Source organism: Pseudophryne corroboree, chromosome 2, assembly GCF_028390025.1.
Source record: "Pseudophryne corroboree isolate aPseCor3 chromosome 2, aPseCor3.hap2, whole genome shotgun sequence".
In the NCBI taxonomy this organism is placed as follows: domain Eukaryota; kingdom Metazoa; phylum Chordata; class Amphibia; order Anura; family Myobatrachidae; genus Pseudophryne; species Pseudophryne corroboree.
This window is the reverse complement of record NC_086445.1, coordinates 486843460-486987638: the sequence shown is the minus strand read 5'-3', so window position 1 is coordinate 486987638 and position 144179 is coordinate 486843460. Positions and strand designations below refer to the sequence as shown.

At 45.7% G+C, this 144179-nt stretch overlaps 2 protein-coding genes and 1 pseudogene across 10 annotated transcripts in view; 1 reads left to right on the top strand and 2 right to left on the bottom strand.

Annotated features, from left to right (window-relative positions):
* The window catches only part of TEX14 (testis expressed 14, intercellular bridge forming factor), a 739191-nt gene extending 733542 nt beyond the window's left edge, over positions 1-5649 (top strand). For all 9 annotated transcript variants that reach the window (XM_063953897.1, XM_063953895.1, XM_063953894.1 and 6 more), the window contains one exon: positions 5045-5649. In XM_063953897.1, coding sequence (XP_063809967.1) covers positions 5045-5103 — 59 coding nt within the window. In that variant the 3' untranslated portion in view covers positions 5104-5649. The remainder of the gene's footprint in view (positions 1-5044) is intronic.
* Positions 5650-60414: 54765 nt separating this feature from the next.
* LOC135050900 (pinopsin-like) lies at positions 60415-129289 on the bottom strand. Its single transcript, XM_063957161.1, has 5 exons — positions 128910-129289; positions 90227-90409; positions 88908-89053; positions 66970-67209; positions 60415-60777 (listed from the first exon to the last, which is right to left on the bottom strand). The coding sequence occupies exons 1-5, from the start codon at positions 129244-129246 to the stop codon at positions 60640-60642; spliced, it is 1044 nt and encodes a 347-aa protein (XP_063813231.1). The 5' UTR covers positions 129247-129289; the 3' UTR covers positions 60415-60639.
* LOC135052254 (5S ribosomal RNA) lies at positions 72067-72186 on the bottom strand (annotated as a pseudogene).
* Positions 129290-144179: the final 14890 nt, after the last annotated feature.

Sequence of the window (144179 nt, the reverse complement as noted above, 5' to 3'; positions counted from 1 at the left end):
ATTTGCCAAAGCTTGGAGAGAGATAAAGTGGAGAGAGATAAGGTACCAACCAATCAGCACCTGACAGTTTTCAAACACAGCCTGTAAATTGACTGGTAGAAGACGATTGTTTAATACTTTATCTCTCGCCATTTTATCTCTCAACTAACTTTGAGAAATCTCCCCCGATGTATTTTACTTGGTGTACTGTACCTGCCTAAAATCATAACATGTTAGCATAGTAGCATACGCCATTCTACCATTTACTTGGGTGTGGTTGGGAGGGAAATAGCCTAAATCTAGACCTTTCCTTTGCCATTTTTCACCTCTCTTAGTCATATCTTAACCTTTGCTATTGGATCCCTAATACTATTCTGCATTTGTACCTTAGCCCTTCCAACTTAGTTTAAACAAAGATAACTATTCTATGTAATGTAATTAAATATCTTAGGTCTGTCCATGGTGATTATAAAACTTCAAGCTTAAGCTAGGTGCACACCGTTCTGCCGGGATCTTGTGAACGGCCATTTATTGTATAGGTGTATATGCGGCACCGATGCAGGAGCGGCAGGTCGCATCTTATGTGCTGCACATGTGACCTCTCGATTCCCATAGTAGAGCCGCCACCCTCACCCGCTCATGCCCCCATCTCACAGGAGGTCACAGGGATAACTTTACTGCATGCTTCAGCTATTTATTTCACGCCATATAAATTTGCATCTTCCCCACACATAATGGCAGATCCTTAACATTTTAACTCAAAATTGGATAATCCTCACATAAGGAAAGCTGGCTGTGTATTATGCTGTCCAGTCAATGTGCAAAATCCCCATGTAGGTCTCCTTATCCTCATCTGCAATAATATTAAAGCATTGACTTCATCACATATTAACCACATCTGTGTATGTATGGTACCACAAGAGTCACGTAGCACTGTAAGTTTTATAGAAAATACAGGTTTACATAAGTGGAAGGTGAACAATTTAGACAGGTACAGTTATACAATTTCACATTATTACATAATAACATGCAAATTAAATAATGACATTACAAAAACAGCAGGAAATGGGAAGCAGAGCAGTAGAGTGTAAATTCTGGAGGGTTAGGAGGAGGATCTGATTAAGTGTGGAAGGACATTTCAGAGGATGGAAGCAGCATGGAAGAAGCCCTGAAGGCAGGGCTGGTAAATACTGGTCAGGGAATAAGAGAAGAGAGTTTGCATACAAATATGTATTTGGCCTAGGCTACCCTGGAAGAGCCATGTTCAAGAACCGCTGGGGTGGACATATTCGAAACGCCAGAGCATATCCCTGGGAAATTATGTCCCTGACCCATGGGTCTCTTGTTGTTTCCATCCATTACAGGGAAAAGATAGAAGTCGGCCTCCTATACTGGGATCAGCCTGCTTGGGGGCTGGACGTCTGGTAGGCCAGGGCTGCTTAGAATGAGGGTTTGAAGTTCTATCAGGAGCTTGGTATCTGGAAGAGGCCTGACCTCTGACCCTTCCATGCGGACAAAAGGAACAAAATGTAGTCTTGGGCTTCACAGGCGCTGTGAAAGGGAGAAATGGCGTCTTCCGAAGAGTGTATCACCTGTAAATAGAAGCGCCTCTACGGCCTTTTTAGAATTTGTGTCTGCTTTCCAAGACCGGAGCCAGAGAGACATTCTAGCTGCAATAGTAGCTGCAGACACTTTGGAAGTCAATACCCCCGTGTCCATGGCTGCTTCTCCTAAGTAGGCACTTGCCCTCTGAATGTCTTATCACATATGGGAGTACTGTATCTCACTTCTTCTTGTCTTAGAAGTAAGACCATGCTCTAGCTTCTCTGCCCAGGTCCCGATAGCCTTGGCTACCCAAGCTGATGCTAAGGCAGGATGGGCAATAGCTCCTGCATGAGAAAAAGCTGTCTTTAAGAAATTTTCCAGTTTTCTATCTGTCGGATCTTTGAGTGATGACATGTCAGGAATAGTGAGCACAGAAGATCTTACTAATCTAGCCACATGTGCATCCACTGGGGACGAATTGTCACATTTGGCCCTTTCCTTAGGTGGGAACGGGTAAAATGTAGTTATTTGCTTGGGTAGTTGAAACCTTTAAGAAGGCTGTGCCCAAGTGACCTCTAACAGGTCTTCAAGCTGCGCTGAGGGAGGAAACAGTGTTGCCTCCCTCTTCTTTACTAGTGCCTCTATATCTGTCAGTGTTAAGGAATTATGGACTGAGGCTGACCCCATCTCAGACGTGGAAGACCCACTATCCTCCTGATCTGTGAGGAGTCCTAATTCTGACTCTCCCTCTGAAACTGGGGTAGAGCTCTCACGTATTGTGAGTCTACATGTGGAAGACCTTTCCCTGTCCAGGAGTTGCTGAACTGAAGTGGACGCCTGCGCTAGGTTCTGCACAGATTGCTAAATTACTGTGAAAGGTGGTAGCCTGCGTAGGTGCGGCAACCACAAGAGTAGGAGTAGGGACTACTAGCTACAGACTATGCCTATATCCCCCTATGGGTGCCTAACCTCCAGGGACTTTGCACCTAATAGTCTGCAGCGTGTGCCCCAGTGGTCTAGTGTAAAGCCCAGGTATCCTGTGCACCACTCCCCCCACACCCCGCAGTCTCCCAGGGCTAGGGTGTATCGCAGCTGTAGCGTCTCCTCCTGTCTAACAGGGGGAGCCGTTCTCTTACCTCCCGGCTGCGCGCTACGGGAGCTGTGTTTCCTCCTCCTGCAGTCTCGAGTCAGAAGTCACCAGTCCGCTCGCTGGTGCTGCCACCGCCAGAGCCGGGTGATGGAGCATGGTCCGGGCGTCCGCTGGACGCCTATACTGCTTCTCCTCTGTTACCTTGGGGCTGTCTTCACTTTAGCCCCTCTTGAATGGTGTCTGCTCCTGCCGGCATCAATAAAAAACTGGCGGGCACCGGGCTAGAGGGCACGGTCAGGAGGCATGAGGGCTGCTGGGTAGTTGAAAGTTACCCCATTGGTGCCCGGATGCCTCCCATCCAGCCTATACCCAGTGTAATGTCTCCTGTACCCCCTAGTGGACGAAAAGAGGCAGCCATTTGTTAGGCCATAAAATATAATGTACTTAAGTCTTAGCTCTTACCTTAAGTTTAGTTGTTGTAGTCTTTTCTGGGGAGAAAAGTCCTGGAGCTGAATGACATGGAAGTCTTGCAGTACTTCTGCTTCAGAGGATGCAGCTGCAGAGGAACATAACATTTTAACAAAGCAACTGACTGTGTTAAGTGCACAGGGCTGGATATGGGTTCATTTCTGTTATTTCTGTTCATGAGTGGATATGGTTACACTACCTGGAGCTGAAGAATAACCTAATAGAAAATATATCTCACGTTGTGCTTATTCCTTTTACAGCAAAAATGTTAATTATATCCTAAATATAAATATATTTTGTAAGAAATCTACAACAAAGTTACTGCAATACATTAACCCGGTAGTTCACAAACTTTTTAAAATCCTGGTACCCTAGAGTATCAGAATTTTTTTCACGGCACCCCTAGGTCAGAAATTTCTAATTCAGAAAAAAATATTAAATTAAGTATACAGGTATTGTATTTATATATCATTATTAGGTTTATTATATCATTATTAGGTTCTGTTATGTGGTGAGGGGCAGGATTCACTTCTGTATGACCACATATTTTATGATTGGAAACAACCACCATTGGTTTTAACTATTACATTGAACATAAATAATTTGATTTTTTTCCTGGACCACCAACCCAGGGCACCCCTGCAAGTAGCCAGAGGCACCACTGGGGTGCATACATTCTTCCATTGAATGAATAACCAGTACCAGCAATACACCCTGGGTTGGTCACAATATAATAGTTGGTCATGCATCGGCAACCACCACGTGTTGCTTTATAGGGAACCCATGTTCTTTGGTGGTCATTCTGAGTTGTTCGCTCGTTGCAGATTTTCGCTATACAGCGTTTAGGCAAAAATCGGCATTTCTGCGCATGCGCATGGGCCGCAGTGCGCACGCGCAAAGTACTTTTACTCAAAACTATGCAATTTTACACAGGTCCGAGCAACACTTTTCAGTCGCACTGCTGATCGGTGAGTGATTGACAGGAAGTGGGTTTTTCTGGGTGGTAACTTGGCGTTTTCCGGGAGTGTGCTAAAAAACGCAGGCGTGCCAGGCAAAAACGCAGGAGTGGCTGGTGAAACAGGGAGTGGCTGGCCGAACGCAGGGCGTGTTTGTGACGTCAAACCAGGAACTAAACTGACTGCAGTGATCGCAAAATAGGATTAGGTCTGGAGCTACTCAGAAACGGCATGACATTTTTTAGTAGCAATTCTGCTACTCTTTCGTTCGCACTTCTGCTAAGCTAAGATACACTCCCAGAGGGCAGCGGCTTAGCGTGTGCACTGCTGCTAAAAGCAGCTAGCGAGCGATCAACTCGGAATGAGGGCTATTGTCCAAGGGCATGTTAAGAGAGGAGAGTGTGCGTGTGCAGCTTCTGTCCGGGCCTCCTCCTCTTTATCCATCTGGTGGCAGTTCTGAGCAGTAGTAGACTCTATCGGTATGCTAGGGTCTACTGCATATACGTAGGTCTCTGAGAAAATGGTGCAGTTGCCATTTTCCTGGTGATTTTCTTACTGCGCATTTTCAAAAAATGAAAAAATGTCCACTGTGCTATTTTCCTGGTGATGCTGCAGGTGCTGGCGTGGGACTCTGGAGAGGCAAGTAATGAAGAATATGGGTGCAGGGTGTGTGGTGTGTGCCCTCCTAGACCCAGGGGACTGTGTGCACCCCATACCTTGTACCCATTACACTTATGTCACTGTCTTTGTCCCCCTGTACTGAACATTTAATTTACTTTTGGTGGGATATTATACAGTACAGCGATGCATCTGATGGTAATAAATCGTACTGCATGTAAAAAATGTAATCAAGCACTTCATTTTTGGGGAGACTTCAGCTATGTGATATATTTGATTCTTAATATCACCACAGTGTATAACATGGTGTCAATTGAAATGTTGTTACATATGTAGATAAACTTACATAATAAAACACTGATTATAAATTGTGTTTTCTACCTTTTAGGAATTAAGTTTGGAAGCAAAATTACTGTCCAAAATACAGATGGAAACTCCTGGACCTAGTGTTCCCATTCAGTTTTTTGTTTCCTCATCCTCCGCATGGATATCTAAGCCAATATTGAAGTTTAGTTTACGTTTTTTGTTATACGTTTTCAAGTGTTCACTTTGTGTTGTTAAATTGTTTTATTGAATTCATTGTATTGAAGTATACTGTTTTACTTGAAAATCTAACCCTCCAAATGCATAGAACATCTTTCAGAAATATGGCAAGATTTTGATTACTCAGTTCTTGAAAACAACTGTACATGCAATCTTTGTGGGCAGATTGAACGAATATAGAAACAAAAAACTAAAAAAAATAATCAGTTTTCAATAGCTCAAGTAATAAAGTTTATCAGATATAAATTATTTGTCTGTGCAATCTTTAAAGAAAAGATCGTTTGCAAAAAAAAAGTATTTCAATCAAAATGTACCATATTTAGATTTGTCCTTACTCAGCTCTCCTCTCATTGCGATATACAGTCATGGACACATTTGTTTGTACCCTTGCAGCTCATTGAAACAATTCCTCCTGAAAAGTGATGAAATTAAAAGCTATTATCTCATGTATACCTGCATGCCTTTGTTATTTTATAGAGCAAAGCAAAGAAACTGTGAGAATAGATAAATTATTGCTTATTCTCCAAAGATATTCTAAAATGGTATGGACAGATTTGTTGGTACCTCTTACAAAAAATAATAAATAATTGGATTTTAGTGGTATTTCAAACTAATTGCTTTCTTGAATTAGTGAACCATATGTCTTCATTCTTCTAGTTAGCCATTCAGCCTATTAAATGGAGAAAAGTAGTCACTGCTGTTTGGTATCATTGTGTGCACCACACTGAACATCGAGCAGAGTGAGCAATGTGTAGAGTTGTCTGAGGAGTCAGAAAGAAAATGATAGACACGAATATTAAAGGTAATGGCTGTAAAACCATCTCCGAGCAGCATGATGTTCCTGGGACTACAGTTTCAAATATTATTAAGAAGTATAAAGTCCATGAGACTGTAGTCAAACTCCCTGGAAGTGGCCACAAGAAGAAAATCGACCCTGAATTAAATAGAATGGTAACGAGAATCATAGAATAAGGAAAACTACCAAGGAGACACAAGATGAACTCCAAGGTCAAGGTACGTCAGTGTTTGATCGCATCATCCATCATTTTTTGAGTGACTGGGTTCTATGGAAGAAGACCTACAGTAGGAGAACTTCATTTAAAAAAAATATATTAAAAATTGTCAGATTGGAATTTGCTAAAATGTATATTGACAAACTAGAATGCTTCTGGGAGAGTGTGATTTAGACAGATGCGTCAAAATTTGAGCTTTGTGAAATGTTTACAGATGAAAAAATAAGCTTTGAAAGATAAGAATACCATGCCTACTGTGAAATATGGAGGAGGTTCGGCTGTGTTTTGGAGCTACTTTGCTGTGTCTGGCAGGAGCTTTGAATCTGTTCATGGCACAATGAAATCTCAGGAATATCAAGGCATTCTTGAACAAAACATACCCCCAGTGTCAAAAAGATCTGTCACAGGTCATGGATCTACCAACAGGACAGTCACCAAAAACAATCTAAAAGCAACCCAGAATGTAGAAGCACAAAACATTGCACTATTCTGAAGTGACCTTCAGTGGGCCCTTATCTGAATCTTATCATACATACATGGAAAGAGATGAAGCATGCATTCTGGAAAAACCACCCATCAAACCACAGACTGCTGGAACAGTTTGCTCAGAAAGAGTATGCCAAACTACGTGCTGACAGGTGCAGATATCCCATTGAGACCTACAGAAATGTCTTGATTGCAGTGATTTCCTGGAAAGATTGTGCAATAAAATATTAAGTTAAGGATCCCGGGTGTGGCCTGAAAGGCAGACTGACAAGACGTGTCTGTAACGAGCTCCTGGCCTTCGCCCATTAAAATAGATATTTGCAGGCTCTTTGCTAGGGGTTGAAGCACCCCTCTCTTATACAGCTACCAAGTTACTGCTGAAGATCAAATAAGCGGAGCCAGGTGGTCCCCCCTGGGCCCTTGCAGGTTGTGGCCTGATCCCTATCCTAAAGCCTGGAGATAGATTTTGGAGCAGACCCGGCAGAGGGTTCCAAGATATACAGAGGTTCAGGAATGGCAGCGTCTAATCCCCTGGACGGTCCTCGCTGATGACCATCGCCCAGAGTCCTCTCCCTCACATTGGAGACCCTGTTACCTGCCTTGGGTGAGTGTTCGTGGCCGTGGCAACTCCCACTGCTGACTCCTTCTGGTTCCTACCGGAGGTTCCGGATCCCATGGCTGGCTTCAGCCCTGCATGTACAGCAGCACCTCCTGTTACTTTGCTGCTGCCTTGGGTGAGCAGCCGTGGCACCTCGTGCTGCTTGCTCCAGCATATCCCGGAGTCCGGGGCAGGCTGCAGCCCTATATATGCATGGGCACCTCCTATTACTTTGCCGCTGCCTTGGATGAGCGGTCACAGCCGTGACACCTCCCACTGCTTCCTCCCACTGCTTGCTGTGGGAGGTCCCTGGGTCAGTGCCTGGCTGCAGTTATATATATATATATATATATATATATATATATATATATATATATATAGGCACTTTTAACTATACTGCATCTCTGTTAGTCGCTACCCTGCTTCATCTGACGCCGCACTGTGGTGACCTGCCTGGTGGGATCCGTGCATCAGCAGGCGGTGGCCATCTTACAGCCTTCACGGTATATAGCAGCCGCGGCCTCCGGTGGTGATTGGTACCCTTTGCCGTGGCAACTCGGACACAAAGGTCCGGACCTTCTCTCCTGGGACATATTAACTTTGACCTCCCGGAGTGCACCCCTCCTGCACCTGGTTCCTGAGGCAGCCATTTCCAGCATCCGCAGACTACCGGTCTCTGGATTCTGGGTGAGTCACCTCCATCCCTGAGTCACGGAATCTGCTGACCCCCCGCCCGATATCTGAGAGGCTGTGCTTGAGGGCTTTACTCGGAGTCACTGAGACCCTACCTGACTTGACTGCTGCCTGTCTCATAAGGGATATTCTCCCTCATATACCCTGTCTTTTGTGTGTTCACTGGATTGTGGCAGTCCCGCCAGTAGCTGCAGTGAGGATTGAGAAATTTTATGGGACACCGATTACTGTTGTGGGAGTCTGCTTGGCCCTGCCATACGCTACGGTTGTAACATTCCTCCCCTACCATTAACTTTACTGCTGCTTTGAATTTCACATGCTGGCACCCTCTTATTTTATTTTGCCTATTATATTACACCGTACCAGCTACTCCTAGTGTGAGGCGAAACTTGAGACCCGTGGGCTCCTTCCAGTGGCAAGCTGGAACATTTCCAATACACTGGGGCTTTGCCTGATATCTGACAATAAGGCGCTGCTCCCTCTGATGTCGACCTAAGGTCTCCCTAGGGAGGGGTGGCTGACAACGCTGAAACACATCCTTTTCACTCTGTGATGCATGTCATTAACGGCAACCCTGCCACAGACTTCATGAGTCCGGACACGAGACATTATCCTGCATTCTAACTACTAAGCCTACAGAACCAACTACTTTGCTGGTACTCCTCATTCATGCATTGTCTAACTGTTAGCCCCGTCGTGGGATACCTTCTCTGCTTAGTGTTTTCGCATGGTGCTTTCATTTTCTATTTACTACTCCCAGTTCAGTGTGCGGCCTACATATAAGTCGAAGGAAACATAAAGGATCGAGGTGTCTCTCACGTTTATCTGAACCTCCAATTTGTTCTGATCTCCGACATTATCTTCACGTTCAAAAAGACTGACATGTCAGCCTCGTCAACCCCTTTCTCTCCTGCCCACTCAACTGACTCGGAGGCTTCCACGGACCCGAGAGGAACGTTAATAGCCTCGGGCCCCGAAGAGAAGCAGGGCATGCAACAGGCATTACCCACTAAGGCAGATGTGCCTACCAAAGCGGACTTTGTTTCCTTGGAAAACAGACTGAGAGACGTAGTGCACATTGAAGTGGCAGCAATAAAAATAGATCTAGCACAGATGGGCTCCCGCTTGGATGTCTTGGAAACCAAAGTGAAAAGGTGGACACCTTTCATAAAGCTCTAGTGGACACAGTGAAATTTACAAGCTGAGGAGATCCAAAACCTGAGGGACCACTTAGATAACATAGACAACGGGGGTCGCCGGAATAATCTTCGGTTTAGGGGTATCTCTGCAGACATTCCGCCACACAATCTGCGAATTGTCCTTACAAAACTTTTTAATGAGGTACTGGACAATGACTCTAATGACTCCATAGTCTTTGACAGGGCCCACAGGGCAATTCATCCTAGAGGTCTACAGTCCGATCAACCTCGGGACGTCATTTGCAGGCATCACTATTTTACCCAGAAAGACAAAATACTTCGAAAGCTTAGGAATTCAGAATCTCTGGAGTTTAAAGGCCACTTGATTCAAGTTTTGCAAGACCTCTCCTGGTACACGCTCTAAGCCAGACGTCAAGTGAGACCATTGACCAATGCCTTACGTAAACACAACATTAAATATCGATGGGGATATCTGTTCAGTCTCACCACCACTAATGGAGGAAAGACAGCTTCGATCTGGGGCCCTGAGGATGTTGCATCCTTCTGTTCCATTCTAGACATTCCCCAGGTCCGGACTCCCGACTGGTTATCTTTACGGTCATGGTTATCTTCCTCTCCAGCCCCTCCATCTGAGGCCCCTTTCCATGTGGTTGGGTCCCTGAGATCCCGGGGTCGTGACCAAGCCTCTTCATCTCCTGGGTTTGGGTCATCTGGCACGGAAATGTGATATTGTGACATTATTGTATGTTTCAGATTACTTACTTCACTGTCAGTTCCGCTTTTAGGTGGCTTCCGTGAGTATTTGGCTTCTAAGTGGCCTTCAACAGCTGGATTTCCTCATATGGCTCAGATTGTGTTTACCTATGCAATTATTCTTTCTGCTTGAATTTTAAGTACTGAATGTTATAGTTGGTTCATTTGTTCTATAGCCGGGTTGAACTTGGTTCCTTCCTTACAGTTAGAGTCTGATGTTGATTCTGGATGGCCTCTTTGAGAGTAGTCTCTGATTCTGCATTATGATAATGTCTCTACTTGTATTTTTTTTTTGTTAAGGCTGCTACGCCTCAATCGTATGTATTTCTGTTTCATTTTCATGAAATATTTTCACTGTAGTTGTTGTTCTAATAGAAATGCATAACTATGTTCAGTTTTATTATATTTGTGTTGGATGTGTTGGTGGTTGGATCTGCTCCTCCCCTGTTGCCCTGACTGCACCGCATTCTGTAGTCCCGGACACTGTGGCGGAACTGGTTTCTGGCCCACCATGGTTTCTGGGAGTGGTGTTTTGTGCCATCTTTTCTTCCAACAGCTGTGTGTAGTTTTTTTCTATATGTTGCTGTCTCTTCTTTTTCTCCTTTTCTTCTTTCCTTTTTCTGCATCACACCAAAGGATTTTTCTATTACTAACCTCTTGACTACCAGATTTGACCTGGCCTTGTGCCAATTATGTCAGCTGACACTCTATATGCTGTTTAATGGCTAAGTTGAATGTGGTATCTGTAAATGAAAAGGGATTGAACATTCCTGAGAGATGTGGATAAAGTGGATAGAGCCTCCCTACAGGAAACCCATTTTAAGGAAGGGGCTGCCCCTTCTCTCAGGAATAGGGAATTTCTTAAGAGTTATTTCTCGAATAACCCAGGCGGTAAAACGCTTGGAGTTGACATTTTAATAGCACACCATGTGGTCATTACTGACTTAGCATATCATCACTTGAACCCTGGTAGAGCCTTATTACTCACGCGCAAAGTGTCAGGGTGAGATTTCACTTTTCTCAATATATACACCCCCAATAGGACCCAACCGGCCTATTTTGATAAGGTCCTCAGTCTAGCCCAACCTCTTATTATGGGTGTTCTTATATTGGGCGGAGATTTTAACTGGCTGATAGATCACCAAATAGACTCTACCAACCCCGCTCCGAGATTTTCGGATAAAATGCACAGGAAGGTAAGGAAGACCTTACATGATTACCAACTGATAGCGCATTCATCACCCATCTACACGGGATTACACTCTAGCTGCCCGGGAAGCTCTGATTAAAAAAATGCAAGTCCTGGAGCTTTCGCACAAGTCATCTTCATCTGCAGATACCCTCCAGTCCCTCCTAAATGCCTGCAAAGAACTTAATGCCTATATGTCTGGAAAGATTAAATTAGACGCCTGGAAATGTCGTAGCCGCTATTTTCTCTGGGGAAACAAACTGGGCAAAATGCTGTCCAGGGTGTTACGAGCTCAACGTGCGGCTGCTTTTATTGCTCAAATCATATGCCAACATGGGACGACATGTAACACCACTAGAGATATAGCGGCGGCCTTTCACTCTTTTTACTCCCAGCTATATAATTTGAAAAACTCGACTTTGAGGGGAGCTATCTAGGAAGGTCTCTATCAAAGATTATCTGAGGGAAGTTAATATTCCAACCCTTGAGGAGGAAATAGAGGCTTTCTCAGCATAGGAGCTGGAGGAGGTGATTAAATCCACCCCTAGAGTTCTGTTCCGGATGTGTGTTCGATAGCTTATTACAAGTTCGGAGACGTACTTGCCCCCATGTTATTGCGAGCGTTTAACCAGATTTCGGAATGACTCTCCTTTTTCTGCTCAATCCTTACTAGCCTACATCTCTGTCATTCCTAAGGAGGGCAAAGACCCGGCCCAGTGTTACAGCTACAGAGCCATCTCGCTGTTAAACGTGGACGTAAAGCTGTTTGCTAAGCTGATACCTAACTGCATTAAGCCACTACTCCCATATTTAATCCATACAGACCAGGTGGGTTTTTTCCCTGGCCGTGAGGACAAGGACAACACTACCAAGGTTTTGGATCTGATCCATTTATCCTCCATTTAAGGCGCCATCGATCCTTCTTTCCACAGATGCAGAGAAAGCATTTGACAGGGTCAATTGGGACTTTATCACAGGGGTGCTGGAACATCTTGGTCTAAACAAGTGGGATTGCAGAGGATCTGAGCCCGGTATACTCACCCTACAACGCGTTTGCGCATATATGGTGACCTTTTGGACCCGTTTCCATTTTCGAATGGCACTCGTCAGGGATGCCCTCTATCGCCTTTCATCTTTGTATTGTGCATGGAAGCCCTGGCAAGGGCCATTCGACATAATACGAATATACAAGTTGGGGAGACAGAATATAAAATTGCTTTGTTCGCTGACGACTTTTTTACAGTAATCTCCAACCCTTTAATGTCAATTCCAAACCTTCTATCAGAATTTCGACGCTTTGGTACTTTATCCAACTTTAAAGTAAATTTATCGAAATCTGTTGTTTTGAATCTTACTCTTGACCAGATGAGCCTGGGTGTGCTTCAATCCATATCTCCTTTTTTACGCAGCTTAAATATTTAGTGGTTATCTTAACAAGAGAGAGATCTCAAATTTTTACTTCAAATTTCCCCCTTTATTGGCTAAAATTCAGTCTGTTCTTACTGCCTGGGGTGCCAAGAGAATCTCTTGGGTAGGACGGATTGGAGTTATTAAAATGAACATTTTACCTAGAGTGCTCTATCTCCTCCACACCTTGCTTATCACTATCCCTCGTGCTTGGTTTACCGCGCTCCAAAGGAAAATTATGGGCTGCATCTGGGCAGGGCGTAAGCCTAATTTAAGCATGAAATATTATTTAGATGGAAGCGTCAAGGTGGTCTTCAACTGCCCCACTTCCTTTCCTATCATTGTGCGGTTCTTATCACTAGGATGATGGAATAGAATTGTGAATTTGACAGGAAACAATGGGTGGATATTGAACTGCACTCACTTCCCTCTTTAGCCCCTAGCCCCCCTTGGCTTTTGATGCTCCCTTCTGTCACCTACCCCTTGGTAGGCACAATGCTAAGGTGTTGGTGGCGTTTATGCTCTCTGCCCCTTCTTTCACCAATCCTTTCACCTCTTATGCCATTATACAGGAACCTAGATTTTCCCCCCGGGATCCTGGACTCCTTATTTTATTGGTGGCACCTTAGAGGTATTTATAGGATAGATCAACTTTTGGCCTTTACGGGCATTCTGAGCTTCCCTGTAATCCAATCCACCTGGGATCTCCCTAACAAAGAAATCTGGCTGTATCTTCAGATCAAACATTTCTTGTCTGGCTTGAGTCTTCCTGGAGCTACCTTGCGTTTGACTACACCTTTTAAGAACATGTGCCTTGCCGAATCCTATCTGTATGCCGGTCACGTCTCTGGAAGCTCCTGAAGAGTTTTCTGCATTTATTTTATGTTATTTTCAGGCAGGACTGGTTGGCACCAGCCTGCCTGCTTTGTGGGACTTAGGGAGGAATGGCCCAACCTTTTGAAGGGTTAATGGTCCCATTCCCCACTGGCAAGACACTAGCTCCTGAGGGAACTATTTGCAAGCACCACCACAGCGAGCGTACATTCCCACAGCACGCCTCCACCCCTAACAGAGCCAGAAGAAAGAAGAGTGGTGAGTACTAAGCTGGCATCCCGGTTAGCGTGTCGCCAGCCATTATGGCGGCATGAGGGTACGGAGACGCACGGCTTCTACATGGGGCGGCTGGGTCTCCAGACTCAGTACACAGTGCGGACGCACAGCTTCTGAGGGGGTGAACTGGCATTACAGACGTAAAGGGGGGCTTACTCCATTTTAGGCACAAAATTACCTTAGCCAGTATAAAAAATAGCGGGAAGACCGCGCGCCATTGAAGGGTCGGAGCTTCACTATGAGCGGATCCAGCAGCTCACCAGCACCATTTTCCCTCTGCAGTGGACACATACGCTGACTGACAGGGACGTGCAGTTCCTCCGGAGAGGCTCCAGATTACCTCAGCAGTGCCAGGGGGTCATAGCAGGGGGGAGCGATTATTAGTGTACTGAGTCCCTATGCTAGATACTTAGTCTGCGACCCGGCTAAGCTTGGCATTAGCGGTAAGGGCGCCGTGTGCTGGCGCAATACTATCTCTGTGTCACCCTGGAAGGGTTCTTTGTGGGTTAATTGTGCATTTAACCTTTTCGTGTGTGTGTGTGTGTGTGTGTGTGCGCTGTCACTGTCACAGTATGTCGGGCAAAGAGTGTGTTTCATGTATGGCACAGTGTTCCTCTTCTCCAGGGGGTTTACTACTGTGTACTCAGGGTAGTGTACCTTCCCAGGCTAGCTGGGCAGAGCTATCTTTGCTTATCTCCATTAAGGGAGTGATTTCCAATATTTCTACTAAATTGTCCTGCAATGAGAAAGAGATGCAATACTTAAGACAATCGATGACTGACTGAGTTTATGAACAGAGACTCCGTAGCCAAACCAGCGTCTAAAGTCCCCTGCCATTTGTCCGCAAAAACGTACTTTGGCCCATATCCTGCAGTCTGACACTGATGATGAAGGGTCAGACGTGGAGGAGGGGGAGGTGGACTCAGAGGTGAGAGAGGCTACTCTGTCACAGGGTATAGAGGCTATCAGAGAATTTCTGCATATCCATGAAAAGGTGACAGAGGAGAGTGAGGAATATTGTTTTAATATAAAAAAGAAATCCTCAGCCACTTTTCCTGTGTCAAAGGAATTAAATACCCTGTTTGAAGTAACGGGGGTTAATCCTGATAGCAATCTTTTAGGGATTTGAAATTTCCTATCATCTTTTCCTCCTGAGGATAGGAAAAAATGGGAAAATTCACCGATAGTGGATGCATCAGTATCCCAGGCTGTCACAAAAAAATGGTATTGCCTGTCCCGGGTGCAGCATCCCTGAAAGATACGGCTGATCGTAGAATTGAGACTACACTCAATTCCTTGTATACAGCTGCGGGGGTGGCCCAGAGACCCATTATAACATGTGGGTGGATTACTAAGGCCATTGCCAAATGGTTGGGTAACCTAATTGAGGGGTTAGATACCTTGCCTCAAGGGGAGATTATTTTACTCCTGCAACATGTACAGGACTCTGCGAACTTTATGGTGGAAGCCATAACAGAAATAGGCTTGCTTAATGCACGCACCACTGCTTTGGCAGTGTCAGCACGCAGAGGCTTATGACTATGCCACTGGACTGCTGATGCAGATTTCAGGAAAGGCGTGGAAGGCCTACCCTTCACAGGAGAGGCCTTATTTGGAGAAAGCTACTGCGAGTAAGTCCACATATCTTCCTTCTGCAGCTCCCCCAGCCAGGAACACTTACTCAGGTTCAAATTTACAGTCCTTTCGGATGGCCAAGTTTAAGGACAAAACCAGAGGTTCTTCTACAGCCATCAGGGGCGCTAGAGGTAAACCACACAAACCAGCAACTGCCGGTTCTCAGGAACAGATCTCAACTTCTGCTTACTCAAAGCCTTTAGCATGACGGTGGACCGCGATGCCTGGAAGACTAGCGGGTGGAAGCCCAACTAAAATGTTTGTCACATCTGGAAAGGTTCGTGCCAGGACCCCTGAGTCTTAGATCTTATTTCCCAGGGCTACAGAATGGTGTTTCAGGAGCTCCCACCTCACAGATTATTCAAATAAGGCTTACCAGTTTCACAAGAGGCAAGTATATCTTTACAAGACGCCATTCAAAAACTGATACAGACTCAGGTCATTGTTCCAGTTACACTTCATCTGCAAAACAAGGGATATTTTTCCAATTTGTTTGTAGTACCGAAACTGGACGGTTCGGTAAGAACGATTTTGAACCTCAAGTCGTTGAACCCCGTACTTTCGAGTGTTCAAATTCATGATGGAGTCTCTGAGAGCAGTGATCTCAGGTCTGGAGAAGGGGGAATTCTTAGTGTCTCTGGATATCAAGGATGCTTACCTTCATATTCCAATCTGGCCTCTTCATCAGGCTTATCTACAGTTTGCACTGCAGGATTGTCATTACCAGTTCCAGGCCCTGCCATTTGGTCTCTCCACGGCACCGAGGGTGTTCACCAAAGTGATGGCAGATATTATGTTTCTACTCCGCAAACAGGGAGTGAACATAATTCCGTACCTGGACGTTCTTCTGATATAGGCACCGTCCAGGGAGCGGTTATTGGACAGCATTGGCCTCTCATCCAGACTACTCTTTGATCACAGGTGGATTCTGAACTTACCAAAATCTCACCTGGAACCAACGCAGAGGCTTCCTTTCCTGGGAATGATACTGGTCACAGAGTCTCAGAAAGTGTTCCTTCTCTTGGAGATGGCTATGGTAATCCAGTTGATGGTTCGGGCTGTCCTGATTCCAACCCGGATCTAGGTGCATCTGTGCATTCGCCTTCTGGGGAAAATGTTGGCCTCTTACGAGGCGCTTCAGTACGGAAGGTTTCATGCAAGGCCCTTCCAGCTGGATCTGTTGGACAAATGGTCCAGATTGCATCTTCACATGCACCAGAGGATCTGTCTGTCGCCAAGAGCCAGGATCTCCCTTCTGTGGTGGCTACAGACCTCACCTCATCGAGGGTCGGAGGTTCAGTATTCAGAATTGGATTCTGCTAACCACAGCCTCAGAGGTTGGGGAGCAGTTACCCAGGCGGTGCAGTTTCAAGGAAAATGGTCAAGTCGGGAGGTCGTCCTTCCAATAAACATCTTGGAACTCAGGGCAATCTACAACGCCCTTGTGCAGGCCTCATCTCTACTTCGTAATCAGGCCATTCAAGTCCAGTCGGACAATGTAACGGTGGTAACGTACATAAACTGACAGGGCAAAACGAAAAACAGAGCAGCAATGTCAGAGGTGTCAAGAATTCTCCTCTGGGCAGGAAAACATGCCGTGGCGTTGTCGGCGGTTTTCATTTCCGGGAGTAGACAACTGGGAAGCAGACTTCCTCAGCAGACACAACCTTCACCTGGAGGAGTGTGGCCTCCACCTGAAGGTGTTCCGGTGGTTGTCACGTCAGTTGGGATGTCCACAAGTCAACATGATGGCCTCTTGACTCAACAAGAAGCTAAATTGGTATTGTTCCAGGTCGAGAGACCCGCAAGCAGTGGCGGTAGACGCTCTGACAACTCCGTGGGTCTACCAGCTGGTGTACGTGTTTCCTCCACATCCTCTGATCCCAAGAATTAAAAAAAGAATAAAAAGGGAAAAGGTTCAAGCAATCCTCATTGCTCCGGGCTGGCCAAGTAGGGCCTGGTACGCGGATCTTCTCAAGATGCTGATCGAAGATCTGTGGCCTCTACCTCTTTGCGAGTATTTTCTGCAACAGGGCCCGTTCGTCTATCAAGACTTACCGCGGCTACGACATGGAAGTTGAACGGCTGATTCTAGCCAAGAGAGGGATTCCTGACAAGGTCATCCTGACTATGATCCAAGCCAGAAAGGGGGTAATGTCTAAACATTACCACCGTATATGGAAGAAATACGTCTCTTGGTGTGAGAGCAGACAATATTCTGTGGTGGAACTTCATCTCGAACGTCTCCTGCTTTTTCTGCATTTGGGAGTGGATGTCGGCCTACGCCTAGACTCCATTAAAGTTCAGATTTCGGCTTTATCTATTTTCTTTCAGAAACAATTGGCTTCTCTCCCTGAGGATTAGACGTTCTTGAAAGGTGTTCTGCAGATCTAGCCTCCCTTTGTGCCTCCCACGGCACCTTGGGATCTCAATTTGGTGCTGCAGTTCCTCCTGCCGGACTGGTTTGAACTGTTACAGGAGGTTGACGTATAGTACCTTACGTCGAAGTCCATCACACTGTTGGCTTTGGCTTCAGCAAGACGTGTGTCGGAGCTAGGGGGCGTTGTCTCACAAGAGTCCCTACTTAATTTTCCATGTGGACAGAGCTGAACTCAAAACTCGTCAGCAAATTCTTCCCAAGGTGGTGTCTGCGTTTCACATCAACCAACCTATTGTGGCTCCGACTGTTACGGACACCTCTGCTACTTCAAAGTCTTTGGATGTTGTGCGGGCTTTGAAGGTGTATGCAAAGAGAACAGCTCGTCACAGGAAATCCGACTTGCTGTTCGTTCTCTATGATCCCAATAAAGGGGGTCATTCCGAGTTGATAGCAGCCCTGCAAAATTTTGCACAGGTGCAAAAGCATCGCACAGCGACGATGCTTTTACACTTTAGAAGTAGCTCCCGGACAGTGCAGCTTTAGCGTGCTGGCCGGGAGCTGCTCATCGCTCCCCGGCCCGCAGCGGCTGTGTGTGACCTCCCTGCAGCCGCAGCGGCCGCCTCACGCACGGTCCGGCCGTTTCTTCACCCCCACCCAGCGACCGCCTCTGCCTGTCAATCAGGCAGAGGCGAACGTACTGCAGTATATGGCCTTCGGCCATCTGGCATGTGCCGGCACACTACGGCGCCGGTGCATGCGCAGTTCTGACTCGATAGCACTGCTGTGATAAACTGCAGCGTGCGATTGGGTCAGAATGACCCCCAAAATTGGTTGTCCTGCTTCAAAGCAGTCTATTGCACGCTGGATCAGACTCACTATCCAGCATGCTTATTCCAGGGCAGGATTTCCGGTTCCAAAATTTGTACAGGCCCACTGTACTAGGTTGGTGGGTTCTTCTTGGGCGGCTGCCTCGGGTGTCTCTGCTTTACAGTTCTGCCGAGCAGCTACTTGGTTAGATTCGAACACGTTTGTAAGTTTTACAAGTTCTATACTTTGGCCTCTGAGGACCTTCAGTTTGATCAATCAGATCTGCAGGAACCTCAGCACTCTCCCACCCGGTTTGGGAGCTTTGGAACTTCCCCATGGTACTAAATGGATTCCCAGTATCCCTAATGGATATAGGATTTTAATTACCTACCAGTAAATCATTTTCTCGTAGTCCGTAGGGGATAATGGGCGCCCACAAGGTGCTTCGTTCTTCCTGCATTGTTACTTGGTTAAGTATTCAGGTTGGTTCAGCTGTTGCTGTTCCTGGTTTCAAATTTGGTTAGCATGGCTTTCCTGTTGTTTTGTGTGTGCTGGTTCGTAATCTCACCACTTTCATTATCTATCCTTCTTTCAAAGTATGTCCATCTCCTCGGTCACAGTTTCCTAGACTGGTAGGAGGGGCATAGAGGGAGGAGCAAGCAAACACTATCAAATTCTTAAAGTGCCCAAGGAACCTAGTGGACCCATCTATGGGCCTAATTCAGAGTTGATTGCAGCAGCAAATTTGTTAGCAGTTGGGCAAAACCATGGCCCTCATTCGGAGTTGTTCACTCGCTAGCAGTTTGTAGCAGTCGTGCAAACGCTAAGCCGCCGCCCTCTGGGAGTGTATTTTAGCTTAGCAGAAGTGCGAACGAAAGGATCGCAGAGTGGCTACAAAAAAATATTGTGCAGTTTCAGAGCAGCTCCAGACCTACTCTGCGCTTGCGATCACTTCAGACTATTCAGTTCCTGTTTTGACGTCACAAACATGTCCTGCGTTCGGCCAGCCACACCTGCGTTTGTATCTGACACGCCTGCTATTTTCAGCACACTCCCTGAAAACGGTCAGTTTACACCCAGAAACGCCCACTTCATGTCAATCACTCTTCGGCAGCCAGTGCGACTGAAATGCATCGCTAGACCTTGTGTGAAACTGCATCGGCCGTTGTGACATTTCATCGCGCGTGCGCATTGCGCCGCATACGCATGCACAGAAGTGCCGCTTTTTTGCCTGATCGCTGCGCAGCGACCGAAAAGAGCTAGCGAACAACTCGGAATGACTACCCATGTGCACTGCCGGGAGGGGGCAGATGTAACATGTGCAGGGAGAGTTAGATTTGGGTGGGTTGTGTTCAAACTGTAATCTAAATTGCAGTGTAAAAATAAAGCAGCCACTATTTACCCTGCACAGAAACAAAATAACCCACCCAAATCTAACTCTCTCTGCAAATGCTGTATCTGCCAAACCTGCAATGCACATGGTATTGCCCAACTGCTAACAAATTTTCTGCTGCGATCGACTCTGAATTACCCCCAATACACCATGGTACTAAATGGATGCCCAGTATCCCCTATGGACTACGAAAAAAGGATTTACTGGTAGGTAATTAAAACTTTATTTTTTTTTTTAAAATATTATTTTTACAGGTGAACTACCGGTCTCAGCAAGCCTGCTAGATCAGAATGCCACTTGTCAAACCACAAGTGCTAGCATGCCCGGGGCACTTGTAGACCACCCGTAAAAAAATGTTAAACAAATAACAAGACACACACACCCTAGAGTTAAATATTGTATTAAATAAATAATTCCCAGAACATCCTTGTTAACCCCTTTATTATGTAGGGTCTTTCACCTGGGCACATTAGAAATTTAGTTTACTCCATGTTCCCAACTGTTTACTATCCATACAGAAATGGCCGCAATTGTAGTTAGTACTGTAGTTTTCATGAGCGGAGCACTGGCCACCTAGCGGTTAAGCTATATACTGCGCGTTGTGAATCCTCTTGCGTCTTAACGTGCAAATCCATGACTTGGCTGCAAGTTTTACATGTTGCTACAGACACCTGCTTGATGTTGCTTAATCCACAGTGTACGAGGACACATCTGTGTTTTTGTTATAATATTATGCTACTTTTTTACTAAAATACTAATGAACATTTCATGACATGTACACAAAACACATACATATAATGCAATATAAAATATATCTATAAAAAATCTTTACTTATAGGAGGGAGATCACAGTAGTTAGATTCAGGGATCGCACACAGAGAGAAGGTACCAGATGATACTTCAGAACACTAAACTCTACACAACTGACAGGAGAACTTTCTCTTAAGCATTTCTCTCAGTTAATCACAGCTAGATCCCTAGTTACATGTTGCTTAAAGCGTGGTAGGGTTAAATAATTGGATAGTTACTTTCTCCCTGCTTCTAGTACACCAATATGAGAATATAGGGGTAGAGAGAAAAATATGAAGAAAATTCCTATCTCTGTACTGCAGAATTATCAAGACATAACTTGGTAGTCACTGATAAATTCCTCTGTTCGTTCTGCTGTTTTTTCTGTTTCCATCATTTTACTTTTTATTATTACTAGTACCTTAATGTCGAATCTAGCTACCTGATATTTTCTCTATTCCCCTTGATTGTGACAGCTGCTATTCGGGACATATAGTTTATATTACTGACACCCTTGAGGCCAGAATGATAAAGATCAGTCTTTCTGTGTCTGCTAGCAGTTTTGAACAATATTAGCAATATTGTTACAAATATGTGCAATAGGTAACAAAATAGCTGGAAACGATCTTAAGTGATACAACGAATAATGGTTACTGTTGCTTTAAGCAACATGTAACTAGGGATCTAGCTGTGATTAACTGAGAGAAATGCTTAAGAGAAAGTTCTCCTGTCAGTTGTGTAGAGTTTAGTGTTCTGAAGTATCTTCTGGTACCTTCTCTCTGTGTGCGATCCCTGAATCTAACTACTGTGATCTCCCTCCTATAAGTAAAGATTTTTTATAGATATATTTTATATTGCATTATATGTATGTGTTTTGTGTACATGTCATGAAATGTTCATTAGTATTTGCTATCCATTGCCTGTGATCTATGTATGGTCTTTTAAGCTAAAAGTTGCTGCTATTAGGCTAAAAAGTGTTAAAAATGTTCTGTTGTTATGTTTTTAGGAAAAAAAGTGCTTTATTGGCATGTCTTAAACACTTTTACTTGGAGCCATAATAGTGCTCAGCTGTGCTTGCCACTAATTGAGCAGTGTGGGCTGATGCGCGCACACACAGCCCAGGGACATAAAACATGAGCTCAGCGTCAGACAGGCCAGCCTCCTGACGAAGTGTGATACGAAATGCGTTGGGGAATGGCCTGTCTGACGCACTGTGTCCACCTGTGCAGCTGCTCCCACTGTCTGATCCAGAGAGGTTTCCCGACGAGTCACGGCTATACCATAGCCGGCGGCGCGGTGTGTGGTCCCGGGTGGCAGCCAGCGGGTATGCAGTTTGTGCCAGTGGATTTTCTTTGAACTGTGTGGTAACCAGCCCACAGCGTGTGCTATATGGTACGAGTCCTATACAATTTGTCTGTGGACCTGTTACTGTTTTTAAATTGAATAAACAGTCTGCACTATGAGCGCCTTTTCCATTATGTTTTATTCTTAGAAATCAATCCTGCTCCAGGAGTCCGGAGCCTTCATTGGGAAAGTGCTGCGGTATTTATCCTATACCTGTGCTACAACTCAAAGGTTTCTGGTACTTGTAATTTTCTCTACTGTTGAGAGAAAATGGACTGCCAGCGCACCTGCACACCTTCTAATCGTACTGATATATATATATATATATATATATAAGGTAAGCAGATGCTCCGGCACTCCACTTAGTCCAATACTGGACTGATGCTGCTCTAGTGCCCTCCCCAACCGGGAACCGGTGATATATACTGGAAAGACGAGGCGGCACTCAGAGGCTTGTAACTGCAATCATATATTTGTGCAAATGGTGCAAATCAAATGATTTGCACCATTTGCACAAATATATGATTGCAGTTACAAGCCTCTGAGTGCCGCCTCGTCTTTCCAGTATATATATATATATATACATAATTTTTTTCTTTTTTTTTCTTTTTGGTGGGGGGGTGGTGTATGGGGGTGACAAATTACTGCCTTGCCTCAGGTGATGACAATCCTAGTTTCGGCCCTGCCAATGGTTATTCTGGTGTCTCAGACCGCTGCTATTTGTCCACAGGAGCGTACTCTGGCCCAAATTATGCAGTCTGATATCGACGATGATGATGTATCAGACCCAGAGGAGGGTGAGGTGGACTCGGTAGTGGGGGATGCAGCTTTATCACAGGGTATACATGCCCTGATAAAAGCTATTAGAGATGTCCTGCACATCCCTGATAAAGTATCAGAGGATGAGGAGGAATCTTCTTTAATATGAAAAGGAAATCCTCAGCTACTTTCCCTGCATCTAAGGAATTAAATTCCCTATTTGAAGCAACTTGGGTGTATCATTACAAGAAGTTTCAGGTCCCAAAATGGCTACTCACATTCTTCCCATTTCCTCAGGATGACAGAAAGAAATGGGAAAACCCACCGATTGTTGACGCATCTGTTTCTAGGCTGTCATGTAAGATAGTTTTACCTGTTCCCGGGACTGCTTCCTTGAAGGATGCTGCAGACCACAAGATTGAGACTACTCTCAAATCTCTGTACACAGCTGTGGGGGTGGCCCAGAGACCCACTATAGCTTGTGCGTGGATCTCTAGGGCCATTGCAAAATGGTCAGGTAATCTAATTGACAGGGTAGATTCCTTATCCAGGGGGGAGATCATTTTACTTCTTCAGCATACACAGGATTTGGCTAACTTTATGGTGGAGGCCATAAAGGTAATTGGTTTACTCAATGCACGCTCCATTGCTATGGCAGGATAGGCACGCAGGGGCTTGGGCTACGCCAGTAGACTGCGGACGCGGATTCCAGGAAAGGCATGGAAAACCTACCTTTCACAGGGCACTTTTTGGAGATGAACTGGATACGTGGATATCCAAGGCTATGGCGGTTAAGTCTACATACATTCCTTCTGCAGCTCCCCAGCTAGAAAATCCTACACTGCTCCAACTCTGCAGTCCTTTTGGACGGCAAAGTTTAAGAACAAGACCACGCGTTCTTCTAAGGCCTTCAAAGGCAATAGAATAAACCCAGAAAACCAGCAACTGCAGGTTCACAGGAACAGAACCCCGGTTCTGCTTCCTCTAAGCATTCAGCATGATGGTGGACCGCACTGCCTGGAAGACAGGCAGGTGGGAGCTTGTTTAAGATTCTTCAGTCACAGATGGGCAATGTCTTGCCAAGATTCCTGGATCATAAATCTTATAACCCAGGGCTACAGACTGGAGTTTCAGGAACTTCCACCTCGCAGATTTTTCAAATCAGGCTTACTAGCTTCTCAAGAAGCAAGTATGACTTTACAGGAAGCAATTCAAAAACTGGTATGGACTCAGGTCATTGTTCCAGTTCCACTTCAGCTGCAAAGCCAAGGTTATTATTCCAACCTGTTTGTGGTTCCGAAGCCGGACGGTTCGGTAAGGCCCATTTTAAATCTCAAGACGTTGAACCCATACCTACGGGTGTTCAAGTTCAGGATGGAGTCTCTGAGAGCGGTGATCTCAGGTCTGGAAGAGGGGGAATTCTTGGTGTCTCTGGATATCAAGGATGCTTACCTTTATATTCCGATTTGGCCGCCTCATAAGACTTATCTAAGGTTTGCATTACAGGACTGTCACTACCAGTTCCAGGCCCTGCCATTTGGCCTCTCCACGGCACAGAGGGTGTTCACCAAGGTAATGGCAGAGATGATGCTTCTCCTCCGTAAACAGGGAGTGAACATAATTCCGTATCTGGACGATCTGCTGATAAAAGCATCTTCCAAGGAGAGGTTGTTAGACAACATTGCCCTCTTGGTGTGAGAACAGGAAAATTCCTGCGGCGTAATTTAAGTTGGGGCGTTTTCTCCTTTTTCTGCAGTCAGGTGTGGATGTGGGCCTACGTCTGGGCTCCATAAAGGTCCAGATTTCGGCCTTGTCCATTTTCTTCCAGAAACAATGACTTCTCTCCCTGAGGTTCAGACATTTTTGAAGGGGGTTCTGCACATCCAACCTCCCTTTGTGTCTCCTACGGCACCTTGGGATCTCAATGTGGTGTTGCAGTTCCTGCAATCGGATTGGTTTGAGCATTTACAGGACGTCGACATCAAGCTTCTTACGTGGAAGGCCGTCACACTGTTGGCCTTGGCTTCTGCGAGGCGCATGTTGGAGCTGGGGGTGTTGTCTCACAAAAGCCCCTATATGATTTTTCCTGAAGATAGGGCTGAACTCAGAACTCGTCAGCACTTTCTTCCAAAGGTGGTGTCTGCTTTTCATATCAACCAACCTATTGTGGTGCCGGTGCTTACCGACACCTTGGCTACTGCAAAGTCCTTGGATGTTGTGAGGGCTTTGAAGATCTATGTGAAACGGACAGCTTGTCACCAGAAATCAGACTCAATGTTTTTCTCTATGATCCCAATAAAATTGGGTGTCCTGCTTCAAATCAGACTATTGCACATTGGATCAGGCTTACTTTCCAGCATGCTTATTCCATGGCAGGTTTGCCGTGTCCAAAGTCTGTACAGGCCCACTCTACTAGGTCGTGGGCGGCTGCCTGGGGTGTCTCAGCTTTACAGCTCTGCCGAGCAGCTACTTGGTCAGGTTCGAACACATTTGCTAAGTTCTACAAGTTCGATACTTTGGCCTCTGAGGACCTTCAGTTTTGTTAATCAGTTCTGCAGGAACCTCAGCACTCTGCCACCCAGTTTGGGAGCTTTGGTACATCCCCATGGTACTAATGTGGACCCCAGTATCCTCTAGGACGTAAGAGAAAATAGGATTTTAATTACCTACCGGTAAATCCTTTTCTCGTAGTCCGTAGAGGATACTGAGTGCCCGCCCAGTGCTTTGTTTCTTCTTGCACTGTTACTTGGTTAATTATTGTTGGTTCAGCGGTTGCTGTTCCTGGTTTAAAGTTTGGTTAGCTTCGCTTTCCTCTAGTTTGTGTGTGCTGGTACGGAATCTCACCACTATCCTTTTATATCCTTCTCTCAAAGTATGTCCGTCTCCTCGGGCACAGTTTCCTAGACTGAGTCTGGTATGAGGGGCATAGAGGGAGGAGCCAGCCCACACTATCAAATTCTTAAAGTGCCCATGGCTCCTAGTGGACCCGTCTATACCACATGGTACTAATGTGGACCCCAGTATCCTCTGTGGACTACGAGAAAAGTATTTACCGGTAGGTAATTAAAATCCTATTTTTATAAATATTCTGCATACCTGAGGCAAGAAAACAGCAGTGCAACTGTCAGCTCCAGCAGTGAACCACAACTGCTGTTGACTGTCACCTGTTCCCCAGCTTGTGAGACGCCGCTTCTCTTCCATGGCTTTGCTTATGGACCCTCCAAACGGGTGGTGTCATGTTCTTCAACTACTGCCACTCATAGCCCTTGACTGAAAGGCTTTCCCACCTTGTTGAGACCCATTTTCAATGAAAATCATGTTAATACAGTAGCATTAACACCTCTGCATTCTTCATGGGTACCCATAGATTACACATACACTATATTACCAGTGGTGCAGTGGGTTCATTACTTGCAAAGAAGGATTAAAGCTGCTGGCTCAGGGCCGTAACTAGGTGTGTGCCAGCGGTGCCTGGCACACAGCGCACATGCACTGAAGGCGCAGTACCGCTGGCAACACCCCTAGTTCTGCAACGCAATGTAGTGCAGCGGTAGCTGTGGGCAGCAATGCCCGATCCCACCCCCTTCTGCCGCCAGTGCCCAGACACCACCCCCTTCCACGGAGTTTACACTGAGCATCCCCCCCGCCCTAAAAACAGGTGCACCGCTTGCAGTGCTGGCTGACCAGTGACTAGCTCCTCCCACCTGACTGGAGGTTAGTGAGCCACGGGACCCCCACGCTGCCGCAGCCACCGCAATCTGCATGTCCTCCCCCCCCCGGCCATGGAGGTTACAGTAAGCCGCGGGCAATACTGCCCGATCCCCCCGCTGCCACAACCGCTCGAGTTTAGAGTGAGCCACGGGCTGTAATTGCCAACCCCCCTCTCCGCCTCCATGCTGCCGCCGCTGCAGCTGTTTAACTCGTCCCTCAATTCCCCAAAGCTTGTGTCCCGCGGGCTGTAGCGCCTGATCTCTCTCCCTCCTCCTCTCCCTCTCTCTCCCTATCCCCCCCCCCCACACAGCCGCCAGCGTTTGCTGTGAAGCTGAGCGGAATGTAGTCATGCCGAACACCCCGCTGCCATAGCTTAAAGTCCCGTCCCCCCCAAAAGCTGACAGTGAGCAGTGTCTGTAATGCCCGACTCCCCACCTCTCCCCAGAGTACAGTGCAGCCTGACAATCCCCTTCCCGAGGATACACTGAGCACACGTGCAGTCATGTCCTCCTCCTCACCCCCACTCCCCACAGAAGTCACAGTGCTGAGGGGACGCTGTCTGTCGTAATGTGTAAAAATGGGGACGCTGCCTGCCGTACTGTGTAAAAAGGGGACGCTGCCTGCCGTACTGTGTAAAAAGGTGACGCTGTCTGGCGTAATGTGTAAAAAGGGGCTCTGCCTGCCATACTGTGTAAAAAAGAAGACGCTGTCTGCCATAATGTGTAAAAAGGGGACGCTGTCTGGCGTAATGTGTAAAAAGGGGCTCTGCCTGCCGTACTGTGTAAAAAGGGGACGCTGCCTGCCGTACTGTGTAAAAAGGTGACGCTGTCTGGCGTAATGTGTAAAAAGGGGCTCTGCCTGCCATACTGTGTAAAAAAGAAGACGCTGTCTGCCATAATGTGTAAAAAGGGGACGCTGTCTGGCGTAATGTGTAAAAAGGGGCTCTGCCTGCCGTACTGTGTAAAAAATTGGACGCTGTCTGCCGTAATGTGTAAAAAAGGGGACGCTGTCTGGCGTAATGTGTAAAAAGGGGACGCTGTCTGGCGTAATGTGTAAAAAGGGGCCCTGCCTGCTGTACTGTATAAAAAAGGGGACGTTGTCTGGCATAATGTGTAAAAAGGGGACGCTGTCTGCCGTACTGTGTAAAAAGGGGACGCTGTCTGCTCTACTGTGTAAAAAGGGGACGCTGTATGGTGTAAAAAGGGGCTCTATCTGGTGTAATGTGTGTAAGTGGTGCTACTGTGTGGCGTAATTTGAATAATGGAGACTACCGTGCAGCATAATATGAATTGGTATTATTTTGTAGCCACGCCCCTTCCCCATGAAGCCACCCCCCTATATTATTGTCACTGGTCCTATTTTAAATATGGGTGGGGGCACCGATGCTGTTTCTTGCACACAGCGCTGAAATGTCTAGTTATGGCACTGTGCTGGCTAAACAATAAAAGGAAGAATTGTAAGGAATAATATATAAATTATCCTGCACTCCGCCATTTCTTTAAAATAAAATTACTCAGAAATACTGTTTGTGATAATTACCCAAATTAGGAAATCATTTAATTATAGCACAATAAAAGCAGTGGCGTAATTACTGCCCCCGCAGCCCTCGCAGTGGCTTGGGGACGCAGGGCTGCGGGGGCTCCGCCACTGATTTAGCGCAGATTGACATGCGGACGAGCGTCCGCATGTCAATCTGCTGTCTCCTCTCCCTCCTTCCCTCCACTGCTGTGATGGAGGGCACAGCGCGCGCCTCTCCTGTGTCCCTCCTGGGTCTCCAGCGGGTCTAATAAATGAAGTGCCGTTGGTGAGCTCTGATTGGATCATGAACCGCCACTTCCTTTAACAGACCCGACAGAGACGCAGGAGGGACACAGGAGAGGTGCGCGATGTGCCCTCCGTGTCCCTCCATTACAAAACATCGGAGGAGCGCGGGGGGTAATTTAATTTGCACTGGGGGAGCATATTTGGCACAGGGGGAGGGGGAGCACTTCGGGGGGCATATGTGGCACTGAGGGGGCATATGTGGCACTGGGAGGGTATATGTGTACCTGGCACATGGGGGGGGGCTATATTTGGCACTGGGGGCATGTGAGTAACTGGCACTGTGGAGGAATATCTGGACTGGGGGCATATGTGGCACTGGGGAGGTATATGTGTACCTGGCACATGGGGGGGCTATATTTGGCACTGGGGGCATGTGAGTACCTGGCACTGTGGGGGAATATCTGGCACTGGGGGCATATGTGCACTGGGAGCACAGCCCTAGCAACAAGCACTACCCCCTAGCAACGAGCATGACACCCAGTGCATGAAACCCCTGGCAACGAGCATGACACCCAGTGCATGAAACCCCTAGCAACGAGCATGACACCCAGTGCATGAAACCCCTGGCAACGAGCATGACACCCTGAGCATGAAAACCCCTGGCACCGTGCATGGAACCAAGAGCATGAAACCCCTGGCAACGAGCAGGTAATTTAAAAGTAATTAGAAGCCTTACTGTAGGACTTAATGTGTAATGGGCATTACGGTGTGTGGCATAATGTATCACGGACATTGCGGTGTGTGTCATAATGTGTCACAAGCATTACAGTGTGTGGCATACTATATCACGGGCATTGTGGTATGTGGTATAATGTCTCAGGAGCATTGCAGTGTGGCATAATGTATAAAGGGCATTGCGGTGTGTGGCATAGGGTATAACGGGCATTGCGGTATGTGTTACAGGCATTACGGTGTATGGTATACTATATCACGGGCATTGTGATATGTGGTATAATATCTCAGGGTCATTGCAGTGTGTGGCATAATGTATCACGGACATTGCGGTGTGTGTCATAATGTGTCAGGCATTACGGTGTGTTGTATACTATATCACGGGCATTGTGGTATGTGGTATAATATCTCAGGGTCATTGCGGTGTGTGTCATAATGTGTCACAGACATTGTATGTGCTATAACGTATCAGGGGCATTGCAGTGTGTGGCATAATGTATAACGGGCATTGCGATTCCTGTCATAATGTGTCACAGGCATTGTATGTGCTATAATGTATCAGGGGCATTGCAGTGTGTGGCATAATGTATCACGGACAGTGCGGTGTGTGTCATAATGTGTCACAGGCATTGTATGTGCTATAATGTATCAGGGGCATTGCAGTGTGTAGCATAATGTATAACGGGCATTGCGATTCCTGTCATAATGTGTCACAGGCATTACGGTGTGTCACATAATGTGTCGGGGGCATTACGGTGTGTGCATATTGTGTCATGTGCATTATTGTGTGTGGCATAATGTCTAAGGGCCATTGCAGTATGTGGCACAATGTATACTGGGCATTACTATAAGGAGGAAAAATGACAAATAATGTAAGGGGCATGAATCAGGATTATTTTTCTTTCCTGTGGTGGCTAACATCTGGGCGTGCAGGTTGCAAAACTGGGGTATAAGGTAGTCTTTTCCTGCAAAGCCACGCCCCTTTATGCGAAGCCATGCCCATTTCAATGAAGCCATGCCCCCTATTTGTTTGCATGTTTGTCACTTTACTAGTGCCAATTATGGGGGGGGGGGGGGGGGGGGGTTGGGACGAAGTATTTTTTGGCTTGGGGGAGAATATTTTCTCGTTACGCCACTGAATAAAAGTTACACATTTATTGCAATAAAATGCTAATATGTACCAACGTTTAGTTAATGCTTTCATGATGAGTGACAGTGTCACATATATAAGATATTATATCATGGTTCCCTTTATTAAATGTATAGGCTTGCTAACATAATATCATAAATCCCTATAGGGGAGATTTGCCAAAGCTAGGAGAGATACAAAGTGGAGAGAGATACGGTGCCAACCAATCAGCTCCTGACAGTTTTCAAACACAGCCTGTAAATTGTCGATCGCAAGGTGATTGACAGAAAGAGGGCATTTATAGGTGTCAACTGACCATTTTCTGGGAGTGTTTGGGAAAACACAGGCGTGTCCAAGTGTTTGCAGGGCGGGTGTCTGACGTCAATTACGGGACCAAAAAGACTGGCGTGATCGCAGCGGCTGAGTAAGTCCAGACCTACTCAGAAACTGCAAAAACTGTTTTTGTACCGCTCGGCTGCAAAGGCGTTTGCACACTTGCAAAGCGAAAATACACTCCCCCATAGGCGGCGACTATCTGATTGCAGCGCTGCAAAAAGTTGCTAGCGAGCGATCAACTCGGAATGAGATAGTCAAAATTGACACTTAGCCAGAATCGCACATTGGCCCTCATTCCGAGTTGATCGCTCACTAGCTACTTTTAGCAGCCGTGCAAATGCATAGTCGCCGCCCACAGGGGAGTGTATTTTCGCTTTGCAGAAGTACGAACGGCTGTGCAGCCGCGCGGCAGCAAACACATTTTGTGCAGAACAAGACCAGCCCTGTAGTTACTTATTCTGTGCGATGATTACTGCGATGAGTGACACGGTAATTACGTCAGATACCCGCCCAGCAAACACCCGGCCACGCCTGTGTTTCTGCTGCGGGGTACACTGGGCTCCACAAGGAATTACATCAGGGTGTAGAGTAGGATCTTGATCCGAGGCACCAACAGGCTCAAAGCTTTTGACTGTTCCCAAGATGCACAGCGCCGCCTCCTCTGTAACCCCGCCTCCATGCCAGTGAGCTCAGTTTGTAAGTTGGTGCCATGCAGTATGCAGGCACTTTTAACAGGAGGCTGCCCTAAGCAGCCTTTTCAGAGCTTCGTTTTACAAACTGAACAGAGAAAATTTAAAGAAGACTTCCAGGGCTGCTGCAGGCAAAGTCTCATAGACTTTCCTGTGTGCAGCTCCATCACCCCCACGGCGCTGTATACTCCCGCGCCGCGGTTGCCGTCACTGCAGCGGAGGCACCAGCTTCTTCCATCCTAAAGTGAGTCACACACACCCCGCCGTCTCCAGGATCCCGGGTCCGCAGACAAGGGAGAGGTAAGGGGCTTCTGTGCCACACTTTACCGCGATCCAGCGTGGCCGTAGGAGGCGGGCCGCGCGCGCGCTGGCATGGACACTGATTACTGGGCAGCTGCTCCACTAGCCACCAGGGTTATATTATGGGCACAGGTCAAGCGGGATGTTGTACCAAGTTCCCCCCGCTTTATGTTTACTGCCCGCACACCCAGTGGGGATGCCAGCAGGGGGAGCAGGTCGGACCTTATGCCCCTCCCACCAGCCCCAGGGCGCCATTTCAACAATGTTCCCGCCCTGGAGCTGCTTCCCTCTCCCTCATTCCCAATCAGCAGCTATTACAGACAGAGCCTTGCTGTTTCCTGGGATTGCTGGGGCAAATCCTCCTCTGTGGAACCGCCTGACTGCCAGTGCTGTGCTTCCTACAGGACACTTGAGTATTCTGTCACTGGGACGGTGGGCCTAATTTTGAGTTGATCGCAGCAGCAATTTTGTTAGCAGTTGGTCAAAACCATGGGGGTGATTCCGAGTTGTTCGCTCGTTGCAGATTTTCACTATACTGCGATTAGTCGCTTACTGCGCATGCGCAAGGTTCGCAGAGCGCATGCAGTTAGTTATTTTACACAAAAGTTAGGTATTTTACTCACGGCATAACGAAGCTTTTTCATCGCTGTGCTGATCATAGTGTGATTAACAGGAAGTGGGTGTTTCTGGGCGGAAAGTGGACGTTTTATGGAGTGTGCGGAAAAACGCAGGCGTTCGAGTTGCAAAACGCAGAAGTGGCTGGAGAAACGGGGGAGTGGTTGGGCAAACGCTGGGTGTGTTTGTGACGTCAAACCAGGAACGAAAAGGACTCAGCTGGTCGCAATGGCTGAGTAAGTCTGGAGCTACTCAGAAACTGCTAAGAAATTTCTATTCGCAATTCTGCTAATCTTTCATTCGCACTTCTGCTAAGCTAAGATACACTCCCAGAGGGCGGCGGCTTAGCGTGTGCAATGCTGCTAAAAGCAGCTAGCGAGCGAACAACTCAGAATCACCCCCCATGTGCACTGCAGGGGGACAGATATAACATGTGCAGAGATAGTTAAATTTGGGTGGGGTGTATTCATACTGAAATCTAAATTGCAGTGTAAAAATAAAGCAGCCAGTATTTACCGTGCACAGAAACAAAATAACCCACCCAAATCTAACTCCCTCGGCAAATGTTATATCTGCCCCCCCTGCAGTGCACATGGTTTTGCCCAATTGCTAACAAACTTGCTGCTGCGATCAACTCAGAATTACCCCCTGTGTTAGTTAAGAAAGAGTGCATACTTTCAGGGTTGTGTGGTACAAACACCCTGTGATATACATCCAGTGCTTACTGTGTTTGTTATATCTATAGTTTTCACATATAGCGATACTGAGTATTACTTTGTATTGCTAGTCCAGTGCAGTTTATGGTACATAATTCCTGTATGGTACGCTTGTGACTATGGGGGTCATTCTGAGTTGATCGCTAGCAGATTTCGGTCGCTGCGCAGCGATCAGGCAAAAAATCGGCACTTCTGCGCATGTGTATGCAGCGCAATGCGCACGCACATCGTACCATTACAACAAACGATGCAGTTTCACAAAAGGTCTAGCGAAGCTTTTCATTCGCACTGATGGCCGCAGAGTGATTGACAGGAAGAGGGAGTTTCTGGGTGTCAACTGACCGTTTTCAAGGAGTGGTCGAAAAAACGCAGGCGTGCCTGGAAAAACGCAGGCGTGCCTGGAAAAACGCAGGCGTGGCTGGGCGAACGCAGGGCGGGTTTGTGACATCAAAACAGGAACTGAGTAGGTCTGGAGCTACTCTGAAACTGCACAAAAATTTTTTGTAGCCGCTCTGCGATCCTTTCGTTTGCACTTCTGCTAAGCTAAAATACACTCCCAGTAGGAGGCGGCATAGCGTTTGCACGGCTGCTAAAAACTGCTAGCGAGCGATCAACTCGGAATGACCCCCTATATACTTGTGTGTACATGTAGCTGCTGCGTGGTTGCCTTATTGCAGGGTATTTCACTCAGCGTTCTATTCCTATATTGCTATACCTGAGGGGGCCAAGTGTTTCAGGTTTTTCTCTGCAAATAATATAGGATTGTTTCACAAGATATACTAACGGGGTATTTTTACTTGTGATTTATAGTCACAATATATTCTATATCTATTGAACTCCCGGTCTGTGCCTTCTTAGGCTCCTTCTCTGAGAGTACATCCTCCTCCTCCTCACAGAGTATTAATACGTCCCCACTGGAATCCACCATCACATGTCCCTCTGTACTGTCTGGAGGCAATTTCTGGTAAAGGTCTTCCCAGAGGAATTTATAATTAATTTTGATGAACATTATCTTCTCCACATTTTGTGGAAGTAACCTCCTATGCCAAGCGCTGATAAGGTTACTGGCTGCACTAAACACTAGAGATGAGCGGGTTCGGTTTCTCTGAATCCGAACCCGCACGAACTTCATGTTTTTTTTCACGGGTCCGAGCGACTCGGATCTTCCCGCCTTGCTCGGTTAACCCGAGCGCGCCCGAACGTCATCATGACGCTGTCGGATTCTCGCGAGACTCGGATTCTATATAAGGAGCCGCGCGTCGCCGCCATTTTCACACGTGCATTGAGATTGATAGGGAGAGAGGACGTGGCTGGCGTCCTCTCCATTTAGATTAGAAGAGAGAGAGAGAGAGATTGACCTGATTTACTGGAGCTTAGGAGTACTGTAGAACTGTAGAGAGTGCAGAGTTTACTAGTGACTGACCACAGTGACCACCAGACAGTGCAGTTTTATTTAATATATCCGTTCTCTGCCTGAAAAAAACGATACACAGTGACTCAGTCACATACCATATCTGTGTGCACTGCTCAGCCCAGTGTGCTGCATCATCTATGTATATATCTGACTGTGCTCAGCTCACACATCTTATAATTGTGGGGGAGACTGGGGAGCACTGCAGTGCCAGTTATAGGTTATAGCAGGAGCCAGGAGTACATATTATTATTAAAATTAAACAGTGCACACTTTTGCTGCAGGAGTGCCACTGCCAGTGTGACTGACCAGTGACCTGACCACACTGACCACCAGTATAGTTAGTAGTATAGTATACTATATTGTGATTGCCTGAAAAAGTTAAACACTCGTATCTGACTGTGCTCAGCTCACACATCTTATAATTGTGGGGGAGACTGGGGAGCACTGCAGTGCCAGTTATAGGTTATAGCAGGAGCCAGGAGTACATATTATTATTACAATTAAACAGTGCACACTTTTGCTGCAGGAGTGCCACTGCCAGTGTGACTGACCAGTGACCTGACCACACTGACCACCAGTATAGTTAGTAGTATAGTATACTATATTGTGATTGCCTGAAAAAGTTAAACACTCGTCGTGTGACTTCACTTGTGTGGTGTTTTTTTTTTTATTCTATAAAAAACTCATTCTGCTGACAGACAGTGTCCAGCAGGTCCGTCATTATATAATATATACCTGTCCGGCTGCAGTAGTGATATATATATATTTTTTATATCATTATTTATCATCCAGTCGCAGCAGACACAGTACGGTAGTTCACGGCTGTAGCTACCTCTGTGTCGGCACTCGGCAGTCCGTCCATAATTGTATACCACCTACCCGTGTTTTTTTTTTCTTTCTTCTTTATACATACATACTACTACTACATCTCTTTATCAACCAGTCTATATTAGCAGCAGACACAGTACAGTACGGTAGTCCACGGCTGTAGCTACCTCTGTGTCGGCACTCGGCAGTCCGTCCATAATTGTATACCACCTACCCGTGGTTTTTTTTTCTTTCTTCTTTATACATACATACTACTACTACTACATCTCTTTATCAACCAGTCTATATTAGCAGCAGACACAGTACAGTACGGTAGTCCACGGCTGTAGCTACCTCTGTGTCGGCACTGGGCAGTCCGTCCATAATTGTATACCACCTACCCGTGGTTTTTTTTTCTTTCTTCTTTATACATACATACTACTACTACATCTCTTTATCAACCAGTCTATATTAGCAGCAGACACAGTACAGTACGGTAGTCCACGGCTGTAGCTACCTCTGTGTCGGCACTGGGCAGTCCGTCCATAATTGTATACCACCTACCCGTGGGTTTTTTTTTCTTTCTTCTTTATACATACATACTACTACTACTACATCTCTTTATCAACCAGTCTATATTAGCAGCAGACACAGTACAGTACGGTAGTCCACGGCTGTAGCTACCTCTGTGTCGGCACTGGGCAGTCCGTCCATAATTGTATACCACCTACCCGTGTTTTTTTTTTCTTTCTTCTTTATACATACATACTACTACTACATCTCTTTATCAACCAGTCTATATTAGCAGCAGACACAGTAAAGTACGGTAGTCCACGGCTGTAGCTACCTCTGTGTCGGCACTGGGCAGTCCGTCCATAATTGTATACCACCTACCCGTGGTTTTTTTTTCTTTCTTCTTTATACATACATACTACTACTACATCTCTTTATCAACCAGTCTATATTAGCAGCAGACACAGTACAGTACGGTAGTCCACGGCTGTAGCTACCTCTGTGTCGGCACTCGGCAGTCCGTCCATAATTGTATACCACCTACCCGTGGGTTTTTTTTCTTTCTTCTTTATACATACATACTACTACTACTAAATCTCTTTATCAACCAATCTATATTAGCAGCAGACACAGTACAGTACGGTAGTCCACGGCTGTAGCTACCTCTGTGTCGGCACTGGGCAGTCCGTCCATAATTGTATACCACCTACCCGTGGTTTTTTTTTCTTTCTTCTTTATACATACATACTACTACTACATCTCTTTATCAACCAGTCTATATTAGCAGCAGACACAGTACAGTACGGTAGTCCACGGCTGTAGCTACCTCTGTGTCGGCACTGGGCAGTCCATCCATAATTGTATACCACCTACCCGTGGTTTTTTTTTCTTTCTTCTTTATACATACATACTACTACTACTACATCTCTTTATCAACCAGTCTATATTAGCAGCAGACACAGTACAGTACGGTAGTCCACGGCTGTAGCTACCTCTGTGTCGGCACTGGGCAGTCCGTCCATAATTGTATACCACCTACCCGTGTTTTTTTTTTCTTTCTTCTTTATACATACATACTACTACTACATCTCTTTATCAACCAGTCTATATTAGCAGCAGACACAGTACAGTACGGTAGTCCATGGCTGTAGCTACCTCTGTGTCGGCACTGGGCAGTCCGTACATAATTGTATACCACCTACCCGTGTTTTTTTTTTCTTTCTTCTTTATACATACATACTACTACTACATCTCTTTATCAACCAGTCTATATTAGCAGCAGACACAGTACAGTACGGTAGTCCACGGCTGTAGCTACCTCTGTGTCGGCACTCGGCAGTCCGTCCATAATTGTATACCACCTACCCGTGGTTTTTTTTTCTTTCTTCTTTATACATACATACTACTACTACATCTCTTTATCAACCAGTCTATATTAGCAGCAGACACAGTACAGTACGGTAGTCCACGGCTGTAGCTACCTCTTTGTCGGCACTGGGCAGTCCGTCCATAATTGTATACCACCTACCCGTGGTTTTTTTTTCTTTCTTCTTTATACATACATACTACTACTACATCTCTTTATCAACCAGTCTATATTAGCAGCAGACACAGTACAGTACGGTAGTCCACGGCTGTAGCTACCTCTGTGTCGGCACTCGGCAGTCCGTCCATAATTGTATACCACCTACCCGTGGTTTTTTTTTCTTTCTTCTTTATACATACATACTACTACTACATCTCTTTATCAACCAGTCTATATTAGCAGCAGACACAGTACAGTACGGTAGTCCACGGCTGTAGCTACCTCTGTGTCGGCACTCGGCAGTCCATCCATAATTGTATACTAGTATCCATCCATCTCCATTGTTTACCTGAGGTGCCTTTTAGTTGTGCCTATTAAAATATGGAGAACAAAAATGTTGAGGTTCCAAAATTAGGGAAAGATCAAGATCCACTTCCACCTCGTGCTGAAGCTGCTGCCACTAGTCATGGCCGAGACGATGAAATGCCAGCAACGTCGTCTGCCAAGGCCGATGCCCAATGTCATAGTACAGAGCATGTCAAATCCAAAACACCAAATATCAGTAAAAAAAGGACTCCAAAACCTAAAATAAAATTGTCGGAGGAGAAGCGTAAACTTGCCAATATGCCATTTACCACACGGAGTGGCAAGGAACGGCTGAGGCCCTGGCCTATGTTCATGGCTAGTGGTTCAGCTTCACATGAGGATGGAGGCACTCAGCCTCTCGCTAGAAAAATGAAAAGACTTAAGCTGGCAAAAGCAGTAGCACCGCAAAGAACTGTGCGTTCTTCGAAATCCCAAATCCACAAGGAGAGTCCAATTGTGTCGGTTGCGATGCCTGACCTTCCCAACACTGGACGTGAAGAGCATGCGCCTTCCACCATTTGCACGCCCCCTGCAAGTGCTGGAAGGAGCACCCGCAGTCCAGTTCCTGATAGTCAGATTGAAGATGTCAGTGTTGAAGTACACCAGGATGAGGAGGATATGGGTGTTGCTGGCGCTGGGGAGGAAATTGACCAGGAGGATTCTGATGGTGAGGTGGTTTGTTTAAGTCAGGCACCCGGGGAGACACCTGTTGTCCGTGGGAGGAATAGGGCCGTTGACATGCTTGGTGAAAATACCAAAAAAATCAGCTCTTCGGTGTGGAAGTATTTCACCAGAAATGCGGACAACAGGTGTCAAGCCGTGTGTTCCCTTTGTCAAGCTGTAATAAGTAGGGGTAAGGACGTTAACCACCTCGGAACATCCTCCCTTATACGTCACCTGCAGCGCATTCATAATAAGTCAGTGACAAGTTCAAAAACTTGGGCCGACAGCGGAAGCAGTCCACTGACCAGTAAATCCCTTCCTCTTGTAACCAAGCTCACGCAAACCACCCCACCAACTCCCTCAGTGTCAATTTCCTCCTTCCCCAGGAATGCCAATAGTCCTGCAGGCCATGTCACTGGCAATTCTGACGAGTCCTCTCCTGCCTGGGATTCCTCCGATGCATCCTTGCATGTAACGCCTACTGCTGCTGGCGCTGCTGTTGTTGCTGCTGGGAGTCGATGGTCATCCCAGAGGGGAAGTCGTAAGCCCACTTGTACTACTTCCAGTAAGCAATTGACTGTCCAACAGTCCTTTGCGAGGAAGATGAAATATCACAGCAGTCATCCTGTTGCAAAGCGGATAACTGAGTCCTTGACAACTATGTTGGTGTTAGACGTGCGTCCGATATCCGCCGTTAGTTCACAGGGAACTAGACAATTTATTGAGGCAGTGTGCCCCCGTTACCAAATACCATCTAGGTTCCACTTCTGTAGGCAGGCGATACCGAGAATGTACACGGACGTCAGAAAAAGACTCACCAGTGTCCTAAAAAATGCATTTGTACCCAATGTCCACTTAACCACGGACATGTGGACAAGTGGAGCAGGGCAGGGTCAGGACTATATGACTGTGACAGCCCACTGGGTAGATGTATGGACTCCCGCCGCAAGAACAGCAGCGGCGGCACCAGTAGCAGCATCTCGCAAACGCCAACTCTTTCCTAGGCAGGCTACGCTTTGTATCACCGCTTTCCAGAATACGCACACAGCTAAAAACCTCTTACGGCAACTGAGGAAGATCATCGCAGAATGGCTTACCCCAATTGGACTCTCCTGTGGATTTGTGGCATCGGACAACGCCAGCAATATTGTGTGTGCATTAAATATGGGCAAATTCCAGCACGTCCCATGTTTTGCACATACCTTGAATTTGGTGGTGCAGAATTTTTTAAAAAACGACAGGGGCGTGCAAGAGATGCTGTCGGTGGCCAGAAGAATTGCGGGACACTTTCGGCGTACAGGCACCACGTACAGAAGACTGGAGCACCACCAAAAACTACTGAACCTGCCCTGCCATCATCTGAAGCAAGAAGTGGTAACGAGGTGGAATTCAACCCTCTATATGCTTCAGAGGTTGGAGGAGCAGCAAAAGGCCATTCAAGCCTATACAATTGAGCACGATATAGGAGGTGGAATGCACCTGTCTCAAGTGCAGTGGAGAATGATTTCAACGTTGTGCAAGGTTCTGATGCCCTTTGAACTTGCCACACGTGAAGTCAGTTCAGACACTGCCAGCCTGAGTCGGGTCATTCCCCTCATCAGGCTTTTGCAGAAGAAGCTGGAGGCATTGAAGAAGGAGCTAAAAGGGAGCGATTCCGCTAGGCATGTGGGACTTGTGGATGCAGCCCTTAATTCGCTTAACAAGGATTCACGGGTGGTCAATCTGTTGAAATCAGAGCACTACATTTTGGCCACCGTGCTCGATCCTAGATTTAAAACCTACCTTGGATCTCTCTTTCCGGCAGACACAAGTCTGCTGGGGTGCAAAGACCTGCTGGTGACAAAATTGTCAAGTCAAGCGGAACGCGACCTGTCAACATCTCCTCCTTCACATTCTCCCGCAACTGGGGGTGCGAGGAAAAGGCTCAGAATTCCGAGCCCACCCGCTGGCGGTGATGCAGGGCAGTCTGGAGCGACTGCTGATGCTGACATCTGGTCCGGACTGAAGGACCTGACAACGATTACGGACATGTCGTCTACTGTCACTGCATATGATTCTCTCAACATTGAAAGAATGGTGGAGGATTATATGAGTGACCGCATCCAAGTAGGCACGTCAGACAGTCCGTACTTATACTGGCAGGAAAAAGAGGCAATTTGGAGGCCCTTGCACAAACTGGCTTTATTCTACCTAAGTTGCCCTCCCACAAGTGTGTACTCCGAAAGAGTGTTTAGTGCCGCCGCTCACCTTGTCAGCAATCGGCGTACGAGGTTACATCCAGAAAATGTGGAGAAGATGATGTTCATTAAAATGAATTATAATCAATTCCTCCGCGGAGACATTGACCAGCAGCAATTGCCTCCACAAAGTACACAGGGAGCTGAGATGGTGGATTCCAGTGGGGACGAATTGATAATCTGTGAGGAGGGGGATGTACACGGTGATATATCGGAGGATGATGATGAGGTGGACATCTTGCCTCTGTAGAGCCAGTTTGTGCAAGGAGAGATTAATTGCTTCTTTTTTGGTGGGGGTCCAAACCAACCCGTCATATCAGTCACAGTCGTGTGGCAGACCCTGTCACTGAAATGATGGGTTGGTTAAAGTGTGCATGTCCTGTTTATACAACATAAGGGTGGGTGGGAGGGCCCAAGGACAATTCCATCTTGCACCTCTTTTTTCTTTTATTTTTCTTTGCGTCATGTGCTGTTTGGGGAGGGTTTTTTGGAAGGGACATCCTGCGTGACACTGCAGTGCCACTCCTAGATGGGCCCGGTGTTTGTGTCGGCCACTAGGGTCGCTAATCTTACTCACACAGCTACCTCATTGCGCCTCTTTTTTTCTTTGCGTCATGTGCTGTTTGGGGAGGGTTTTTTGGAAGGGACATCCTGCGTGACACTGCAGTGCCACTCCTAGATGGGCCAGGTGTTTGTGTCGGGCACTTGGGTCGCTGAGCTTAGTCACACAGCTACCTCATTGCACCTCTTTTTTTCTTTGCGTCATGTGCTGTTTGGGGAGTGTTTTTTGGAAGGGCCATCCTGCGTGACACTGCAGTGCCACTCCTAGATGGGCCAGGTGTTTGTGTCGGCCACTAGGGTCGCTTAGCTTAGTCATCCAGCGACCTCGGTGCAAATTTTAGGACTAAAAATAATATTGTGAGGTGTGAGGTATTCAGAATAGACTGAAAATGAGTGGAAATTATGGTTTTTGAGGTTAATAATAATATGGGATCAAAATGACCCCCAAATTCTATGATTTAAGCTGTTTTTTAGGGTTTTTTGAAAAAAACACCCGAATCCAAAACACACCCGAATCCGACAAAAAAAATTCGGTGAGGTTTTGCCAAAACGCGGTCGAACCCAAAACACGGCCGCGGAACCGAACCCAAAACCAAAACACAAAACCCGAAAAATTTCAGGCGCTCATCTCTACTAAACACCCTTTCGGAGTACACACTGGAGGGGGGAAACTTAGGTAAAATAAAGTCAGTTTGTGCAAGGGCATTCCAAATTGCCTCTTTTTCCTGCCAGTATACATACTGACTGTCTGACATGCCTACTTGGATGCTGTCACTCATATAATCCTCCACCATTCTTTCAATGGTGACAGAATCATATGCAGTCGTTGGCAGGTCCTTCAGTCTGGACCAGATGTCAGCTTTCGCTCCTGACTGCCCTGCATCACTGCCAGCGGGTGGGCTAGGAAATCTTATCCTCCACGCAGCCCCAGTGGTGAGAGAAATTGAAGGAGGAGCTGTTGACGGGTCACGTTCCGCTTGAGTTTACAATTTACTCACCAGCAGGTCTTTGCAACTCTGCAGACTTGTGCCTGCCGGAAAGAGATATACAACGTAGGCTTTAAACCTAGGATCGAGCACGGTGGCCAAAATGTAGTGCTCTGATTTCAACAGAATGACCACCCTTGAATCCTGGCAAAGCGAATGAAGGGCTCCATCCACAAGTCCCACATACTTTGCGGAATCGCTCCGTCTTAGCTCCTCCTTCAATTTCTCCAGCTGCTTCTGCAAAAGCCTGATGAGGGGAATGACCTGACTCAAGCTGGCAGTGTCTGAACTGACTTCACGTGTGGCAAGTTCAAAGGGTTGCAGAACCTTGCACAAGACAGAAATCATTCTCCACTGCGCTTGAGTCAGGCGCATTCCCCCTCCTTTGCCTATATCGTAGGTGGATGTATAGGCTTTAATGGCCTTTTGCTGCTCCTCCATCCTCTGAAGCATATAGAGTGTTGAATTCCACCTCGTTACCGCCTCTTGCTTCAGTTGATGGCAGGGCAGGTTCAGGAGTGTTTGCTGTTGCTCCAGTTTTCGGCACGCGGTGGCAGAATGTCGAAAGTGGCCCGCAATTTTTTGGGCCACCGACAGCATCTCATATACGCCCCTGTCATTCTGCAACACCAAATTAATTGTACGTGCAAAACATGGGACGTGCTGGAATTTGCCCAGATGTAATGCACGCACAATGGGGGTAATTCTGAGTTGATCGCAGCAGCAAGTTTGTTAGCAATTGGGCAAAACCATGTGCACTGTAGGGGAGGCAGATATAACATTTGCAGAGAGAGTTAGATTTGGGTGGGTTATTTTGTTTCTGTGCAGGGTATAATACTGGCTGCTTTATTTTTACACTGCAATTTAGATTTCAGTTTGAACACACCCCACCCAAATCTAACTCTCTCTACACATGTTATATCTGTCCCCCCTGCAGTGCACATGGTTTTGCCCAACTGCTAAAATATTTGCTGCTGCGATCAACTCAGAATTAGGCCAAATATTGGTGGCGTTGTCCGATATCACAAATCCCCAGGAGAGTCCAAATGTGTTAAGCTATTCTGCGATGATGTCCCTCAGTTTCCATAAGAGGTTGTCAGCTGTGTGCCTCTTACGGAAAGTTGTGATACATAGCGTACCCTGCCTAGGAACGAGTTGGCGTTTGCAAGATGCTGCTACTGGTGCCGCTGCTGTTGTTGCTGCGGGAGGCGATACATCTACCCAGTGGGCTGTTACAGTCATATAGTCCTTAGTCTGCCCTGTTCCACTTGTCCACATGTCCGTGGTTAAGTGGACACTGGATACAACCGCATTTTTAGGGCACTGGTGACTCTCTTTCTGACGTCTTTGTACAATCTCGGTATCGCCTGCCTAGAGAAGTGGAACCTAGATGGGATTTGATACCGGGGACACACTATCTCCATCAATTCTCTAAGTCCCACTGAACTATTGGCAGATACCAGACACACGTCTAACACCAACATAAGTGTCAAGTCCTCAGTTATCCGCTTTGCAACAGGATGAATGCTGTCATATTTCATCTTCCTCATAAAGGACTGTTGGACAGTCAATTGCCTACTGGAAGTAGCACAAGTGGTCTTCCGATTTCCCCTCTGGCATGACAATCGACTCCCTGCAGCAACAACAGCAGTGGCAGCAACAGCAGGCGTAACACTCAAGGATCCTCTGGAGGAATCCCGGTTAGGAGAGGACTCCTCAGTCTTGACAGTGACATGGCCTGCAGTACTACTGACGTTCCTGACTAAGGAGGAAGTTGACGTTGAGGGAGTTGGTGGTGTGGCTTGCAGGAACTTGGGTACAAGAGGAAGAAGGGATTTAGGTGTCAGTGGGCTGCTTACGCTCTTACCCAAAGTTTCACAACTTGACACTGACTTATGATGAATGCGCTGCAGGTGACATATAAGGGAGGATGTTCCTAGATGGTTAACATCCTTACCCCTACTTATTACAGATTGACAGAGGCAACACAAGGCTTGACACCTGTTGTCCAGATTTGTGGAGAAATAATTCCACACCGAAGAGGTGGCTTTTTGGTAGTTTGCCCAGGCATCACAATGGGCTTCTTCATCCCAACAACAGGTGTCTCCCCTGGTGCCTGACTTAAACAAACCACATCACCATCAGAATCTTCATCGTCAACTTCCTCCTCAGTGCCAGCAACACCCATATCCTCATCCTGGTGTACTTCAACAGTGACATCTTCAATTTGAATATCAGGAACTGGACTGTGGGTGCTCCTTCAAGCACTTGCAGGAGGCATGCAAATGGTGGAAGGAGCCACCTCTTCCCGTCCAGTGTTGTGAAGGTCAGGCATAAAACCGCCGACACACTTGGGCCAGTATTTAGTAAAAATCCGAGTTTGGTCGATTTGTGTTTTTTTTTCTAAGTCCCAATCCGGGAATTCACTAAGCACCAATCTCGGCAGTGTCTGGTCTATTCGTAATGGTTTGACTGACAACGTCCCGAAATACGAATGAATAGACCATTGGTCAAACGCGGCTGTTATTTGATAGAATACGGGAATTCACTATTCATTCGTATTTGGGTGTTAGTCTCTGAGGGCTCAAATGCGGTCGTATTTTTTTGCGATTCGTTAAAAAAAGCGGCAAAAAAATAGACCTGCTTTTTTCAGTCGTGTTTACATGTGTTGGCAATAAAAAATCACTCACACCTGAATAAGGATGCCTATAAAAGGATGTTAGGCCCATTTCAACACACCTACACTCAGAAATGGCAGCAGGACTGTGGGCCAGTGATCTTTTGTGTGCTGTGGGATTCCTCAGACTCAGACATCAGCCTGTAAGTACCCAGGGCCAAGAAAATGAACATGGTCAGCAGGTTGTACAGGTTCCGCGGAGGCTGCGCAGGCCTCGTTTCTTTAGGGGGCGTTTAAACTTGAACGCATTGTCCGATGAAAAGGTCATACAGATGTTCCGTCTAAATCGTAACAACATTTTCCGTCTGTATGACCTTGTCAAACTGGGCCTAGACCCTGAGACAGCACGCTCTCGTCCTGTCTCAGGCCTGCACAAACTCCTGGCTGTGTTGCACTTTATGGCTACTGGCAGCTTTCAGGCTGTGTCTGGGGATGTCATAGGAATCTCACAGCCCTCATTTTCAAGAATCTTAATACAGGTGATGTATACCTAACAACCTCTTCTGTTTTGTGTTTGTTTAAATTTCTCGGTGGCCAGTTCTGTCCTAAAATCTCAAGTTTATTGTTCGTTAAAATGTTCACACAGGTTTTGGCTGTTTTGCAGCCCCACATCGAGGCCTCAATCTGCTTCCCTACCCAGGAGTCTCAGTGGCATGCCGTCAAGGTAGATTTCTATGAGCTGGCTGGCATGCCCAATGTGCTTGGAGCCATAGATTGCACACACATTCAGCTGAGACCACCTAGGGGCAGGCAGCACATATATACTAACCGCCATTTTCAACACTCCACAAATGTGCAGGTGGTTTGTGATGCAAATCTCAAAATAATGAGTGTTGTTGCTGGTTACCCTGGGGGCTGCCATGACTCCTTCATCCTCAGTCAGTCATCCCTCTTTGATAAGATTGAGGACGGACAAATGCCAGATGGATGGCTGCTGGGTATGTAATTTGATATGTGTAGGCCTGCGTATACTTTGTCCAAATACAGGGGCAGATGTATTAACCTGTAGAAGGCATAAGGAAGTGAGAAACCAGTGATCTGTGCAAGGTGATAAAGGCACCTGCCAATCTGCTCCAATATGTAAATGAATATTTAGGAACAGATTGTCTGCTGCCTTTTTTACCTTGCACATATCACTTGTTTTTCACTTCCTTATGCCTTCTACAGGTTAATACATCTGCCCCACAGTGTGTTACTTATGTGTTGCTGTATCTTAACATGATTCACGTTAATATATCTGTCTTTTAGGTGATGGAGGATATGGCTGTTACTCTTGGCTTCTAACTCCATTGTCCCGACCTGATACCCCTGCTGAACACAATTACAATAATGCACATAAGTCCATGCGGAATGTGATAGAAAGATGTTTTGGTGTGCTGAAATCTAGGTTTCGGTGTCTGGATAAGTCTGGTGGCCTTTTGTTGTATAGTCCCTCCAAGGTGACTCAAATTGTGTTCTGCTGCTGCTTTCTTCATAACATGTGTTTGCAACAACATCTGCCACATGTTGAGGAGGAGGAGGAAGAAAGCAGCCAGCAAACAGAGGAATTAGAGACATCTGGTGATACTTGGAGTACTGATGTAGGGAGGCAGGTTAGGCAACAGATCATAACTCGCTATTTCTAAGGTAAGCTTGGTTTGCTTATTTCATTTGTTGTGTCTTCATAAATAGATGTTTTGTGTTTTTTGCCAAAATCCATTACTCTGAATGTGTCTGTTTCCTTGACACATACAAACATACCCTCGCTATATGCTTAAAAAATGTCGCATGTGTATTGTGTTTTTTTTAAATATCAAAACAACAGATTATGAGTGGCATGCATTAAGTCTGGATAAGTGTTCGAAATCTTGCAGTGCTAATTTCTTACAAGCCAACATCAACCATTTAGTATTTTACTTTATCATTGTGTGTAATGTCCTAATGCACAGGTTCACAAACTTGGCCCTCAGGACCACACACAGTGCATGTTTTTCAAGTAACACAGTAGAAGCACAGGTGTATGAATTACTCACAGACATATGTTAAAAGGTTCACAGGTGGAGCTAATTATGTCACTTGTGATTCTGTGAGTAGACCTGCAAAACATGCACTGTGTGGGTTCCTGATGCCGAGTTTGAGAACCTGTGTTCCCAAAAAACACTCCTCAACATATAATATGTTAGCCTGGAGGAAAACATGTGTCCCTATGTGTAATGCACCATCATATTTAAGACTCACAAACTTACTGTAATCATGAATATTTTGTTTACTCATGTTTGATGCTGTAAACTTGATGATGTGTAAGTAAATACACAGTTTGCCACACATATACATTATTGTACACTTTTTTTTAAGGGTAAAAGTACATATTTGTTTGTTTATGCATCATGTGTAAAAACATGCTTAATAATTTTTAACACACACAAACATTTCCCAACAATACTGACATTCATTTGGACAATGTTTTATAAACAAAACAAAGGCAACATATTACAAGCTTTTTACGCCACTCAATTGAGTTAATCTTGTAATGTTGTATAGATAAGATAGCTAAGATATGTATCACTAACATTGTAATTTGGATTGTCTGCAGGCAAAGAGAATGAATGGAATCTAGAAAGAGTAATGATTAGAAAAAAATCAAGTGGTCAGTTTACTTCCTGCTAAAGACATTCAGCCTGGCAGGCAATTATTGTATCTGCAGGCAAAGAGAATGATTGGAATCTAGAAAGAGTAATGATTAGAAAAAAATCAAGTGGTCAGTTTACTTCCTGCTAAAGACATTCAGCCTGGCAGGCAATTATTGTATCTGCAGGCAAAGAGAATGATTGGAATCTAGAAAGAGTAATGATTAGAAAAAAATCAAGTGGTCAGTTTACTTCCTGCTAACATGTATGTGTGGCTACATCAACTTTTTCCTCCTCCAATACCCTAAAAAAAAGAAAAGGAATAAATGTGCGTACTATTTTTTTCTATTATTTTGGCCCACTTATAATTAATGATGTTAAAAAAAGGGTCAAGGAGCTAAGTGTGATATTTTGTAAACCATCAAAAACACTTGCAAACTATTTTGTGTTAATTATCACAAATGTCTAACTTGTTTTTTTATGTTTTTTTGGGGTGGCTGCTTGTCCTGGCCTTTGCCTTTAGCACTGTCATGTTGGCGTGCTCTGGTGGACCGTCTTGGTGGTGATGAGACTGGCGTGATATTTGGAGTAGTCGTACCAGAACTGCTGCTTGTTTGCTGTTGGTGCATGCATCTGAGAGTTTCATTCAGGTTAGTGAGGGTGGCATTGAGTTCACGTGTAGCAGCATTTTGATTGTCTACTATTCTGATTAAACTTTCATTAATCTTTTGACTGTTTTGAAAAATGTTCATATAACTTTGCTGTTGTCTGTGCTGTTCTTCCATTAGTCTGTGCTGTTCTTCCATTATGCGCTGTAAGTTGCCCATGACCTGTGTAATGTCTGTACGCATGACTTCCATGGTATTGCCTATTCTGGTTGTTTGCTCATTTTGTCGACTCAGATTTCTTGAGATTCTTCTGAGGTGAGATGGTAGGCTTGCAAACACTTGTGTCTGCTTACGCAGGCAATCTTCATTAGTGGCCTGCTGTCTAGCCCAAATAGTCCAAAACACCTGATCAGGGCCTTGTGTTCCTGGTGTTGTTGGGCTGTGTTGTGGTGGTGGTGTGCTTTGCTGTGGTGGTGTACTCACAGGTGCTGGGGGGCTCATTCCTTGCATTAATGGCTGCATTTCCAAGATGTTTGTCTCCTCCATGTCACTGTGTTGTTGTTGTTGCGGAGGGATGCTGGTCCCAGGACTCGAAGCTGAAATATTAAACATATCTACGTTAGCTTTTCCATGTGTTTGTGAAATGATAAAAAAACACTACACATGGAACACATGTCATTCACTGTTGCTTTCAACTATTCTGCCTAGCAACATCATCACTCATAGCTTAAATGCATACATATGCCTGTTTGTGGCAAATGTGTCTGGTTACTTAATTGTGAAAGCAAACACTTTAGTTTTATTGTAGCTCACACATACTCCACCATAAAAAAAACATTGGAACACATAATGTGTTACCTTATAGCTTTGTTCCAACAAACATAGTAATGTTTTTGAATGTATTTTGCAATGTAACCTCAAGCACACATGAGAGTTTCAGAACAAAAAAAACTTTAAAAAAAAAACCAACATGCTTTTTTGTTGCAGCATCTTATACCCAATGTCATACTGTATGACTCAAGTGGACATACATATCTTTACTGGATGTGGGCAAGGACATTTAGTTTGGATTCCATTTCAGCTTTTACTTACTGCGGTAAGTATTTTTGTTTTGGAAGTGTTTTGACTTAATGCGGTTATGACTGATTATGATTATGTTCTGACATTTTTCACTTTGATTCCAGTTTGATACTCACAATCAAGATGAGGGGAGTGTGGATGACGTCTTGGAGGTGTGTCCATAATTTGGAGTGGGGGCACCGAACATACGGACGAAAATCTTCGTGGCGGGGTAGCCTGCTGTGTTTGTGCCGGGACAGACGACCTTGCTTTCTTTTCCGCCACAGGTTTCTTGTGGTGATGTCTTCCAGAAGAGCCACTTCTGCTGCTCCATACTTCTTTTGATGGACCTTTTAATGAAAGTGCAATTTTGTTATGGCCATTCCTTTACAAGCATACCCTATACTACAATGGACACTTTACCTGCTTCAGCAGCATCATCATCATCATCAGATGTGTTAGGATTTACTGGCCGACGAGTAGTACTGCTTTTTTCAGACACTGTATAAAATGAGATATATTCATAAATCATGCTATTGTGTATACATCCACCCATTATGCTTATAAACAGTTTTACATTTAGAAATGCTTGGTTTTTAATTCAAACAAACATAAGGACCAGAAAGCCAAAAATTAAACACAAACAACAACCAAAACACATATGCACTATGGCAACATCAAGACAGCCAAACATGTACAGGACACTGACATAGGCCACAAGTTCAAGGAAAGGTTTTTTATTTATTTTTTAAAAAGACAACTTCATTTTGTATTGATTTTAAAAATATTACAGATGCAATATCTAATTTGCTCTGTGATGTGGCACTCCAAAGACACATTACCAGTATATGTCCTAAATATTTACAAAACAAATTCTGGGAAAACAAATATGCAGTATGGTGTCACGGTACAAATACAAGCCAAATAAAAAAAAAAAAAAGAACATTCTCTAAAGATGACATTACACATGTAAGTGGTTTAAAAACAACTTTCCAGTACTCCAGCCTCTAACATGACAACGAATTTGTGAACTTAAAAAAAACATGGAACACATATATAAAACATAGTCATAATCTTAAAAAAAAAAAAACCCCAAAAGGAACACATTATTGCAGGACAAATCAGAGACACACCAAGTCCAAACTACACATGCAAAATATCTGTCTGAAAAACACATGACATACAATAAAGTAAGATGTTACATTGGCTTTTAGCTAACACATGACCCAAAACAATGAATTTGCAGACACACACTTGAAGATGGGAGTAATATGCAACGTCACATGACACAGATTACAAAATAAAACATTTTAACTCAAAAAACAAAAACAAAAAAAACATGCTCACCATTCTTCCTTGGCCTATCTGAATCCCGGACATGGGTTGCAGAGACAACTTCAGGAGGTATTACACTCCGCATGGGCTCCTCATACTCCAGATAACTTGCTATATAGGGCTGCCCACCACCGGTTTTCCGAGCAGACTTGGCCTCCTTGGCCATTTTGGACTTGACACGTCGCTTTATGTCATAGTACCGTTTACGGCATGTGTTCTCCGTCCGCTTGACCACCCCCTCACTATTGACAGCAGCAACTACTTTCGACCACAACACCGTCTTCCTCCGTGTTGGCACCTTGGCAGACTCAGGGCCAAATAGCTGCCTCTGATACTTCATCAGCTCACGCACCAATGCCACATTTTCTGCAAAACTAAACTTAACATTCCGCCCAGTCTTAGTAGTGGTGCGTGGCTGCGGAGCACTCTGACTGTCACTGTCACTTGAGGCTGCTGCAGCAACCTCACCCACCTCCTCCACCTTACTAACACTCACCTCCTCCACCTGACCGACCTCCTCCCCCTCACTCACACCCTCCACCTCTGAGTCACACATAATTGTGTGTCTACACAGTTAACACAGGGGAAAAAAAAGACAAACAACACACTCCTCCACTACCACTACACAACTCACACACACACACACACACACACACACACACACAAACAAACACTGACAAGGGACTATAAAGAAAAATAACTTGGACTAAAAATGAGACAAAACCACAAAATACAAGACAACAAGAATGACAAGACGACTTTCAAACACAATACCACACTCAGAAATCGCTACCAGCACTCCTCAACAAACCACAAATTCACCTACTTCCACAGCACAACCTCCCTCCTCCTCACCACTAACTAAACCCACGAGGTGCGGACGGTTTGGGGTGTATTTATATGGTTGCGCACAGACACTCCTACCATCTGAAACACAACCAATCACGAACGGGGATGAAAATCGAAACTGAAAGTGAAAATGCGGCCGCGGGAAAAAAAAACCCTGCCGCGTTTAACTTAGGAAAAAAAGCTGCAAATCCAACAAAAACACATACGCAAACGACAATGACGGCCGTAAATGTGCCAAAAAAAAACGACTGGCATCGACATCGGAAAACTCGAAAAGCATAAAGTAGACTGCTTCGTAACTTTGCGTATATGGATTCAAAAAGTTGCATGAAAATGCACCCGATACAAAACGAGTTTAAACACTACACAAACCGAATCAAACACGAATATTAGTAAATATTGGCCCTGGACTCTCATTGGGGATTTGTGATACCATCTCAGAATGCACAGTTCTTTTCTGTGCTTTTTCCAGCTTAACTCTTTTAATTTTTCTAGCAGGAGGATGAGGGCTTCCATCGTCATTTGAAGCTGAACCACTAGTCATGAACATAGGCCAGGACCTCAGCCGTTCCTTGCCACTCCGTGTCATAAAAGGCATATTGGCAAGTTACCTTTCTCCTCAGACCATTTAAATTTCTTTTTTTGGGTCTTTTTACTGAACTTTGGCTTTTTGGATTTGACATGCCCTCTACTATCACATTGGACATCGGCCTTGGCAGACGATGTTGATGGCATTTCATTGTCTATGTCATGATTAGTGGCAGCAGCTTCAGCACTAGGAGGAAGTGGTTCTTAATCTTTCCCTGTTTTATCCTCCAAGTTTTTGTTCTCCATTATATTTCTGGAGTTATATAACACAATATGCGGCACCCGTAATGACTGATGGCTGATGGCCAGAACACTACCACTGGTCTGATGCAGTACAACACAGCAACACTGTGAGGGACTTGTTGTTATTATTATTATTATAATACGGCAGCAGTGGACATATAGCAGCAGTGTATACCACTGTGACTGCCTGGTCACTGGAATGACTGATGCCCAGGACACTACCACTGGTCTGATGGAGCACAACACAGCAACACTGTGAGGGACTTGTTGTTGTTGTTGTTATTATTATTATTATTATTATTATTATTATTATTATTATTATAATTCTGTAGCAGGGGACATATAGCATTAGCGTATACCACTGTGACTGCCTGGTCACTGGAATGACTGATGGCCAGGACACTACCACTGGTCTGATGCAGCACAACACAGCAACACTGTAAGGGACTTGTTGTTGTTATTATTATATGGCAGCAGTGGACATATAGCAGCAGCGTATACCACTGTGACTGCCTGGTCACTGGAATGACTGATCGCCAGGACACTACCACTGGTCTGATGGAGCACAACACAGCAACACTGTGAGGGACTTGTTGTTGTTATTATTATATGGCAGCAGTGGACATATAGCAGTAGCGTATACCACTGTGACTGCCTGGTCACTGGAATGACTGATCGCCAGGACACTACCTCTGGTCTGATGCAGCACAACACAACAACACTGTGAGGGACTTGTGGTTGTTATTATTATATGGCAGCAGTGGACATATAGCAGCAGCGTATAGCACTGTGACTGTTTAGTCACTGGAATGACTGATGGCCAGGACACTACCACTGGTCTGATGCAGCACAAACTCGGACAAAATCTGGACTTTAGTAAATAAACCCCCTGCTCTTTTTGAAAATGAATGTTGGACTTTGGGGAATAAGATCCTTCAGGACCGTATCATGTAGGAGAATATTATAATTGTGTTTGACAATATTTTTAATCTTATTTCAGTGATTGTTATATTTCTAAATTTCTCTTACGTCCTAGAGCAGGCATGTCCAAACTGCGGCCCTCCAGCTGTTGTGAAACTACATATCCCAGCATGCCCTGACACAGTTTTGCTGTCAGAGAATGCTAAAGCTGTGTCAGGGCATGCTGGGATGTGTAGTTTCTCAACAGCTGGAGGGCCGCAGTTTGGACATGCCTGTCCTAGAGGATACTGAGAATCCATTTAGTACCATGGGGTATAGACGGGTATACTAGGAGCCTTGGACACTTTAAGAATTTGATAGTGTGCGCTAGGTCCTCCCTCTATGCCCCTCCTACCAGACTCCATTTAGAAAATGTGCCCGAAGGAGCCGGTCATGTCGCTGGAAGCTCCTGAAGAGTTTTTTGCATGTATTTTGTATGTTTGTTATTTTCAGGCAGGTCTGGATGGCACCAGCCTGCTGCTTCATGGTGACTTGGGTGTGGTTCATCAAATCGACAGTGTCTAGGTCGACAATGTTTAGGTCGAATACTATAGGTCAACAGTCACTAGGTCGACATGGATGGAAGGTCGACAGGGTTTCTAGGTCGACGTGTGCTAGGTCGACAGGTCTAAAGGTCGACATGAGGTTTTTTTTTTTTTTTTTTGGTGTCGTTTTCTTCGTAGAGTGACCGGGATCCCAAATTAGTGCACCGCGTCCCCTCGCATGGCGCGCTTCGCTCGCCATGGTTCGGGCATGGTGCCTTCGCTCCGCTACCGCTTCGCTCGGCACACTTTACCGTTCCAATCGTAGTCCACGTGGATCGTTAAGTTTGAAAAAATTCAAAAAAAGGAAAAAAATGTGAAAAACTCATGTCGACCTTTAGACCTGTCGACCTAGCACATGTCGACCTAGAAACCCTGTCGACCTTCCATCCATGTCGACCTAGTGACTGTCGACCTATAGTGGTCGACCTAAACATTGTCGACCTAGACACTGTCGATCTTCAGACCGGATCCCGGTGACTTAGGGGGGGGGGGGCAAGCTCTTGGAGGGTTACTCCTCCTAACAGAGCCAGAAGAGTTGTGAGTACTAAGCCAGTGTTCCAGTTGGCATGCGGGTATGGAGGCGCACGGCTTCTACATGGGGTGGCTGGATCTCCAGACTCAGTACACAGTGTGGACGCACAGCTTCTGAGGGAGCAAACTAAGTCTAAGTACACTATGGGTGTACACAGTATGCAGACTGGCATTACAGACTTAAAAGGTGGCTGACTCCATTTTAAGCAATAAAATCACCTCAGCCAGTATAAAAAAGCAAGTAGACCGCGAGCCATTGAAGGGGCTGGGCTTCACTATGAGCGGATGCAGCAGCTCACCAGCGCCATTTTCCCTCTGCAGTGGACACAGATGTTGACTGACAGGGATGCTCAGCTCCTCCGAAGAGACTCAGATTACCTCAGCGGTACCAGGGGGTCATAGTAGGCGGGGAGCGCTTACTAGTGTACTAAGTCCCCAATCTGGGTACTTAGTCTGCGACCCGTTTAAGCTTGGTATTAGCAGTAAGGGCGCTGTGTGCTGTCTCCAGGCTATCTCTGTGTCTCTCCTGAAGGGCTCATTGTGGGTTAATTGTGCATTTAACCTTTTCCTGTGTGTGTGCTGTCACTATCACAGTATGTCAGGCAAAGACTGTGTTTCATGTAAGGCACAGTGTTCCTCTTCTCCAGGGGGTTCACTGCAGTGTACTCTGTGCAGTACACCTTCCCAGGCTTGCGGGGGAGAACCAGCTTGGCTGGATTCCATTAGGGGAATGATTTCCAATATTTCTACTAAATCATCACGCAATGAGAAAGAGACGCAATACTTAAGACAATCGATGACTGAGTTTATGAACAGAGACTCCATACCCAAACCAGCATCTCAGTCCCCCACCATTTGTCCGCAAAAACGTCCTTTGGCCCATATCCTGCAGTCTGACTCTGATGATAAGGGGTCAGACATGGAGGAGGGGGAGGTGGATGCAGAGGTGGGGGAGGCTACTCTGTCACAGGGAATAGAGGCTATCAAAGAGGTTCTGCATATCCCTAATAAGGTAACATAGGAGACTGAGGAATCTTATTTTAATATAAAAAAGAAATCTTCAGCCACTTTTCCTGTGTCAAAGGAACTAAATACCCTGTTTGAAGAACTGTGGGTTAATCCTGATAGGAAATTTCAAATCCCTAAAAGATTGATATCATCTTTTCCCTTTCCTCCTGAGGATAGGAAAAAATGGGAAAATCCACTGATAGTGGATGCATCAGTATCCAGGCTGTCACAGAAAATTGTATTGCCTGTCCCTGGTGCTGCCTCCTTAAAAGACACGGCTGATCGTAGAATTGAGAATACACTTAAATCTTTGTATACAGCTGCACAGGAAGCAAGTATAACCTTACTGAACGCCATTCAAAAACTGGTACAGACTCTGGTCATTGTTCCAGTTCCATCTTGTCTGCAAAACAAGGGATATTATTCCAACCTGTTTGTAGTACCAAAACCGGACGGTTTGGTAAGACGGATTTTGAACCTCAAGTCGTTGAACCCGTACTTACGAGTGTTCAAATTCAAGATGGATCTCTGAGAGTGGTGATCTCAGGTTTGGAGGAGGGGGAATTCCTAGTGTCTCTGGATATAAAGGATGCGTACCTTCACATTCTGATCTGGTCGCCTCCTCAGGCTTATCTACGGTTTGCACTGCAGGACTGCCACTAGCAGTTCCAGGCCCTGCCATTTGGTCTCTCCACTGCACTGAGAGTGTTCACCAAGGTGATGGCGGAGATGATGTTTGTACTCCGCAAACAGGGAGTGAACATAATTCCATACCTGGACTATCTTCTGATAAAGGCACTGTCAAGGGAGCGGTTGTTGGACAGCATTCGCCTATCAACCAGAATACTCCTGGATCATGGGTGGATTCTGAATTTACAAAAATCTCACCTGGAACCGACGCAGAGGCTTTCCTTCCTGGGAATGATACTGGACACGGAATCTCAGAGAGTGTTCCTTACCTTGGAGTAGGCTATGGAAATCCAGTTGATGGTTTGTTCTGTCCTGAAGCCAGCCTGGATCTCGGTGCATCTGTGCATTCGTCTTCTTGGGAAAATGGTGGCCTCTTATGAGGCCCTTCAGTATGGAAGGTTTCATGTGAGGCCCTTCCAGCTGAATCTGTTGGACAAATGGTCCGGATCGCATATTCACATGCACCAGAGGATCTGTCTGTCGCCAAGAGCCAGAATCTCCCGTCTGTGGTGGCTACAGACTTCTCACCTCGTCAAGGGTTGGAGGCTCGGGATTTAGAATTGGATTCTGCTAACCACAGATACAAGCCTCAGAGGTTGGGGAGCAGTCACCCAGGGGGTGCAGTTTCAAGGAAGATGGTCAAGTCAGGAAGTCATCCTTCCAATAAACATCTTGTAACTCAGGGCCATATACATCGCCCTTCTGCAGGCCTCATCTCTACTTTGGAATTAGGCCATTGAAGTCCAGTTGGACAATGTAACAGCGGTAACATACATAAACCGACAGGGCAGAACAAAAAGCAGAGAAGCAATGTCAGAGGTGTCAAGAATTCTCCTCTGGGCAGAAAAACACGCCGTTGCATTGTCAGCGGTCTTCATTCCGGGAGTAGACAACTGGGAAGCAGACTTCCTCAGCAGACATGACCTGCACATGGGGGAGTGGAGCCTTCACCCTGAAGTGTTCAGATTCTTGACCCATCAGTGGGGATATCCACAAATCGACATGATGGCCTCTCGTCTCAACAAGAAGCTCAAGCGGTATTGTTCCAGGTCGAGAGTCCCACAAGCAGTGGCAGTAGACGCTCTAACGACTCCATGGGTCTAACAGCTAGTGTACGTGTTTCCTCCACTTCCTCTGATCCCAAGAATTCTAAAAATAATAAGAACGAAAAGGTTCAAGCAATAGTCATTGCTCCGGACTGGCCAAGAAGGCCCTGGTACGCGGACCTTCTGGAGATGCTCCTCAAAGATCCGTGGCCTCTGCCTCTTTGCGAGGATCTTCTGCAACAGGGCCTGTTTGTCTATCAAGACTTACCGCGGCTACATTTAACGGCATGGAAGTTGAACAGCAGATTCTAGCCAGGAGAGGGATTCCTGACGAGATCATCCTGATAATGATCCAAGCTAGGAAGGAGGTAATGTCTAAACATTACCACCGTATATGGAAGAAGTATGTCTCTTGGTGTGAGAGCAGTATTCTGCGGTGGAATTTCATCTGCGACAGCTCCTGCTTTTTCTGCAGTCGGGAGTCGATGTGGGCCTACGCCTAGGCTCCATTAAAGTCCAGATTTCGGCTTTGTCTATTTTCTTTCAGAAACAATTGGCTTCTCTCCCTGAGGTCCAGACATTCTTATAAGGTGTTCTGCACATCCAGCCTCCCTTTGTACCTCCCACGGCACCTTGGGATCTCAATTTTGTGCTTCAGTTCCTCCAATCAGACTGGTTTGAACCGTTACAGGAGGTTGATGTAAAGTACCTTACGTGGAAGACCGTCACAATGTTGGCCTTGGCCTCAGCATGACATGTGTTGGAACGGGATCCGGTCTGAAGATCGACAGTGTCTAGGTCGACAATGTTTAGGTCGACCACTACAGGTCGACAGTCACTAGGTCGACATGGATGGAAGGTCGACAGGGTTTCTAGGTCCACATGTGCTAGGTCGACAGGTCTAAAGGTCGACATGAGTTTTTCACATTTTTTTCTTTTTTTGAATTTTTTCATACTTAACGATCCACGTGGACTACGATTGGAACGGTAAAGTGTGCCGAGCAAAGCGGTAGCGGAGCGAAGGCACCAAGCCCGAATCATGGCGAGCGAAGCGGTGCACTAATTTGGGATCCCGGTCACTCTACGAAGAAAACGACAAAAAAAATAATCCTCATGTCGACCTTTAGACCTGTCGACCTAGCACACGTCGACCTAGAAACCCTGTCGACCTTCCATCCATGTCGACCTAGTGACTGTCGATCTATAGTGGTCGACCTAAACATTGTCGACCTAGACACTGTCGATTTGATGAACCACACCCGTTGGAACTAGGGGCGTTGTCTCACAAGAGTCCCTACTTAATTTTCTCTGAGGACAGAGCTGAATTCAGAACTCATCAGCAATTTTTCCTAAGGTGGTTTCCGCTTTTCACATCAACCAACCTATTGTGGTTCCGGCTGTGACAGACATCTCTACTACTTCAAAGTCTTTAGATGTTGTGAGGGCTTTGAAGGTGTATGTAAAGAGAACAGCTCATCACAAAAAATTGGACTCGCTGTTCGTTCTCTTTGATCCCAATAAAATTGGGTGTCCTGCTTCAAAGCAGTCTATTGCACGCTGGATCAGGCTCACTGTCCAGCATGCTTATTCCATGGCAGGATTGCCAATTCGAAAATCTGTACAAGTCCACTCTACTAGGTTGGTGGGTTCGTCTTGGGTGGCTGCCCATGGTGTCTCGGCTTTACAGCTCTGCCGAGCAGCTGCTTGGTCAGGTTTGAAAATGTTTGCAAAGTTTTACAAGTTCGATACTTTGGCATCTGAGGACCTTCAGTTTGGTCAATCAGTTCTGCAGGAACCTCAGCACTCTCCCATTCGGTTTGGGAGCTTTAGTACTTCCCCATGGTACTAAATGGATTCCCAGTATCCTCTAGGCCGTAAGAGAAAATAGGATTTTAATTACCTACCGGTAAATACTTTTCTCGCAGTCCATAGAGAATACTGGGTGCCCGCCCAGTGCTTCATTCTTCCTGTTACTTGGTTAAGTATTCTGGTTGGTTCAGCTGTTGCTGTTCATGTTTCAAGTTTGGTTAGCATGGCTTTCCTATTGTAATGTGTGCTGGTTCGTAATCTCTCCACTTTCCTTATCTATCCTTCTCTCAAAGTATGTCTGTCTCCTCGGGCACAGTTTCCTAGACTGAGTCTGGTAGGAGGGGCATAGAGGGAGGAGCCAGCAAGCACTATCAAATTCTTAAAGTGCCCAAGGCTCCGAGTGGACCCTTCTATACCCCATGGTACTAAATGGATTCACAGTATCCTCTACGGACTACGAGAAAAAGATTTACCTGTAGGTAATTAAAATCCTATTGAAAGCCAAGTCTCTTGTTTCCATTGGATCCTCATTTTTTATCTTGGTTCCAATAAATGTTCCCTATTCATAGATAACACTTGATCAAAGGCTTTTTATAAAAAGATCTTTAGGGTAACCTCTGATTTCAAAGGAGAAAAGTATGCCAACAGCCTGGTTTTTAAACATTTCTTCTGAGGAACAATTTCTTTTCAAGTGCTGTTGACCATTGGGAATGTTAAGTTTCCAAAATGCACAGTGGGCACTTTTGAAATGTGGCTATGCATCACTACCAACTTTTTTTGTATAGTTATAGATTTCAATCTGGTTGTTCACTATTTCAAGGGTCACATCCAGGAAGTTAATTTTATTGGAATGTACTTTGTTAGAAAAGACCAAATTAAATGTGTTGGTGTTGAGAGAAACAACAAAATCAGTGACCGAGGACAGATCCCCATCCCAAATCAAAAATAGATTGTCTGTGTAACGGCCATAGAAGACCAGACACCCACTGAGCCTGCCTTCCCAGCTGTGGCGGTCCTCGACCTGACCCATGTAGAGATTGGTATAGCTCGGCTTAAATCTGGTGCCCATGGCCGTCCCCATGACCTGAAGGTAAAAAGTGTCTGAAAAAAGAAAATACTGTACTGTAGAAAAAATAGTATAGAGTCTAGAAGGAATTTCCCATGTCTCTCTGTGAGGTCCCCATCTTTCTCCTCAGATTCTTTGTGACTGTGAGCCAATCAGCCTTTCATCAAAAGACATCCTTCAGCGGACCGACTGTGAACCAAGGACATCATGAAATAGTGTACTGGATCCTATTGCCTTCTGGAACCACTGCCATTGGAGCCTATACTTAGGACCACAGAGCCGGTAATATATAACCTGATTGGATGAAGTAAACTGAATTGAAACAAGCTTGCCTCTTAAAAACAGTCACCCACCCTACCGGGGACATTCTTTAAATACCTCTCCTACACAGGCACCTTACCAATTGCTGCAATTTTTTGTGATGTTTTACATGTGTTCTTTGTCATTTTTATAAATGACAATTTAGTCTTTTATGGCGAATCATGATATCTGTTAGCACTGTAACTTTCTTTTCTTCTATTTCCTTGCAATACTGTACAGTATCTAGTTGACAATAATTGTGTAGCTTCATTGGAGCTTATATAGAGTAGGATCGAACAAGCATAGGCTAAATAAAGTAAGGCTTTGTTCATGCAAATGAGACTCAATTAGATATGACATCTTATGCAGATATGCCTGTTAATGTAAAGTGGTTTATTTTTTGCGGCTACTGGAGGACTGGAACACCTGTAACTTTCCACAGTAAAATTTAAATGGTAAACTGTTTTCCTGCACGTGCACAGTACAGAAAAGTGTGTGCTGTAACTTACCAAACAGACAGGTGAAATAACTACAGCATATGTACATTTTAACATCCCTTTTGAAATGCAAATATATATTTTATTTGTGTTTATTCTTTGTTTGTACCATTGTTTTTATTTACCATTTTATGTGCTTTGTGGTAGAAGATTGATATTTTGCAATTTGATCACAATAATTTTGTGGACAAACCATATAACCATATTATATTGCACATTATATTACACACTTTATTATAAATTAGATATTTAGTTACTGAGGACTTTTACATAAATAACCCCTCTGCTTTTTCGAATAAATATAACATTAGTTTTAATAATCAATATACTTATTTTTATGAAACAAAATTCAGAGTTTTATTTTATTTCAAGAATGAACCAAAATTATGCTTAAAAAAAAAAATGTTTCTTGCAAAAATTTTTCCTAATGGTCATCAGATCTATCATGCTGGTGTGACCTTGTTCCCACCTCCCTCAGACACTGATGTGACATCTGTACGGCCGCTGGTTGCGCTGGTCTCATCCTCTCCGCCAAATGGATTGCGACCACAGCACAGAAGCTTCATTAAGCAATCTCGAAACTATAACACAAATACATAAATCTGCGGTCAAAATATTACACATAGTCCTAAACTGCAATTTAGTTTTTTTTGCATGTGTTCTCATTATCTCTCATATATATATACATATATATATATGTATACATACATATACACACACACACACACACACACACTTATACTGTACAGTACATATATGTGTGTGAATTTAACATTAAACCAACCACACTACAGTATTCACATATTTACATACGGAGAGAGAGGCCGACTACAGATTACTTTGTGTTACTGTTAGGTGACCATGGAGGCATGGTATATTGTATGTACACATTCAGAATGACAGCATGTTCAGACTGTCAGCATTTATCTTGTGAACATTCACAAAGTGGATTGCCAGAATGCAGACATTCTGAATGTCAACAATAGGATTTTTAATCTAACCCTAATCCTACCTACAACCTAAATCTATTCCAGTGGTTCCCAAACTCTGGGGTCTATTTACTAAGTTTGGATGGAGATAAAGTGGACGGAGATAAAGTACCAACCAATCAGCTCCTGACATTTTTCAAGCATAGCCTGTAAAATGGCAGCTAGGAGCTGGTTGGCTGGTACTTTATCATCACGCAATTTATCACTCTCCAAGCAGTGGCGTATCTACAATGGGTGCAGGGTATGCAATGCACATGGGCTCCTGAGTCCAGAGGGCACACACTGCACCCATCTCTTCTATACTTACCTTTCTGGTGTTCATCGGTCTCAGTGTGCTGGCCCCCTCCTGTCCCGTAGCCGGCAGCGCTGTTAGTGCTCTGAGCGCTAGAGACTCTGGCACAGTGCCAGAGTCTACAATGCTTGTGCAGGTCTCCGGAAAAATGCCCGCTGCGCCATGTTCCTGGACACCTGTGCAAGCACTGTTGTCTCTGGCACTGTGCCAGAGTCTCTAGCGCTCAGAGCACTAACATCGCTGCCGGCTACGGGACAGGAGGGGGCCCACACATGGAGACTACACACGGGTCCCCCCTTCTGTAGATACGCCTCTGTCTCCAAGGCTTGATAAATCTAGGCCTGAGTTTGAAAAATGACAGGAGCTTACAGGCTGGTGCGTTATCACCTTCCGCTTTATCACTTCTCTAGGATTAATACATCTGCCCCTTTATCTCCGTCTACTTTATCTCCATCCAAGGCTTAGTAAATCGACCCCTTAGTCCTCAAGAAGGACTAACAGTTCATGTTGTCCAGGTAACCTGTGGATTTTTAAAACGTGACATTTAGTGATACACAGTGCACCTGCCTGGTGACCTGGAAAACGTGACATTTAGTGGTACACAGTGCACCTGCCGGGTGACCTGGAAAACGTGACATTTAGTGATACACAGTGCACCTGCCTGGTGACCTGGAAACCGTGACATTTAGTGATACACAGTGCACCTGCCGGGTGACCTGGAAAACGTGACATTTAGTGATACACAGTGCACCTGCCGGGTGACCTGGAAAACGTGACATTTAGTGATACACAGTGCACCTGCCGGGTGACCTGGAAAACGTGATATTTAGTGATACACAGTGCACCTGCCGGGTGACCTGGAAAACGTGACATTTAGTGATACACAGTGCACCTGCCGGGTGACCTGGAAAACGTGACATTTAGTGATACACAGTGCACCTGCCTGGTGACCTGGAAAACGTGACATTTAGTGATACACAGTGCACCTGCCGGGTGACCTGGAAAACGTGACATTTAGTGATACACAGTGCACCTGCCGGGTGACCTGGAAAACGTGACATTTAGTGATACACAGTGCACCTGCCGGGTGACCTGGAAAACGTGACATTTAGTGATACACAGTGCACCTGCCGGGTGACCTGGAAAACGTGACATTTAGTGATACACAGTGCACCTGCCGGGTAACCTGGAAAACGTGACATTTAGTGATACACAGTGCACCTGCCGGGTGACCTGGAAAACGTGACATTTAGTGATACAGAGTGCACCTGCCGGGTGACCTGGAAAATGTGACATTTAGTGATACACAGTGCACCTGCCGGGTGACCTGGAAAACGTGACATTTAGTGATACACAGTGCACCTGCCTGGTGAGCTGGAAAACGTGACATTTAGTGATACACAGTGCACCTGCCTGGTGACCTGGAAAACGTGACATTTAGTGATACACAGTGCACCTGCCTGGTGACCTGGAAAACGTGACATTTAGTGATACACAGTCATAGGCGTGCGCAGGGGGGGTGCCTGGTGCTCTCTATGGCCGTCCGCCAGCTCGCTATGCCCACCCACCCCCACTTTCTACACCTGCCCACCCCCTCTCTCTACACCCGCGCCTGCCCTCCACCAGCCGATTTCCTCTCTTCACCTGCCCGCTACGCCCGGTCAGCAGGCTTGGTGATAGGGGAAGAGACACGCCGCTGCAGGGGCAGTAGAGGGTGCATTTGTCAGCTGTACCCGCTACTGAAACCCACATGTGAACAGGACTGCAGGGAAGGAGGGAGTGAAGGAGAGAGAAAAGACAGCAGTAGTTGTCTATGCATGGAGTGGCAGGCGGTAAGGAGCACTCAACTGCGAGCGCACCCACAAGTAATGTCTAATGTATATTATATAATGTATTTGGAGAGGCACTATGTGTCACATAATGTGTGTGGGGGGGGCACTGTGTGGCATATGTGTTTAGGGTGCACTGTGTATTATATAATGTGTTTGGGGGGGACAATGGGGTCTATTAAAGCCGTGGCATAATGTGGTGTAATATGAATTTTGCCTCATACCGTATGGCGTAATGTAAATTTTGGCTCATATCGTGCAGCGTAATGTACATTTTGGCTCATTCTGTGTGGCATAATGTGAATTTTATCTCTTACTGTGTGGCGTAATGTAAATTTCAGCTCATACTGTGCAGCGTAATGTGAATTTTATCTCATACTGTGTGGCATAATGTGAATTTGGCTCATACTGTGTGGCGTAACGTGAATTTTGTCTTATACCATGTGGCGTAATGTGAATTTCGGCTCATACCGTGTGGCATAATGTGAATTTTGCACCAAGGCCCACCACTCTCTAGTTCCACCACTAGGTCGGAGATAGGTTGGGGAAGTGTAAGTAGCGATAGGATGCAGCGGCAGCTAGGACTTATGCCGTAGCGGACAGTCAGTAGTGGCTACTGGTCACACCATTATGTTTAATTTTATTTCTCTGGGGTGTATTGTATCTACTTGTATTATTAGGAACTAGAGAGAAATTAGATTACGACATGTGATTTTACTGAGAGAATGTAAAATGTAAAATAGACATGTCCCTGGGCGATGCGAGACACGCCCAAAAGGCAGTGCTAGACAAGCCCCTCCAGCAGTGCACCCCCTAACAAAATTTGCTGCGCACGCCTATGTACACAGTGCACCTGCCTGGTGACCTGGAAAACGTGACATTTAGTGATACACAGTGCACCTGCCTGGTGACCTGGAAAACGTGACATTTAGTGATACACAGTGCACCTGCCGGGTGACCTGGAAAACATGACATTTAGTGATACACAGTGCACCTGCCGGGTGACCTGGAAAACGTGACATTTAGTGATACACAGTGAACCTGCCGGGTGACCTGGAAAACGTGACATTTAGTGATACACAGTGCACCTGCCTGGTGACCTGGAAAACGTGACATTTAGTGATACACAGTGCACCTGCCTGGTGACCTGGAAAACGTGACATTTAGTGATACACAGTGCACCTGCCGGGTGACCTGGAAAACGTGACATTTAGTGATACACAGTGCACCTGCCCGGGTGACCTGGAAAACGTGACATTTAGTGATACACAGTGCACCTGCCGGGTGACCTGGAAAACGTGACATTTAGTGATACACAGTGCACCTGCCGGGTGACCTGGAAAACGTGACATTTAGTGATACACAGTGCACCTGCCGTGTGACCTGGAAAACGTGACATTTAGTGATACAGAGTGCACCTGCCGGGTGACCTGGAAAACGTGACATTTAGTGATACACAGTGCACCTGCCGGGTGACCTGGAAAACGTGACATTTAGTGATACACAGTGCACCTGCCGGGTGACCTGGAAAACGTGACATTTAGTGATACAGAGTGCACCTGCCGGGTGACCTGGAAAACGTGACATTTAGTGATACACAGTGCACCTGCCGGGTGACCTGAAAAACGTGACATTTAGTGATACACAGTGCATCTGCCGGGTGACCTGGAAAACGTGACATTTAGTGATACACAGTGCACCTGCCGGGTGACCTGGAAAACGTGACATTTAGTGATACACAGTGCACCTGCCGGGTGACCTGGAAAACGTGACATTTAGTGATACACAGTGCACCTGCCGGGTGACCTGGAAAACGTGACATTTAGTGATACACAGTGCACCTGCCGGGTGACCTGGAAAACGTGACATTTAGTGATACACAGTGCACCTGCCTGGTGACCTGGAAAACGTGACATTTAGTGATACACAGTGCACCTGCTGTGATACACAGTGCACCTGCCAGGTGACCTGGAAAATGTGACCTTTAGTGATACACAGTGCACCTGCCGGGTAACCTGGAAAACGTGACGTGTTTGTGCTCCTTGATGACAGAGTTTGGGAGCCACTGCTCTAATCTAACCATAACCCTAATTGCAGCCTAACCCTAATGTAACCCTAAAATCATGTGTCAACATTCTGGTTGTTGACAATTATAGTGGCGACACTATGTAAGTGTTGGCATTAGGACTGTCAGCAACGTTCACATACTGAATAGTGACATGATGACTGTATACCGGCCTTGTCATCAAACCACTACACTGCTACATAGCACTGAGTAAATGGATTTGGATTATTCTTGTGTTTAGAACATAGCTGATTTTATAATACAAAACATAGGGGCAGATGTACTAAGCCTTGGAGAGTAATAAAGTGGAGAGAGATAAAGTACCAGCCAATCAGCTTTTACTGTAACTACGTGTTACAGGCTGTTTGAAAAGTGACAGCTAGGAGCTGCTTGTCTGGTACTTTGGGCTAAATGTAAGACTCGCCGATATGGGTGAGAAGTGGTGTCAGCACACGTTATGTGCACTAATACTGCTTGTCCCCTATGTATTACAACTGCGGTGCATGCAGAATGACAGGGGCGCTATGCAGGGGCAATGTATGTACAGTCAGTGGCACTGACCGTTCCGACAATTGCAGTGATTGATTCCGTCAGCTGCTGGTGTCGTTACCCATACAACACATCCAAGGACAGCGCTGTCTGTCTGCAGTGGGTGCCGCCTCTGGGCTGCATGTGAGATCTCACATGAGTAGCAAGATATCACACGTGCCCAGTGAGCTGGCAGGGAGGAGACACAGCGTATCAGGGGGAGTTATTAGCTTGGCAAAGCAGAAAGCGTTATACCCGCACGATAAGTATGGGTATAATACATTCTCCCCTTTATCTCTCTCCACTTTATCACTCTTCAAAGCTTAGTACATCTGCCCCATAGTTTCCAAAATGCTTATTTGACAGACAGACAGACAGACAGACAGACAGACAGGCAGTTTGTACGGGTGTGCAGCAATAATATCACTAAATCAAGCAACTACTTCATTAATTGCTATGTAATAAACTCTACACCTATTATAATAGTGATAATAATAATAATATTATATAGTGATTCAATTTCTAATACAAAACACAGTTGCTCAGATATCACATATTACATTCTTCTAGCACCTAGAAAAGATTCATTATAAAACAAAGACAAGTGTTTCCCCTGATTGGTTGTGCTACAACAGTCTTAAGTTGGGTACACACTAGACGATATGCCGCTTGATCCGGTGGTTTGGACCGACATATTGGGCACTTCGTCTAGTGTGTGCTCACTATGTTGTTGACGATGCGTGCTTCCGCTGTTCGTCATCCTCGGTTGGTCCTACATTCATGGTCAAAAGGGGATGTCGATGTCGTTAGCAAGGGCCATGTTGCATAGCCTCCGCCGTTGCTTCTCGCATTGGCAAGTGTCTATGCACTTGCCGGCTCCCCTGCCAGTCCCATCGCTGCAATTGTCAGGGTGGGGACCGTATAGTGTGTACCCAGTATTAGATCAGCAGTCCTGAGAGCACATCAATTTGTAGGCATTTGCTATTTACATCTAAAATGTTTTAAATGTTTTTCGCTAGGGGACATTTTCTTTCTAAATCAGTGGATTTATTCATTCTGTAGGTACATACCTGTTTATTCATGAAAATGTAGATGACAGGGTTGTATACAGTGGCTGTTTTGGAGAAGTATGAAGGCATTGATGCTAATGTGGGTTCAATTACAATGTCCTTATTGGATGCCATCACAATAGCAAATGCAGCATAGGGTAACCAGCAGATGAGAAAGGCCAATACCATAGCAATAACCATCCTGGTAACCTCTCGCTCCGCCCGCTGAGTCGTTTCTGAGTCTTTCTGCTGAGCAGCAACCTGTCAAAGTGGACAACAGTTACTATAGGGGATCACAGGGTAATGATTCTATAGCAGCCTGAATTTATTGATTTTATTCATCTGAACTTCATGTCAGTATAAGAGTGCTTGGGGGTTATACAGTGCTGAGTTATGTACCGCCTGCGTATGCAAGCAGAGCGCCTCCGTATGCAATTTAATGTTATCACCAGGGCTTAAAGTGGTCCTGGGGAGCTGGTGGAACTAATTTAACCTGCCACCTCCCCCCTTTTCCCATTATGCAGAGCCAGGGCCTGTGCTAGGATTTTCACATAATGCCTACAGTATTAGTGCTGCCTATACACATAATGCCCACAGTAGTAGTGCCTCTTGCAAATAATACTTACATTAATACTGCCTATATACATAATGCCCACAATAGTAGTGCCTCTTTTACATATAATTCCCACAGTAGTTCCCCATATACACATTTCTACCTCTGTCACTCCAGCAGCTCATCGTCTGTCTCTCCAGCATCTCCATGCACTGTGTCCCTCCAACTGCTTCCCTTCCTCTCTGTGTCTCTCCAGTCCCCTCTCATCTTGTCTTCAGCAGGCACAGAGCCTGCTCCTTTTCGTGGCGCTTCTTCACTTCAGCAGCGGTGACGGCATAACATCACAAATGCTGTGCCAAAAAAAGGAAGCTGCGCTGCCTGCCTATTGACGTTAGTTGGGCGGGATTTTCTGTCGGAATTACTGTGCAGGGATGTGGAGGAGGTAGAACTAGTTCCACCTACCATTACAAGCGATAGAACTCAGTTCCACATTGTATGTCGCCCCCCCCCCCCCCCCCACACACACTATAATCCCTGGTTATCACTCCTATTTACTGTGTACCTCTATTGTGGTACGCAAGAGACTGAGCAAAGATTCCTTACCATAATATGTATGCAGCCTGATATTGCACATCACTATAAAGTGACTAGCCCCCACATGTGCTCTGCTCCACCCTCCTCTCTGTTATTCTGCCCCCCCCCCCTCCTTACATACTTACTCTGTATAGGTAGCAGTTCTTCCTCCTTTCTGGCAGCCGACTAGGGTCTGCCCTGTCTCCCTCACAGTTGGAGCCATTGGAGGGGTGGGGCACATTACATTTTATAAAGATAACTTGCCTACTCCTACTAATATTGTTTCTACCTACTATAGGACACAGAGTGTAATCTGATAAAGGTATTCACCAGAGCTTGCCACATGGAAGAATGGACTTGGTTACTTTACTAACCAGTCACAGCTCCTATAGTATGTTATTGGTGCAGAGTAACAAACATTGCAAGATGTAAAATGCAATATGAAACACAAAAGTGCACACAGTGTACACTTATCACATAAACTGCCTTACACATAACTCCCAACAGGACCCTCTCCAGGAGGGACACAATGCTCTGCTTCTGGACTTTTCTCTTAATTTATGATTGCCGACACCTGTTGAACAGGTTAATGGATAAGAAAGGTGTTTCAGCACAGGTGATGGCAATCAGAAATTAAGAGGACTAGAGCATTCTGTCCCTACTGGAGAGGGTCATGTTGGGAGGTAAGGCTTAAAGAAGCTAAACTAATCTAAGGGTGTGTACACACGGTGAGATTTTCTTTTGATTTTGACTATATAGTCAAAAATCGCAAGAAAAGTTAGTGCAGATCGCAAGGTGAAAGTCACCTTGCGATCCCGATGCGCGGTCCCGCCAGGTCGGCATCGCAAGAAAAGATAGACTGTGCAGGCAAGTCAATCCTTGCTAGATCAGTGTACTATCTAGTTCATCTCACATGTCAATGACATCTCACATAAGCCAAAATCTCACATAAGCCAAAATCGTAAGCACACATAGTCCATATCTCAAGAAAAGTTAGTCAAAATCTGTGCTATCTGGGCTTCAGGGAGTTCAAGGTAAATCGCAAGTGAAAATCGGGCATAGCAAGGATCTCACCATGTGTACACACCCTAAGACTTATCTACCTGAGATAAACTGCCTAACTAAAAGCTAAACTAATCTAAGCAAATGACAAAACCCCTAATGTGGTAAAAGGCTCTGCAGGCACCTGGGGAGTAATCATAAGCACGTGCGTACGCATTGCGGGTAAACTGAACACTGCTACATCTGTATAACGGTACCACAGGAATGCAGGCAGAATCAAGACTGTGCACAGTTGTACGCTAACATCAGCACAAAGAAAACGGAAAAACCAAAAAAGAATAGAGGTGGATGGTTGCGCTGTAAGGATTTACCCTGGGGGTAGTCTAGGAGGTCCCTACAAACTCCAAATGGTAGACCTGAACTGTGAAAGGTAAAGTGACTCCTCCCACTTGGCGCTAATCCAATGCTACACTTTGGCATAAACTTCAGTTTTCACAATAAAATGTAATACAGGTTGAGTATCCCATATCCAAATATTCTGAAATACGGAATTTTTTGAGTGAGAGTGAGTTAGTGAAACCTTTGTTTTCTGATGGCTCAATGTACACAAACTTTGTTTAATACAAAAAGTTATTAAAAATATTGTATTAAATGACCTTCAGGCTGTGTGTATAAGGTGTATATGAATTGTGTGAATGTACACACACTTTGTTTAATGCACAAAGATATTAAAAATATTGGCTAAAATGACCTTCAGGCTGTGTGTATAAGGTGTATATGAAACAAATGTATTCTGTGCTTAGACTTAGGTCCCATCACCATGATATCTCATTATGGTATGTAATTATTCCAAAATACGGAAAAATCCGATATCCAAAATACCTCTGGTCCCAAGCATTTTGGATAAGGGATACTCAACCTGTATATACCAATAGGATATAAATAAAATATAGATTTAATGCTGCACAATGGTTAAAAAGTGAGACAAAAAGAGGACACAACATGGGAAACAGAATCCTACCAAGATGGCAATCGGAGCCGCAGGTGTTATGAATGCAAGGTATTTCCCGGGAACAATACCCTGCATGTGGCTCCGTCAGGTGTGTTCCCCAAATGGTCCCTTTCACAGTCTGGATGTCCTGGAAGTCTGAAGGCACTGGAAGGCAGGCGCCAACGCGTTTTGGGACGTCAAGGTCCCTTTTTCAAGGCTGTAACAATACAGCCTTGAAAAAGGGACCTTAACGTCACCTTTCTTATCCATTAACCATCTCACTTTTTAACCATTGTGCAGCATTAAATCTATATTTTATTTATATCCTATTGGTATATATTACATTTTATTGTGAAAATGGAAGTTTATGCCAAAGTGTAGCATTGGATTAGCACCAAGTGGGAGGAGTCACTTTACCATTCACAAAGAAAATTGAGCTCACAGACACCAGAGGCAAACGGGCATAGGGAGTTATTCAGAGGTGAACGCAGATGGATGCATATGCAGCCAGATCTGAGTTCATCTCTGCACATGCTGAGGGCTGCCCAGCACAGGGCAAAGCCATCCAGCATGTGTGAGGCCACCTCCCGATGCATCCGCAATCTAATTGTGAACGCATCGGATCTAAGGTTGACCCCTGGGCAAAGAGGGTGCATGTGATGTCATACAGCCGCCCCAAAAGTGGTCCTGACCCACCCCTGTAGCCCTGGGCCACCCACCCCCACAATGATGCATCGCCGCTCCAAAACGTCTGCCGCTGTCTATCACATTGCATTCGCTTCCATCGGGGATGTGTGTGGCTGCTGCGCATGCGCGCTTGCCACCATCGGCAAACTGCGCATGAGCGGCCGGGTCTGAATGACCCTCATAGTCAGGAAATGGGCCAAGTCAGTATTCACCAGAGACAGCCAGACAGAGTCAGGAAACAGACCAGATCAGTAATCACCAGGATGGATGCAATACAAGAGCAAAGTCTGAGGCACAGCAAGACCAAACTACTAACATGAAGACAGAGTATTATGCTTGTACGATACAACGGACGATATTGAACGGACGATATATAGTTTGTGGATTTATGGATGTGTAGAAACAATATGTCTTTGAATGACGTCATTCACAAACATTTTGCCCTGAAGCACAGCCGATGCATGATATATCATCAGGTGCTGTACATCAGTGCATCTGGCTGTGTGTACGAGTGACCCAACAACTGCCCGTTCACTTGCTGCAGGTGACTGACATCTCAAATGGGCAGTCAAATACAAATGCCAACCCAGTTGTGATGTCAGCGCAGGCACATCGAGTGGCCGATTAGTAAGTGTGTACATACCTCCCAACATGACCCTCTCCAGTAGGGACAGAATGCTCTGCTTCTGGACTTTTCTCTTAATTTAAGATTGCCGTCACCTGTGTTGAACTAGTTAATGGATAAGAAAAGCGTTACAGCACAGGTGATGGCAATCATAAATTAAGAGAAAAATCTAGGCGCAGAGCATTCTGTCCCTCCTGGAGAGGGTCATGTTGGGAGGTATGTGTGTATGCTTACCAGAATCGGCCTCTCAGTTGGCAGATATGGCAGTCTGAAAAAGCCAACACTAGAAAGTTGGGAAGTAGACTCTTGTGTGGGAGCACTCTAATTCAGAGGATTAAGTATTAGTAATCAATACTGATAAAACATACCTTTATTAATTAATTATTAAAAAGTAATTATAGGAGTAAATTATGCGTGAATAGTCAAACTACGCGAAAATATAATACTGATATAGGTATAATTCTTGTGGTTTTAGATACCACAATAAATGCCGGAAATCCAAATATATGGGCAGTTAGGCTTACTATCACATGATCACAGTAACATCTTTGTGTAGTATATGACCATCATTTGTTCTGCAAATATCCATTCAGGATTATTTTAACGCAGAAAATGAAATCATAGGTCATACAGAACCGAATGCCAAATGGTATTTTTTGAGGATGACTCTAGATCGGGCGGAGGAATTTTTTGCAGTACCAGGGTGTTCCAGGGTGGTCTCCCATCCGAGTACTGACCCGGCCCTCCACTGCTTGGCTTCCAAGATCAGACGAGATCGGGCATCTCCAGTGGGGTAAGTCCGCAACTATTTGATCTGCCTGTTCAGTCAATCCTAATACTTGTGCCGCAACCAACATGTATTCAAATAGATATAAATCAATTGTATATTGAATATCAAAATTGTATGTAGTAATCTATTTGATAAGTGATAATAAGGCAATTATCCAAATACCATATGTAATAATCCCATACAGAGGCAGTCTGCAAACAGGCAAACACAATATTTCAGGTGCACCAACATGGGGATAGCTAGAGATTAGTTTGCCCAGGTTAGTATATTCCAATGGTTAAAACCAGATAGACTGGAATAAGTGTAGTTTTAATTCACAATTAGAGGTGTAAACTAATCCAATCAGGGTGCCAAACCCTTCATGAAATTAGAGCATACTTGCCTACCTGACCCTCTCCATGAGGGAGAAAATGCTCTGTTCCTGGACTTTCCTGGTAATGTATGATTGCCATCACCTCTGGTGAAACACCTTTCTTATCAATTAACTAGCTCACCACAGGTGATGGCAATCATACATTACCAGGAAAGTCCAGGAACAGAGCATGTTCTCCCTCATGGAGAGGATCAGGTAGGCAAGTATGAATTAGAGTGCTTTACACTAACAGAAAACCTTAATCCTATACCTAACCCAGCGCAAACTAGCAGATGTGAGACTAATTTCCTATTATACGGGTGCACACCATGTTGGTTTTCATTTAAACCTGTGAGTGGCCTGATTGATGTGTCCACAGAAGCAATTTTATCCATTGCTGAGCAACTGCTGCAGTACAACAATGACAAATTGTCCAATGCCGATTACCCTTTACTAAAGGGTGATTGTCACGGTCCTGACTAAAAGGGACATGTCATTGGAGTTTCTATAATGGGTGAAGTGTGTGCAAGGCACACGGGCCCCCACCCCGCACACACTGCACCCATTTGCTTAATACTTACCTCTCTGAAGTCCCCCGTCGAAGCCATCCCTTTTTCATCAGCGAAATAGAGTTTGAACACTAGGGGGAACAAACTATTGCGCCTGCTGAAAACCCCAGAAAGATGGCATGGTGGGCATTTTTCCGGAGTTTTGCGCATGCACAGTAGCAAAATCTTTGGGAAAATGGCCACCGCGCCGTGTTCCTGGAGGTTTGCGCATGCGCAATAGAGTCTGGTCTCAGACTCTGTTACCGCTGCGGAGAAGGATGGCACCGCTGGGGGACCCAGGAAAGGTAAGTATTAAATGCTGTGCCTCAGTCAGAGAGGAGGGGGCCCCTGAAGCAGAAGGCTGCACACGGGCCTCCTCCTCTCTTAAAACGTCCCAGGGACATGTACTAAGCAGTGATAAAAGTGGAGAAGTGAGCCGGTAGAGAAGTTGCCCATGGCAACCAATCAGCTTTGACATAACATTTATAATTTGCATACTATAAAAATATACAGAGCAGCTGATTGGGTACCATGGACAACCTCTCCACTTTTATCACTGCTTAGTACATGCCCCCCTAAATCACTCATGTTCTATGACTTGCCTCAGTATTTGCTGCAAGCCTGCATCTGCTCTCTAGCTCAGTATATGCTGCAAACCTGCACCTGCTTCACAGTTCAGCACACAAGCTGCAGTATAAACTCCTAATCAAGGGGCAGATGTATTAACCTGGAGAAGACATAGGGAAATGATAAACCAATGATAAATTCAAGGTGATAAACGCACCAGCCAATCAGCTCCAATATGTAAATTAACAGGAGCTGATTGGCTGGTGCATTTATCACCTTGCATTTATCACTCTTTATCACTTCCTTATGCCTTCTCCAGGTTAATACATCTGCCCCTTAATCACCTGTGTGAGAATTCCTCTGTTCAGCATCTGATTCTTGCAGGCTTGCATAGTGCTCTGGTTCTTGGTGTTTAGGCTTCAGTTTTTCCCGGCCTGACCTGAAGTACTGCTGTGATAGGTTCTGATCACCTGACCATGAGCCATCCACTCCTGAGCCAGGCAGAGACTCCCTGAATCACCTGACTCTATCCGCCAATCGTCAAGCACCAATGGGTATAAGTAAGAAGACCTGAGTTTTAGAATCTGCCAGTTCCATGAATCACACAGCTCAGTGTGTGAGCCTAGTAGATGAGCTTCCCAGAGTTTACAGATATTACCTTAGTACCTGCAATCCTTTGTACCTTTGCATTCCACTCTGGTTCCAGTCTGGTTGCATGCCAATCCAGATCCAGTCTGGTTGCAATTCAGTTCCAGTCTGGTTGAACGCCAGTCCGATTGCACTCAAGTACGGTTTCAGTCCAGTTGCATTCCAAACTGGTTCCAGACTGGTTGCACTTCAGCTCAGTTCCAGTCCAGTTGTATTTTAATCCGGTTTGTCGTGTTCCAGTTCGGTTGCATTTCAATCTAGTTCCAGTCCTGTTTTCCCAGTGCCAGCTTGGTCAGCCCTACAGTTTGGTTCTTATCCAGAAGTGTAGTTGGTTCCAGCTGAACATTGCTCAACATTGGTCCTGTTACCCTACCGGATTCTGCCACTCTAGCCTTCTGTGTTTCTTAACAAGTAAGGAGAGTATTATATTATTACCCACAGTATCCATCCAGTACTCACCTGTTTAATCCACTACTACACTCCTCCCTACTACATTCACCATCCTGTCATCAACACCAAAGTCCCCGGTTTTCAGTGGTTAGGATACGGCTCTCTCTGCCGAGACCCGAGTTTGACTCCCGGTCAGGATTGTTCTTTACCTCTCCATCGCACTGTTTTCTTCAGACTAGCCAACTCAGCACATAGGTAGTCATTCCGAGTTGATCGCTAGCTGCATTTGTTTGCAGCGCAGCGATCAGGCTGAAAGACGGCAGTTCTGCGCATGCATATGCAACGTACAGGCACAACGAATGATGCAGTTTTGCACAGGGTCTAGCGATGCATTTCAGTTGCACTGGTTGCCGCAGAGTGATTGACATGAAGTGGACGTTTCTGGGTGGCCACTGACCGTTTTCAGGGAGTGTTCGGAAAAACGCAGGCATGCCAGGGAAAACGCAGGCGTGGCTGGGCGAACGCTTGGCGGGTGTGTGACGTCAAATCCGGAATTGATCGCAAGAACTGAGTAGGTTTTGAGCTACTCTGAAACTACACAAAAAATTACACTATCAGTGGGCGGCGGCATAGCGTTTGCACGGCTGCTAAAAACTGCTAGCGAGCGATCAACGGAATGACCCCCATAGTCCTCCAGTTATCCACACAGACTTCACATAGACTCTGGGTTCACAAAACAAACAGTCATGACAGTGATTTAATTTCTAGGTTTATGACCATTCACCCTAACTCTCACAATATACACTTGATTTTTCTGCTTTATCTGTTTTGGATGCCTCATCCATCAGAGGATCACAAATCACTTCCAAGGGAGAACACATAGGTTTTTGAAGACCCTAAACCACTCATATAAAGAATCATTCCCCTTTGGTTGAGGAGTTTGGTTTGCAATAGCATATCTTCGTCCTACATAGTATCAAAGCCATGGTGTAGACCACCTAATATCGATAATGTGCAGTAAAATTTGCAAACCACTGAAACACACATTTACATCCCTCCTTTTTATAGTTTATGCACAACAGGTGTTCGGGTGCAAATCAGTGTAGCCAGTGTTATATGCAGGGACGAAAGGGTAAATGCAACAGCATGGAAAACACATGCAATGTTATGGGCCTGCTTCCGATTTGTACGGTAACATACAAACAAAATGCAAATGACGCAGGAGGCATGTGTAGGAAATAAACACCCCCTGCTGCATTTGCATTTGATCCGAGTGCTGTGTCCTTAGATACAGCATTGGATCACCATTGTGACAATCAAGACCAGCGGAGCCTTATTCAGACTGACCATCGTAACCATACTGCCAGGTCCAGGATGTTTGTGTCCAACAACACAGACCCTGGTCTCAGCATGCCTACAAAACTGGGACAATTTGTAGAACAGTCCCAGTTGCCGCCCCCACTCTGCACCCCAAACACCACAGCAATTCAATTATGCTGTGGCTAAGGGAGGTGGGAACGATCATGCAAGGCCCGTTCTGCGCAGACCCTGAAACTTCAGATTAGTACGCAAGTAATCATGCTTATGTACTAATCAGAATCAGGTCCTGTGTGACAAAGTCCTGGAAGTTGGGATTGGGCCTGGAAACTCAAACAGACCTGGTGATGAAGTGTGATTTGGTCATCCTGAGATGAGTCATAATGGACAACAGGCTTCTTGCACTACTGTACATAATGACAGCACCTAAACCATGTTGGGAGTCATCTGCAGAAATCATATCTGGAAGGTGTACATCAGGCGTTAGAGGATGATCTGCCCAAGGATATTTCTGACAAGGCCAGACAATACCTGTCTCACATATGCACTGCTGCCTATTACATTCAGGAGGCGTCCTCTGAGGTGAGGGTTCTGGCAGCTAAAGTATCATCCACGTCTGTTCTGGCTCGCCACATACTGTGGTTAAGGTCATGGAAAGTGGATTTGGATTCCAAGCAGACCTTGGAGTTGCTCCCCTTTACTGAGGCTATTTTATTTGGAGAGTACCTGAATAAAATAGTGTCTGAATTAACAGCTGCTAAGACTGCTTTTCTTCCTCCTACTAATCCTTCTGCTCAGAAGGCAAAGACTACCACTTTTTGTTCCTTTCAACCTCAAGGGAAAGCCAAGGGTCAGTCTTACCCCAGACAGTCTCGTGCTCCCAAGACCACCAAACCCAAAATGAAACAGTCCTGGGCAGCCCGTCAGCCTGCTTCAAAACAAGACAAGCCTGCTGCATGACGGGGCAGGCCTCCCCCTGGAAGGCCTACTTCTACAGTTCGCCCGGGTCTGGTTAAAGACCACTTCAGATGCTTGGGTACTGGAAGTTGTTTCTCACGGGTACGCTGTCTCCTTCAAGAGACGTCCCCCTCACCAGTTCTGCACTACGGTACTCCCTTTGGACCCGTTTAAGGCGCAGGCTCTGCAAACAGTGGTAGGTTCTCTCATGAGTACAGTAGTCGTTGTGGCGGTACCTCAGTCCCAGCATGGTAGAGGCTATTATTCTACCCTGTTTCTTGTGCAGAAACCTAATGGGTCTTTTCAGCCTATACTCAACCTCAAGTCACTGAACAAATTTGTGAGGGTAGCCAAGTTTCGTATGGAAACGTTGCGCTCTATTGTGCTGGCGATGGTACCCGGAGATTACCTAGTATCCCTGGATATACAGGATGCTTATCTGTATATTCCTATTGCCATATCGCATCAGCAGTTCCTGTGGTTTGCTATTGGCGACAGTCACTACCAATTCCAGGCTCTGCCGTTCGGACTGGCCATGCCTCCTCGGATCTTCACCAAGGTTATTGCCGTGATGATGGCGCACCTCCGTCGCCAGGGAGTCAGAATCCTGCCGTACTTGGACGACCTGCTGATTCTGGCGAGTTCTCACGATGACCTCCTCAGTCATCTACAATTGACGGAGAGTTCCTTACAAGCCCACGGATGGCTGATCAATTGGAAGAAGCCCTCGCTGGTCCCAGCTCAGAGCATGGTGCACCTAGGGGCGCTTCTGGACACACACAGTCAAAGACTGTTCCTGTTTACAGTCAAGGTCCTGAAAATCCTGGACAGGATAAGACACTTCATCTGTCACCCCAGAGTGTCGATTCACTCGGCAATGCAGGTACTTGGCCTGATGGTGTCGACGTTCGACATGGTGGAGTATGCTCAGTTTCATTCCCGCCCTCTGCAACGATTAATTCTCTCAAGTGGGATGGCCTACCCCATCGGATCAGATCCCAAAGGATCTTGTTGACTCCAGAGGTTTATTTGTTGCTGACCTGGTGGCTCCAGGACCAGCAATTGGATCCCCGACTGGGTCCTCCTGACGACGGATGCCAGTCTGAGGGGATGGAAAATTATGTTGGAGCAACACTCTTTTCAGGGTCGGTGGACCAAGGAAGAATCACTCCTTCCAATAAACATCCTAGAGCTGAGGGCAGTGTTCAATGCATTATCAATTGCCCTGCCTCTGGTACGGAACAGACCAGTCCAGGTACGGTCAGACAACGCCATGACAGTGGCATACATAAACCATCAAGGCGGCACTCAAAGCCGCATGGCTATGAAGGAAGTGTCAAAAATCCTTTTTGTTGGGCAGAATGGGAACTGCCAAGTATATCGGCAGTGTTCATTTCGGGTGTCATGAACTGGGAAGCGAACTACCTCAGTCGCAAGAACGAACACGCCTGAGAGTGGAGTCTTCATCCAGAAGTCTTTCAACTCCTAGTGGATAGGTGGGGTCTACCGGATGTAGACCTAATGGCGTCTCAACACAATCACAAGGTTACCGTCTTCGGATCAACTACAAGGGATCCTCAAGCAGCATTCGTGGATGCACTGGCAATTCCATGTAACTTTCAGCTGCCTTACGTGTTCCCTCCAGTGTCGCTCCTGCCCTGGGTTCTACGGAAGTTCAAACAGGAAGGAGGAATGCTGCTTCTATTGACTTCAGCGTGGCCCAGACGGCATTGGTTCTCAGACCTGCAGGGTCTATCAATGGGGCAGCCCCTTCTACTTCCTCAACGACCAGACCTCCTCGTACAGGGTTCTTGTCTCTAACTAGACCTGGCTAGACTTGCTTTGACAGCATGGCTCTTGAAGCATCACTCATGAGAGCCAAACGATTTTCAGAGGTGGTTATTCAAATGTTGAAAGCCGGTAAACTGGCATCTGCCCGGATTTATTATAGGGTTTGGAATTCTTACTTCACTTGGTGGGCTGAGAAGAATTACGATGTCCATAGATTCAGAACTTCCAGGATACTGGCGTTTCTGCAAAGAGGCCTGGACTTAGGTCTTCGTCTGGCCTCCCTCACTCTCTGCAAGAGTCTCCATTTGAACCTCTTGAAACGGTGGACCTTAACTGGCTCACAGCCAAGGTTTTGTTCTTGCTGGCTATTGCTTCTGCAAGATGGGTGTCAGACTCAGGCGCTTTGTCCTGTCGTCCGCCCTTTCTCATATTCCACCAGGACCGGGCAGTTCTACGAACTTGCCCAGGTTATTTGCCCAAGGTGGTGTCATCTTTTCACCTTAACCAAGAGATTGTGGTTGCAGCCATTGTCTCTTTGGATTTGTCCACCAAAGAACGTTCTTTGGATATGGTTAGGGCTCCCCGTATCTATGTGGAGAGGACAGCCTCTATCAGGAGGTCGGATTCCCATTTTGTTTTGTTTGGTTTTCACAAACGTGGCTGGCCTGCGAATAAGCAAACCTTGGCCAGGTGGATTAGAATGGTGATTGCACAAGCTTATGCGCAGTCTGGACTCCCAGCTCCTGCGGCAGTTAAAGCCCATTCTATTTGGTCTATTGGCCCTTCTTGGGCGGCCCGCCGTGGTGTGTCCCCAGATCAATTGTGCAAGTCGACTATGTTAGGTTCTATGCCTTTGATCCTTCCACCTCCCAGGATGCTTTCTTTGGACGCCGGGTTCTCTTACCCGCTAAGGCATGTCCCCTCACTTGAAGAACTGCTTTAGGACATCCTTGATGTATTCCCTGTGGAATACAGGGTACCCCGCTGCAGAAAAGGAGAGTTATGGTAGACATACCATGGTTAACTCTCTTTCTGTGAGATACACTGGGTTCCACAGGGCACCCACCCTGACACACCTAGCTTCTTTGGGTTGTCTGGCATTAGCTACTGGTACCCTCTCCTGTCGTGAGATTGTGGTTCTATGTGACTAACATCTGCCTTCTCTTTTACCTGCTACTGCATTGGACTGGTTAATGAAACTGAACTCTCAGTGCCTAGAGGCGGGGTTATAGAGGCCCCATTGCATCCTGGGACAGTCTAAGCTTTGCCTGATGGTGCATCTGGATCCAAGATCCCACTCTACACCCCGATGTATTCCCTGTTGAACCCAGTGTACCTCGCAGAAAGAGAGATAACCTTGGTAAGTCTACCGTAACTCTCCTTATTTGTTTATCACATCCAGCTCTTTTAGCGCTGTTTTATATTCTTTTTGTACTATTAAATTAGGACTGACTATCCCTTCATTCAGCTGCTCACAGTGAAATCAATTAATTTTCAGCGCCAGACCTATTACCTTGGTAATTCATTTTTGTGTATTCTAACAGCTTTGGTCTGATAATATCCAGTCTTGTTTTTTCACTGTGTGTGTTCCAGATTGCAAAGCACTGCAGACTATGGGGTATATTTCCAAAGATTCGTGTTTTGCCCGTTTTGAAGGGTGTTTGAACTCGAATGTTATCGGGTGCATTTTACTGCAACTTTTTGAATCCTGATATGATCATTCACTAAGCTGCCAAGTTTTACACAATCGTTTTTTCCGATGTCGATGTGATTCGTAATATCAGGCAGTGTTTTACGGGAGTGATGAGTAAAACACTGCCTGACAAAACACAGGGAATCCCGGCCGGATCTGTGAGATCCGTGCAGGGCTTCATTGTGTACCTTAAAAAGTTGATTAAAGTGTTTAAAAATCTGAAAAAAATTGCGTGGGGTCCCCCCTCCTAAGCACAACCAGCCTCGGGCTCTTTGAGCCGGTCCTGCTTGAAAAAATATGGGGGGGGAAATGACAGGGGACCCCCATATTTAATCAACCAGCACCGGGCTCTGCACCTGGTCCTGGTTCCAAAAATATGGGGGACAAAAAGTGTAGGGGTCCCCCGTATTTCTGAAACCAGCACCGGGTTCCACTAGCTGGGGAGATAATGCCACAGCCGGGGGACACTTTGATATCGGTCCCTGCGGCCGTGCTATTAAAACCCCAACTAGTCACCCCTGGCCGGGGTACCCTGGAGGAGTGGGACCCCTTCAATCAAGGGGTCCCCCCCTCCAGCCACCCAAGGGCCAGGGGTGAAGCCCGAGGCTGTCCCCCCCATCCAAGGGCGGCGGATGGGGGGCTGATAGCCTTGTGTGAAATTGTGAATAATAAGAATTTACTTACCGATAATTCTATTTCTCGTAGTCCGTAGTGGATGCTGGGGACTCCATAAGGACCATGGGGAATAGCGGCTCCGCAGGAGACTGGGCACAAAAGTAAAGCTTTAGAACTACCTGGTGTGCACTGGCTCCTCCCCCTATGCCCCTCCTCCAAGCCTCAGTTAGGATACTGTGCCCGGACGAGCGTACACAATAAGGAAGGATTTTGAATCCCGGGTAAGACTCATACCAGCCACACCAATCACACCATATAACTTGTGATCTAAACCCAGTTAACAGCATGATAACAGAGGAGCCTCTAGAAAAGATGGCTCACTACAGCAATAACCCGATTTTTTTTTTTTTTTTTTTTTGTAACAATAACTATGTACCAGTATTGCAGACAATCCGCACTTGGGATGGGCGCCCAGCATCCACTACGGACTACGAGAAATAGAATTATCGGTAAGTAAATTCTTATTTTCTCTGATGTCCTAGTGGATGCTGGGGACTCCGTAAGGACCATGGGGATTATACCAAAGCTCCCAAATGGGCGGGAGAGTGCGGATGACTCTGCAGCACCAAATGAGAGAACTCCAGGTCCTCCTCAGCCAGGGTATCAAATTTGTAGAATTTTACAAACGTATTTGCTCCTGACCAAGTAGCTGCTCGGCAAAGTTGTAAAGCCGAGACCCCTCGGGCAGCCGCCCAAGATGAGCCCACCTTCCTTGTGGAATGGGCTTTTACAGATTTTGTCTGTGGCAGGCCTGCCACAGAATGTGCAAGCTGAATTGTACTACAAATCCAACGAGCAACAGTCTGCTTAGAAGCAGGAGCACCCAGCTTGTTGGGTGCATACAGAATAAACAACGAGTCAGATTTTCTGACTCCAGCCGTCCTGGAAACCTATATTTCCAGGGCCCTGACAACGTCTAGCAACTTGGAGTCCTCCAAGTCCCTAGTAGCCGCAGGCACCACAATAGGTTGATTCAGGTGAAACGCTGAAAACCACCTTAGGGAGAAACTGAGGACAAGTCCTCAATTCCGCCCTGTCCGAATGGAAAATCAGATGAGGGCTTTTACAGGATAAAGCCGCCAATTCTGACACGCACCTGGCCCAGGCCAGGGCCAACAGCATGACCACTTTCCATGTGAGATATTTTAACTCCACATATTTAAGTGGTTCAAACCAATGTGACTTTTGGAACCCAAAAACTACATTTAGATCCCAAGGTGCCACTGGAGGCACAAAAGGAGGCTGTATATACAGTACCCCTTTCACAAACGTCTGAACTTCAGGGACTGAAGCTAGTTCTTTTTGGAAGAAAATTGACAGGGCCGAAATTTGAACCTTAATGGACCCCCATTTCAGGCCCATAGACACTCTTGTTTGCAGGAAATGTAGGAATCGACCTAGTTGAAAATTCCTCCGTCGGGGCCTTACTGGCCTCGCACCACGCAACATATTTTCGCCAAATGCGGTGATAATGTTTTGCGGTTATATCTTTCCTGGCTTTGATCAGGATAGGAATGACTTCATCCGGAATGCCTTTCTCCTTCAGGATCCGGCGTTCAACCGCCATGCCGTCAAACGCAGTCGCGGTAAATCTTGGAACAGACAGGGTCCTTGCTGGAGCAGGTCCCTTCTTAGAGGTAGAGGCCACGGATCCTCCGTGAGCATCTCTTGAAGTTCCGGTTACCAAGTCCTTCTTGGCCAATCTGGAGCCCGAATATAGTGCTTACTCCTCTCCATCTTATAATTCTCAGTACCTTGGGTATGAGAGGCAGAGGAGGGAACACATACACTGACTGGTACACCCACTGTGTTACCAGAGCGTCTACAGCTATTGCCGGAGGGTCCCTTGACCCGGCGCAATACTTGTCGAGTTTTATAAACATGTGGAAGACTTCTGGGTGAAGTCCCCACTTGCTGACAGTGCTATCACATGATTTTCCGCCCAGCGAAGAATCCTTGCAGCTTCTGCCATTGCCCTCCTGCTTCTTGTGTCACCCTGTCTGTTTACGTGGGTGACTGCCGTGATGCTGTCCGAATGGATCAACTCCGGGTGACCTTGAAGCAGAGGTCTTGCTGAGCTTAGAGCATTGTAAATGGCCCTTAGCTTCAGGATATTTATGTGAAGTGATGTCTCCAGGCTTGACCATAAGCTCTGGAAATTCCTTCCCTGTGTGACTGCTCCCCAGCCTCGCAGGCTGGCATCCGTGGTCACCAGGACCCAGTCCTGAATGTCGAATCTGCGGCCCTCTAGAAGATGAGCACTCTGCAACCACCACAGGAGAGACACCCTTGTGCTTGGTGACAGGGTTATCCGCTGATGCATCTGAAGATGCGACCCGGACCATTTGTCCAGCAGGTCCCACTGGAAAGTTCTTGCGTGGAATCTGCCGAATGGGATTGCTTCGTAGGAAGCCACCATTTTCCCCAGAACCCTTTCATTGATGTACTGAGACTTGGCTCGGTTATAGGAGGTTCCCGACTAGCTCGGATAACTCCCAGACTTTCTCCTCCAGGAGAAACACCTTTTTCTGGACTGTGTCCAGGATCATCCCTAGGAACAGACGACGAGTCGTCGGAATCAGCTGCGATTTTGGAATATTGAGAATCCAATCGTGCTGCCGCAACACTACCTGAGATAGTGCTACACCGACCTCCAACTGTTCCCTGGATCTTACCCTTATCAGGGAATCGTCCAAGTAAGGGATAACTAAAATTCCCTTCCTTCGAAGGAGTATCATCATTTCGGCCATTACCTTGGTAAAGACCCGGGGTGCCGTGGACCATCCATACGGCAGCGTCTGAAACTGATAGTGACAGTTCTGTACCATAAACCTGAGGTACCCTTGGTGAGAAGGGTAAATTGGGACATGAAGGTAAGCATCCTTGATGTCCCGAGACATCATGTAGTCCCCTTCTTCCAGGTTCGCAATCACTGCTCTGAGTGACTCAATCTTGAATTTGAACCTCCGTATGTAAGTGTTCAAGATTTTAGATTTAGAATCGGTCTCACCGAGCCGTCCGGCTTCGGTACCACAACAGTGTGGAATAATACCCCGTTCCCTGTTGCAGGAGGGGTACCTTGATTATCACCTGCTGGGAATACAGCTTGTGAATGGCTTCCAAAACTGCCTCCCTGTCAGAAGGAGACATCGGTAAAGCCGACTTTAGGAAACGGCGAGGGGGAGACGTCTCGAATTCCAATTTGTACCCCTGAGATATCACCTGAAGGATCCAGGGGTCTACTTGCGAGTGAGCCCACTGCGCGCTGAAATTCATTGAGACGGGCCCCCACCGTGCCTGATTCTGCTTGTAAAGCCCCAGCGTCATACTGAGGGCTTGGCAGAGGCGGGAGAGGGCTTCTGTTCCTGGGAACTGGCTGATTTCTGCAGCCTTTTTCCTCTCCCTCTGTCACGGGGCAGAAATGAGGAACCTTTTGCGCGCTTGCCCACGAAAAGACTGCGCCTGATAATACGGCGTCTTCTTATGTTGAGAGGCGACCTGGGGTACAAACGTGGATTTCCCAGCTGTTGCCGTGGCCACCAGGTCTGAAAGACCGACCCCAAATAACTCCTCCCCTTAATAAGGCAATACTTCCAAATGCCGTTTGGAATCCGCATCACCTGACCACTGTCGTGTCCATAACCCTCTACTGGCAGAAATGGACAACGCACTTAGACTTGATGCCAGTCGGCAAATATTCCGCTGTGCATCACGCATATATAGAAATGCATCTTTTAAATGCTCTATAGGCAATAATATACTGTCCCTATCTAGGGTATCAATATTTTCAGTCAGGGAATCCGACCACGCCAACCCAGCACTGCACATCCAGGCTGAGGCGATTGCTGGTCGCAGTATAACACCAGTATGTGTGTAAATACATTTTAGGATACCCTCCTGCTTTCTATCAGCAGGATCCTTAAGGGCGGCCATCTCAGGAGAGGGTAGAGCCCTTGTTCTTACAAGCGTGTGAGCGCTTTATCCACCCTAGGGGGTGTTTCCCAATGCACCCTAACCTCTGGCGGGAAAGGATATAATGCCAATAACATTTTAGAAATTATCAGTTGTTATCGGGGGAAACCCACGCATCATCACACACCTCATTTAATTTCTCAGATTCAGGAAAACTACAGGTAGTTTTTCCTCACCGAACATAATACCCCTTTTTGGTGGTACTCGTATTATCAGAAATGTGTAAAACATTTTTCATTGCCTCAATCATGTAACGTATGGCCCTACTGGAAGTCACATTTGTCTCTTCACCGTCGACACTGGAGTCAGTATCCGTGTCGGCGTCTATATCTGCCATCTGAGGTAACGGGCGCTTTAGAGCCCCTGACGGCCTATGAGACGTCTGGACAGGCACTAGCTGAGTAGCCGGCTGTCTCATGTCAACCACTGTCTTTTATACAGAGCTGACACTGTCACGTAATTCCTTCCAACAGTTCATCCACTCAGGTGTCGACCCCCTAGGGGGTGACATCACTATTACAGGCAATCTGCTCCGTCTCCACATCATTTTTCTCCTCATACATGTCGACACAAACGTACCGACACACAGCACACACACAGGGAATGCTCTGATAGAGGACAGGACCCCACTAGCCCTTTGGGGAGACAGAGGGAGAGTTTGCCAGCACACACCAGAGCGCTATATATATACAGGGATAACCTTATATAAGTGTTTTTCCCCTTATAGCTGCTGTATTTTTAATATTGCGCGTAATTAGTGCCCCCCTCTCTTTTTTAACCCTTTCTGTAGTGTAGTGACTGCAGGGGAGAGCCAGGGAGCTTCCCTCCAACGGAGCTGTGAGGGAAAATGGCGCCAGTGTGCTGAGATAGGCTCCGCCCCCTTCTCGGCGGCCTTATCTCCCGTTTTTCTGTGTATTCTGGCAGGGGTTAAATTCATCCATATAGCCCAGGAGCTATATGTGATGCATTTTTTGCCATCAAAGGTGTTTTTATTGCGTCTCAGGGCGCCCCCCCCCAGCGCCCTGCACCCTCAGTGACCGGAGTGTGAAGTGTGCTGAGAGCAATGGCGCACAGCTGCAGTGCTGTGCGCTACCTTGGTGAAGACAGGACGTCTTCTGCCGCCGATTTTCCGGACCTCTTCTGTCTTCTGGCTCTGTAAGGGGGCCGGCGGCGCGGCTCTGGGACCTATCCATGGCTGGGCCTGTGATCGGTCCCTCTGGAGCTAATGTCCAGTAGCCTAAGAAGCCCAATCCACTCTGCACGCAGGTGAGTTCGCTTCTTCTCCCCTTAGTCCCTCGATGCAGTGAGCCTGTTGCCAGCAGGTCTCACTGAACATAAAAAACCTAAAACTAAACTTTTCACTAAGCAGCTCAGGAGAGCCCCTAGTGTGCACCCTTCTCATTCGGGCACAAAAATCTAACTGAGGCTTGGAGGAGGGTCATAGGGGGAGGAGCCAGTGCACACCAGGTAGTTCTAAAGCTTTACTTTTGTGCCCAGTCTCCTGCGGAGCCGCTATTCCCCATGGTCCTTACGGAGTCCCCAGCATCCACTAGGACGACAGAGAAATTGTTTTTAGTAGCAGAACTACAAGTCCCAGCAAGCCTCCCCCGCAAGCTAGTACTTGGAGAACCACAAGTACCAGCATGCGGTGGAAAACCGGGCCCGCTGGTACCTGTAGTACTACTACTAAAAAAATACCCCAATAAAAACAGGACACACACACACCGTGACAGTACAACTTTATTACATACATGCACACCAACATACACACATACTTACCTATGTTCCCACGAGGCTCGGTCCTCTTCTCCATGTAGAATCCTAGGGGTACCTGTGAAAAAAATTATACTCACATAATCCAGTGAAGAATCCGACCTTTGAATAATCCACGTACTTGGCAAAAAAAAAAAACAACGGAAACCCGACCACGCACTGAAAGGGGTCCCATGTTTACACATGGGACCCCTTTCCCCGACTGCCAGGACCCCCCCTGACTCCTGTCAAAGAGGGTCCCTTCAGCCAATCAGGGAGCGCCACGTCGTGGCACCCTCCTGATTGGCTGTGTGCTCCTGTAGTGTCTGTCAGGCAGCACACGGCAGTGATACAATGTAGCGCCTATGCGCTCCTTTGTAGCCAATGGTGGGAACTTTGCGGTCAGCGGTTGACCGAAAGTAACCTCACCGCTGACCGCAAAGTTCCCACCATTGGCTACAATGGAGCGCATAGGCGCTACATTGTGTCACTGCCGTGTGCTGCCTGACAGACACTACAGGAGCACACAGCCAATCAGGAGGGTGCCACGACGTGGCGCTCCCTGATTGGCTGAAGGGACCCTCTTTCACAGGAGTCAGGGGGGGGTCCTGGCAGTCGGGGAAAGGGGTCCCATGTGTAAACATGGGACCCCTTTCAGTGCGTGGTCGGGTTTCCTTTTTTTTTTGTCAAGTACGTGGATTATTCAAAGGTCTGATTCTTCACTGGATTATGTGAGTATAATTTTTTTCACAGGTACCCCTAGGATTCTACATGGAGAAGAGGGCCGAGCCTCGTGTGAACATAGGTAAGTATGTGTGTATGTTGGTGTGCATGTATGTAATAAAGTTGTACTGTCACGGTGTGTGTGTCCTGTTTTTATTGGGGTATTTTTTTAGTAGTAGTACTACAGGTACCAGCGGGCCCTGTTTTCCACTGCATGCTGGTACTTGTGGTTCTCCAAGTACCAGCTTGCGGGGGAGACTTGCTGGGACTTGTAGTACTGCTACTAAAAACAATATTCACAATTTCACACAAGGCTATCAGCCCCCCATCCGCCGCCCTTGGATGGGGGGGACAGCCTCGGGCTTCACCCCTGGCCCTTGGGTGGCTGGAGGGGGGGACCCCTTGATTGAAGGGGTCCCCACTCCTCCAGGGTACCCCGGCCAGGGGTGACTAGTTGGGGTTTTAATGGCACGGCCGCAGGGACCGATATCAAAGTGTCCCCCGGCTGTGGCATTATCTCCCCAGCTAGTGGAGCCCGGTGCTGGTTTCAGAAATACGGGGGACCCCTACGCTTTTTGTCCCCCATATTTTTGGAACCAGGACCAGGCGCAGAGCCCGGTGCTGGTTGATTAAATATGGGGGGACCCCTGTCATTTCCCCCCCCCCCATATTTTTTCAACCAGGACCGGCTCAAAGAGCCCGAGGCTGGTTATGCTTAGGAGGGGGGACTCCACGCAATTTTTTTTTCCATTTTTACACTAAACAGACCCTTTTCCATAGATAACCATGCACAGATCTCACTGATACGTGCATGGTTATCCAAACTCGACTGGAAAAAGCAGGTCTATTTTATTGCTGCTTTTTTTAACGAATCGAAAAAAAACAGACCCGCACTTGAGCACTCAGAAACTAACACCCAAATACGAATGAATAGTGAATGCCCGTATTCTATGAAATAACAGCCGCGTTTGACTGATGGTCTATTCATTCGTATTTGTGAACGTTGTCATTGAAACCATTACGAATAGTCCAAACACTGCCGAGATTGCTGCTTAGTGAATTCCCGGATTGGGACTTAGAAAAACCCCCACAAATCGGGCAAACTCGATTTTTTAGTAAATATTGGCCTATGTTGGAGCTATATAAATGATAATACTGATATCGTTAGCTTATATTAGTTATTTGCCATTGCCTTGAGTGTGTGTTCATAGTGCTGTGAAGGTGGTTATGAATATTGTAAGGCTTGTGTCTCAGATCATTTAGGGCCATTCTATGGTCTGGAAATCATTATTTATTTAATTCAATTCACAAGGATAAAATGATATTGATGACTAGATAATCTTGTCTACTTACTGCTCTCAGTGCCATTAGCAGGTTTGAATAGGAGAATATGATGGTACTAAGAGGCATAATGAAGCAAGTGGTAAACAAAGCCATAATATAGCTGTTGTTGTTGGTCCCTCCAGTGTACCAGTTGGGCCCACAAGATGTTCTGAGACCTACAAGAAATGCATTGATAGTATAAGGGAGAAGGCAAAACTGAAAGCAAAAGTCTCTTGTATAAATGTCTTTAGTATTGTAAGTACTATGCCAGGCACAATAATATAAATGTAGGCATAGAAGCAGTCTGTTGAATTTAGGGGGTGATTTCAATTGTGCCTAAAATCGCAGGCACTATTTCTATTCTAAGAGGCGGAAACAGGAAATTCTGCATGGACTTGCATCTGTTTCTGGGCAATGTTACACATGGCTGCTTATACTAATACCCCTTTCACATCGCACTAAAAACCCGGTATCGACACGGCATATTGCCGTGTCGAAACGGGTCAGTGTGCGATGTGAAAGGTCCTTTTCAGAATTAGCGGGTCGCCTGACCCGGTAATTCAACCCGGTAAAAAAGAAAGGTTATTACCGGGTTGATTACCGGGTCAGGCGCAGTGTGAATGGGAGCCGTTCCGATGCGACACGGCTCCCATTCACAGCATAGGGAGAGGCGGCGCAGGAGATGAGCTCATCTCCCGGCACCGCCTCCACCCCCGCCCCTGCTGCTGCTGCGCCCTCCGCTGCTATGGCAACCGACCCGGTATATTGCCGGGTCGGAAAGCCAGCAACGGAGCGCAAATGCCGGATCCCACCCGGTAAGTACACGTTTCTCTTACCGGGTAGGATCCGGCATTTGCGATCTGAATGCAGCATAAGTAGCTTACGTTAGTGCTCAGTGGGCACAAGACCCTTTGGGGTATATTTACTAAAGTGCAGGTTTTTAGAAGTGGAGATGTTGCCTATAGCAACCAACCAGATTCCAGCTATTATCTTCTACAAGGTGCTATATAAATGATAAGTCGAATCTGATTGGTTGCTATGGGCAACAACTCCATTTCTAAAAACCCACACTTTAATAAATATACCACTTTCTTTTTAAATATGGAGTGTTGCAAAATACATAGTTTACAGTGAGTCCTACAACATAGTTGCAGTATTTTGGAACTGGGAAACAGAAGAGATATTATAAGATATTTGTGGTAGTCCTAGAAATAAGCAAATGATGAAAACATGCTTACTGTAGCTCTGCTCTTAGAATGTAACTTATTTACAGTGCCTGTTAGGAACAGTTACAACAACAGAAAATGGAACCGTCTTTATAACTAAAGCAAATCGGCAAACGAACAAACCTTCAGGAACGTAACTGCACCAGCCAAAGAGAGGTGGAGATGTCCATATGAAAGCCCATATCCAGGTGAATGAACATCCCATGACCGCATGTCTCTGCTGGAAACGGAAATCCCCCATGGGTTTACAGATCACTATGTACCTTTCAAAGGCTAATATGGCCAATGACCAGAGGCCTACTATACCTGAAAATACACATAATGTCACATAGATATGTAAATGATACAGAAGCTTGCATATGTTGATCTTTAGAAAATAAAGATCTACATTTTATCTCAGTTAAAATTAGCCATTTCAGTGGTTCATTATTTCAATGTTACCAATATCCACGTGCTAATTTTGTAGCACGGTCCAAGGGGGGTAATTCCAAGTTGATTGCAGCAGGAATTTTGTTAGCAGTTGGGCAAAACCATGTGCACTGCAGGGGAGACAGATATAACATGTGCAGAAAGAGTTAGATTTGGGTGGGTTATTTTGTTTCTGTGCAGGGTAAATACTGTCTGCCAGTGGCGTCATGAGGGGGGTGCGGTGGGTGCGGGGTGACACCAAATAGAGCCGTGCACCCGCATCCCGTTAAATTGAGCCGCGCACCCGCATCCCATTAAATTAACGTGAGAGGCGAGACAGTGCATTGCACCGAAGCCCGCTGCTGTCAAGGGGCCCACAGCCGCCGGCATTACATTGAGTCACACTGACTCACTGTATTGCCGCCGTCAGCGCTGCGCCCGCCGCCAGTCAGTGTCCCAGCCAGGGGGGGAGGAGGGGCCACCCTCCCCTCTCCGCAGCAGCTGCCTCTCTCCTTGCTGGTGCGCGCTGAATGCTGCCTGGGAGGAGGGACAGGAGCTCTCGAGACAGACTGGAGCAGAAGAGCAGCCTGGGAAGAACCTTATATATATATATATATATATATTTACAGTGGGAGCCAACCATTCCAGTCGCCATGAAAAGTATGATGAGGGGTAAAGGGGGGGAGGGGCGCCATGATGTGTGTGTGTGTGTGTGTGCGTGCAGATCTATATATATATATATGTGTATGCATTGTGTATGTACATGTGTGTATGTATAGAGAGATATATATGTGTGTCGTGAGCAGCTGGTTCGGCACTCTGGTATTAGTAGTCCGTGTGCTCTTGCCTCAGATAAGCCAACTTTCTTGTGTAACCAAACATTTTCTATTACTCCTATCCAATCTGCCGCGGACCAGCATCCAGTCATTGGCTGCCGGTCCGCGGCAGATTGGAAATAGTAGCGCCGGGTCATAGGAGCCAGTGCCGCACCACCAAAGGCCGCCGACCACAGCCTCCTCCATTGCACCGCTGCTGCCCTCTGCCTCTTCCGCTGCGCAGCCGCCACCCTCAGCCTCCTCAGCCACCCTCAGTCCTTCTCTGCCCGTAACCTCCTCCGCCCCGTGCCGACCACAGCCTCCTCATGCACCGCAGACCACATCATCCTCCGCTCCGGCTGCTAAATAAGTAATCTTACCCTGCTGCCCTTCTTTTTCCCTAGTCCCTACTGTATGCCCTTGCTGTCCCTCTCTCTGTCACTCTCCCTGTCCCTATGTCTTTGCTGTCACTCTCCCTGTCCCTATGTCCCTGCTGTCACTTTCCCTGTCCCTCTGTCACTCTCCCTGTCCCTGCTGTCACTCTCCCTGAATTTTGTCTCATTCCGTGTGGCATAATGGAAATTTTCGGCTCATATTCAGCCAGATGTACTAAGCTTGAAAAGTGATAAATATCACTGTGATAAAGCACCAGCCAATCGGCTCCTAACTGTCATTTTTCAAACACAGCCTGTGACATGGCAGTTAGGAGCCGATTGGCTGGTGCTTTATCACAGTGATATTTATCACTTTTCAAGCTTAGTACATCTGGCCCATTGTGTGGTTTAATGTGAATTCCGGCTCATTCTGTGTGCTAAAATGTAAATTTTGGCTCATACTGTATTCTGTAATGTGAATTTCGGCTCATACCGTGTGCTATAATGTGAATTTTGGCTCATACTGTATTCTATAGTGTGAATTTCGGCTCATACCGTGTGCTATAATGTTAATTTCGGCTACCGTGTGCTATAATGGGAGTTTCGGCTCATTCCGTGTGCTGTGAATTTCGGCTCATACCGTGTGCTATAATGTGAATTTCGGCTCATACCGTGTGCTATAATGTGAATTTCGGTTCATACCGTGTGCTATAATGTTAATTTTGGCTCATACCGTATGCTATAATGTGAATTTCGGCTCATACCGTATGCTATAATGTGAATTTCGGCTCATACCGTGTGCTATAATGTGAATTTCGGCTCATACCGTGTGCTATAATGTGAATTTCGGCTCCTTCTGTGTGCTATAATGTGAATTTCGGCTCATACCATGTGCTATAATGTTAATTTCGGCTCATTCCGTGTGCTATAATGTGAATTTTGGCTCATACTTTGTGGTATAATGTGAAAGGGGCACCAGTATAAGGGGTCCTACTATTGTGGTGCATAATGTGTATAAGGGGTATGTAGTGTGGTAAACTACACTAGAGGACATGCCCCCTTTTGAGTGGCTATGCCCCCTTTCCCGAAGAGATATATATGTATATATGTATATCTAATATCTATCTATATATATATATATACTATATATATATCTATATATATATATATATATATATATCTATATATATCTATATATCTATATATATATATATATATATACAGGTTGAGTATCCCATATCCAAATATTCCGAAATACGGAATATTCCGAAATACGGACTTTTTTGAGTGAGAGTGAGATAGTGAAACCTTTGTTTTCTGTTGGCTCAATGTACACAAACTTTGTTTAATACACAAAGTTATTAAAAAATATTGTATTAAATGACCTTCAGGCTGTGTCTATAAGGTGTATATGAAACATAAATGAATTGTGTGAATGTACACACACTTTGTTTAATGCACAAAGTTATAAAAGATATTGGCTAAAATTACCTCCATGCTGTGTGTATAAGGTGTATATGAAACATAAATGCATTCTGTGCTTAGATTTAGGTCCCATCGCCATGATATCTCATTATGGTATGCAATTATTCCATAATACGGAAAAATCCGATATCCAAAATACCTCTGGTCCCAAGCATTTTGGATAAGGGATACTCAACCTGTATATATATATATCTATCTGAAACTTGTGTGGCCGACACTCCTTGTTTAAATTCTTTTTAAGAAGGGCACTAGCATTCATACTGTTCTAAAGTGCTTGGAGTGCCAGATATATATATATATATATATATATATATATACACACACACACACACACACACACACACACACACACACACACACACACACACGTGGTGTGATACGGAAAGAGGTCCATGGGGGTGACACCATAAGTTGCCATACCGGGTGACACCAACCCTAGTGACGCCTCTGCTGGCTGCTTTATTTTTACACTGCAAATTAGATTGCAGATTGAACACACCCCACCCAAATCTAACTCTCTGCACATGTTAAATCTGCCTCCCCTGCAGTGCACATGGTTTTGCCCAACTGCTACCAAAATTCCTGCTGCGATCAACTTGGAATTACCCCCAATATACATATCAGTATGTCTATTTACAAAAGTGGATTTCAGAGTATTCAGAGTTTGTCTTTAAAAATGTGTCAGGTGCATGAATGACTGAACACATACATTTTCAATTAGTATTGATATACCTTTATATCAGAATTAAAAAAATAAATTGACAAACATTTTATATCAAATAAAACTACTGACAATTAGCATACGGCATCCAATGTTATATAAAAAATCGTCACGTGACTATTGCGGTGTCTGCTATAGGAACAGCAATAATAAAAAAGCTAATATTATATATATATATATATATATATATATATATATCAGAAGGCCCAACACTCCACGAGGTACTTGCAGCTGGGTTTTGTGCCCTTACACAAAGAGGATATAGTAGCACAGACGTACGGCACTCAAAACCACTTAATAAAGAAACTGACAGAAGCACGTTTGCTAATTACAACATTTCAAACTCTATTTGAGTTTTTCTTCAGGTAAACATACAAACAACAGAGAAAACTCACCTTAAATCCCCTCTAAACAACATATTGCAGCCCAGTAATTGGTGGCGCTCAAGTCCCAGCCCGAGCCTCTGGCGCAGACAAGTGATGTCACCGCGTATGAACTTAATAATAATTGACCATCTACAAAAAAAACCTTTTAAAATTTTAACGCGAGAAACTGCGAAAGGTGCAACAACACCAGGTGTACAGGTGGCTAACTGGTAGTAGAGAGCCTAAAGCGTTCTTTAGAAGAAATCAACTGCAGAAAAATAAAGTTGATACGGATTCCTCACAAGAAGGGAGCAGTGCAACAAGTGACAGTGAAAGGACAAATACCACTCGCAGAAATAAGGCTGGCATCCCTTTAGCGGTGGAGACGCAGAACCGCGTCAGACAAGATCAACAGAAGAGGTGGTCAAAACAGGAGACAGAAATACGTCCAAAAAACCACAGATACAGAAAAAAAAATCAAATAATCTTTAATTTGTCCTCTCACACTCTGAGTACAAGTGAGACTAGTCTTCTTTCTAAAGGACTCTCCTTTATTCCAAGCACACACTTCAATGACTTTCAAAGGCAAATTGAAAAGCATTGCCTGCATAGGCAATTGAAAATTAAAGAATATTTTTGTAAGTCTGAGTCCAGTGTGACCAACATTAATGCTATAACAATACCACCACAATTAAAGAGGATTCAGGAAAAATCGCTGTTTGATCCACCTTCAATAAATGCATCAATTAAAACGTTCATGCGGATGTTAGAGTCTGAAACACAGTCGAGTGTTAAAAGGTTGTCTCGTCAACACTTGAACATGACTGCTCTTGAAAAAGAGGCTATTAAATCTCTATCGCAAAATGAACAACTGGTAATCCGCCCGGTGGATAAAGGTGGTGGGATTGTGTGGCAGGACCTTTGCGATTATCGAGAGGAAATCATACGTCAGTTGAGTGATGCATCAGTGTATCAACTACTGAGTGGGGATCCTACCGCTCAAGTCTTGAAGAGACTACGTGACGTATTGCTTCCAGCATGAGATGCCAACATAATTGATGATAACATTCTTTCTATCCTGATACCTAAACACCCCATCATGCCCATTCTATATACACTCCCGAAAGTCCACAAAGGGGTGACAGCACCACCAGGATGCCCAATTGTGTCTGCTCGGGGGTCCCTTCTACAACCAACATCAATTTTTTTAGATTCCATCCTGCAACTGCTGATACAGCGGCATAAAAACTTCCTTCTGGACACTACTGCCGTACTCAATAAATTGCTGTTAGTCGGTACAATTCCTATTGGTGCGTGGCTGGTTACAGCCGACGTCTCTAGCTTGTACACAGTAATACCTCATGATGAGGGAATGAGATCTGTTAGAGAGTTATTGATGTCTCAAGGGGAGTATGATGTCTCCCATGTTGAAATTCTTCTTAATTTGTTAGAAAGTGTGTCGGCCTGTAACTTTTTTCTGTTCAACAACAAAATTTATTTACAGTCAACAGGCTGTGCTATGGGGTCCTCTGTGGCCCCAAGCTCTGCCAACTCATTTATGTCTGGTGTCGAACAGGAATTATTTTTTTGTGACCCAGAAATTTCTTCTAAAGTCTTGTTTTATACTAGATTTATAGACGACTTGTTTTTGATTTGGACTGGGTCAAAATCAGAATTAGAGGATTTGATGGCCATGCATAATTGTTCTGGTTCTCCAATTAAACTTACTTTTGTTATGAGCCAGCAAGAGATTCCGTTTCTTGATGTGAAAATTATTAATGATAATGGCAATTTATCTACTACACTGTACACTAAGGAGAAAGACAGAAACACGATTTTTCATTTTCAGAGTTGTCATCCTATTCATGTCAAAAAAAGTCTACCTTTTTCACAGATGATACGCATCTGAAGAATTAATAATAATGATACTGTTGCTGCAACTCAAATTGATAGTTTGATTGAAAAATTCCTGCAGATGGGGTATTTTCTAAGTGATTTAATTAGTGCACAAGATAGGGCAATGTCATTGAGTAGGGCCTCTCTGTTACAAAAACAAGTATCCAAAACTAGCAACAATAAGTTTAATTGGGTTAATCTGTACAATACGGCTTCGCCTGCTATTAACTCTGTGTCTAAAAAAAATGTGGCTGGTTATTTCCTCTGATAGTGAAGTTGTCTTAAAAGACAGCACCCTAAGATCCTGTTATTCTCGCCCCAAAAATCTTAGGGATCTTTTGGTTAAAACTGACATTTCAACTGTTGACGTCAACACTAGACAACACTTTTTATCTACTATCCGTAAAGGTTGCTTTAAATGTCCGTGTACGACTTGCAATTTTCTGCTCTCAGGCAATACTTTTTGTCACCCACATTTGGGCACCAAATTTAAAATTCAACATCATCTCACATGTGAGAGCACACATGTGATTTACCAACTTGTTTGCCCCTGTGGGTTATCATATATAGGGAAGACCCAATGGAAATTTAAAGAGCGGGTGGCAGCACATCGCTCATCCATTCGCCTGGCTCTTAGTAAGGGCACTAGCGAGCAACCGGTGGCTCGCCATTTCGTAGAAGCACGTCATGCCCTTAACAGTCTCAGATACAGAATGATTGACCATATCCCCGCTGATCGCAGAGGTGGGGATCGTAATTTGAAACTGCTTAGACGCGAGAGAGTGGATTCATAGGCTTGATGTTGTTCATCCAAGGGGCCTCAATGAGGTTAATTCATATTCTAGCTTTATTTAAGGCAGGTGCTTTTGGTATCTATAGCACATGTTATTGAGGAGCTGTTAGGATGGCAGGATGTAACACCAGTATAGTATGGTAGAAGGTGGTACGGGATATAATACTGTTGTCATAGATGCTGTTACTCTATAGGACTATTTGTCAAGGTTTTCCTGCAGTCAATGGTATTATGGTTATGTGTAGTAAGCTTGACTGTGTTATTCCATCATTTTGCTGTACATATCCAAAATCCATTGGATTATCAGCTCATGTTTTCTGATGCATAATGTACGGTCTATGCTTATTTATATGTGCAAGTTTATTTATATGTGCAAGTTTGTGTATCTTCTATGCTTGTACTGTGTCTCTACTCTTTAGCAATATCATTGCCGTGGTTTCATGTGAAACAGCGTTGCTATGGTGACATTATGCATTGTATTCAATGTTGTGATGGGTTGCCAGTAGTGATGTGCACCGGACATTTTTCAAGATTTGTGTTTTGGTTTTGGATTCGGTTCCGCAGCCGTGTTTTGGATTCGGACGCGTTTTGGCAAAACCTCACCGAAAAATTTTTGTCGGATTCGGGTGTGTTTTGGATTCGGTTGTTTTTTACAAAAAACCCTAAAAACAGCTTAAATCATAGAATTTGGGGGTCATTTTGATCCCATAGTATTATTAACCTCAATTACCATAATTTCCACTCATTTCCAGTCTATTCTGAACACCTCACAATATTATTTTTAGTCCTGCAATTTGCACCGAGGTCGCTGGATGGCTAAGCTAAGCGACACAAGTGGCCGACACAAACACCTGGCCCATCTAGGAGTGGCACTGCAGTGTCAGGCAGGATGGCACTTCAAAAAAATTGTCCCCAAACAGCACATGATGCAAAGAAAAATGAAAAAAAAGAGGTGCAAGATGGAATTGTCCTTGGGCCCTCCCACCCACCCTTATGTTGTATAAACAGGACATGCACACTTTAATGAACCCATCATTTCAGCGACAGGGTCTGCCACACGACTGTGACTGAAATGACTGGTTGGTTTGGGCCCCCACCAAAAAAAGAAGCAATCAATCTCTCCTTGCACAAACTGGCTCTACAGAGGCAAGATGTCCACCTCATCATCATCCTCCGATTCCTCACCCCTTTCACTGTGTACATCCCCCTCCTCACAGATTATTAATTCGTCCCCACTGGAATCCACCATCTCAGGTCCCCGTGTACTTTCTGGAGGCAATTGCTGCTGGTGAATGTCTCCACGGAGGAATTGATTATAATTAATTTTGATGAACATCATCTTCTCCACATTTTCTGGAAGTAACCTCGTACGCCGATTGCTGACAAGGTGAGCGGCTGCACTAAACACTCTTTCGGAGTACACACTGGAGGGAGGGCAACTTAGGTAGAATAAAGCCAGTTTGTGCAAGGGCCTCCAAATTGCCTCTTTTTCCTGCCAGTATACGTACGGACTGTCTGACGTGCCTACTTGGATGCGGTCACTCATATAATCCTCCACCATTCTTTCCATGGTGAGAGAATCATATGCAGTGACAGTAGACGACATGTCAGTAATCATTGGCAGGTCCTTCAGTCCGGACCAGATATCAGCACTCGCTCCAGACTGCCCTGCATCACCGCCAGCGGGTGGGCTCGTAATTCTTAGCCTTTTCCTCGCACCCCCAGTTGCGGGAGAATGTGAAGGAGGAGATGTTGACGGGTCACGTTCCGCTTGACTTGACAATTTTCTCACCAGCAGGTCTTTGAACCTCTGCAGACTTGTTTCTGCCGGAAAGAGAGATACAACGTAGGTTTTAAATCTAGGATCGAGCGCGGTGGCCAAAATGTAGTGTTCTGATTTCAACAGATTGACCACCCGTGAATCCTGGTTAAGCGAATTAAGGGCTCCATCCACAAGTACCACATGCCTAGCGGAATCGCTCTGTTTTAGCTTATCCTTCAATGTCTCCAGCTTCTTCTGCAAAAGCCTGATGAGGGGAATGACCTGACTCAGGCTGTCTGAACTGACTTCACGTGTGGCAAGTTCAAAGGGTTGCAGAACCTTGCACAACGTTGAAATCATTCTCCACTGCGCTTGAGTCAGGTGCATTCCCCCTCCTTTGCCTATATCGTTGGCAGATGTATAGGCTTGAATGGCCTTTTGCTGCTCCTCCATCCTCTGAAGCATATAGAGGGTTGAATTCCACCTCGTTACCACCTCTTGCTTCAGATGATGGCAGGGCAGGTTCAGGAATGTTTGGTGGTGCTCCAGTCTTCTGTACGCGGTGGCTGAATGCCGAAAGTGGCCCGCAATTCTTCGGGCCACCGACAGCATCTCTTGCACGCCCCTCTCGTTTTTAAAAAAAATTCTGCACCACCAAATTCAATGTATGTGCAAAACATGGGACATGCTGGAATTTCCCCAGATGTAATGCACGCACAATATTGCTGGCGTTGTCCGATGTCACAAATCCCCAGGAGAGTCCAATTGGGGTAAGCCATTCTGCGATGATCTTCCTCAGTTTCCGTAAGAGGTTGTCAGCTGTGTGCCTCTTCTGGAAAGCGGTGATACAAAGCGTAGCCTGCCTAGGAACGAGTTGGCGTTTGCGAGATGCTGCTACTGGTGCCGCCGCTGCTGTTCTTGCTGCGGGAGGCAATACATCTACCCAGTGGGCTGTCACAGTCATATAGTCCTGAGTCTGCCCTGCTCCACTTGTCCACATGTCCGTGGTTAAGTGGACATTGGGTACAACTGCATTTTTTAGGACACTGGTGAGTCTTTTTCTGAGGTCTGTGTACATTTTTGGTATCGCCTGCCTAGAGAAATGGAACCTAGATGGTATTTGGTGCCGGGGACACAGTACCTAAATCAAGTCTATAGTTGCCTCTGAATTAACGATGGATACCGGAACCACGTTTCTCACCGCCCAGGCTGCCAAGGCCTGAGTTATTTGCTTTGCAGCAGGATGACTGCTGTTATATTTCATCTTCCTCGCAAAGGACTGTTGGACAGTCAATTGCTTACTGGAAGTAGTACAAGTGGTCTTCCGACTTCCCCTCTGGGATGACGATCGACTCCCAGCAGCAACAACAGCAGTGCCAGCAGCAGTAGGCGTTACACTCAAGGATGCATCGGAGGAATCCCAGGCAGGAGAGGACTCGTCAGACTTGACAGTGACATGGCCTGCAGGACTATTGGCTTTCCTGGGTAAGGAGGAAATTGACACTGAGGGAGTTGGTGGTGTGGTTTGCAGGAGCTTGGTTACAAGAGGAAGGGATTTAGTGGTCAGTGGACTGCTTCCGCTGTCACCCAAAGTTTTTGAACTTGTCACTGACTTATGATGAATGCGCTGCAGGTGACGTATAAGGGAGGATGTTCCGAGGTGGTTAACGTCCTTACCCCTACTTATTACAGCTTGACAAAGGCAACACATGGCTTGACACCTGTTGTCCGCATTTGTGTTGAAATAATTCCACACCGAAGAGCTGATTTTTTTCGTATTTTGACCAGGCATGTCAATGGCCATATTCGTCCCACGGACAACAGGTGTCTCCCCGGGTGCCTGACTTAAACAAACCACCTCACCATCAGAATCCTCCTTGTCAATTTCCTCCCCAGCGCCAGCAACACCCATATCCTCATCCTGGTGTACTTCAACAGTGACATCTTCAATTTGACTATCAGGAACTGGACTGCGGGTGCTCCTTCCAGCACTTGCAGGGGGTGTGCAAATGGTGGAAGGCGCAAGCTCTTCCCGTCCAGTGTTGGGAAGGTCAGGCATCGCAACCGACACAATTGGACTCTCCTTGGGGATTTGTGATTTAGAAGAACGCACAGTTCTTTGCTGTGCTTTTGCCAGCTTAAGTCTTTTCATTTTTCTAGCGAGAGGATGAGTGCTTCCATCCTCATGTGAAGCTGAACCACTAGCCATGAACATAGGCCAGGGCCTCAGCCGTTCCTTGCCACTCCGTGTCGTAAATGGCATATTGGCAAGTTTACGCTTCTCCTCAGACGATTTTAATTTTGATTTTTGGGTCATTTTACTGAACTTTTGTTTTTTGGATTTTACATGCTCTCTACTATGACATTGGGCATCGGCCTTGGCAGACGACGTTGATGGCATTTCATCGTCTCGGCCATGACTAGTGGCAGCAGCTTCAGCATGAGGTGGAAGTGGATCTTGATCTTTCCCTATTTTAACCTCCACATTTTTGTTCTCCATTTTTTAATGTGTGGAATTATATGCCAGTATCAATAGCAATGGCCTACTACTATATTTACTGCGCACAACTGAAATGCACCACAGGTATGGATGGATAGTATACTTGACAACACAGAGGTAGGTACAGCAGTGGCCTACCGTACTGCTATATATAGTATACTGGTGGTCACTGTGTCAGCAAACTGCAAAACTAAAATTCACCACAGGTATAGAATGTAGATGGATAGTATACTTAATGGATGACGACACAGAGGTAGGTACAGCAGTGGCCTACCGTACTGCTATATATAGTATACTGGTGGTCACTGTGTCAGCAAACTGCAAAACTAAAATGCACCACAGGTATAGAATGTAGATGGATAGTATACTTAATGGATGACGACACAGAGCTAGGTACAGCAGTGCACTCTGCACTGTACTCCTCCTATATAATATTAATTATACTGGTGGTCCCCAGTCCCCACAATAAAGCAGCACACTGAGCACAGATATGGAGTGTTTTTCAGGCAGACAACGTATACTGGTGGTCACTGTCAGCAAAACTCTGCACTGTACTCCTGCTATATAAATAATACAGCTGCTCCCCAGTCCCCACAATTAAGCAGTGTGAGCACTCAGCACAGATATATTATGCAGCACACTGAGCACAGATATGGTATGGAGCGTTTTTTTCAGGCAGAGAACGGATAAAAACTGGTGGTCACTTATCAGCAAAACTCTGCACTGTACTCCTCCTAACAGCTGCTCCCCAGTCCTCCCCACAATTAAGCAATAAAGCAATCAACTTCAACAATAAACGGAGAGGACGCCAGCCACGTCCTCTCCCTATCATCTCCAATGCACGAGTGAAAATGGCGGCGACGCGCGGCTGCTTATATAGAATCCGAATCTTGCGAGAATCCGACAGCGGGATGATGACGTTCGGGCGCGCTCGGGTTAGCCGAGCAAGGCGGGAAGGTTCGAACCTGCCTCGGACCCGTGTAAAAAGGGTGAAGTTCGGGGGGGTTCGGTTTCCGAGAAACCGAACCCGCTCATCACTAGTTGCCAGGTTACCTACACGGCGTGCACCGCATTCATACGCGGTGACGTCACTTGTCTGCGCCAGAGGCTCGGGCCGGGACTCCCGTGCCTGGGAGCGCCACCAATCACTGGGCTGCAATATGTTGTTTAGAGGGGATTTAAGGTGAGTTTTCTTTGTTGTTTATATGTTTACCTGAAGAAAAACTCAAATAGAGTTTGAAACGTTGTAATTAGCAAATGTGCTTTTGTCAGTTTCTTTATTAAGAGGTTTTGAGTGCCGTACGTCTGTGCTACTGTGTATATATATATATATATATATATATATAGTCCTTGGTTATATCACTGTATTATTGATGCTAAATACTGTGCCTCTCAGTTGTGTTCTGATGTAATGAAACAATGTAATATACGTGGCAGTGATTCAGCAATGTCTCCACTTGCTGTGGGCTCACCTGCCTCTGCTCTTGTATGTCAGTGTAATCTCTGCTTCCGAAATCTGATGTCCAAAAACGGGAAGATGTTAATAATATATTCCCTCAATAAGGATTATACCTTTCAGCAGAGGTATTTGTGATCAGGTAAGCAGCCACTGAAGTTTACCCCTCCACCGCTGATTCAGATGGACACACCTCACGGCAGCGTGCCCCTGTGACTGAAGCCGCATCTACCTCCTAGTGTGCTGCCGTCTCCAAGCCTGGATGTGTGAGTCATGGTGGGCGCTTCTGGCGTGTAGCACCACAAGTAGTCCCGTTGTCACAAGGCAGCTGGTGGCGGGTGCAGCGGATTAGTAGGCATCCTTCTTAGAAATGAGGGTGAATCTCTAACGTGTTTTGCACCCTTGGGTGCTTTTTCAAAGAGTAATTTCCTTGTAGCTTCAAAAGTCCTTTTATCCCAGTATTCCCAATTGGACTAGCCTCACCATTGGTCAAATTATGCACACAGGTGCATTAGATCTTTATAACATTGGATGCATTCATTAACACACTGGATGCCGCTTGCTACATTTATTAAAAAACAATACAATATTTTTCTTTTTAATATAAGTATATACAATACTGATGTCAAGGAGGGGCTTATATTTTTCACATGTATATACACACATATTAGTTTAAATCAATAAAAAAACAAATATATTATTTCAAAAAGAAGAGATCATATACAGGGATCGAACCCAGGGCTTAGTTACTGTCAGGCAGATGCCTATACCACTAGCCCACATACTGTACATTATCAATCAAGCAAAGTCTCTGGAAACTGAACTTAGCATTACTATATCAAAGAGAGGTTACTTTCTACAGATCGAATGAAGGTAAAGCAAATGCAAGATATTATATGTGCGACCAAAATCTAAAGCTTAGTCAATATTAGATCAATATCTATACTTCTAGCTCACAAATGGGCTTATATAAAGAATTTTTCAAATAATTGAACCAAGTCTCATTATTCAAAGAAAGGATAGCCAACCAACATCTAAATATACATAAATGTAGATATAGCTTTATATATAGCGCCTGAATAAATTGTGTTAGAGTTTGTCTTTATGCTTTGTAACTTTATTTCCAATAAATTACGTAACTGAGATGTTACTTTTGTAAATATCCTAACTTCTGGTTGTTTTGTGATGGGAAATGCAGATTTTCTGTACTGCTATAGGACCAGCAAAGTACATTTTAAAGCCATATACAGTAAGTAGCTCGTTAGAGGTCTAGCTAAAATGTCAGGAATCAGCATTCAGCGGTGTCTCACCAGCGCGCTGGTGCGCGGGCCTCCTGAGGTCACACTCCCAGCTTGATGCTGCGTGTGTACCCTGTCTGCGGTGCACTGAATCCATTACCTCTGTGCACCCCTGAATACCATCTGTACTCCAGTGGCGTGCGGTGAGGCCAGTGGCTGGTGAGACACTACAGCCATAATGTTCGCCGAATCCTGCCGATGACCCCTACCGCCGCCGAGCCAATGCCCGCTACAGCCTCTGAGCCAATGCCCGCTGCCACCGCCAATGGCTTACAAACTCGCCCACCATCAACTGACCCAGCCCTCCGCCACTAATTTGCATCTCAGTCCGATGCAGCCAATGACTGCTGCCTGCCTGCTCATCATACTTGTGATATATTGTACATTTTCATTAAAAAAAATTAAATTAGTGTTTGGGACTGGGAAGGGAGTGGGAGGAGGACATGAATGCAATTTTGTTGTCCAGGGCTTCCATTAACTTAATGGAGAAGGGTCTGAATGAGTTAAAAAATGTAAAACAAAATGCGTGAGGTCCCCCCTCCTAAGTATAACCAGCCTCGGGCTCTTTGAGCCAGTCCTGGTTGTTTAAATACTGGGGGGAAAATTGGACATGGGTTCCCCGTATTTAGACAACCAGCACCGGGCTCTGCATCCGGTCCTGGTTCCAAAAATATGGGGGACATATTTTTAAAAGAGAGAGAGAGAGACATGTAGGAGGACAGGGGAGAGTCGCACTCATGATTCTAACCTGACTGTAAGCGGGAGGACGGAGCCGGCGCAGGAGGACAGGGGAGAGCCGCACTCACTTGAGGGCCACCACTGTTCCCGTCCAACGCCAGTCACCACCGGGACCCGCCGTCACTTCCGCCTCGTGCCGCATGTGGATGATTGGACAGCGGATCCAGCACTGGATCCGCTGTCCAATCACAGGTGCCTCGCTGGGGGTGGCGTCAGCGAGGCACTTGGTTCAGTGCCGCTTTGCCTATCTTTTTCAATGGGCCCCACCCCCCCGCTCTGTCCCCGTTTCCCATTAGGTATGGGAAGCACTGCTATTAGTTCCTCCCAAAGTCATTTCAGAAAAACTAATTATTAGAATTAAATCAAGAAGATACTTATGACACAGAATCTGTGTCATAAGAATCTTCTTTGTATTATTTTAATAAGTAATCACAGGGGAGGCACTGCCTCCCCTGACTGCACGTCCCTGCTATACTCCCTGCTATACACTTGCGGTCAACTGACTTGGTAACATCCAATCCTGCGCTGTATCTGCAGTTCTGCACACTTGGCTCAATCATCCAATGCCTGCTGACCAGGGGGTATAAAGCCAGAACACCGGCTCAGTATCATTGCCTTGAACAACGCGTCACATCCAGTGCATAGCGTCTGATGGGTCCAGTCCCTGTCTCTTGAGACTTCCTGGTATCAGCTCCTCCGTGGAACTACAGGCACCAGCCATCCAGATCTGCTACAGATCCTTCCACAGTCTGCTACCACTTCTACTTGCAGTAAGAGACTCTCTCCAGGTGCTGCCTTTCTATACTCACCTGTTTGTTGTTACTCTGCATCAGCATTGTGTTATTTCACCCAGCACTAAAGCAACCAGCTTAAAGTTACCAACTGTCTCCTGCTAATAGCCTTGCCTGGCTCTGTGGTTATTGTGCATTTCTAATTGACTGTATGATCTTATTACAAATTGCTATTGGTTTCCAGGCCGATTACCGGAGTTACCAATTGCCTGTATTTTTCTGTTATAAATCACCATCGGTTTCCAGGCCGATCATCGGTTGTATTACTTACCATCAAAGTATTGACTCTAGTTGCCATCGACTTCCAGGCCGACCATCATTAATCACCAACTGTTATTGGTTTCCAGACCGATCCATTGTATGTGACTGTTTAACTAAAGACTCTGTCAGCTTCCACGCTGAGATTCTCCTGTATTTGCCATTTGCTCCAGTGATTATTGTATTCTGTGTGCTTTCAATAAAATATCATTGCGCACATGCACAGGAACTTATTGCAGCCTCCTCATTTCCTCCACCGCACCACCACTGACCCACTAGTGCCCCCTCCGGAAACAGACACAGACCTGACAGTTTGTTCAAGGCCCATTGACCCGGACGGTGGTCAGTGTCTGGGGGCAGGGGCCCACCAGAGTTTTGTGTCACAAATCGATGGTCAAGAGGCTGCACAACAGCAAATTATACAGTTCCTGCAAGTTATGTCTTCCTGACTGGACACTCTACAACAGTCCCTTCCAAGTTCTGTCTCTCCAGCTCCAGCACCAGCTTCAGCTTCCAGTACCACAGCTTCAGTTTCTCCAGTTGTTACCATTCCAGTATCTCGCCTCCATCTTCCTGCGCCAAGTTAATTTGATGGCAACCCCAAAATGTGTTGTGGATTTTTGAACCAGTGCGTAGTCAACTTTGAATTGCTGCCGCACCACTTCCCAACAGCCAGAGCAAAAGTTGCATACATTGTATCCCTCCTAACTGGTCCTGCCTTGAATTGGGTCTCCCTGTTGTGGGAGAGAGCAGATTCTCTTCTAAACAACTATACGGAATTTGTTGCTGCATTCCGACGCATCTTTGATGAACCTGTATGTACAAAATCTGCTTCCTCAGACATCCTCCAGATTTTCCAGTAAACACGTACCATGGGACAATATGTCATCCAGTTCCAGACATTAGCATCGGAGGTTAAGTGGAATAATCAGGCATTGGTTGCTGCATTCTGGCATGGACTATCCGATTGTATAAACGATAAGTTGGCTACCCGAGATCTCCCAGAGCAACTGGAAGCTTTCATTTCTTTATGTGTAAAATTGGACTTGCGTTTTACGTGAACGGACCAGTGAACACTCCCTAAGTGACTCTCGCAAGCATTGAGTTATGCCTCAATTACAGTCCCAGTCTACTGCTTCTGATGAGCCTATGCAAGTGAATAGGTCCCGCTTAACCCCTGAGGAGGGGTCAAGAAGGTTACGGGAAAGACTGTGTTTATATTGTACATCTGCCGGTCACTTGATTAGTTCCTGTCCTACTCATTCAGGAACTTAAAGGAGGAGTGAAGTTAGGAACTTCGTCCAAAGCTCCTTCTTCCCGAGATCTCATCCTGTCTGTTACCTTGGAAACATAGAGTAGTCTTCAGCCTTTTTCTGCTTTAGTGAATTGTGGTGTTGCTGGGAACTTTATTACGCAGGCTGCAGTTGACAGAATCCATCTTCCTGTTTCAAAATTGTCTCGTACAGCCTATCTTACTGCCGTGGACAGCAGTCATATTGCTAAGGGCCCCATCGTTCAGCAAACTAAGCCAGTGGTCCCGGGAGTGGGCTTTCTCCATTCTGAGCTCATTGAATTTCTGGTCATCCCTAAAGCCACTTATGATATTGTGCTAGGAATGCCCTGGCTTCAGTTACACAATCTGCAAATTGACTGGTCCACTTTACAGCTTTCAGCATGGGGTTCCTCGTGTTTCCATTCCTGTCAGCTCAAGTCCATCCTATGAGATCTTCAGGGTTAAAGCCCCAGTCCGAACTTCCCGAGACCTATAAAGACTTTGCTGACATCTTCAGTGAAAAGGCCACTGATGTTTTGCCTTCCCATCGAGAATGGGATTGATCGACCTCATCCTGGGGTAAAAAACCACCCAGAGGGTGTATCCTCTTTCTGTTCCTGAGACTCAAGCTATGAGTGAGTACCTAAAGGAGAATCTACAGAAGGGTTCATCCGTCCTTCTTCATCTCCAGCAGGTGTGGGGTTTTTCTTTGTTAAGAAAATAGATGGAGGATTACGCCCCTGCATTGACCATCGAGGTTTAAATAACATCACTATTAAAAACAGCTACCCCCTGCCATTAATTACGGAACTGTTTGAAAGAGTCAAAGGTGCCAGTATCTTTACCAAACTGGATCTCAGTGGGGCATACAATCTCATCAGAATCCAAAGTGGCGATGAGTGGAAGACCGCTTTTAACACCCGCGATGGCCACTATGAATATCTAGTGATACCCTTCGGTTTGAGTAATGCTCCAGCTGTGTTTCAGAACTTTGTCAATGAAATATTTCGAGATGTTCTGTAGAAGTATGTGGTAGTCTATCTCGATGACATCCTCATCTTCTCCCAAGATTTGGCTTCCCACCGCCAACAGGTAAAAGAGGTTCTTCGACGTCTTTGACAGAATCATCTTTATGGACAATTATCTAAGTGTACCTTTGAAGCTTCATCAATGCCCTTCCAAGGGTATATAATTTCCGGGTCCGATCTTCGAATGGATCCAGTCAAACTAGAAGCAATAGAGAACTGGTCTCTTCCCACTACACTCAAGTCTGTTCAGCATTTCATTGGTTTTTCCAACTATTACAGAAAGTTCATCAAAGGATTATCTACATTGATAGCCCCAATTACTTGCCTCACATGGAAAGGGGCAAATCCAGTTCGAAGAAGCACTGTCTGCCTTTCAGAAAATGAAACAAGCTTTTGATTCAGCTCCTGTGTTACAGCAACCAGATGTGAACAGAGCCTTTGATCTGGAGGTGGACGCCTCGACAGTTGGCGTTGGCAGTGTTGTCCCAAATTGGTGCCAATGGTAAGACTCACCATTGTGGGCTTTTCTCTCATAGATTTCTACCTGCTGAGATGAACTAATTCATTGGTGAATAGGAGCTTCTGGCAATTAAACTGGCCCTCGAAGAATGGAGGTATCTTTTGGAGAGCGCAAAGTTTCCCATCACCATCTATACCGACCATAAGAACCTTCTTAACTTAAAGGGTGTGCAGTGTCTAAATCAATGCCAAGCAAAGTGGGCTCCTTATTCTTCTCTCATTTTAATTTCAAGTTGCAGTTCCATCCTGGTTCTCAGAATGTTAAAGCAGATGATTTAACACGTCTCTCATCCGGTTCTCAATCCTGTAGTTTTTGCTTCCACTCAAGTGTCTCCTGTTCTGCCTCCTGGCAAGATGTTTGTTTCCCCCTGAGCTCCACCCAAATCTCCTGTCTTGGGATCATACTTCCAAGTTCACCGGACATCCTGGGATCCGAAAAACTTATAAGTTCTTGTCTCAATCCTACTGGTGGCCTCATATGAAAGCTGATATCCAAGAATTCGTGGCTTCATGTCCCAAGTGTGCTCAGCACAAAGTTCCTCATCAGGCTCCTGCTGGTCAACTGTTGCCAAATTCTATACCACGTCGTCCCTGGTCTCACCTGTCAATTGATTTTATTTCGGACCTACCCTCCCTCCAAAGGGTGTGATACCATCTGGGTAGTGGTCGACAGGTTCTCAAAGATGGCCCATTTCATTCCACTCATTGGCTTGCCTTCTGCTCCAAACCTTGCACAAATATTCTTATGTGAAATCTTCAGGTTTCATGGACTTCCAACTGAGATTATATCTGACTGTGGATTTCAATTTGTGGCAAGATTCTGGAGAGCCTTATGCTCTGCGTTGCAAAGTCAAACTCAAGTTCTCTACAGCATATCATCCCCAAATGAATGGAACTACAGGCACCAGCCATCCAGATCTGCTACAGCTCCTTCCACAGTCTGCTACCACTTCTACTTGCAGTAAGAGGGCTGTAACACACTTCCCGGTTTTCCCCGGATGGCAAAAATCCGGACAAATTTTGTCCGGCTTTTTGCCATCCGGCAGGGTTTTTCACACACAACGGCTTTGAGCCGTGTGTAATGCTGTGCGCGTGCGCAGCAGCAGACACGGCTTGGAAAAAAAAGTTGTGTGTGACAGCTCCCCTTCACACACACGGTCCACTGCCTACAAAGACGGCACGGCAGCCGGACCTTCCAGTGGATATTTCCGGCTGCAACCCGGCAGCCGGGCCGGGGCCATGCAGTGTGAAAGGACCCTACCCCTCACCCTGTTAATTACAATACCAGCACGGAAAAAAGCCATCCGGCTTTTTCCCGGCCGGTAAAAGCCGGCATGTGTGTTTCAGCCCAGACACTCTCTCCAGGTGCTGCCTTTCCATACTCACCTGTTTGTTGTTAATCTGCATCAGCACTGTGCTATTTCATCCAGCACTAAAGCAACCAGCTTAAAGTTACCAACTGTCTCCTGCTAATAGCCTTGCCTGGCTCTGTGGTTATTGTGCATTTCTAACTGACTGTGTAATCTTATTACAAATTGCTATTGGTTTCCAGGCCGATTACTGGAGTTACCAATTACCTGTATTTTTCCGTTACAAATCATCATCGGTTTCCAGGCCGATTATCGATTGTATTACTTACCATCAAAGTATTGACTCTAGTTGCCGTTGGCTTCCAGGCCGACCATCATTAATCACCAACTGTTATTGGTCTCCAGACCGATCCATTGTATGTGACTGTTTAACTAAAGACTCTGTCAGCTTCATGCTGAGATTCTCCTGTGTTTACCATTTGCTCCAGTGATTATTATATTCTCTGTGTGCTTTTATTAAAACATCATTGCGCACATGTGCAGAAACTTATTGCAGCCTCCTCATTTCCTCCACCGCACCACCACTGACCCATTAGTGCCCCCTCCGGGAACAGATACAGATCTGACAAATACTAGGAGAGAGCCGTGGGATTGGGGGAACTTATAGGAATTTGGACAGCTTGGAGACAGTCTGTGAAGAGTCTCAAAAGGTCACGGCAGTAGAAGAAAAGTCTCACACTTAATTAGGTATAGGAGGCATGATGAATGCCTCCGATACTTACACTGAACTCGCAGTGAGTTCTAGCCATAATTATCACCCAGCACATTTTTTTTTCCTCATGTACAGTCCCCTAAAACATTAAATTAAAACTGAAGATTAATAAATGTGCAGAATAAAACAGTAGCAATTTTTGGGTATAAGTTGTTGTTATAATGCTTATTTGTATGGTTATAGGAAACAAAGTTGTCAAGTGCTGTCAGATTTTGGTTTATATGAGCATTACTGATATTTTTTAAACTCTAGTTATTCTGTTTCTTTTTTTTTTTTGTGTTATGCCTGTCCACAACAGGCCCCTGTGATATTAATCAGTAACTGACAAGAGTTGTATAGCTCATTGCATGTTTCCTCACTTTCCTTATGGAACTTTTTCAGTTGGTATTGTTGGTATTTCTTTGGGAGATGTACTATGAACCCTATTTCATTGTGTTTGGTAATATTACCAATAAATTCAGTCTAAAATGTACATTGCTGGTGTCAGGATGTTTGCTGTGTGCAGGCGCACCTAGACTTCTGCCAAAATACATAAATACATTGGGGCTAATTTAGACCTGATCGCTCGCTACCATTTTTTGCAGCATTGCGATCAGGTCAGAACTGCACATGCATATGCACTGCAATGCGCAGGCGTGTCGCACAGGTACAAAGTGGATCGCCACCCAGCGATGGGTTTGTGCGAAGAATCCATTCTCACGGGCGATCGCAAGGAGAATGACAGGAAGAAGCCGTTTGTGGTTGGTAACTGACCATTTTCTGGGAGTGGTTGGAAAAATGCAGGCATGTCCATGCGTTTGCAGGGAGGGTTCCTGACGTCAATTCCAGTCCCGGACAGGCTGAAGTGTTCACAGCGGCTGAATAAGTCCTGGGCTACTCAGAGACTGCACAAGATCTGTTCATACAGCTCTGCTACACATGCGTTCGCGCACTTGCAAAGTGAAAATACACTCGCCTATGGGCGGTGACTATCTGTTCACAGCAGTGGAAAAAAACCCTAGCGAGCAATCAGGTCTGAATTAGGCCCATAGTGTGCAAACACATTTGGTAACCCATTCTCTGAATAACGGATGATGTGACTGCTGGCCAATTTCACCAACACTTTCCCTTCCTGATACAGTAAATCCCACACTACTGAATGGGAATCCTAATTCCAGACCACACGGGTGGCTCAAGATGCTAGGATACCTATGCCTTATATAGGGGTCTATTTACTAAGCCTTGGATGGAGATAAAATCACTGGAGATAAAGTCCCAGCCAATCGGCTCCTAACTGTCATTTTTCAAACACAGCCTGTGGCATGGCAGTTAGGAGCTGATTGGCTGGTACTTTATCTCCAGCGACTTTATCTCCATCCAAGTCTTAATAAATAGACCCCTTAAACTCATAGGTGTCGGAAATGAGGGGGGCAAATGTTGGCTTGCCCCCCCCCCCAATCATTTGAGAAGCGCTAATGTACTGGGTCAGAGTCAGGATGGAGATTATCCCCTTTCCAGCTGCTCAACCGTCTCCCTCCCTACATCCCTTCACCGCCCACCTCCAGGTCCCTACCAACCCCACCTCTAGGGCCTTACCCATCCTCCCCCCACCCCCCACCTGCACCCAGCTCTGTCCCTACAGTCTGTGGCTAGTTACTGTGGGACCAGCCCTGTGCCTTTCCCAACTCCCACTTCATATGTTCCTCTCCTCTTCCCCCTCAGCTCCCCCTTCATCCTCTACTGCCCCTCATGGCAACCCTAAATAGCGGCAATAAGAAATTCTTTAAAACTTCTTTAATAATTAATGATCCCCTTATTGTGGTCTAATACACAATTATCTGCATTCCCTTATGTGTCCCTTATGCTGTTTTTAACATAAACGTGTGTGTGTGTGTGTGTGTGTGTGTGTGTGTGTGTGTGTAGTGGTGGCTCAGTGTCAGACTGCCGGGGATCTCATCAGACAGCCCCCACTCCGCTGCATCTTGATACCCTCTGCGGAGGTGCCATATAGACTCTGATGCCGCTCTCCGATTTTGAGTGCTCTGCCAGGGTGCTGATCATGCAGGATAGACTTCTGATCCCCACTGGGGGTTGAGCCGCTGGGGTGCTGTGGAATTCCTCCCTATTCCTGCTATTTGGCACCTTATTGTTTATGCAGCTGTTGTCCTGGAATGTATACATGTACTACCATCATTTGTAAGTCTGATGTACAGTATGTTCTCACTAGTAGTTCATTTGGATTTAAAGTAATTAGAGAGCAGTTGATTTACTATAGTTGTAGCCTTGTATTTTCCTGTATGCAGAGCCGGTCATAGGCATAGGCAAATTAGGCAATTGCCTAGGGCATTTGATATGCCTAGGGGCATCAGCAGCTTCTTCTGATTAAAATGATATGCAGCATGCCTGTACTCTGTGTGTAGCATTTCATATGCAGATACAGCCACAGTCTCACACAGTATATAGGCATGCTGCATATCATTTTAATCAGCAGAAGCTGCTTGTGCATCCTAGCCACATAGCAATGCAAATAAGATGCATTTTAATAAAAAAAAGGTGTCAGATATTAGCATTGAGGCAAGATTTATGAAGACACATATGTATCTAAGCAGAGGCAGAGGTCACAGTGTTAATGGCAGTGTGAGTACTGTGTGCATTTGAGTGGGTTGGTTGTGCAGTAGTGTTCGGAATATGTGTAAGGAGCATTATGTGTGTCATGTAAAAATGCATTAATAATGTGCAGCATATGTGTAAGGGGCACTATGCATGTCATTATGTGTATAAGGGCATTAATAATGTGCGGCATATGTGTTAAAGGGTACTACTGTATGTGTGTCATTATGTGTTTAAGTGCACTAATAATGTGCAGCAAATGTGTAGGGGCACTATGTGTGTCATTATGTGTTTAAGGGCATTAATAATGTGTGGCATATGGACATTATGTGTAAAAGGGCATTAATATAGGTTGTCATAATGTGTAAGACGCATTATGTTTATAAGGACATTAATGATGTGTCTCATGATGTGTAAGGGGCATTACTGTGTGGAATTATGTGTATAAATGCATTACTAATGTGTGGCATTATGTGTATAAGGTGCTCTACTATGTGATGTTGCGTATAGAAAGGGCATTACTGTGTCGTTTAATGTGAATAAAGAGCAATAGGGTGTGGTGTAATGTAAAAAAGGAGCAATTCAGTGTGAAATAATGCGAATAAGGAGCTCTACTGTGAGGAGTAACATTTATAAGGTAAAGTGATACTACTGTGGGATGTAATGTGAATTATGGACACTAACGCATGATCAAATGTGAATAAAGTTGCAGTACTGTGTGGCATAATTTGAATTGGGGGTACTATTGTGTGGCCATGCCCCTTGCCAGCAAAAACACACCCCTTTTAGGGCTGTGCGCCAAATGTGCAAACTGTTCCTATTTAAAATATAGGGGGTACAAACACCAAAATAAGGACTGTTATGGGTGAGGGGTGATGGTGCTGGGAAAGAGGTGCAAAGTCAGAGGCGGAACCAGCGGTGGTGCTAGGGGGCACCAGCCAAAATCTTGCCTAGGGCATCATATTGGTTAGGGCCGGCTCTGCCTGTATGCCACAGGTGTCTTCACGTAATTACAATATATTTATTAGCAATCTTACTCCTTTGTTGCTTTTAGTAATTTGTCCCTTGTTGTTTTCTGAAGCTTGTGCACCAAACATGTTTAATAAACAGTCAGGATGATGGCAACAATCACTCAGCCTTGTGTCTTGTTTCATCACTTTATGAACCTATCAGTGCAAGACACTTGTACTGTAGGTCTGCCAGCACATAAAAAAAATGATTATAGGAAATTCTGTCACGTTCCCATCACAAACTGTTAGAAAAAGGTATCCCAAGGGTAGTTGACTCTTGACTTCAGTTGCACTTCATCTGTTCTTCCTATATATACTTTTTAGTCTGGTATTATGTGATGCATTGCCAGCCTGTAAGGCTGTTTGTGCATCTAGTGGTAACAGCATCTGTTGAACTCTGTTTGAGCTGGATTTATGAGGCAGTCATACTGCCAGGTTCCCAATGTCTTTTTGCTTCAGTTGGTTTTTTTTTTTGGTTTTGGTTTTTATCCCCAGTTGAGAGTAAAACTCATTGCAGTGATATTGTCTGATATTTTAGGCTTATGTATTCATGGCTGGCCTGCTTTGACCTGTGCATTACAGTATAGTATATGCAACATAACAGCTATTTTTTAATACGGATCATTATTCTCTGTGATGTGAATACATGAACTGTTTTCATGAATTTAAGCATCACTGTCCGTCTGTCACAATCCTGACTGTAGGTTTTATATTTGGTGACTTACCCCTGCCATCTGTCCTGGATCCTGTGTCTTTTCACTCACGGAGTTAAACAGCTTGTCAGCACTGAGTTTTCCTGAGTTCTCTGCCTGAGAGGTAATAGTTAATTAGCTCCACCTGTGGTGATCTCCTGTGTGAGGCTGAATTCAGTAATCTGAACTTTAGGTCTAAAAGCCAGCATCCTGTGTTGTGCAGAAGTCCAGGCTTCAGTGTTCTCTCGGCCTGCTAGGCCTCATTCTACATCACAGCCTTGGCTAGAGTAGTCACATGACAGTGACTGTTCACCTGACCCAGAGTTGTTCAATCCTCTGCCAGCCTGAGACTCTCTGCATCACCTAATCCTGCTCACCAATCACCAAGGACCAGGAAGTATAAATCAGGAGGCTGAGTTAGAAACGGGGCCAGTTCCTTGTGTCACACACAGCTATGTGTGAGCATTCTAGCTGAGCTCCCTAAGGTTGTGATCTCCAGAGCTCCCGTATCCTGTGCTTCCAGCACCTCCGTGCCTCAGTACCTCCGTGCTTCCAGCACCTCCGTGCCTCAGTACCTCCGTGCTTCCAGCACCTCCGTGCTTCCAGCACCTCCATGCCTCAGTACCTCCGTGCCTCAGTACCTCCATGCCTCAGCACCTCCGTGCCTCAGCATCTCCGTGCTTTCAGCACCTCCGTGCTTCCAGCACCTCCGTGCCTCCGTGCCTCAGTACCTCCGTGCTTCCAGCACCTCCGTGCCTCCGTGCCTCAGTACCTCCGTGCTTCCAGCACCTCCGTGCCTCAGTACCTCAGTGCTTCCAGCACCTCCGTGCCTCCGTGCCTCTGCACCTCCGTGCCTCAGTACCTCCGTGCTTCCAGCACCTCCGTGCCTCAGTACCTCCGTGCCTCCGTGCCTCTGCACCTCCGTGCCTCAGCACCTCCGTGCTTCCAGCACCTCCGTGCCTCAGTACCTCCGTGCTTCCAGCACCTCCGTGCCTCAGTACCTCCGTGCTTCCAGCACCTCCGTGCCTCTGCACCTCCGTGCCTCAGTACCTCCGTGCTTCCAGCACCTCCGTGCCTCAGTACCTCCGTGCTTCCAGCACCTCCGTGCCTCCGTGCCTCTGCACCTCCGTGCCTCAGCACCTCCGTGCTTCCAGCACCTCCGTGCCTCCGTGCCTCAGTACCTCCGTGCTTCCAGCACCTCCGTGCCTCAGTACCTCCGTGCTTCCAGCACCTCCGTGCCTCTGCACCTCCGTGCCTCAGCACCTCCGTGCTTTCAGCACCTCCGTGCCTCAGTACCTCCGTGCTTCCAGCACCTCCGTGCCTCAGCACCTCCGTGCTTCCAGCACCTCCGTGCCTCAGCATCTCCGTGCTTCCAGCACCTCCGTGCCTCAGCACCCCAGTGTCTCTACGCACCCCAGTGTCTCTACGCACCCCAGTTTCTCCACGCACCTCAGTGTCTCTACGCACCTCAGTGCCTCCAATCACCTCAGTGCCTCCACGCACCTCAGTGCCTCTACGCACCCCAGTGTCTCTACGCACCCCAGTGTCTCTACGCACCCCAGTGTCTCTACGCACCTCAGTGCCTCTACGCACCTCAGTGCCTCTACGCACCTCAGTGCCTCTACGCACCTCAGTGTCTCCAAGCACCTCAGTGTCTCCAAGCATCTCAGTGTCCCCAAGCACCCCGTGCCCTTTAGCACAGTTGTACCTGTTATTCTTCACTGATTCATCAGCGCCTTTCCAGTTCTGTCTTTCAGGAGACCTTCAGCGCCCACACGTGCTTCCTGTCTGCCGACCTCATCCTGCATGAGGAGAACCTGGATTCGGCCATCTCTGCCGCGGTTCCTCTTCCCAGTCACCGGAAGAGACCCCGAGTCCACAACTCTTCCAAACCAGGTCAGTGGTGGTATTCGTGTAGTCCTCCAGTCGCCCGCGCAGACTTCGCTAGCACCGGGTTCACAAAACCTTAGTCATGACAGTGGGAACTGGCCACATGGACCCGGCCGAAAGTGTTTGTCTGACGCAGGACCTCCTAAGCAATATTGCAGGACGCTTGGAAGGTCTGGAGTCGACTCAGCATCAATTGGCACAGTGTCTGCAGCGGAATTCTTTCTCCAGAGATTCTCTGACCTTCTGCTCTAAGACTCCTGACCAACTGCAGATTTTCTACCAGATGTTGTTACAAGAACTTTTGCCTAGTATTCTCTCTGTGATGCCTGATCTCCTCAGGAATACTACCAACGTTGTTGATCCTGTTTTGTCCCATCCAGTTAATAGAGTCTCTTCCTCTGCGCAAGGGAAAGTTTTTCATCAGAGCTATCCATGGCCCAAGCTCTCTGAAGCTGAACGTCAGCGGCGTAAGGAGCTAAATCTCTGTCTTTACTGTGGAAATTCTGGTCATTTTGTTAAAGACTGCATTCTTCGCAAGCCAGGTAATAGTGACAAATCTCAGTATCATAGTGCTCATGTCTACAAGTCATCCACAGTATCCGATCCTTCTGCTGCTGACGGGGGTATCAAGAAGGCTACTCTTCTGAGAGAGACTCAAATTTATGACTGGGGTCCGGTGGTTAAAAGACCTTATCCCAAGTTGGGTGTCCAGAGAAGAATGTTCAAGCCATTTACAGTCACAGAGGAGTCCGTGTCCACAGCCCCAGGAGGGGCGTCTTCAGAGCGTCCAGCCCCAGGAGGGGCGTCTTCAGAGCGTCCAGCCCCAGGAGGGGCGTCTTCAGAGCGTCCAGCCCCAGTGAGGGGTTCAGAGCGTCCAGCCCCAGAGAGTCTTCAGAGTGCTGCCCAGCCAGAGAGTCTTCAGAGTGCTGCCCAGCCAGAGAGTCTTCAGAGTGCTGCCCAGCCAGAGAGTCTTCAGAGTGCTGCCCAGCCAGAGAGTCTTCAGAGTGCTGCCCAGCCAGAGAGTCTTCAGAGTGCTGCCCAGCCAGAGAGTCTTCAGAGTGCTGCCCAGCCAGAGAGTCTACAGAGTGCTGCCCAGCCAGAGAGTCTACAGAGTGCTGCCCAGCCAGAGAGTCTACAAAGTGCTGCCCAGCCAGAGAGTCTACAGAGTGCTGCCCAGCCAGAGAGTCTACAGAGTGCTGCCCAGCCAGAGAGTCTACAGAGTGCTGCCCAGCCAGAGAGTCTACAGAGTGCTGCCCAGCCAGAGAGTCTACAGAGTGCTGCCCAGCCAGAGAGTCTACAGAGTGCTGCCCAGCCAGAGAGTCTACAGAGTGCTGCCCAGCCAGAGATTCTACAGAGTGCTGCCCAGCCAGAGATTCTACAGAGTGCTGCCCAGCCAGAGATTCTACAGAGTGCTGCCCAGCCAGAGATTCTACAGAGTGCTGCCCAGCCCCGTGAAGAGGGGGCTCTTGCCTCAGCCCAGCCCCGTGAAGTGGGGGCTCTTGCCTCAGCCCAGCCCCGTGAAAAAGGGGCTCCTGCCTTAGTTCAACCCCGTGAAGAAAGGGCTCAGTCCATCCCGGTCCCAGCCGGTCCAGCCATACTCCAGGCCCAGCCTGGTCAGTCCGTCCCGGTTCCAGCCGGTCCAGCAATACTCCAGGCCCTGCCTGGTCAGTCCGTCCCGGTTCCAGCCAGTCCAGCAATATTCCAGGCCCTGCCTGGTCAGTCCGTCCCGGTTCCAGCCGGTCCAGCAATACTCCAGGCTCCGCCTGGTCAGTCCGTCCCGGTTCCACCCGGTCCAGCAATACTCCAGGACCAGCCTGGTCAGTCTCCTTTGGCTCCAGCCAATTCAAGTATCCTCGGATCCAATCCAGTCCTACTCGTCCAGCCAAAGCTTTCTTCAGTTTCATCCTCTAAGCTTTCGTCTGATGGTTTTCCACCTATTTACTTTGATGGAGATTTATTGCAATATGCCGCTCTGGTTGAACAATTTCTCTCTCGGATGGAGTCTGATCCTTCAGGTGCAGTAACTCCTTCCAACATTACTCGATATCTGTTCCTGGCATTCAGAGGAAGAGCTTTGGAGTGGGCCAACATGCTCTTTGAGAGTAATGATCCTGTGTTCCATGACTTACAGACTTTTAGTAACGCTGTAGTTAAAGAATTTAGTCCTAAACCTTTGGAATCTGCATCAACGAAGGTCCTAAATTCTTCTGTATGAATTTCTCAAGTTCCTCTAAGATTCAAGATGGGTGTCCGGAGTCCACCCTTGAAGAGGGGGATACTGTCACAATCCTGACTGTAGGTTTTATATTTGGTGACTTACCCCTGCCATCTGTCCTGGATCCTGTGTCTTTTCACTCACGGAGTTAAACAGCTTGTCAGCACTGAGTTTTCCTGAGTTCTCTGCCTGAGAGGTAATAGTTAATTAGCTCCACCTGTGGTGATCTCCTGTGTGAGGCTGAATTCAGTAATCTGAACTTTAGGTCTAAAAGCCAGCATCCTGTGTTGTGCAGAAGTCCAGGCTTCAGTGTTCTCTCGGCCTGCTAGGCCTCATTCTACATCACAGCCTTGGCTAGAGTAGTCACATGACAGTGACTGTTCACCTGACCCAGAGTTGTTCAATCCTCTGCCAGCCTGAGACTCTCTGCATCACCTATTCCTGCTCACCAATCACCAAGGACCAGGAAGTATAAATCAGGAGGCTGAGTTAGAAACGGGGCCAGTTCCTTGTGTCACACACAGCTATGTGTGAGCATTCTAGCTGAGCTCCCTAAGGTTGTGATCTCCAGAGCTCCCGTATCCCGTGCTTCCAGCACCTCCGTGCCTCAGTACCTCCGTGCCTCAGTACCTCCGTGCCTCAGTACCTCCGTGCCTCAGTACCTCCGTGCTTCCAGCACCTCCGTGCCTCAGTGCCTCAGTACCTCAGCACCTCCGTGGCTCAGCATCTCCGTGCTTTCAGCACCTCCGTGCCTCAGCACCTCCGTGCTTCCAGCACCTCCGTGCCTCCGTACCTCCGTACTTCCAGCACCTCCGTGCCTCAGTACCTCCGTGCTTCCAGCACCTCCGTGCCTCCGTGCCTCAGTACCTCCGTGCTTCCAGCACCTCCGTGCCTCCGTGCCTCTGCACCTCCGTGCCTCAGTACCTCCGTGCTTCCAGCACCTCCGTGCCTCAGTACCTCAGTGCTTCCAGCACCTCCGTGCCTCAGTACCTCCGTGCTTCCAGCACCTCCGTGCCTCCGTGCCTCAGCACCTCCGTGCCTCAGCATCTCCGTGCTTCCAGCACCTCCGTGCCTCAGCATCTCCGTGCTTCCAGCACCTCCGTGCCTCAGCATCTCCGTGCTTCCAGCACCTCCGTGCCTCAGCATCTCCGTGCTTCCAGCACCTCCGTGCCTCAGCACCCCAGTGTCTCTACGCACCCCAGTGTCTCTACGCACCCCAGTGTCTCCACGCACCTCAGTGTCTCTACGCACCTCAGTGCCTCCAATCACCTCAGTGCCTCCACGCACCTCAGTGCCTCTACGCACCTCAGTGTCTCTACGCACCTCAGTGTCTCTACGCACCTCAGTGTCTCTACGCACCTCAGTGCCTCTACGCACCTCAGTGCCTCTACGCACCTCAGTGTGCACCTCAGTGTCTCCAAGCACCTCAGTGTCTCCAAGCATCTCAGTGTCCCCAAGCACCCCGTGCCCTTTAGCACAGTTGTACTTGTTATTCTTCACTGATTCATCAGCGCCTTTCCAGTTCTGTCTTTCATGAGACCTTCAGCGCCCACACGTGCTTCCTGTCTGCCGACCTCATCCTGCATGAGGAGAACCTGGATTCGGCCATCTCTGCCGCGGTTCCTCTTCCCAGTCACCGGAAGAGACCCCGAGTCCACAACACTTCCAAACCAGGTCAGTGGTGGTATTCGTGTAGTCCTCCAGTCGCCCGCGCAGACTTCGCTAGCACCGGGTTCACAAAACCTTAGTCATGACACCGTCCACATGTATTTTCACACTCCTAAGTACAGTCAGGTAGTTCCCTGTAGGGATCAATGTGCTACCATTACCATATGGTGCACACAGTATTTGCCTTTTGGTTAATATAATAACCAATATATAACAATGAGATTATCTGCACCGATAAAGGTTATTGGTATCCCCAGAGTACAGCAATGTTTTAAAGTGAAATGGAAGGTAGACTGGTGGGAGATGCCAGACTTAGTGGGGTAGCAACAAGTGGATAGAGCTGGAACCCCATATGCAGCCACCTTCAAACTCCTAACACTTAAGGCACCTGTTATGTCCTACACTGCCTGTCCTTACCTTGCCTGCTCTCAGTAGTGTGGTCAGTATATATATTTTTTAATTAAAATAAATAGATAAAATGTATTCAGAACATACAGAAGTAGGCAGACACTGTCCGCCTACTTCTGTGACATCACAAGTTTGAGAGTAGTTGGCTGGTATGCTGAAAATGTTGGTTAGGTGCGTGGGGCACCATTTTAGTTGGTCACTTGGTCAGCTGGCTGGTTGGAGCAAAGTTATTCTGGTATATGACCAGCCTTATGCTAGGAATACATCAGCCCAACTCCTCCAACCCAACCAGCTGACTAACCATCCAACTTGTCTGTCCAACTAAACTGTGCCCCACACACCTAACCAACTTTTTTTGATGTCACAGAAGTAGGTGGCCAGTGCCTGCCTACTTCTGCATGTTTTGAATAAATATTTGTGATTTTTTTATTTTTATTTTTTAAAAAACCCCCAAAAATTTTGCATGTCTGTTTTTTTTTTTTTAAATGTACCCTTTGGACTACTTCTAGACAGTGAGACCAGGTAAGTATGAAATAAATTATTAAAATAATGCAACATATCCACAGCGACTACCGATATACTACCCATTATTACTAGCTACCAGTCATCAAGTGACTATTTATTGTAACCAATTGATATTTGCCTGTTGTGTCCATATGTCCTGACACATAACATAGAGCAAAGTATACCCCTTTTCTACCTATGAGCACGGGTCGCAGCCGGGAGCCTGACACGGGTGCTACCCGGCTGCGGCCCATACTCAGCCCCCTTTCCCACTGCGCTCACCAACCCGTCATATTGCTGGGTTGGTGACGCTGCTAGGGGTGGCGCTGGGAGATCACATGATCTCTCAGCGCCACCCTTCCATACAGTGTGAACGGGAGCAGTGTCGCATCGACACGGCTTCTGTTTACACTACACAGCTTACCGGATTGAACACGTGTTAGCTACGTGCTACTTGGGTAGGATTCCCGGATCACTTGATCCGGGAATTTGCAGGGAGGGCCGTTTCCACTAGTAAAAAACACGGGTAAATGTGCACCCCCGCGCATTTACCCGTGTTTTTAGAGCTAGTGAAAAAGGAGTATCGATCACACTTTAAACTTTCTTGATTGATACAGTAGGTGAGACCTCTGGAGTCTAATTTATCGAAAATATATTTATTGGGGATTTTGGTGACCCCTGTACCTGGGATACTGTTCAGTTATGAATATTTATCATTAATAGGTAGAAAGAGGGGTGTGTTGTGTGTGTGTGTGTGTGTGTGTGTGTGTGTGTGTGTGTGTGTGTGTGACGTGTATTATTATTATTATTTTTTCACTTGAATTGGAGAATACCATACAGTATGTAGAATCATAAAAAACATACATCAAAAATAATAATAATAATAATAATAATAATAATAATAATAATAATAATTAGCAAAAATGAGCATATACATTTACTTGGAAAATGTGCTAGCAATTGGAGGACTTAGATTTTTATGGACCAAAAACAAATGTCAGAAGAAAAGTAGAGTGAGGAATTCCAGCAGCATCTTCAGTATCTGTTCTTAAAGGCTATGTAAATCTGCAGATAGTTAGTTTGTTGAACATGTAAGCTGCAGCAATGCAATTTGTCACACCTGCTGTATTTGTACATTTGTATATTTGACATTTATATAGGTACAATTGTACATACTGTTAGAGAGAATGAATTTCCCTGTTGGCTCTCTCTATTTACAGTGCTATAATATAATAATAGTGAAGCAGCATTAAAAGTGGAGTGAGCTGATAAAATAAATGATATGGTTAAGTCTCAACTGAAAAAGTGTGTGCTCTCCAGTTTATGTGCGCTCTGTCGTCAGCTAAAGTGACAGGACCTCCGAGCACACAGTAGCTCAGGGGAATCAGCCACCCGCAGTTAGGACAGAGGTCGATGCTTTCTGGGTCCATCATCTGTGCACCCAAATCTGCCCCTGTGCAGAGACCCCGGTCCGTAGCCGCCAGGAGACAACAGGAGCCAGTGCTGCCACTAGAGAGGGCAGAGGAAAGCTGGCATGGTGGTAGTGCAGACTCCCAGGGTTCTGAGATTCGGGTTCCAGCTGTGGGATAACGGATAGCACCATGTGTGGACGGCAGCCCGGGGGGATACATTGGGGTCTCTTCTGAATGGTGAGCTGCAAGCAGAGGTGGATTGGGCACAAAAAACGGCCCTGGAAAAATTTGTACTAGTGGCCCCACATGGGCAGCACCAGAGGTATATGGTCTAGCCATGGGCCATGGCAGCAGCACCCTCCCCCAAGACTTTCCAGATAGTGGGCATGTCCAGCATCAAGGGGGAAGTTAAAAATAAATAAAATTAAATATTATGAGCACATTATATGATACACCTTCAGAATTTAGGAAACTATATCATTCTTTAGAAATATATATTTTCTTGCTTATTACACCAACCGTATCCCAATCACTATTCACTCAATCTTATATGTCAGCCAAGCAGGCAGTCAAAGCATACACTAGATCATCTGCAATCACAGGCTAAGTGGCAAAGTAATTTTCATACATGCAAATTATTTAGCATCGTATTCATTATGTCTATAAAAAGGACCACATGTCCTCAAACAAAACAGGCCCCACGGGTGCGTCGGCCCACCGGGGATCTTCTCTGTAGGCCCTATGTCTAATCCGCCTCTGGCTGCAACATGGGGCACTAAAGTTGTTACTGCGAGTGGTGATTGCCGCTGGGTTTTGGCCAGGGGACACTGTTAAGGTGGCCGGTACCTGCAGCTGGAGGGGGATGGAGGCAGTGAGATGTGCAGCAGCAAGAGCGGGATGGAAGGAGGGTCATCCGCTGTCCCAGAGATTCAAAAGTAGACAGGAACTAGCAGCCAGTGTCCACCTATATATCGTTCAGTTGGGGGGAAAACTCCCCCTACACCTGAACGATTAGTTGGGAAAATCAAACAGGTTTGGGAACAAACGGCTGATAATCATTTCCTCCCACACACTGACAGATTATCTTTCCAGGGAAAGATATTGTCCTGATGTATGGCTAGCATTAGTATCTGGACTATTCTAGTCTCTCAAATGCAGACTTGTTTGGACTACAGTTTCTGTCAGGAGCAAGGTCTTGTTATAAGACTCACAGATCCTTTTCGCTGCTTAAACCTAGAGCTCAACGTAAATGCATGAAACCCTTTCTGCAAGGGTATTATGCTTCCAAAGCTAGAGATTAGTAGAGAGAGATTACCATAGACAAATGGCTTAAAACAATACAAGTTGGTGTCAACTTGCCATTAAGTTAATTTCTCATCAAAGGCATACACATTGTTTGAGATTCAGCCCAATCTGAACGATATCTTAGAAACAGTTCTCTGACCAGAACAAAATAGAGTTAGCAACCCCATTTTTAAATACAAAAGATTTGATATGGAGAGTTTGAATGGTATTTCCTTTTTACTAAACAAGAATGGTGTATGAGTTAAATAGATATCCAAAAAGCTTTCCTTTCATTTCCATACATTCACACAACAGTAAGTTACAGTTTTATTGGTAAGTACTACTATAGCAGTGTTCTGTCAAGTTATTTTGCTTCTCAAGCACACGTTATACATTGTCCACTGGAACAAAAGTACAGTAGTCACATCACGTCTACATATCACATGCATGGAGTCCACAATCCATGTATACATGGTCAATATGCTAATAGAAAAATTTGATCATAGCAAAAATTATACACCACGGGGATACAACTTTCGCCAAATGTAATAGAGTGAGAGTTTCAGAAAAGTGAGAGATTTGGTAAGGTTTTTTGTAAAGTGGCAATCATTTACACTGCAAAACCAGGTTGATCTTGCTGTGTAAATTATTGCCACTTTAAAAAAACCTGCAAAACCTTACCAAATCTCTCACTTTCTGAAACTCTCACTCTATTACATTTGGCTCCTAATCTTTCATAATAAAATTGGCCTTTACCATAAATGGTCATAATAGCTCAGTCACCAGGGCAACAACCTCTACAGGCAAAATCCCTAAGTTTGAATCCTGATAAAGCACTTCTCCTTCCAGTACAAGCTTTGAATGATGGAATCTGAATCCTCCAGAGAAATGGGGACTAGTACAACGTTTGCCCACAATTTCTCTCAATGATTTTGTGGCTCTAACTTGGACAATGATAGCTGTCCCTTTGTCTTTCTTTCTTGTTCCTCCCCTTTGTAGGAACTCACATCTGTAACAGGGCTTCGCCGAGCACTGTGTCGACCACTCCTGATCGGTGATCACATGAAGGAAACGGGGTCACTGGCACCAGTAACTACAGCATGGTCCAGAGTGTCCTCAGGATGTTCTGGAGGGCTGCCTGTTTGGAGCATCTAAAAGATGCTCTGGGCAGCATTACAGCAGAGATTGTGGCTGCAGGGTGCTGTTCCAGACAGCAATAGTACCACCCACATGGCTATGTGGTCTGTGCAGTGGCACCATACGCACACCCCTAGTAACAGCCCTGCAGGACATTACAAGCTCTCCTTAAGTTTCATACAAACCTGTCACTGCTTGGCAGGCATAATTTACCTGTCACACAGTATGGGACATTTCCATTTGGGATTCATTAAAATTCAAAATTACAGGCATGTGTAAGACCCTCCTCTGATTTTTTTAGCATCAGATGTGCCTTCACTAGGATAGGAATATTTTATCGGCAGGGAAAAAGCCTTCATGTAAGCACTTTAAAATTGAGAGCTGTGAAAATAACTGCAAAAATAACTCTCCAATCTCTTTAACCTTCCAAAAACACACAATGCTCCAATCCTCCTCTGGACAACATGACAACTATATCTTACATAAACAGACTGGGGGAAATCTCTAATGCTCATTTGCAGGGAAGCTTCAGACATTTGCCAAGAGACCATAGAAAGGAACATAATTCTAAAAGCAATAGACCGGTCTGGAAATACAAGTGGCAGATTCCCTTTTCTCTCTTTGACTACCTTGACTTCCTTATTAGGTATTACAGTATGTCTATTTGTAAGATACTGGCTTCCCTCTAAAGGGGGGTACTGACGGGAGAGATGTGTGCTGAGCGATCTTAACACAGACCGCTCAGCACACATCTCTCCCCCCGCTCAGCACAGTGCGATGTGCTGAGCGAGGGGACGGACGGGGGGCCGCTCACTTCACACAACGGTGAAATGAGCGACCCGCTAGATTGAGCCTGCATTCAGGCTCAATCTAGCACCGGCGATAGCGATGCGCAGGGCCACGCATCGCTATTGCTGGGGGCATACAAACGGCAGATCCCTGCTTAAAATCTAAGCAATCTAGTCAGATTGTTTAGATTTTAAACACGGATCTCTCCGTGTCTACCCCCCTTAAGCTTTAGTATTTGCAACAAGAGGAATTGAGCTTACGGATGTAGCCATGCTTATCTAGCGCGGCTACATCGCAGGCGGGCGGTCTTGACGCGGCTAGGCGATCTGGCGCCTAGCCATGCCGAGACAGCGTACAGAGATGCTCCCATTCATGCAAATGGAGTGTGTGTACGTTTATGATGCACACGCACCCCAGACGTATCCCAGATGTGCCGGGGGGCAGATGTAGCCACAGTGAACGTGGCTACATGTGTACTTTATTCATTATCTCATACCCATGGTTTTTCATCCTTCAAAAGTTTACCAAATTATTCTCAAGGGTCATAACAAACCATCTCTTATGTAGAATTATTAAGCCTAATTAGATATAGTAAAAGATGCCTTTTTAATGTTGTGCTGTATTCACATCCCATGTACACACAATTCATCTACCTATTGTAGAGAACGGGACAAAACAACAAAGCATTATGATAATCACTGCAGCTCTAATACTACTGTATATTTATTCCAGCATTAAAAAAATTATAATAAACAATTTAATGCAAAGCTGTATCTAACTTCTAAACAGATTTCAACTCTACCGGCAGCTATAGTCTATGTTTATTTATAGAACTTTCAATTATTCTTATACTCTAAGAAGTGTTTAGATGTTTGTTTGTTTGTTTGTTTGTATGTTTTCAATGGTTTTTAAATTTTACCTTATAATGAAAGCATAGCCAGATAAGGGGTTACTGTACCCTAATCCCCCCCCCCCCCATGCCTCTGTCAGGGGCACCCCTGGCCGGAGCACACTGACATCACTAGCTCTCCCCCTTGTGCAGCAGCAGAACTAAGCAGCCAGAATGTGAGCAGGACCATGTGCAGTTCAGGCAGAGACACAGAAGTATCAGGTTTCAAGAGCTACCCATGGAGCTTCCCGGCCAGAGGAGAGATAGGAGGGGAGAGAGAGCTATAAATGAACCAGGGATCCTATCTTCTTTTCATCCCCATCTGGGTATCTGGGTCCTGTGTAACCTATCTAATGAGAGCATTCAGGTCTAGAGCGAAAGATAGAGTCCTCCTGAGTCCTGTCCCAGTGTGTAAGTAGTACAGAGGCTGTTGCTATTTTTGCACGTGAAAAGATAAATGTGTATTTCAAGGATGTTTAGGTTCTTTTTGTACCACTACAAGAAAGCTTTATAAAATAGCTGTCTCTTAATTAGGTGTAGCAATACATAGTACCCAGGCATTAACCCTTAGTATACCAAGGGGGTTTTCTGAGGACCCCAGAATGTTATTTTTTGTGATCCTTATGTATCTATAACAACTATTTTACTCATGATTTTCCTATGTGTCCTGCATCAGATTAAGATAAATACTGTGTAATTAGGCTTATAAAATGTTCTTTTAAAAAAACACACTATACTGCGTTACAAATGCAGAACATTTTATATGTGAGAAACACATGAAAACAACCACCACTGTGACATGTGCTAGGGACTGTAGCGATGGCAACACATGAATAGTGATCTATTGTTACCATAGTAAAATTATATAACCTTTTTACAAGAATATACAGTATCCAATCAGATGTAAAAATGTACATACTGTAATGAAGAAGAATATATAGGTATGGCTTTTATTGGCTAACTATTCTTGAAATAAATAAACAAAATATTTTATGCTGTCATACCCTTACTAGAACGTATCCCTTCAGAAACCCAAAAAACATAATTTTAGTAATTTACCGCATCAAACAGTTGAGAATTTAGATTAAAAACCGTGGAGTCCTCTGAAGACCCCAGCTTGGTAAAGTACGTTGATGAGGTAGGCTTGGTATATTAAGGGTTAGACTATTATTTGAAATCTAAAATACACCATTGTTTAAATTTAATATACACAATCCATACCTCCCATCATGACCTATTCCATGAGGGACAAAATGCTCTATACCTGGATGCCCCTCTTAATTTATGATTGCAATCACCTGTGGTGAAATACTTTTCTTGTCAATTATATAACTCAACATAGGTGATGCCAACCATATATTAAGAGGAAAGTCCAGGTACTGTAGAGAGCATTTTGTCCCTCCTGGAATGGGTTATGTTAGGCTGTATATTAGATTGTGCATACCTCCCCTCTTCCCCCAGGCCCACCTGTCTTAAGTGTCCTCCCCCCTAAGGCTTAATCTCGCCCTGAATAGGGTAATACCAATTTCACAATATTTTGAAACATGTTTTTGAAACGTTTTGGACAGAAATTATGCTACAATATACTTTTGAGTATACAATACATTTGACCTTTTTAACTATTCTATCATTACATTTGACCTGATTAACAATTTGGTGTTTTACATTTTACAATTTACATTTCTTTTGTATAACAAAGAAAAACAACAACATTACCCTCAACTACAATTAGAATAGTTTAGAAAATTGCCTCTTACCTGTTAAGGACACCATGAATCCTTCAAACTCACAAATTGATTTGCCTAGTGTAAAGTAGCCAAAAATGTTGTTGTGGAAGCTAACACTGCTCCCAAAAATAGTAACCAATAAATCAGCTACGGCCAGATTGAGCAAAATGTAGTTCAAAGGAGACCTCAGCTTCTTGTACTTGATGGAGACCACTATGACCATGCCATTGACAAGGAAAGCTAAAACCACCACCATGCCCATAAGCACAGCAATCATCAAATAGGTACTACGAGGGGCGATATGAGGCCATTGGGGGCCATCAAAAGGTCCGTGGGTCTCATATGCCGACACGTTTGCCAATTTCATTTTACAGTTGACTTAATATAGAAAAAAAGTGTTCAACACATGCAAAATAATAAAAATAATGGCATACTGTACGTCTAAATGTACGAACCCTCTTTATAAAGTCTAGGAGATTTAAGACTCCAAAGAGGATCTTTTTCTTAGAACAATGTAAGCTTTCTTATGCTGATGTATTTGTAATCCACTCTCTTATTCTTTACTTAAACAGAGATCAACAGATAGAAATGCAAGGTGACCTGCAATAAAGACACAAATCCTAATTAACAAAGTAAGCACATTGAAACATTTTGCTTTTGTTGACATGATTGATGTATACAAGAGGATTGGGTGTAATAATAGCTACCGTCTCTCCCATTCTGCGTTTTAGGAACTGTTCTGCAAGCCTTATGGTAAAAATGATTAGTGTACTAGAGAAAGATGTGATATTATTACCTTTACACATGTTTTACTAAGATTATAACTGCACATTTAAGACAATAATTCGTTTGAGGAATACTTGAAAACATTTAATAAACTGATCCCTTAAACAATAGTACAATACAACTAATTAAAATTGTTTTTGTTTTCCCTGAGAAACACATTATAGGCAAAATGCTTACAAATGGCAACTTAAAGTTTTTAAAAATGTAAGGGGAAAAAAAAAGCTGCTTCCTGCTGCAACAGCATGCTGACATGTTCCTGACAGACTGAGAACAGGGCAATAAGAGCTATATTTTTTTCCTCCTATACAATAAGTACAGCTGTAGCGAATATCAAATGGCCTAACACTGAGTAAACCAGACTGGGAACATAGCAATAAGAACTATTTTTTTTTCCTCCTAAGTACAGATGTAGCGAATATTAAATGGCCTAACACTGAATACATTTTGTATGCTGCTGCTATAAGCAAATACACTGCATTACGTGAAGTTTGTTTCCTATAATGTATTATTGAGATTCCCTGCCATACATTTTTGTTCCGCCACAGAATTTTTGTTCAACTATCTGGTAATTATAAAGTATCCACTTATGCTTGGGCATAGATTATTAAATTATTGGCCCAATCCGCAGACTACCAACATATTGGGCCAATAATCGCATAGTGTATGTCATTGACCAATCAGCAATGATCAGTCTTTTGTATAGGCTGAAATCATCCAGCATCTCCAATAGATTCAATAATTGGTTGGCAGCATCTGGAGATGAACAAGCAAATATCGCCTTCCCAGGGGAGAAAAGCAGATATCGTGTGGCTATCCTTTGTCAAATATCTCACAGTGTATGTCCACGATCGTTCTAGGCTATCAGATAAAATGTTCTATGTGTGCTACCCAGCTTAAATGAACTAACTGGGAAGATCAGTGGTCAGTGGAATGAAGATAATAAATTGTCAGCCACTTGCATACAAAACATCAGCAACTGAATTGAAGGATACTGGAAGTGACTAGGTGTCTATTTACTAAGCCTTGGACGGAGATAAAGTGGACAAAAGTAAAGTACCAGCCAACCAGCTCCTGTCATTTTTCAAATATAGCCTGTGACATGGCAGTTAGAAGCTGATTGACTGATACTTTATCTCCATCATCTCTATCTCCACCCAAGGCTTAGTAAATAGACCCCAAAAGCTGGGCACACACTTGTCCAATTCTCATCCTATCAAACCTCGGACCAACCAGTTGGTCAGACATTGATAGAGTGCATATTCTTACACAATCTCTCGTTTCATGTTCCAGTTTATTTATAAAGAAAAAAGACAATACTACACATTGTCCTGTCTTGTAGCTTTGTTTTTCTCCATATATTAAAATACATCTGGACCTTGTTTTTTGAGAGGAACCATTAAACAGGACATCCACCTACCATAGAAGACAGACTGCACAGGATGCCCACCCATTGCCAGGAACGTATATTTTAATTATTAGATATCTACTTCTCCCTTCACCCCATCTTTCATTGCTCAAACCAAACAGTGGACCACTAGGCGAGATATACCATCCCCTTTTTTTCCACACTGTACCACAGAAGTCATGGGGTCAGACTCCAGCATTTTTTATAGCACGCAGATCCTTTGAAGCGCCAAGATCCTCTATTAACCATTTTTTTGTAACCTCTGATTTCATCTAGTCCGGGTCATCTGGCCATGTCAAAATATTTTTACACCTGCTGAAAAATCCAGATCAGCAATCACCAGACCAATGTAGAAGTGTGTGCGCTCCTCGGACTGGTTTATCCAGTTCTCCTCCCAGTTCATCCCTATGAGTGGATGCTGGTCTGTGTATTCGGTGACAGAATCCTTTCAGCAGATTGTTTCAGCAGGTTCATACTGAAGATCTGCAGCAATTTTGGACATGTGAGTACACATAGATTAGACGTAGAGTCTGCGACCAGGTCTGCAGTAGTTTTGTATAAACGGCCTGATCTGGAGTTGGATTCCCGGAGGATTGACCAATTGTGTAGCCAGCTTAACAGTTTCACTGCTCAGATCACAGATGCTGCACTGTGTAACTAATAGATAACATAATACAAAGGGCAGCATCCCTAAGAGTGTGGGGTCCTTCCACTATTGAGAAAATCTGCTCCCCCTGCACCTCCCTTTTCTACTCCAGTGATACAATTGCAAAATAACATTTGATTAGACTCCCCAAAACTGCAGTTTGACAGATAATAAAAGCTTTTTTTCTTTTTCTTCATCTGCTGTAGTTCAAATTCCCATAAAAAAATGACCAATCCTCTCACTATGGATGCAGTGTCAGACTGGGGCATGAAGGGAAGGGCCCACCAGGGGAAAGTAGTGGTAGGCGCCCATGCTTAGAGATGTGGTCAGCCTTCACGTAGTCTAGGTTAACCATTAGAGACTGCATTGTCCGTACCCCTTGATAAATATATTTATCTAGCAAATACTGCTAGTCTATGTACGATAATGTACCGGAATAATAATCTACATTAAATTAGTGCCCTCCTGAGATCTAACAAGGCTGTTGTAGTGATCCTGAACGTTGCCATGTGATTAATCTCTGTTTGCCTGTGAGCTATCTTGGGTCAGTGAGTACTTTACCTCCGTGTCCAGCCATTGCACCAGCAGCCCAGCCTCTCTCCACCAACATCCAGTGACAGTTTGCTTCTGTTCAAGCACAGTCATTTTCAGTCAATACAGTGTGGCACCTTATTTTGTTTAATCTTGCACTCCTGTACTCCTCAGGGCTACACTCAGTAACAAGTTGCACACCAGTGCAGTATCCTCCTTTGTAACATAGTAACAAAGTTAATGAGGTTGAAAAAAAAGACAATTTGTCCATCGAGTTCAACCTGGTATCCGTTTGGATGGTCGACCATGTTAAGGTTGACAGTAATTAGGTCGACCACTATTGGTCGACATTAGCATGGTCAACATGAACATATGGTCGACACATGAAATTGGTTGACATGGGACAGGTCGACCCATGAAAAGGTCAACATGGCTTTTTTAAAAAACAAAATTAGATTTTTTACTTTTTCATACTTTACCATCCACGTGGACTACGATTGGGATCGGTAACCTGCGCCGAGCGCAGCGGTAGCAGAGCAAAGCACCTTGCTCGCAGCATGCAAGTGGATGCAGTACACTAATTGGGGTTCATGGTCATGTTACGGAATAAATTACACCAAAAACAGTTACAAAAATCCATGTCGACCTTTTCATGTGTTGACCTGTCCAGTATCGACCATTTTCATGTGTCAACTATTAGTCCATGTCGACCATGTCTATGTCGACCAATAGTGGTCGACCTAATGAATGTCGACCTTAACATGGTCGACCATTCATACGAGAACCGTTCAACCTGTACTTTAAATCGTACACTATTCAATATGCAACTATAGTGTAACTATAATGATCTGGATGGAGTTGTGTTTTAAATCTAACACTAAAATTCACGCTGTTTCTAAAATACAATAATTTTAAATGCTGCAGTATATCCTTGGATATCTTTTTCAGTCAGAGATTTATCTAATCTATTTTTAAACATATTGACTGAGTCCACCATTACAACCTTCGCTGGCAGAGAATTCCATATCCTTACTGCTCTTACTGTAAAGAACCCTTTCCTACGCTGGGTATGACATTTTCTCTCCTCTAACCTCAGAGGATAGAAACATAGAAACATAGAATTTGACGGCAGATAAGAACCACTTGGCCCATCTAGTCTGCCCCTTTTTTTATTTTATCCTTTAGGCAATCTCAACCCTTTTTTAACCTTAATTCTTTGTAAGGATATTCATATGCCTGTCCCAAGCATGTTTAAATTGCCCTACAGTCTTAGCCTCTACCACCTCTGATGGGAGGCTATTCCACTTATCCACTACCCTTTCTGTGAAGTAATTTTTCCTTAAATTTCCCCTGAACCTTCCCCCCTTCAGTCTCCAGTCTGTATGCCCTCGAGTTCTAATACTTATTTTCCTTTGAAGAATGTTTCCCTCCTGAACTTTGTTAAGACCCTTGATATATTTGAAAGTTTCTATCATGTCCCCCCTTTCCCTTCTCTCCTCTAAACTATACATGTTAAGATCTTTTAGCCTTTCCGGGTAAGTTTTGTGATGTAGGCCATGCACCATTTTAGTTGCCCTTCTTTGTACACTCTCTAATGTATTTATATCCTTCTGGAGATATGGTCTCCAGAACTGGACACAGTATTCCAGATGGGGCCGTACCAATGACCTATACAGTGGCATTATCACTTCTTTTTTCCTGCTACTGATTCCTCTCCCTAAGCAACCAATCATCTGACTTGCCTTTCTCATTGCTTTGTTGCATTGCTTTCCTGCCTTCAAGTCACTTGAAATAGTGACTTAAATCTCTTTCCTCCTCAGTAGTTTCCATTATAGTACCCTTGATACTATACTTAGCCTTTGGGTTTTTGAGACCCAAGTGCATGATTTTGCATTTTTTAGCATTAAACTGTAGTTGCCACGTTCTTGACCATTTCTCAAGCCTACCTAGGTCATTAATCATTTGTTTGACCCCTCCTGGTGTGTCTACCCTGTTGCATATCTTTGTATCATCTGCAAAAAGGCATATCTTCCCTTCAATACCATCTGCAATATCACCAACAAAGATATTAAAGAGAACTGGACCAAGTACAGATCCCTGGGGTACTCCACTGGTAACATTTCCCTCCATAGATTGCACTCCATTAACTACGACTGTCTGTTTCCTATCCTGCAACCAGGTACTTATCCATTTAACTGATTTATAATCCACCCCCAGGCTTTCAAGTTTATTTAGCAGTCTGCGATGTGGGACAGTGTCAAATGCCTTACTAAAGTCTAGATATGCTACATCTACAGCTCCCCCTTTATCTATTATTTTCATCACAGAGTCAAAAAAGTCAATAAGATTTGTTTGGCATGATCTCCCACCAGTAAATCCATGCTGTTTTGGATCCTGTAAGTTGTTTGATTTAAGATATTCCACTACTCTTTATTTTAATAGTTTTTCCATTACTTGCCCTACTACTGATGTAAGGCTTACTGGTCTGTAGTTACTTGCTTCTTCCTTGCTTCCACTTTTGTGCAGTGGAACTACATTTGCTCTCTTCCAGTCCTCTGGAATAGCACCTGTATTTAGTGACTGGTTAAATAATTCTGTTAAAGGTGTAATCAGCACATCTTTTAGCTCTTTGAGTATCCTTGGGTGTATCCCATCTGGTCCCATTGATTTATCCACTTTTAGTTTTGAAAGTTCTGTTAGGACCTTCTCCTCTGTAAATGTATTTTCATCTACCTTATTTTTATGAATGTCCTTGCAACTTAACTGTGGCCCCATCCCTTCTTCTGTAGTAAATACTGAGCAAAAATAATTATTTAGGTGATCTGCTATTGCCTTGTCTCCCTCCACCAAATGCCCACTCTCTGTCTTAAGTCTTATTATTCCTCCATTTGATTTTCTCCTTTCACTTATATACTTAAATTTTTTTTTGCCCCCTTTATCTACTGACTGGGCCATTTTCTCCTCAGCTTCTGCCTTTGCACGTCTGATCACTTTCTTAGCATCCTTCCGTCTGTCTAGATACACCTCTTTGTCGTTATTATTTTGAGTCTGTTTGTATTTCCTAAAAGCCATCTTTTTTGCTTTCACACTAGTTGATACTTCTTTTGTGAACCACACTAGCTTCCTTTTCCTGGTGCTTTTCCTAACCATTTTGATACAAAGGTCTGTTGCACTTAGTATTGCACTTTTCAGTTTTTTCCACCTCTCCTGCACTCCTTCCAAGTTCCTCCAGTCTGCCAATGAATCACTTAAACATCTCCCCATTTTTGCAAAGTCAGCATTTCTAAAATCCAACACCTTTGTTTTTGTGTGACAGGAGTTGGATCCTGTCTTTATACTAAACCATACTGCTTGATGATCACTGGATCCCAGGTGCTCACCCACATATATATAAGCTATCCTATCACCATTTGTAAGAATTAGATCTAATATTGAGTCTTTGCGAGTGGGCTCCCTCACCAATTGCTTGAGAGATGCTCCCTGTAAGGAATGTAGAAATTTGCCACTTGTAGCTGAACTTGCAAAAGACCCCTCCCAATTTACATCTGGTAAATTAAAGTCTCCCATGATTATGACTTCTCCCTTAAAAGCCATTTTAGAGATGTCCAACAATAGGTTCCTGTCCAAATCCTGCCCCTGGCCTGGTGGTCTATAGATCACCCCAATGCGAATAATGTCCTTCTTCCCAGTTTCTATGGTGACCCAAAGGGCCTCAGTTTTGGCTTCAATATTTTGTATTAAAGTAGCATTTATGCTTTTTTTCACATACATTGCTACCCCTCCTACTATTCTTCCTATTCTATCTTTCCTAAATAAATTGTATCCTGGTATAGCTAAGTCCCAGTCATGATTCTCATTGCACCAAGACTCTGTAATTGCCACAAAATCCAGGTTATCCCTTGTCATTATCGCAATTAGCCCACGTGTCCTTTGTTAACATTTTTCAATAAACAAAGTCACTTCATAGCTCCATGTATTGTTCTTTATACAGTATATTTACAACTATTAAGAATGTCTACTCTTAGATGCCTCTTTTCTAGTGTAAACATATCTATCCTAGTAAGCCTTTCCTGATAATCCAGTGTCTCCAACCCCTTAATCAATTTAGTGGCTCTCCTCTGAGCTGTACACAGTATTCAAGGTGTGGCCATACCAATGATTTATACAGTGGCAGGAGTACACTCTCATCCCTTGTCTCAATTCCCAGTTTTATGCATGCTCACAATCCAAGTCTGTTTCCATTCCAGTTCAAGTTTCCTACTCTAGTCTGGTCCAGCTCAAGTAACTCACTCCAGTCCAGTCCAAATCCAGTTCCAGTCTGGTCCAGCACCTGCAGTTAAATTCCAGCCTGGGCCAAGTCGAGTTCTAGTCTGCTCCAGAATTCAATTGATGCCAGTCCAGTTTGGTATTCAAGCCTTTCCAGGACTTGGAGCAACCCGGTATCCAGTCAATTCCAAGCTACGAAAGCAACTGTCCAGGGCTGCCTGATTCTGTGTGTGCTGACTATCCTGACAGATCTGAACAGTGCAGATCCTGACAAGTCCTGTACAGTATAATGTAACATATGATATGTCAAATGTGTAATTCAAGTGCACAGTCTGGAACCTTATCCCTAGAGGAAGGAGTAGAGTCTCAGACAGTGGGGTCGGTCAGTCCGCCCTGTATGGATGTCATCTATAAAAATGATCAAACTGAGATTTACTGAGACTCCCTTTTACAGATTGCCAGTTACAAGCATGATTGTATTGTTTGGATAAATGCTAAATATATATTTATTCTGTTAATTACACTGAAGGCAAATAAAAAAATGTGTAACACCCCTTTACCTGGGTTTTCTGGGTAATGGTGTGTATTTAAACTCTTCCCGCTTTGCAATGCTTCTCACCTTGTACTTCTCTTGGTATTAGTGCCTCCACTCGAATCTTGACGTGACGTGCTCTTCTGGGACGTGTTCAATTTCAGGAACACCAGAGGGAGATCGGGAAACCCCCTGCCCACCACATGCTTAGACCGCCCCCACTACGGAATATATCACACGGATATGTTGCAAAAGCCACCCTGGCACATTTATTAAAGGGTCTGGAATAGCAATTGCTTTTATGCATTTATATACAAGGTACTATAGTAGATCAATAAAAGAGGACATATACTAAGTAGGCATAGAAACATATTGGTCAGTAATGCACCCACATATCTAAAGGGTGTATAATGCAGTAATAAGAAAAAATGAACATAACACATGAATCTGCTTTCTCCTGACTGTCCCTTCCTGAACTTCCCTTTGGTATGCAGATAACACCCTGGCCTTTGCAATCACTGACTGGGTAATGACAACTTAAAACAGCAGTATCACAAGGAATTTCACACATACCACACACAGCATTAGACAATACATCCCCCACTATAGTGCACTGTTATTTCAGAGTTCATTAACTTCTGCATGCTATTGCTGAAGGAGACTGCACTTTAAAAGGTTCCAATTGGCACTTTCAGCAACGCTGGTACTTGTAGTTCCACAAACTGATTCTTGGTGAAATCACACACTTGGATAGCTACTATTTAGCTGTCTTTACCAAGAAACATAACACTGTAAACTGTTACTTATCTCACATTCCTCCAAAGTGTGTCCCTCTGCAAACTGTCCTCTCCAGGAGTCAAAAAGGAAGGTTTGAAATGCATTATCCTCTGTAGGCCACTTAACTTCATCAGACTGGGGTTCCCCCTTTCAGTAGGGCTCTTTCTGTGCAGTCACGTTGACTTCTTCCCCAGTATTCTCCAGTCATTGCCAGCTGCATCTTAGCTATATCCAAGACATGGTTACTTCTCCCTCCTCGCTCTTTTCCTCCTTCACTCCTCTGGACAAAAGCATTCCATTCTCCACTCCCCCCTCCCCATGCCCTGTTTCCCCACCCCTCGACAGCCTCTGCGTGTCTCTCTGTATATTCTCTGAAACCCAAGGCTGTCTGGGAGATGTAGTCTCTGAACACAAAATGGCCGGTGTCCAATTTCACATTTGCTGCCTGTCATAAGCGCTGGGCGCTACAAATGGATCTTGTTTCAAGAGGGAATAAATGATTACATATAAGAATCATGAAAAATCTATTTAATTAAATCATAATATTATCATGTAGGTTGTGATTTTGTAAACCATATTATTACACTATTTGGAGCTGATGGTATTAGTGAGTAACTAAATGTCAAGTAAGAGTGCGTAAATTAAGAAAATATATATTTTTTCCTCTCGCTTCCACTATACTAGGGGTGGGCAACATGCTGTCGATCCTGCCTGGCCCGCTGTCCCCCACCAGTGCACAATGACAAGCGGCCCGACTGGCTGAACTGCTTGTCATTGCGCTACAGCAGCTCTGAGATGCGGCGCCACTGAGGAAAGACCGGTCATGTCACAGGGGCTGCTGACCGGGATTTCCTTTCCGACGTCAGGCACTGGGCGGTGCGGGGGGCAGAGCCACATCAAGAGTGTGGATCTGTGTGGATCTGGGCAGCATGCAGCAGCGGATCTCTGCAGCGGGCAGCAGGCAGTGGGCAGCTGATCTGTCCTTGTTAAAAAAAAAAAAATATCCAAAATTAGTAAAGGGAAAGCTGGCGCTGCCTGTTGATGGGGGCTGGGGTGCCGAGTATGGGGAGGAAGCAGCAACCTGTGTCCAGGCAGGGAGGGAGTCGGGTGTTTAAAAGGTGTAATATGGGTCCATGGGGGAGGGGGGGCTGGGATATAGAGACTACTATATGGGTCCAGGGGAAAGGGGGGAGGGGGGAGGATAGAGACTGCTATATGGGTACAGGGGTGGGGGGGTAGTGACTGCTATATGGGTACGGGGGGGATAGTGATTGCTATATGGGTTCAGGGGAGAGGGGGAGTAAGAAGCTGCTATATGGGTCCAGGAGAGAGGGGGAGGGGAGCTAGTAACCGTGCCCAGGGAGAGAGAGGAGCTGTGAATATGATTCAGGGCCATAACTAGGTGCGTGCTAGCGGTGCCTGACACACAGCGCATTTGCACTGTGGGCGCAGGACCGCCGGCAACACCCGCAGGACCGATACTATCATATAAGGCAGCTTCAACACCACTGCCACTGGCTGCAGCGCTGCCCGAGGTGAGGTGCGCCCAGCTCATTCCTGCACCTCACTTAGTTAACTACATTACACTGGGCAGCGCTGATGCAGTCCGTCCGCAGGCTCCACCCCCCAGCGTCCCCCTCTCCTGCCGCCGCTCCGTTTGTCCCAGTGATTGGGCAGCTGAAGCCCCACCCACTCACTTCCTTATGCCCCGCATATAGCGTCTGCAGGCTCTGTCCCCTTCCTGGTCCCCCTCTCTGACCGCTGCTCCGCTTGTCACAGTGAGTGGGCAGACGATGCCCCGCCCAATCACTCACTAATGTCCTGCCTCCATGCCTGCATTATGGAGTGTCCGCAGGCTTCCTTGCCTCTCTGGTCCCCCTCTCCAGCCGTACCTCAGCTGAGTGGGTGGCCGAAGCTCCACCCACTTACTTCCTCATGCCCCACATCCATGCCAGAAGCTGCAGCATTGAGAGAGTGCACTACCCGCGCCCCCCCCCCCCCAACCCCCGGCGCCTCCAGTACTGTGTGGAGAGGGACAGTTCCAAGGAACAGAGGCTGGCAGCTGAGTGTCAGTGCAGATGGGATGTAAGTATGTGAGTAGTGTAATATTTGCTTTGCACACACACAGACACACACTCGCTCTCTTCCTGGTGTAATGTGTGGAACAGGTAACACTGTACTGTGTAATGTGACTAACTCGTGCTACTGTGTGGTGTAATGTGAGTAACGTGCGCAATTGTGTGGTGTAATGTGAGTAACATGCGCTACTGTGTGGTCAGAGCCATCTTAACAGCAGTGTAGGCCCCTGGGCACAGAAATGCACTGGGCCCCCTACCCACCCATCAGCGGTAGGGGTGGAGGGTGCTATCAGTGGCAGCTTTAATGTTCTGTGGGCAGAAGGGGGGTTCTATCTTTTACTCAGCATGTAGGACCCGGAGAAATAATTTCTGCTAATTACTCCATTACTGCACAGATGGGGCAGGAAGGAGAACACTAAACTGTAGAAGGGGACATTGGGATGAATGAAGGGGCCAGGGTACGTGACTTCCAGGGTGGTAGGGGGTGTTTAATACACATGGGAGGGGTGGATAGTGAAGTGGGCTTAATATTTTTCATTTTCCGGTGGGAGGGCAGATTGCTTTACTGCAGATATCTCCAGTTCCTGGAAATAGATTTCCTAGCTTTAATGGGATAATAATAAACTAGAGAGTCTCACATTTCAGGAAGTACTGGGGACCGGGGGATCAGAGTTCAGGAGCCAGAGCAATCCACCAACTAAAATATAAAACTGCATATTAGGCATGTAGAGCTGGAGCAGGGACCAGCTGCTTGAAAGCTGATATCTCTGGTTCTGGGCATAGTAGAGATACGCTGCCAGTGTCTACCAAAAGAGGAGAGTCCCAGCTTTTGGAGTATACCCTCAGAAAAACTCTAAGACAGAACTCAGGTATCTGGCTGGGAAGAGCAATTAACAGGCTTGGATGGGGACCACTGCTTTGAAGTCGGATATATCTCCAGTTCCTCATGGACGATTTTCAAAAATCTGGTACTCCTGGAAAGAGGGGACCCTAAGCTATCAGCATAGGGCCCTTTTTCTCCTGGGGCCCTTGGGCAAGAGCCCATTGAGCCCATACGAAAAGACGGCCCTGTGTGTGGTGTAATGTGACTAACGTGCCCTACTGTGCTGTGTAATGTGAGTAACGTGCCCTACTGTGCTGTGTAATGTGAGTAACGTGCGCTACTGTGCTGTGTAATGTGAGTAACGTGCCCTACTGTGCTGTGTAATGTGAGTAACGTGCCCTACTGTGCTGTGTAATGTGAGTAACGTGCGCTACTGTGCTGTGTAATGTGAGTAACGTGCCCTACTGTGCTGTGTAATGTGAGTAACGTGCCCTACTGTGCTGTGTAATGTGAGTAACGTGCGCTACTGTGCAGTGTACTGTGACTAACGTGCCCTACTGTGCTGTGTAATGTGAGTAACGTGCCCTACTGTGCTGTGTAATGTGAGTAACGTGCGCTACTGTGCAGTGTACTGTGACTAACGTGCCCTACTGTGCTGTGTACTGTAACGTGCCCTACTGTGCTGTGTAATGTGAGTAATGTGCCCTACTGTGCAGTGTACTGTGACTAACGTGCCCTACTGTGCTGTGTAATGTGAGTAACGTGCCCTACTGTGCTGTGTAATGTGAGTAATGTGCGCTTCTGTGTGGTGTAATGTGACTAAGGTGCCCTACTGTGCTGTGTAATGTGACTAACGTGCGCTACTATGCGGTGTATTGTGACTAACGTGCCCTACTGTGCTGTGTAATGTGACTAACGTGCCCTACTGTGCTGTGTAATGTGACTAACGTGCCCTACTGTGCTGTGTATTGTGACTAACGTGCGATACTGTGCAGTGTAATGTGTCTAACGTGCGCTACTGTGCGGTGTAATGTGACTAATGTGCGCTACTTTGAGAGGCAGAAACCCCCTGTGAGGATACGGGGTTCTTCTAATCACTCAGACACAGAGCCGATGAAACCAAAGTGATGGTTTATTTCTCACAGCACACAGTAGTAGATAATTCACAGGAAACAGAGGTAAGTATAGCCCAGAAACAGTATACAGGTAGCAGTCCAGATAGTAAGTCCCAGTAGAGGATTTAGGTCCACAGGAATTCCACACAGAAGTTCCAGATAAACAGGTCTACACAGCAGTGATAGCAGATTAGTCCATGCATGTCACAACTGAGGGCCTGAGCTGACGGGAGGCAGCCTCAGTTGTAGGGGCTGAGATGTACCGGAACCTGGGAGGTTGTATCAGACCCCTGGACATGTAAGTAACATGAATAATAACAGCCCGAAGGCGTGACCACGACAACTTGGATAAAAGTCAATGATGTTTATTATGACAACTCCGCAACACAGCAGCAGTAAAAGAAAACATAAAAGTCAGCAAAGAATAAATACAGTTCCTGGGTACTACAGGGTGGCAGAAGCCACAGGGCACTGGTAGTGTGAGATAGTTCTAATAATCTTCTAGATGGAAAGTCCTTACCAGGCCCGACTGTAGCAATGGAGATAACCCAGGATTGTACCAGCTGGTGTTCCAGGAAAAGCTGGGTTGCTGAAGATAAAACGGCTGCTGTGGATACTGGCTGGAACCAGACTGTTAGCACGGAGAGGATACTGGCTGGAACCAGTTAAACAGTAAATGAACTTGGGAGCGATGAAATATGAGCTGAAATGTAGAACTTGAGAGCGGAGAAATAATAATACCGGTGGAGAGTGGTAAAGTGTAGAAAGGACACCGGCCCTTTAAGAGAAGCTGTACTCTGCTGGAAGCTGGGCTGGAAGCAGGTAATGTTGTAGCTGGAAACAGATGAATCCACAATGGATTGGAGAGTCAGGCTACACCGCAGGTGGAATGCTGGTGCGGGTCTCTATGGTGGAAGTCTTGAGACAGGAGCTGGAACCTGGAAGACAATCACAGGAGAGAGACAAACAGGAACTAGGTTTGACAACCAAAGCACTGACGCCTTCCTTGCTCAGGCACAGTGTATTTATACCTGCAGCAAGGAAGGGATTGGCTAGGCAATTATGCAGATTAACAATACTGACAACAGATTGGAGGAAATGATCAGCTGACAGAATCCAAGATGGCTGCGCCCATGCAGACACTTGGAGGGAAGTTTGGTTTGTAATCCATGTGGTAATGAAAACAGTAATGGCGGCGCCGGCCACTGGAGACAGGAGACGCCAGGCTGACAAGTGCACATCCAACCACGCGGACACAGCGGAGGCCGCGGCTGACGTAATCGCCACTCTGACACTCTGCATGCAGAAGCTCAGGGACGGCGGCGGAGGCCGCGGGAGACGCCATGCCAGATGTAATAAGGCGTTACTGTGACAGCGTCTCAGAGAGACAGGAGAGGATGCAGGAATGTGAACATTAGGATAACAGATGGGATCCGGTCCTGGAGCGCTGAGCCAGCCTTAGGAGGCATCTGATGGGTAAGAAATGGCGTCCAGATACCCGGATCGTGACAGCACCCCCCCCTTTAGGAGTGGCCCCAGGACACTTCTTTGGCTTTTGAGGAAACTTGGAATGGAATCTCCGGACCAAGGCAGGAGCATGGACATAAGAAGCATTGGTCCATGAACGTTCCTCAGGGCCGTAACCAGGGCCGGTGCAAGATTTCTCGGCACCCTAGGCAAAACTTCTGCCTACAGCCCCTTCCCCCTACCCACCCTTCAGATGAAAGGCATGCTGCGGCTCTCCCCCACCCCCAGTTTGTTGCATGGCTGCTCTCTTCTCCCCATCTCCCCAGTCTGTGTGGGTGCCTGCTACTCTCACCCCCCCCCCCACTCTGTTAAAAGTCTGCTGTCCTATTCCCCCCACCATCTGTATGCATGCTGCTGCTCATCCCCCCCAAACTGTGTGCATGCCTGCTGCTCATCTCCTCCCCCCCCCCCCCTCAGTGGACTCAAATGCAGAGAGTACACTGTGCAGCCACTACCTGCAGGCTGCGATGCAGAGTTGGGACTGAGTAGTCTGTGAAAGAGCCTGGAATGAAGAGCAGTGCTGCATGTCACCCCCAGCCAGGACTCCAGGAGCTGTCACAGTTACTGCCTGTGCCTTGTGGAGGTGGAGCTGGAGGCTGCAATACAGGAGCTTAGCAGTCACGGCTACTGTAAGATACGAGTCCTGGGAGGATTGCAGCGGCTGTGAAAGATAGGACCTCACTACCTTTTTCAGGCAGCTGTAGCAGGCCGCCCCCTCAGGTCCCGGCGCCCCTAGGCAACTGCCTAAAGCTGCCTAGTGGAAGCTCCGGCCCTGGCCGTAACCCTTCCAGTCAATAAGATACTGTAGTTGACC

Excerpts from the sequence above, each read along its gene's own strand:
- LOC135050900 (XM_063957161.1), bottom strand. The coding sequence starts at position 129,246 with ATGAAATTGGCAAACGTGTCGGCATATGAGACCCACGGACCTTTTGAT. Across the intron at positions 90,410-128,909 it reads ATTCATGGTGTCCTTAACAG|GTATAGTAGGCCTCTGGTCA; the intron begins GTAAGAGGCAAT and ends GTGTATTTTCAG. Across the intron at positions 60,778-66,969 it reads ACATTTTCATGAATAAACAG|TTTCGAGATTGCTTAATGAA; the intron begins GTATGTACCTAC and ends TTTGTGTTATAG.